Genomic DNA, 144,179 nt, shown 5'->3' with positions numbered 1-144,179 from the left:
GTTAGAAGTATAGGTAAACAAGAAGGATTATGAGTGGGTAAACAGAAAAAGAAAAAAATAGGAACTAGAAAACACTCCTAGTTGTACATGCAAAGAGGGGTATATAACCAGGGAAGGGAAGGAGAAGAAATGAATTAAGACTGAATAGTGAAAGGTAGGTTTTGTAATTCTCTTACAATGTCTACATGGAAAAAAAAAGGAGGGGAAGAAAGCAGAATTAGAGAAAAAAAATGGGAGCAAGAGAATGTAAAATTACCCATTTCTGATGCACAAAAGAAAAAAGAAAGCAAAACAAAAAATAACAATGCAAACACATAAAAATCTAATCAAATTTCAGAGTTTTCTATGTTCTTCTGAATGTTTTTCCCTCCCTCAATGTCTGAGACTTTCAGTTCATTAAGTGGTAGTCTATTCAGATAACCTGACCCTGGAATGGTGTCAGTTTATTGTCTTCTGTTCCTTTTCCAGAATAGGGGAGGGAGGATTTGGATATTTGAATATTATTTCTGGTGAAAGGTTCTGAAATGTGGGTCCTCAATTTGCCAGTCTCACACTGTGCCCCTTCACTTGTAGCATTCCCCTTTCCCAAGCCCCTGACTACTTACAGGCTATTGTTCTAAACTTGGCAGTCTTTTGTTAGGTTTCTATTCTGGTAGCACACCAATGCAGTGTGATGGGAACCACAAGGAAGCAGATCTGAACAAGGATGCACTCTACTGCACTTTCTCAGATGGGGCTTGTAGTTGGCAGCAGTGCCCTGCTGGTCTAAGAGCTCTAATTTTTGTCACTGGGGAGATGGTTCTGCTGACTGTTCTCACTGGTTACTCTGCTTCTTTGCAATCCACGCCCCAGACACACCATGTGGAAGTGCCACATGGGAACTTCTGGGCCCTTAGTGGGGTCCTTGTAGAGTGCATGGTTCTGAAATTTCTGGGTGCAGGAGATCCTATGCATAGTGGGCAGGGTTTCAGTGGAGCCATGAGCAGAACGCAACCAGAATGGGTTTTTGTGCGAAGGAATAGAGCTTCTGGGTATACCATGGGCTGAACACACCAGGCCTCAGTGTTACTATGGGCAGAACATGCCAGGTGTGGGCCTTTCTGCTCTGGGTAAGAACTTTTGGGCGCAGTGGGGGATGGCTGCCAGGGGGGCTCCAAGCCTCAGTAGTACTGTGGGCATGGGCCCTTTTGCTCCAGGTAGGAACTTCTGGGTGCAGGGAGGGGCTTTGCTCCATGAGCTTCAGGCCCAAAAGCTCCAGGTGCCAGGATGGGAGTTCTGGGACTGTGGTCTGTGTGTCCTTGCTGCCTTGATTACCTTAAGCTCCTAGGATGTTGATCCTACACAGCTCTGCAGTGAGTTAGGTGCAAGAATTATCATTCAGTAGGGAATGCGAGCCCAGGTGGTGTTGTCACTCAGTCACCATCTTGCTTCCATATGACTTCTATTGGTCTGGTTTCTATGAAGAACCCTGATTAATACAATATCTGAACTACAGAAAATCAAAAGACAAGGCAAAAATCTTAAAAGGGGACAGAGAGGGGTGAAACACCTTACCTATAAAGAAACAAGAATAAGAAAAACATTGGACATCATTCCAGAAATCTCACAAGCAAGAAGACAGTGGAGTGGAATGTTTAAATTGCTAAAAGAAAAAACATTCTTTTAGCAGAGACAAAAACTCTAGGACCCCTCTTAGTGTCGGGAGCTGTAACCGGAAAGCAACTCTCTAGCACACAATGCATTTTCACCCCTTCCCATATAGGTATGGCCATATAATTGATTCTAGCAAATGGAATGTGTCTCTTTAAAGCCAAGAAAGGGGTGTGCCTCATTCATTCTCACTTTTCCCTTTTTCTCTGGTAGATGAAGAAAACTACAATGTTCTAGGTTGTGCTAGAGCCACAGATGGAAAGACCCTAACTCGCTGAATTGCAGCAAGGAGGAGAATTAACCAGTGGTCTGGGAACACTCACAATGGCCTATTACATAAATAGAAAATAAATCCTATTGTGATTGAGCATTATGCTTTTGGGGGTCTGTTTGTTACAACAGCCAGTACTACACTAAGTATTACAATTCTTTTTCCTCTTAAAAAAACCTAAGTGTTCCTTAACCCTCTAAGATCTCTAACTACAAGCCTTCTCTCCAGGAACTTCTAAGCCATCCCAGGAACTGAGCTTTCATTACACTTTACCAATGTGTCCCAGGAAGAACTTGCAGCTTTGTTGAGTAATTTCCAAGGTGGGAGTGGTACTTTACTCTCCCTCTGAACTTCCAGAATCCCAGCAAAAACATTCAGCAGTGACACTCCCTCTCCTATTTGGTCCTCTCCTTTTCTTCCCATCCCAGGATTTCTTTGTCCACATACCTGAAGATAACTACCATGAAATGGGAATTCTCTAGGGTCAATGTGAAAAACACTAAGTCCAAGGCTGGCTTTTGTCACTATCTCAATTAGCTGCAGCCATAAATAAAGTGTACAACAAGACAGGCCAGCACTCAGTTGATTCAGACTACAATGACCTCTTCATATGGCTCCTGGCCTTCATGTTGGCAAGGAAAGCTCCATACATGTCTTATTCTTCTGATACCTAGGATTTAAGGGCAGTAGCTGCCCTTTAATATTTTTGTCATGGCAGAGGTCAAAAGCTCCCAGAAGTCCAAGTAGAAATGAGACATCTTAGGATTTCTAAGGACTCAGGCATGGTCACTTCCACCCACATTGCATTGGCCAAAGTGCATCACATGACCAGACCAAATGATAGGACATTGAAGACATTCTGCACACTGCACCTCAACAAGGGCATAATGTATGCTACCACAGGGACACAAAGGATTGAAACTACCAAGTCAATCTACCAAAGCCCTGTAGAAATGGAAGAACATGGACTGAAGCTATGCTGACTTGAGGGCTATGGAGTCTCTACCAAAGGTCAGAAATGTGTATTCACCAGGGGACACTAGAGATAAAACTGTGTATTTTATGGGATTTGAAGCTCTTTGGAATCCCTATGGATTGTGTACTACAATAATTCCTTAGGAGTAAGGATGACACCAATCTAGCAGCATCATTAACGGATCATGATATTGACTGTACATTTGTTCTACTCATATTTACTAATGACCTATGAACAGAAATCCATTCTATTAAATTACCAAAGTCATGCCCTGTCTCAAAGGCTTGTTTCAGCCACTCCTCATTCAGATAAAAAAATGAAGTCTTATGGAGAATGGAATCACTGAGTATAAGAGTCAAGGAAAGTTTGGACAACATCTGGTTCAACTCTCTCTTTTAGCACATGAGGAAATCCAAGCAGAGAGCAGTGACATGACTTACAAAACCACTTGAATATGCCTGCAGTGCCCTAGAGTAAATCTTGTTAGCAATTATGGTCCTGTAAAAGATGGGTCTCTTGACCCAGTCACTGAGATCATGGGGTGGGACTATGGCTTCAAAATCAAAACTTCAAGTGGGTCACTAGTACACATAATCAACCTGTATAAGAACATCTGGGCTCTCAAAAACTAAAACCCTAACATAATATTGCTTTTGATTAGATCATAACCCATATTAATTTTGTAAGAAGCTGAGGTGCCAACAATGCCTGGAGCTCTTCTCCCTTCACACTTTTCAATTTCAGAAAAGTTAAGTTGGAAATATCAATCAATTTAAACTGCCACTCCTGCTCTAACAACACGAACTTCACATACTAAAGGAACTGTCATTTAAGCAAACAAAAAATTCTAACTTCAGACCCCAATATTTGAATAATCGCCATCCACTGGTTAGACTTTTTCTGGTTTTGCTGTCAACCATGATGACACTTCAAAGATGTGTTTGTCATTCTATATTTTATGTACTAAGAGCACAAACCCACAGTGGCTTCTCCAAAGGCAAAGAGAAGTAAAATCCCACATAAATCACTAGGAATGGCCACAAAAACTTAGGAGAAAGATCTTTCTCAGCAGGTATTCACTCAGGGACAATCTGAAAAGTCAAAGACTCACTCCTTGACCAAGCCTTAATCAGGCTCTTGAACCTTCTTCAGGGCTAGGCCTCCACCTTGGTGCCCTCTCCCACATTCTACTTGCCCAGTCAGATTTTAGAGAGAATCTTGCTAAGCCAGTTTAAAGGATCCCCCACCCTTGATATCGGATCACCCCCGCCTGCCTTCAGCAAGAATCCTGTTCAGTTGGTTTAGCAAGAACCCCCACATCTGATGTCTCCTTAGTAATTTTCCACCCCCATGCTCACACCCCTTATTCTGCTCATTGGCTGTGAACTCCCAGCCTTTCTATACTGAATTCAATGTTGAACCCCCACCCCTCTCCTCTGAATGTCATACTTAGTGTTTTATTGAGTCTTAAAAGTAATTTTTCCCTCAACGAGCTCCCAACAAAAACCCAAACCCTGAATCTTTTTCTGGAGTAAGGCAGGCTTCAGGGTTTTGAGGGGTTTTTTGTTCGTTTGTTTGGTTTTGATCCCTTTTGTTATATCGTCCGCAAATGCTGCAAAGACCAACTCCTTTGAACATTCAGAGAAGGTCCTTCGATACAATTACTTCGCCCGTGGTATGGTTGAGTTTAAATGGCAAAGCCTACAAAAATCAACTTCCCTCCTCGTGCATATTGGGAACGAGGTTCCAGGCGTAAACCTGCTAGAATAGGAACATTCTTCCCTCTAAACACCTTGGACACAACTCTCCCCTCCCCCCGGGAACACCCCACACCCCCGCCCCCGCCTCTTTGCTGGTGTAAGTCTTTGGAGCAAATTCCTTGAAGCATGGCGAGAGTGCAGCTAGCTCCTCCGAGCAAGTGCAATCCACGGGTTAATGCAAATGAGCACATGGACGCGCGCTCCCACGTTACACTCGGCTGCAAAATAAATCCGGGCTCTTCCTGGCTCATCCACGCCGAGGTCACACACAAGACTCACTCGGAGACTGCACCGAGCGGGACAAGGCGACCCAGACCAGCCCGGGGGACATCCCGGGCGACGCGCGGCCGGCCGGAAGCCGCGCGGGGAGGAGGGTCCGGGAGGTGGCGCGTCCCCCGGCGCCGCCGAGGCCTGCTGACATCAGCCGCGCTCCTCCCCTCGCCTCCCAACACCCTCAGCTCCCGGCCGGACCCTCCCTCCTCCCACCACGTGTCCTCCTCGCTCCCTCCCGAGGGGCCGCGCGCACGGGAAGCCGGAGAGGCGGAAAGGATGGCGCCGTGACAGCCCGGCCGCAGTCCTCGTCCCCACCCGCGGCCCCCGGCCCGCGCCCCTGCCGCTCGGTGAGTGCGCGCGGGCGGCGGGGCGGGGGGACGGGCCGGGCGGCTGGGCCGCGGCGGGGGCGGGGGATCCGAGGCTGCAGCTGCAGCCGCCGCCTTTGTTGCGGGCCCGCCGCGGGAGGCAGGCGGCGCTGGCTCTCGCCACCCGGCAGGTGCGCTGGGGACGGGAGGGGCCGGCGCGGGGAGGCGGGCCGGGCAGAGGGAGCGGCGGGAGCGCTGCGCTGCCGGCTCGGGCCGCGGAGAAAGGGAAATGGGACAAGATGGCTGGAGAAATCCGAGCGCGCTCGGGGGCGCGGCAGTGGCGGTGGAGGCGGGCGGGGCAGCGGGTGGGCGGGCAGCGGCGGCCGTGGCTGAGGGCACCTTTGGCCACTGGGCAGTGGCTCCTCCCACCTGCTGTCCCAGAGTGGGGTCCCGAGGCTGAAGCCAAGTTGGGCCCCCACCTTCAGGGGTCTGAAGCCCATTTTGCGCGCCCCAGGTCCAGGCCGGCTGCGTTCATTTCGCCCATCTTTTTTGAAAATGTTGAAGAAGCTGACTTTGAACTCCGGAAGGGTCTTTTCTGTAGAAGTCCCAGAGGACGTGACCCTCAAGATGCACACTCATCCACACCTAGCAATTGCCCGCGCCCCTAGAGAGCAGGATCGCGGCCCTTTGTATACTGGCCTTTGGAGTAGGGGAACGGAGAATTTGCCGCCCAGAGGCAACCAGAGTTTTGCATCTTCCCGTGTATCCAGGCATACTCCTCACCGTGTATCACTGACTTAGCTTTGGAAAGGCAAAATGACTATTTTTGAACGGGCTCAGGGACACCACCTTTGAATTTGGAAAGTCCAGGAGATGGGATAACCATTCACCAAACTTAATGAGCTTCTAATACCAACCCAGTTGAGTAAGTGTTGTTATCTGCCTTCAGACGCTTTCACTGATAGCAAATCAACGCCCCTCCTCTAACGCTGTGGGGAACTTATGCCTGTCAATGGACAGTGTAAAATCTATTCCCGGAATGCCTATGTACAGACTCATTTCTGCCTGTCTATTTCTACAAACCAATCTGGTCCCTCTGCCACAGAAAGCTTTTCAAATACTTGAAGGCAGCTATATATGTTAACTACCCACTGTTCCTCTTATCATCGTGAAATATGGAATTTTCCAGCTTCCTGGTGGTTTCCCTGAATCCCTTCCTCCCCAGGCCCAGCTATTCCCTGCCTTCATTCCAACCAGAGCAGTGCTTGGGGCTGAAGAAGTTTATGTGTGGCTGCACCTCCCTCTCACAGGTGTTGGAGAGTTCACAGTGACACCTGATTTTTCTGAACTAAATCTTGTTTTCAGAGATGGAGCCTACAGCCTACCCTCTCAACTTGACCCTGAAAGAAGAACAAGAAGAAGAACAGATTCAGAGCCAAGAATTGGAGGATGGCCCCAGGGACATGCAGAAAGTACGAATCTGCTCAGAGGGCACATGGGTGAGTAAGAAGGTGCAGGGCCATATCTGAGAGCCAGGCTTTCCACAAGTCTTCTGAGGCAGACATGGGGAGTAAAAATAGCCCAGTCTGTGTGTTTGCATTCCTGAGAAAACAGCCCTGTGGCTTTAAAAGGCAGCACAAAGAATGGAGGAGGTGGTTATGGGAGCAGTTCCTTCAGTCAGGAGGCTTATCATTAGATTGGAAGTCTCAGAAGCTGTGATCTGGTCTCTCATTGACCCATTTCCCCTACACCCTGCTTGATGCCATACACATTGTAGCTACCAAATAAATACTTGCTGATTTACCGTTGGTTGAAGAGAACCATTTTAAATAAGATTTGGGTTGTTGAGTTTGCATGAGAGGAAGTTTGGCTTATAATAATTCATGGATTGCTGCATGTCCACCTGGTCTGTATTGAAATGTTCAGCAGCAAGAAATAACCAGACTTTGTATACCCAAACAGAATAGTGTGACAGAAGTAAAGTGAACTTACACAGTTATAAGTGCAACAGGTATTTATGGTTATATATAATTATTCACAGCAGTTACTGGCTTTCATGGAAATTGGGTATGAATTGTAACTATTTTAAATAAGCAACAAATTAACATTTCTCTGTTTAGTTAAATGTAAACATTATCGGTATCATTAATATATAACATATCTTGTGTCCAGTGAGAGGCCCTTATTCATTGTACGGTGGCACTTCAAAATTATCTAGTCCAAACTGCTCCTTCAGGAGGGAACATGGTATAGAAAGTTTATCTGTTTTGCTCCCAGGATGTATGTGTACATTGATAGTTGTTTTTAAAAACAGGATGTACCCTTAAAAGTAGTACATTTTGCTTTTTGTACATTATACCTCAATAAAAGCAAACAAATAGCACAGTGCCAGGCTCTGGGTTTACTGGTCTGGCTACACTGCCTTTTTCCTATCAGTGTGTTTTGCACTCCCTGTCTTCCCCAGTTCTGGCCTAGACAGGAGTCAGTCCCGTCTAGCCTGGAGTAAGACCTCAAAACAGTAGAAACCCTGAACTTTGAGGCTAACTTGGCTAACCCAGAATGTCTAAAAAGAGAAGCATGGGAAATGAGAGCAGTAAATGTAGACATCTGACTATGCTGGACAATGAGAAAAAAGCAAGGTAAAGACCATGCTTGGGCCAGGAAAGAAGGAGGTAACCAGAGGAGCCAGAATAGAGAGGCTGGCAGCTTGATGGAGCTGGGATTGGGCGTTTGTGACCTCTGGGCAGTCTGCCATCCATTTGCAGTTACTGTGCACAGAACTGGGGGTTACAATCCCTATCTTCATGGAGCTCCTAGTCCATGACAGGAAAGTCAGCATGATTATTGGTACAGTATACAGACTATAGTGGGGAGGTCAACTCAGGATACTCTAGCAGCCAAGAGCAGGGAGGCCTCATTCAGGCTAGAGAGTGTGCTTCCTAGAGAAGGCCTATTCTTGAGCAGTGGTCTGTTCTCTGCCCTCCCCACCCTGGGACATTTAGCAATATCTGGAGACACTTTGGGTTATCATGACTCCATGTGCGGATGAGAGGGTTGGAGATCCTACTTGACATTTAGTGGATTTAGGCCAAAAATCTACCTACCCATCTGTGTACAGAGGAAAGCTCCCTGCACACACATCAAGGAATTACCTGACCTTAAATGTCAATAGTGTAAGGTTGCGAAACTGCTTGAGAGCATTAAATGGGGGGAAAGAAAGAAGTGAATCTGTGTTTTAAGTGCATATTTTGGTTGTGGAGAATTAAGGTGATCAATAAATCCATTCAAACAGAAGAGTCATGCTTTATATTAGGATAAAATTTCCACAGAATTGAAATGGAAATACAGACTCAAGTAGAAAAAAACATGTGCTTTGAGCTACTGAGTCATGAGTAGAATCAGACAAGGGATGGGAAGAGGTTTTCACTACAAACAAGAGGACAGCATGATCAAAGGCACCAGAGAGAGAAGTTGTGTACAGTTAGCGCTAGGCAGGGAGTGGAAGGAGGTAAACCATGCTGAGGGCCAGAACCAGCCCAGGAATGGTGTGCTGCGCTGTGGAGACTGAGCTCTGCTTAGCAGCTCTGAGGAAGGAGTCCTAAGCCCTTCTTTCTAGGGTTCTACAGGTACCTTGCTGAGGCCTGAGTGGCCTGTTAAGAAAGCACAGGCTTGGGAACTAGACTCTGGCTCTGACCTTGGCTAGTTTCTTCAATCAGTTTCCTTACCCATAAAGATGGGTTACTGATCCCCATGTACCTAGCTTACTTAAAGGATTCAAAAAAGATAATATATTTATGTAAATAGAAGTGCCCTGAATAGTGCCTGGCACCTAGCAGACAAGTGCTCCCCTTCAGTGAGGCTGTGCAGCGTGTAAACATACCTTTACTCTTGAAGATAAGCATTGCAATGCTAGCTTCCCACGGAGAACAAGGTAATGTACACACCCTAAAGGAAGAATGCCTCTTTGGGGAGTCCTTGATCTTCTAAGGGAAGGGAAGAGAGCAGAGACTGAGGTTCCATACCTGTGAAAGCAAGAAAGGGTGTCTGGGGGTTGATTACAGACTGCCTGACTTCTCAGCTGTGCCTAGGACGAGTCCTGTTTACCTTATGCTGTGTTTAGACACATAAAGGCCTCTGTGGATTGAAGGAGGCCTCCACAGCAGACTTGGCTAAGGCTCACTCCATTCTCACAGAGGATTTCTATGAGGAGAATTTCTAAGCCCCTGCACGGTGCTGCTGGTGCATAATATGGGCTTGTTTGAGGATCCGAGGCTTAGGCATTAATCGAAGGGAATGAATCGCACAATAGGCCCTAGTCGTCTTCTCACAACTCTGGTACTCCTAATATCTAGTGTTTTTCTAAGCCTGGGAGGTATCATCTCCTCTCCATGATTGTAATATCCAAACCTGTGTCCTGTTTTCTCAGCAAAGTGAAAGGGATTATTTATAGGTATGGCCTAGATCTGGAACTTCTTAGGGAGAGGAAAGGCCAAAGGGAGAATTGTTTAAAAGCCTGGGAAGTGGGAAGGGAGCAGGGTAGAAAATTGCTGGGTTGCTTGGCTTTCTACATTGAAGAAGTCTGAGGAGAGCACAGAAACCAATCCATTTTTACCTCCTAGTATTTCACACTTTCAGATTTTTGTCCATTATTATTCCAGAGAGCTGACTTGGTTTTGTGACAAATACAACTTAATGATTCTTTGAAACTGATCCAGGTGCAACAAGAGAAAGGAAATCCAGAGATTGTCTCACTCCTTCATTCAAAGACACATTTTAATTAACAAGACTATAGGAAGCATCCTCAACTTAGGGAAACCAGAGTAGGCACAGGCTTTGTCCACAGTGAACTAACATTCCAGTGGAGAGGAAAGACAAGTAAAGCAGAAGAATATACACTGTGACAGTGCCACCATAGTGTTGAGCACAGAGCAATCACCAGGTATGCTTGCGGCCCAGGACAGAGTGGGCTTCCTGGGGAACAGGGTGGTCTGTGTTGTGCTTAGAAGATGGGGAAGTGTTCACCAGGCTAAGAATGGGGAGGCCCAGGGGGAAGTATGGATAGAAGTGTGGAGATGTTGAGGAATGACCAGAAGCTGAGGACAGCTACAGCACAGAGGTGGGGGAGAATTGAGAGTTTGTCATCCAAGGAGACAGTTTTGTTCGCTGTTGCTAGAGTCACACAGTGCTGGGTCCATGTCTCAAACTTTCCATTCGTATGACTTCAGTCTGGAAATGAGACTTCTACAAGGCCATTTTTCTTCTTTGTTTACACTGAAGTATCTCTGTTCCTCCATAGGGTTGTTAGAAATTATTGAGGCAGTTACAGGGCCCTTCATAGTAAGTGCTCCCTACACAGAAGGTGTTATGGGGAGGGGGAAGGGGAGGGTTAGTAAGTGGTTCTCTTTAGGTGAGGGAGGAAAGGCCAGAGTTTCTAAGTGATTGACGGGCTGACATCTAAAGAGGCTGCAGGCTGTATAGACACTGATTTCTATACTGAGGAAAACCAATAGATCACCCAGGCCTAAGCTATAGCTTTGGGGAATAGCTTTGACAGCAAGAATACAAAGTGACCAGTCTGAAACAAGCTGTCCAGTGATTTCTTACCTACTTTGGAGTAGGATGTGTAATGAACAAGAGAAGATATACAATAGAAAGAAAGCAAATCAGTTTAAGAAAACAAAGAGGGTTGGTTTGGGTGGCTTGGCTGCTTGTAGCTATAAAGAGAAGAGTGGGATTGGAGGTACAGAGCAGGGAGCAGGCTTCTCTATACATGGACACTGCAGACCTGGTCTAGGCATCAAAGCAAATGACTTTACTCTGGCATCTCAGTGCATAAATTAAGCTCTAATTAGCCCTTCTCTCCTACTGTTCTTGTGGATTGGAAGGGCCAAGTAGGGGCCCTTGTCTTGCTGGCTCCCCTTTGAGAATCTTAGTGTTTTAAGGGCACTAACCCAGTGCCCTTAAATGTGGAGTGTCCCAGAAAACCACAAAGATCCCATGGAAAGCAGTAATCCTGTTGGAATTTACAAACCCAGCTCTTTCCCCTGGGCTGATGGTCCTTGAGAGATAGGAGGGCACAGGTTGGATATTCGTATTGGTGGAGACATTTTCTCTGGATGTAGTTGGCTTCTACCTCCCTCAAGTTGGGGGTGAGCTATGAGCAGTTCTCATGTAGCACTTGAGGGAACAGTGCCCAGGAGCTTCCAGCCTGGTAGGGAGTTTCTTTACTGTATTTGTGAACTGAGGGGATGGCATAGAAGGGCCCTTGCTCTTGCCCTCATCTTGTCCCCAGTGCCCTCAGGTCAGGGCACTGTTCTGAACTGTGAGAGGGAGGGTTGCACCCACTTGTCCATGAGGTCCTATTGGGTCTGAATATCTGTCTGCATGTACATATTAGTTGTTGAGAAAGGACTGTTCATGTTCCAGGTACCAGCCCTATTTGATGAGGTGGCCATATATTTTTCCGATGAGGAGTGGGAAGTTTTGACGGAGCAACAAAAGGCCCTCTACCGGGAAGTCATGAGGATGAATTATGAAACTGTCCTGTCCCTGGGTAAAGCTTTGTTTTCCTTTGTTTCCTGGAAGCTCTGAGCCCAGACAATTTCCATGTTTCTCTTCTCTGGTGTATCTGACATCTTTCTTTTTCCCCTCCATGCCTGTGCCCACTTAATTTTCTGTTTTTGATTTGGGCAAGATATATATGTCCTTCTACTCAGCAATTCATGCTGCCTCTTAGAACTATACTCAATCACCCAGGCATTTACATTAGCAAAAAACAGGTACATCTTTAGAAATTTCATCATGGATCTGGGCCTATAAGTTGTTGGTCCTTAGGTAGGAAGGCCTCATCATTTATCTTGTCATCCTCAGAAACAAGACATGTCCCCCCAAAGAGTGCAGCATCAATCTTTTCAGAGTATAGCCATTTGCAGGGATTTCCCAGTTTGCTCATTCAGGTACCAAAATGTCCAGTGGCTGCATCCCCCAACTTCTCTGCTAAATGCAACTCCTTGTTGTTGCCAGTACCAGCCCTCATTAGCAGACATCCAGAAATTCCCTTGGACAGACCTGTTTTTCATCATATTTTTCTTTAAGTATCACTAAGCTTTTCCCCCATGTCTTTCACAATTGGGCGGGTGGGAGAGTGGAGGTGTTTCTTAAGTATTTTAAAGTACTTATTCTGGTGTTGCTCCAGGACAGTAATGAATACTGTTACCTGTTTTATTTCCTATGAACAGAATTCCCATTCCCTAAACCAGACATGATCACTCGTTTGGAAGGGGAGGAGGAGTCTCATAATTCTGATGAGTGGCAGCTGCGAGGAACGGTTACAGGTACCATGAGTAACCCAATTTAGCATCCTTCCTGAGAGGAGCATCTTGAAGCTGATTTTCAGTTTCCATGTACATTCTGTAGGGTATTTAGGAGTGAGGGACAAAGATTATGGGCTAACCATATGACCTTGGACAACTTCCTTCACCTTTCTGGGCCTCCATTTCTTCATTGGTTACTTGTGGTTTTAAATAAGGCATGTTGTGTGACCTTGTATGTGGACAAAGCAAAAAGACATTTGTACGGCGTTTGGTCCAGTGTCCATCCGGGTGAGTGTGGTCACATTGGCAGCACAAGTGCCTCTGTAAACTAAGGAATAGTGAGAGGAGCACACTTCTAGTGTTACTTCCCCTGGGCTTCCTGTCCATTTCACTCTGGATGGGAAAGGCAGTATTAGCTATAGTACACATTTGAGCACACATGTCTAAGAATCACCTAGACTATTACCAAGGAAATTGGTTAGAAGAGTAGCAGTTGGAATAATGTAGCATAACTTCTAGACAGCCAAAATAGTTTTATATGCTTTTCTCAATAGATAAGAGTATATAATGCCTTATTTCATTGATTCTAAAACATGTTTTTCCCTACTAATTTAACAACTCTGAAATTGAGAATGCCTCTTAAAAACAAGTAAGCATGTCATAGTTATTGTTAGTGGCATTTGTTTCTTCTTTTCACAGCACATAAATGGTGTATCTTATAACTGATGGCATTTTAGTTTTGGTGAGATAAGGTGGTTTCCTCAAGTCATATTCCATTTCTGTGACTACCTTCCAAATACAAGCATGCACACTGGTGTGCAGGAACCAGCTTTGTGCCTTACAAGCTTAACTTTGCTGACGTGGTTTTTGTTCTAGGTTTTCTTGGTTCAAGGGCTATGATTGAACCCCAAGATACAACCAAATCTCTGTTGTATGCGTCATCCACATAAACATTGTTTTGACCCAAACTTGGCCCCCATATTATTTGGTCCAAGCTTGCACTTGTACTCAGTTCTCTGACACTTCCTAGCTTGGCATCCTTGACTCACCTCATAGCCTCTGTAGCTTCTCTTCCTCATCTGCAAAGAAAGGGTGCTGTGAGAATTAGATGTGGTAGTAGGTATAAATCGACGCATGGATAAGAACTTAGGCAGTATTACCTATTGTTGAAGTTTGTACTTTTGGTGAGCCTTAGGTAAAGCATCTTGACCCCAAAAAATCCAGGAATAAACCCTTTTACTTACTGGCCTTACTTTTGCCCCTCCCTGTTTGTCTCTTAGAAAATGAAGACTCTGACATAAAGTCTCCAGATTGGGCATCTCCGATGATTACCTCCTCCCAGATCCCTCAGCCTCAGCAGCTGGACAACTTTGGCCTGCATCTGCCTCGGGACATCACACTACTGCCTGAGTGGAGTGAGGGGTACCCCTTCTACATGGCTATGGGCTTCCCAGCCTATGACCTCTCAGCGGATGACATAGCTGGGAAGTTTCAGTTCAGCCGAGGCATGCGTCGTAGTTACGATGCAGGGTTCAAGTTGATGGTGGTGGAGTATGCCGAGAGCACCAACAACTGCCAGGCAGCCAAGCAGTTTGGAGTGTTGGAAAAAAACGTTCGAGACTGGCGCAAAGTGAAGCCGCAGCTCCAAAATGCCCATGCCATGCGGCGGGCATTCCGAGGCCCCAAGAATGGCAGGTTTGCTCTGGTGGACCAACGTGTTGCTGAGTATGTGAGATATATGCAGGCCAAAGGGGACCCTATCACCAGGGAGGCAATGCAGCTGAAAGCCCTCGAAATCGCCCAGGAAATGAACATTCCAGAAAAAGGGTTCAAGGCAAGCCTGGGCTGGTGTCGAAGAATGATGAGAAGGTATGACCTGTCTCTGAGGCACAAAGTGCCCGTGCCCCCGCACCTGCCGGAAGACCTGACTGAGAAGCTTGTCACTTACCAGCAGAGTGTGCTGGCTCTGCGCAGGGCACATGATTATCAGGTGGCACAGATGGGGAATGCAGACGAGACGCCAATCTGCTTAGAGGTGCCATCCAGGGTAACTGTTGACAACCAGGGTGAAAAGCCTGTCTTGGTCAAGACGCCAGGCAGGGAGAAAGTGAAGATCACGGCGATGCTTGGCGTCTTGGCAGACGGGAGGAAGTTACCTCCGTACATCATTTTGAGGGGAACGTACATCCCCCCAGGCAAGTTCCCCAGCGGGATGGAAATCCGCTGCCACCGCTACGGGTGGATGACTGAGGACCTGATGCAGGACTGGTTGGAAGTGGTTTGGAAACGGAGAACAGGAGCAGTGCCCAAGCAGCGGGGGATGCTGATCCTGAACGGCTTCCGGGGCCATGCCACTGATTCTGTGAAGAGCTCCATGGAACGCATGAACACTGACATGGTGATCATCCCAGGGGGCCTGACCTCGCAGCTGCAGGTGCTGGACGTAGTGGTCTACAAGCCACTGAATGACAGTGTGCGAGCCCAGTACTCCAACTGGCTTCTGGCTGGGAACCTGGCACTGAGCCCCACTGGGAATGCCAAGAAACCACCCCTGGGCCTTTTCCTGGAGTGGGTCATGGTTGCATGGAACAGCATCTCAAGTGAATCTATTGTCCAAGGATTCAAGAAGTGTCACATCTCCAACAACTTGGAGGAGGATGACGTCCTGTGGGAAATCGAGAGTGAGCTGCCCGGAGGAGGAGAGCCACCAAAAGAATGTGATACTGAAAGCATGTCTGAGGGCAACTGAAGGAAGAGTTCAGGTAACTGGTTGGGAATAAATAGTTGATGCCTTTGCTGATGGACATGTCTGTATTCAACACACACTTTTTCTCTTTCCATTTCTTTTGTTTCCAAGTTCTCTGAGAGTCTACTGTACATTAATATAGGTAACAAGCCATCTGCATTTTCTCCTTTATAGGAGACTGACTTCTTGGCTTACTTTGTGTATATTGTGCTCTGCAGCCTAGACCCAGGAACACTTGTATCCTGTGTAAAATGAACAAAGAATGAACTGCTAGAATATTCCATCTGAAAGCTGTAAGGATGAAAGATGTTGCTTGGACCTGAAAGAGTGTAGTCTGACATGGCTCAGTTCATAAAAAGTATTGCCTGAAAAGACAACTTTTTCTCTTTCCCTTATAAATCATGCTGAACATTTAGGGCCAGTATATGTGCCTGATTTACTTGAGGCTGTTATAATGGCTTTTGCTGGCCTATAGAACCATAACACAGGAATAGCACGAAGTCAGGCTTTCATACCGTGGCCTTTGGGCCTCAGGTCTTTGTCCTGGGATGGTCATACTATGCCCACCAAGAAGCTAAAAATAATAACCTCTATTTGCTTTCTCCTAGGGAATACGGAAGTTTTAAAATCATCCTAAGTCTCATATGGACCTTTAGGTAGAGTGGGCAGTTAAAATAAGTTCCTGTAGCCAGCAGATGTCTGAAGGAATTTTTTAAATGAATTTTTGCATAAGAAAAAAAATTAAATGTGCATATGTAGGACTACAGTGAGTCAAGTTTAAGGGCCAAGGACAAGAGACCTGGAATTTTCAGGGGCTAGTGCAGAAGAGGAGCAGCTTTAAAATGAAGCAAGGATTGGGAACCCAACAGAGCCAACACTAGCAAGTGAGCCCACAACCTCTCATCAATGCCCCCCTCATGCTCCTTGAAAGCAGAATGGCCACAGACAGTAGGTGACACGCTAACTGTCAATTAATAAGTGCCTCCAGATGCAGTGTAGAAGATATCCCTTTGACAGAGGACCTGAAGTCATCTCGACACTTTTCCTTTCTTTTAAAGTATAGTTGTTTTCACTCTACTTGGATTTTTCTCCAAGTGAAATACTAATAGAAACCCTCTTTCCCCACTCCATACTGGATAAGCACATCTGTATGTTTAAAAGTGAGTTATACCTCCTTCCTTGCCCCCAAATCAAGGTATATGCCTATCTCTGATTTCCTTTGTAATCCTGGGATCCCTAGAATTACAGTAGAGCAAGGAGCAGTACTTACTATTAGATTTAAGTCACTGAAACTACATTTTCCTTCCCATGTTCCCCACTCTGAAAAACCCCATGAATTCAGCTCCCTTTTCTGCTGACCACCACCCTGCCTCCATTGGATATCAAACTTTGAATGATAGTGTTTGCACCTGCCTTGCAACCATGAGGCCCTGAGCAGTCCCCAGTACTGCCAAAAAAAAGAGAGATTCAGAGGACACATGGGCATAAAACTGTGTCATCTGTTTGGAAATCTGACTGGTGGAATTCTATTTTTGTTAAAAGTTGGACCAGAAATCCAAGGGTTAATTCACACTTAGGTTCTCTCTGTTTTCCAGCAAATGGAACTGTGATTAAAACAGCTGGGGAAAGTCCTAAAGAAGATTATTCCTGAAAAGCATGGATGCATAGGGAGCACCACGAACAGCACTGGGGCTCTGAACAGCCCAGGTCTGGATGGCAGCACATCCATCCCAGGACACAGCCCCACCCTGTGAGGTGTCAGCAAAGTCTAGGACCTTTAAGTTCAACAGAGACAAGCTTAGAAAAGAAACTTTCTGCTCCATTTCTTGGTTTGGAGATGACTCCATCTGTCCATCAAGAATCCTGTAAATATGAACAAACGAAAGGTATTTCCTGGAGAAGAGACCATTTGTTTAGCACCAACAAGAGACTTGTCAGGTGGGCACAACTCTAGTGGTGTCCTTTCTGTGGAGAGAACCTCAAGCAGATGTTTTATTCTGCCTTGGAAAATGCTTCCAGAAGTAGAATCTGTCCCCATACAGGTCAAGCCTATGGAAAAGGTTTTGTAGAATGTGTCACTTACACACCCTGCTACTTACATATTTCCTCTTTTGGGAAAATCAGATGCTAATGATAACAGCAAAATTAAAACATACCGGCCTGGTGCCAAAAGATAGCTTTTTTATAGATGAGCTAGGTTAGCATGGAAGAAATAGGTGAAAATAAATGATGCTGTTTTACTTCTTTTCCCTATCTGGGTGGCAGCTAGATTTTTTGAAGGGTCTTGTTTAATGGCCCTATTTTTTTGTCATATTTAATAAGACAGCACTCAGTACACGAGCTCTTCTGTTTCTCAGGCTGCCTGCAGAAGACACTAAGTCTGCTGTCTACATGGTATAAGGCCCACTGACTCATCTCATGCTTGTATTCTTTAGTATTTTTGTCACAGGGCAGTTGGAGTGGTTGGGCCTTTTAGCCAGCTGTTTCAAGACCAATCTACCCTGCAAGAACAGGGGGGAGGCCATTGATTTTTACATGGTATTAATTTGCATTCCCACATAAGTTGAATGTTAGGAATACATTCCTTCAAAGCTCTCTGTGCTACAAAAAAAATAGGCCAGAACCTCAAAGACAAAGCCATTGCTAGAATTGTCATTCCAGTGTCAAGTCTGGATAACAGGCTAGCTACCATAACCACTTTTCTTTCCTGTACACTCAGCTCACATGAATATTTATAAGCTGTTTCTGGCATCCTGAAATACCTATTTCTACTCAGGTACTCATTTTCTTGTGAGTCATCTTTCTCACCTTTTTAAACCAGTTCCACACACAAGAGGGGAAATTTCACTTCTAGTATCTGAATAACTTTTGTTGAGTTGTTTCCCTATTTGCTTTTTACCTGTACTATATTCTTAATCATCCAAAAATGGCATCTGGACCTGTTTGTTTCCATTCCATAAGTTTCCATTCCCTCCAGTTCTACTTAATTTTCTTTCAACTGTTCCTACTTCCTGGCCCTTTCTTTTCCATGTTTTACCTGTCTTGCTTTGGGAGCTTAAAAGATGCCACAAGACCTACTTGGGGCTCCTACACAGGAGCCAGTTATCTTGCTGAGAAGAGTAGAAAATGGGATCAACTCCTGTTTCATTCCATAACCTCAAATCTCATTGTCAGCGAGATGCCTTACGGGTTACATAGCACTGGAACTTTCCTAGAGTGATGGCTCTGCTGTCAGGGTCTTCTGGGCTCATTCTTCCACTGACGTAACACGGTCTATGCCTAACAGAGCCCCAGTACAACTGTTTGCGGAGAACAGCTATTACCCTAGAACTTCGATAGCACACTGAGACACGGTTATACTCCCCAGGTGATAGGAACTGACCCCAACAATAAACTTTGATAAGAAAGATAATAGACAATGGCGGTTTTATTTATTTACTTGCTGGCATTAATTACCAGAGATTACATTTAAGCTGTTGTTTACACTTTATTCTCCAGGGTGGTGTCAGTAATACCTTTGAATCATAGGATGTTCATGGGGTGCAGTAAGTAAGGTTAGTGTCTCTGAAGACAAAGTGAAGAGAAATAGGCATAATTTTAAACTGGCTTTTAAAGGTGGAGGAGGTCTGGCACAAATAGTTCTTTTCCTCAGTGATCGTTTCAGATTTCCTCAGGAATGTTATCAAAAATCACATGAAGGAAATCCACAATTAAATGAGTGAAAATTTAGTATCTTATTTTTGAAATTTCTGTGAAAGTGTCATACCCATAGATCCCTTTATCATGTGCTGTCAGTAAAATTAAACTTGACAGTTTAACATGCACCTGACTCAAGTAAGTAGTGGTCTACTCTCCAAGAATAATCTAGAAATTTTATTATTCCTTTATAAACCATCAGCTTAAATGCATGATGCACTTTCCAAGCCTGACCCAGAGGCATTGTGGTAGGAGTTGAGAGGTAGCATATAAGTATTTTTCTATGGTCAAAGAAGAGTAGACATTTAGAAGATAATCTATGAAACTTGGGGACATCCCAGTGACTTCAGGCAGTGGAGAGAAGTGTTGCAATGTTGGGTGGCTAACCACAGCAGGGGGTGATAGGGTGCTAATGTGTGTCAAGCCAGTCTTTAGTCTGCTTGATAAAGCAAGCAAGCATAAGCAAACCTGATTGCACAGTGATAGGCCTATAGCTAACAGACAATTACTTAAAACCATGTATGAGCAATAACCTGGAACAACTGAAATTATTTGGTTTCTAACAGCTCTTCCTCATTCAAATATTTTTCTAGATGCTTGATAATAAGTACTCATGATCTTTTAATTATAGAATAGACTACATGCAGGAGCCCACAGCTGGCAAAGGTGTCAGAGATGGAGCCAGCCTTTGGTGAAACAGTTCAAGTCTTTCAAAGTCTTTCTTGAAGATATTATTACTTTCTACCTTATAGCCTTGCCCTCAACCCCATCTTTCCACTTCAGAAAATGATTTCTTAACTGGCATGGAGAACAGATCTTATTTTAGAGTGTAGACCTGAAACAGATGAAGCAAAGTGTCCCACTAAATAGGTGACTCAGAGTTTGGGACAAGCCCTAGACTATGGACGAATTTTCCAGCTTGGAGATTCGTCTGTGCTAAAAGACCCTATGAACCTGCCATTGCAAGGGGCAGCAGGACAGGTTGAGGCTTCTGGCTGCCTCTGTATGGGTAGCACTAACAAAACCACCATAATCATGTGAACATCAGTTTAAATTATTCCAAACCCTAAAAATCCTTGAGTATTATCTCACCCACCTCTCTCAAGGGCTTGTGCCAATAACTGAGAGAAACTAACTCCTGATGACTTTTTTCTTTTAGTCTTAATCACAAAAGCAAGAAATGGTATACTTTACAGAAACCTCTCCTTCCCTTTTAATCTTTCTCGTCTACTATCTTTTGAAAAGTCTCTGCCAAGATCTCATAAAGAAGGGCTTTTCCTATTTCTGAAGGAGGTAGTATTCCTTACACATTTATTTTAACAAACAGGAGAGCTTCCCCAAAACATTTATTACATTCAAAATAAAAAATCAAATACAGATCCAGATACATGAACCATATATACATTTCTACACGCATCCATTATTTAGACCATCTATACATTCTAATTTATCCACCAACACTACTTGAGTAAACAACAACACATCTCAAAAACAACAAAGTTGGTCATCAGCAATATTGTCAAATGTGAAATGATTTCCATGTTATCACTTGGAAGGGTAGAAACATATTTCATAAGAGTAGGAGAATTATAAATCCAGTTTGTTTTGCAAGATTTCTTAAAACACATTCTATAGAAATAATAGATAAGCCTGTCAGTCTTAGGGCATATTCATGCTAAAAAAAAAAAATCTTGAGATAGAAGGAGGCATTTTACAAGGGTAATTGTATTCCAAGAGTTGTATGATTTGGGCTTTAAATGAAAAGAAAGGGCTTTATTTTGTCTAACACAACATTTCCAAGTGGTATATTTCTGTGGAGTTAAAATGATGATTGGGGACAACCTAGAGCTGCTAACTGATCACTACAGGAGGCATCTGAATTTTTAACACTGTATAGGTCATGCCAACCAATATGCAAGCATACAGATCTTCAGGAGAGACAGAAATTGTACACCTATCAGATACAGAATGTATTACATCACTGAACAAACAAATGCTAGTCATGGGGACTAAGTTATAACAGCTTCCTTAACTCATCTACCTTACATGCACACCACACAAACTAAGCCTCAGATGCCTAAACATCCTTATTCCTTCACCAATGCCTGTTCCCAGAATTGGGAACATACACATATAGACATATACGCCATTACCAGTTAAATTTATACTAAGGCTTCACAGTAGCAACACAAAATGTACTCAATGTCACATTTCCATAGGAAAAGTTATATATACACTATACACTTGAGCCTTGAAATGTGGACCCAAAGAGCATTCAATTTTCAATAATCAATGAATTACATGATGGTTCCACACCCTCAAATTCTAATTTAGCAGAGCAAAAGCCCTTCCTTGGCTGCCAAGCGCTGTCGGTGGACTTTGTCTTGCTGTAACTCTTCATGATTTGGGTGCCAGAGTTTCATGATGATTCTTTCAATATTAAGGGCATACACAGTATGTGTAGGAATGACTTCCCTATGTACCTGGAATTTAAAAATTAGCATGTCTTCAATTACACTTCAGTAAATTATTTTTATAGCATACAAAAGTAAGATGTCTATGAATAAAACATTCACATGCAGACACACAACCTGTAAATTTTAAGCAATAACCTAATGAATCCCAAGTCAGCAAGGAAACAAGATTCTGAAATAGCAAGGAAGAATGAATTGTTTTTCCTTTTCCTTTTAACTGGAGAGGTAGAGTATGAGAGAGGTAAATTAGGAAGAACTCTCAGGATTTGAAAAACAAAGCTAGTATTACTGGCTTTAATAACTAACAATACAAAGTGGAAAAACAGGTAGGACATAATGGTTCATGCCTTTAATCCCAGCTACTCAGAAGGTGGAGACCCGGATCATGGTTTGAGGCCAGCCTGGGTCTCAAGCTGAGAAATCAGAGGGATTTTATATCGTTTATATCATTAGCAAGACCCCCATCTCAATCATAAGTTGGCATGGTGGTACATATGTGGTGTCATCCCAGCTATGTAGGAAACATAAATAAAAGGATCCAGGTCCAGGCCAGTATGGGCAAAAAAAAAAAAAAACCCAAGACCCTATTCAAAAATAACAAAAGCAAGCTGGGAATGTGGCTCGAATAGCTCACGAGACCCCATCTCCAAATTAACCAGAGGAAAATGGACTGGAGGTATGACTCAAGTGGTAGGTAGAATGCCTGATTTCCAAGTGCCAACCCCTGAGTTCAAACCCCAGTCCTCCCACCAAAAGAAAAAAAAAAAAACAGTGAAAAACATCTCTGCAGACATGAAGAATCTTTGACCTACCCATAAATCCAGGAAAATGTTAAGGACATAGTTTACCTGCAAAGCTTCAAAAAGATCATACATGTTCACTGGAGGCAAAGATGCAGGTAGGGTGTCCCCTGAGCATGCCAGCAGGAGAGCAGCCTGCTGCTCAGCGTCGTCAGGGGGTGGGTGAGAAGCTGGATTCTGACCGGCACAAGGAGCAGAGAAGGCTGGAGGGCTGAAAAAAAAATTCCAGAAATTTTCCCAGCATCTACAATGGAGACAACTGAGCAGGTAGAATAGGTTGGCCTGCTAGAATACATCTCATTTATAGAATCTTTAAATGAATTAGAAGTCTAATCAGTGTATACACAGATAGGATATAATTTTAATTTTAAGGCTGGAAAAAAGTGTAATGCAACTATACTTACCCCTTCTTCCCCATGTCAGATAGGATATAATTTTAATTTTAAGGCTGTTAGGCTAGAAAAAAGTATAATGCAACTATACTTACCCTTTCTTCCCCATGTCAGATAGGATACTGAACCAAAACTGGTTTCCAGCTCTTACAGCATCAGTTGAAAAAAAATACAGACCTTAACTAAAGGAATTAGAAACTAAAAACAAATGGCTTGGAGAGGGAACCAAACAATACTGGAGGATAACAAATTCAAAAATAAACATCAAGAAAGGAAGACACAGCAGGAGTAATAGGCAAAATGGAGGGTAGGGAAAATTAACCCAGACCTTGGTACTTCCCCAAAACAGAGCCCAAAAAGAACACCAGCTGAGAAGTCAGATGGTTTTTCTAGTGCAGTTGAGATAGCCTATACAGTTTCCAAGAACATACAGGGAGGTAAAACAAATAATGAGGCAGCAGATAGACAAAAGCAACCCTGTTAGAGTAACAGGCAGCCAATGGAGGTAAAAGCCCTCAGGGACTGGCCAGCAGGGGAGAGAGGGCTCCAAAGCACAGCCAGGCCAGCAACACTGCCTCCTGACATCCCCTACTACAAGGAGCCACTTTTTTTATTTTTCTCTAGAGGAAGGACATGAAAACAATTCCAAATAGCTACGCCCGAATGAGATTTAGAAATCAATGACCACAGAAAGCAATCTAACAGGGAGCCCAATATAAAATGATACTATGGAAATGGGCCTTGTGACCCCTGTAAAGATCTCCACAGTCTTGAAACTGGCACTGGCACAACCTCTTCCATGTTCTGTCAGCACTGTTCGCTCTGTCCAACCCTCTTAGTTTTCCCAGTCCCCACCTGCCTTCCTTTTCTGTTATTTCTTTACCACCATCACTTTTGCCAGCCCTCCCAGTCTTAATTAACTTTTCTCTGAACTTGTATCTCCCTGTCACCTCTTTACCTCCTTTCTCCCTAACTAGCCAAATAACCAGATACACAAAGTCCAACACTCAGGAAATTCAGTCACTTCAGTAACAAGAACAATTATATTATTATCTTTTATTCCCAAAGGCTTAAGATTCAGACTAAATTTGGAGGTAGGGGATATGAGGGACAAAGGGAGGTAGAAGAACAAGAAAAACACATATATGAGTGTAATCTACTAATCTCAGAAAGGGGTAACTTAGGACATATAAGAGAGGCCTTGGAAGCCCTCAGTGGAATGAGGACATAGGAATCCCAGAAATAAGCTGAGAAACAAGAGCAGCAAACAGGATGCCAAGAGCAATCAGGAGACACCAATGCAAGCCACTACCTTAACCAACAGCTACAACAATCAGATGAGGACCTAGAGAAACTCCTCACTTCTCCTCCTCCCACCACCAGGAAACCCAGACTTGACCCAACAATGCCAGGCCAGACCTCTGGCTGAGAGCAGACCCACTCCTCACCAGGCAGATGCTGCCAACAGGACTCACTGACTAAGGGTTACTCTTCCACATCAGAAAATGGCTGGGGGGCGGAAGGAGGGGGGAGTGTCACATTAAACCCACATGGAACTTAAAAAGCACACCAAAACAATTCACTAGATAGCCTGCAAGAATATGACCTAAGAAAATAAAACTGTATTACTGTCAGAAGCACTTCAGTACTTCTAATCGATCATGATGATCGATTGTTTAACCATGGTTTAGTAGTAAGAGCAGTGTAACCAACTAGCAAAAGATGGAAGCAAAATCACAAAAACCATTTACCTTTCTATGAAGTTGTTGTAAGCCACCACACTATTCTTCAGGTAAGGCTGTGGGGTCACATTACTACCAAAGGCATATTTAAAATGGCCATCTCGTAATCGATAAGCTTTCCTTCTTGACACAACTGAAGTCAGAATATCTTTAAGGTGATTCTGTAAAGCCAAAAAAAAATATTGTATGATCTTCTTAAAAGCAAACCGTCAGAGTTCCAATGACCAAAAATGCTTATGGCATTTGGATGGAGATGTGGGGCAGGCCAGCACAGGTTAAAACATGAAGGAGCAAAGAGCCATTCCAGAGGAGGCATGGGAAAGAAAGAGCATGCTTATTTTTATTTGGTTCTCTTTAAAAATGGGCTCTGTACACAAATTTTGTTTTTGTTTTTAAGTGTACATCTTTAAATTGGCTCTTCTGTTTCAAAAATGATTTTTAGAGAGCTTATTTTTTAAAAGAGGCAAACTACCTTGAAATTTGGTTTAAAATGGGACAAAAAGTTGCAAGATCTGTTTACTTATTGTTTATCAAAATTCTTTCATGAAAAGAACCTTTGCTGGCTCAAAAGCCACATAAACACCATACAAAATAACACACACAGAAGTAAGTATTTAATTTCTCTTCACTTTTATGCGCAACAAGTAAGACAAGATTGAGGAATGTCTGTGAAAATAGATACTAGTCCCATAATTAACACTATTAACAGGGAAGCCAGGATATGTAGGGTGCTTCAATTGTATAATAAGTTCATCTTCTATCAAGACATCCTTGAGCAATGGGTTTTGTTTTGTTCTGTTTTGTTTTTGTCTTTTTGGCAGTACTGGGGTTTGAACTCAGGGCTTTGCACTTGCTAGGCAGGCATTCTGCTCCTTGAGCCATGTCTGCAGCCTTACTATGGCTTTTCATGTAGAATTTATTTAATATTTGCAACTTTGTGAGACCAGCTATTATTATCTTTAACATATAGATGAGGAAAATGAGGACCAGAGAATTGCAAAGAATTACCCAGTACTGTCTGGTAACAGACTAAATGAATGGATGAATAAAAATGTGCTGGGACAAAAATCCCACTGTTCAAGACATCAAGACTAACGTTCTTTAAATGCTATACCACAGCAGAAACATGTGACTTCAATCATAAGGATTCCCTATCTCATTTCTTTCCTTAAAAATTGTTCCTTTATTGACAAATTAAACATTAAATTAAACAGAAGTGCTATGCCCTAAGCAACCTTACTGAAAAAGCTTAGTTTTAACTGAAAGCAATTCTTTGGATTGTATTTCTTCCTCAAAAGAAAGTAACTTCAAGAATTACAGTTCTATCAAACCAGAGTGGTATTTTAGTTCTTTTCTGGCAATATCAATTTTAAACAACACATACAAGCTCATCTCATTCAATCTGTGAAGGTATTGCTGCAAACGGTGAACCAACCTCTACTGCATAGACAACAGCTGAGACAGCCTCCTCAGTGACGTTGTCCAGCCCATGCTCATAGGCAGTCACGATCATCCTCCCTTCAAGCTGTCCCCGAGTGGGAAGCATCATTGTGTGGGAACAAAGTTTCAAGTCGTCATCATCTTGGGGATCCTTTGCCACAAATTGCTGAGCTCCAGAAAGGGGGTTCTGAGGCTGGAATCTATGCTATGAATAAGAAAACTTCAAACTTAGTCAATTAAATTTGAGATCCTACAAATTAATGCCACCAAAACTATACCGTAGGGGTAAAAAAAAATTTTTTTTAAGGTAATTCAAGCATAATCACACATTTGTAAGCATTTTATAGCAATTTATTCTATTAACTAATACCTTAATGATCACAAGATGTGTGACCCTGTACTAAAAAATAACAGAAGGAAAAGATAAAAAACTATAGTCAAAAAGTAATAAAGTTTAACTGGAAATGAGTAGGTTCTAAAAGTATAAATATGTAATGAGTGCTTCAGTTAAACCGTAAAAAGCCTAGTTAACCAATACAATATGATAGCTGTAACAACAAATATTCCAAGACAATACTGTAAGACTATGCTAACTATTTAATTGCTGTTATTTCTACTTAAAATTCTCAACAAAGAACCTATCTAACAAACAGCCACACTAATTAGCAGTTTTTTCTCAACCTTTTCTCATGATAAAATCTCAGCCTTCCTCTGAAAATCCTGACAGACCACTCATATGGAAGATATACTACTGGTAGCTTTGGGTTAAGCCCAGCACAAAAGGTTTTGTAGTGAACATAGTGGGTCCATGTTTGAAATGTATATTATAAATACAGTATTGTTATTTTTCCATTTTCCAGGTATAAAACTGTATTTTATATAGAACACACCTTTCTAAAGCAGGTATGCCTCTCTGGAAGTAGAGGCCTTCCAGAATGAACATTGTTACTGACATAAAACATAAACCAGGTGGAAGGAAATAAATGTACGTTGATGCCAATCAATAAAACTATCAATACCCAGTAAAATCTAAAAAAGGGATGTTTTCAGAAAACTTCCTTGCCTAGATATAATTTGGAAAACACGTTATCCTAAAATGTTTAAAATTTTTATAGCCAGTGCTCCATGATCTCTGTACTGATCCTAAAGGCTCAGACCCCACTAAGCGTCACCAGAGCATGGCAGAGGCCTACAACCCTTGGAATAGATGCCTGCGATCTGACAGATATTACAAATCCATCGAAAAAATGTTGAAGAGAAAAGAACTCAGGCACAGCTTTGAATCACTGAAAAATCTTAGGTTCTAATGATAACATACTAGTACTTAAGAAATTAACAAGAATTGTAAACATTCAGACTCACAATTTTGAGACCTTTTTTGCTCTAAATCATATGCTTTTTTTCAACTCTACTACCAGTATTTTAATCTTCATTTAAAACTTAAATCACACAAGTACTTAAATCATTGGCTACCAAGATCTTTTGGGGAACAACTTACATCAAATTTCTGACGAACTGAAGCAAGTTTTTTCTTGCCCTTGGGTTTCCCAGGTTTGGCCGCAGAACCCCCTGTCCAGGGCAGAGATCCAGCACACTCTATAAAATAGAAAAACAGTAACAGTAAGTGAAAATAATGACAACTGACAATTGCTGTTTGTTTTCATTTGTGCTAAAAAGCATGGGATGCTCAAGTAAGGAAAATAAAAAAATGAATATTCAAATGTGGTTCTCTTTCTACCTCTAAAGAAAATTATATATTCTCTCAAATCTCTTTTTTTTTCCTAGCTGTAACCAAAATTATTTCTTGAGAAAACAAATTCATTGTATATATAAAACAAATTTATATATGTGTATGTCAGCTAACTGAACAAGTAACAGATGTCCCACAGAGAAAGTGAAAAAAGACTTTTCTTTGAGAAGTCTTCAGAAAAGTTTGAGAAGACAAATATCCATAAAGAAGAATGCTATAAAAATTGCTGAATAAAGAATGTATTAAACAAGGATGGGTATTGTTGGATTATACCTATAATCACATCTACTCAAGAGCGGGAAGCAGGAGGATCGTGGTCCAGGCCAGCCTGGGCAAAGTTAGTAAACTCTACTTAAAAAATAAACTAAAGCAAAAAAAAAAAAACTGGGGTCTAGGCTCAAGTGGTGGAACACTTTCCTAGCAAGTGCTAGGTCCTGAGTTCAAACCCCAGTCTCACAAAAAAAAAAAAAAAAAAAAAGCTAAAAGACTAAAAGCTGCAGAAATCTCAAAAAACATAAAGCAATAAGGCAAGAAGACAGAGGTCTGAGACAAACTGTAAGGGGCTATGACTCACTGATGAAAAATCAAAAATAGTTGTCTTGAGAATAGGTCTACTTTTAGTAGAAAGCAGCTTTTATCATTAAACTTGTGGTGCTGAATTTTTAAAACTGAACATATAGTATTTATTGTAAAAAAAAAAAAAAAAAAACCCAAAGTAATACAAGCTCCCTACAGTACACTTGGAAAAACTATGCCCCCAAAAAAATTTTTAAAAAGAAAAAAAATCATCCATAATTCTAGTAAAAGGTTATTGCCATTCTGATGTTTTTTGGAAAGTTCCTTAAGCTTTAAAAAAGAAAAAAGAAGAGAGGTAGAAGAAGGCCATTTGGGAAATCAAGTCCCTCCTCTCCATCACTTTGGCACACTCAGATGTCACTTGGTAAGCTCAGCCAATCAGATCATCTCCCGAAGAAATCTGATCCTGACTAATGAGACTAGACCTTACATGTTAGGAGAATGAGATGAACATGGAGGACAAGAGGAAGCAGCAGGCTGCAAACTCAGTTTACCAGCTGCTGCTGTGTGGACAAATACTGAATGAGGACACAAAATACAGAAGGGTCACCCTGATACAAGGGAAGGCTTTTTCACAGCAGTTGGACTTCGCTTTTGAGCCAACACTAACATTAGCTTGGCAGGGCCTCAGACAAGTTTGGGGGTTTTTGTCTTGTTTTCTCTTCTCTGAAGTATGTTTCCTTATCTATAAAAGAGGTTAACACTACCCTGTAGAGTTGTGGTGAGGACTAAAGATAATGCATGTAAGGTGTCTAGCATGCTACACTCACTACAATTACTGAAATCACCTGTCCTGCCTTGCTTAGAAAAATAGAAAACTACCCACATACAATTGTTAAGTACAAAGCAATTTTACTTTTACGAGAAATCATATCTCCATTGCTACCAAATATTAATTTCTTTTTGAGGAAATAAACATTAAATGTTCAATAGAGAAATAATCATTAGCTTCCAAATGGCAAGTTTCTTCACTTACTTTTAAATAATCAGTAACACTCATTTAAGAATAGTGAAAGTTTTTATTTAATTGGGCATAAAAGAAATATGGCTAAAGTCCACTTCTATTTAAGTAGACCATTAGAATCCTGACACAATCTGAGACTGTGCAGTGACAGTATGGTGAAGGGGAAGACAGCAGCCACTACTCGCTAACACCAGCATCTTGTAAACACCCTCTATCCACAACACCTCACAAGTTCTTTGAGCATGGAGGAATTAAGTTTTAGGAGATCTTACATGAATTCCTTATCAGATAATAGAGGTAAGATACAACTATAAGGATGGATAATAAAAACACCAGCCATGTCTTGGTTATTTTTTGATTCAAGATAATCAAAATCACCCTAGGCATTTAAAAAAAAAAAAACAGCTTAATCTACACAGGCAGGAGGTACCTATGAATTTAAGTTTTTAATAAAGTATAAGACAAACTCTTATCATGAGTTTTCCATGTATTTATTTGTTTTTCCCTGGTTAAAATAAGAAAACTCCAGTATTGCAAATAAAAAATAAATAAGATGGTTAGAAGAGGTATACTGTAATTTAATCTACCACCTTTCACTTAAGCTCCAAAAAGTTAAGGAGTCAGTCTATCTATAGCTTTGTGGCAACCTCCCCACCATGATTTGCCAAACACATATATTAAGGCTAGAACCTTCCAGGTGCTATCCTGCTTAGAACACATGTGAAAGTCCAGGTTTCCAACACACATCATGGCTTCTCCACCACACAATTCATCTCCCCTAAACCTACTGAACACATTTTCCTAATAAACATACCGTTTCCTTATTCCCTTCACTTTGAATCCTTACCTCCCAACTCCCTTCCTCACTTTTCACTTATTTCAGTAATCTAAAATGTAGCTGAGTGAGAACTAATGACCAAAAGTTAATGTACATACAGGGAAATCACTTGCTTTAAGAAGGTTCTGTAAGACAATTTACACCTGCAAAATAAACTGCTCTTGTGAGCATTTCAAAAGACATTCCATTTGCAAACCCCAGCTGTGTCTATAACAGAAAACTAAAGCAAAGTGTTCCATGGCTCTGCCAAGTGACACACTTTCCACCCCTTACCTGGTGTAGACACCAAAATCTGACAACGTGTGAGAATGGCCAGGAGGAAATCGTTGTGAGAATGGACTGCAAAAGGGAAGGTTTCCACAAGTCAAATAAAAATCTTTCCAACATAAGAAAACTATTACTTTAGTCTAGCTTGTAAGATTTGGAATGTCCCGTACTCTGCCATTCCTTACACTTAATTCTAAATATCCACATTAAGATTACCTTTCATACCATTTAAACCAAAATTTTTTCAAAAAGCAAAAAGCCTAATTTATTCCCCAGACAATTACTTTACCGTTATCCTGTGTGAGAAGTCTATGAGCTTCAAGGTCAAACTCTTCTTTGCTGATCTTCTGCTTGAACCACAACTTCAAGTTAGCCCAGTATCTGCAGAAGCAGAAAAAAACATTCAGAACCATAGATTTAACTTCCTCCCCAAGTACCTTAGCTGTTCAACTCCCAAGGAAGCAAATTTTGCATTCCCTAGTGTCACTGGCTGAACTACGCACCACCCCTCCCCACAAATTCACATGTGGAAGCCTAACCCCAGTATCTTAGAATGTGACTATTTGGAGATACAGCCTTTAAAGGGATTACTAAATTAAAATGAGGCCATTAGGGTGGGCCCTAATCCAATACAGCTAGTGTCCTTGTAAGAGGAGGGCACAGAGAGACACCAGACAGGTGCAGAAAGTAACCACATGAACACACAGCAAGAAGTTGACATCTGTAGGAGAGAGGCCTCACCAAACCCTCCACCATCTTGATCTTGGTCTTACTGCCCCAAGAACTCTGAAAAAATAAATTTCTGTGCTATTCTGTCACAGCAGGCCTATCAATCTAATACACCTAGGAATAAGAATATCAGTAAAGAACAGAATTGGATTCATGATTTACTCAGCTAAAACCCACAGCTGTACCTTTCCTTTTCACTGCTACCATTCTAAAAGACTACTCTCAGCTGGGCACAGTGGCTCAAGCCTGTAATCCTACCTATCCCAGAAGCAGAGATCAGGAGGATCAAGGTTAGAGGCCAGGCTGGACAAAAAGTTTGACAGACTCCCCCATCTCAACCAATAGTTGGCTGGGTATGGTGGTGCTCTCCTGTCATCCCAGCTGTTAGGGAACCACAAATAGGAGGGCAGCTGTTCAGGATGGCCCAAGGATAAAGGGAGACCCTATCTCAAAAATAACCAACACAAAAAAAGTTGAGGGAGAGCTGGGCACTGGTGGCTCACGCCTGTAATCCTAGCTACTCAGGAGGCAGAGATTCAGAGGATTGTGGTTTGAAGCCAGCCCCAGGCAAACAGACCCTATCTTGAAAGGACCTATCACAAAAAAAGGGCTGACAAAAGTGGCTCAAGAGGTAGGAGCACCTGCCTAGCAAGCCTGAGGCCCTGAGTTGAAACCCAAGTGCCTCCTAAAAGAAAAAAGGCCGAGGGAGTGGCTTAAAGCAGTACAGTGCCTGCTTAGCAAACAAGAAGTCTTGAGTTCAACCCCCAGTAGTGCCCTGCCCCCCCAAAAAAGGAAAGTAAACTTCAAAATGTTTCTGGCAGCTGTGAACTCATGATGGTGATGGGGGAAGAGGATATCTTAGCATTTAATCCGGTTTTAAAGTCAATAAAAAACACAATCTATGTCAGATTTGTTATAGTATAAAACCCTTTGCTTTCCAGTGCTAGATGGGGAGTCGCGTTTGGCCAGGCACCTTCCTTACAGATGGAGTAATTAATGAGGGTAAAAGCTGTCAATTTTACCTATTAAATCTAAGAATTTCTAATTAAAATAAGCAAAGAACAGAATGACAGTGAAGATGGATATTAAATATAACTTTAGGTAGAACACTGAACCTTTGAAAGTCACCAAATGTTTACCGAAAAAAATTATCACCAAATCCCTGCTCCTTCCTCTACTTTTACTAAAAAGCAAGCATCTACTAAGCAAAGCAATAGGTAGCACACAGTCACCCGGCGGCAACCACAATGACACTATAATTTTTTGTATTTTTTGGGGGGGGACTGGAGTTTGAACTCAGGGCTTCAGGTTCATAAAGCAGGCGCTCTACCAATTGAGCCACTCCTCCAGTCCAGCACTATAATTTTTAAACGTTCAAGATGAGTTCCCTGTACTTGTGAAAATGAAAACTGAGATTGAAAAAAATGCAAATTTTATCGAGTAGTGTTACAAAGCAAAAAGCTATAGTAATTAATGAGGGTGAAATCTTTCAATTTTACCTATTAAAATAATTTTTAAACTTGCAACTCCTGGGTTGGCGGAGTGGTTCAAGTGATAAGGGCGCCTGCTTAGCAAGCGTGAGGCCCTGAGTTCAAATCCCAGTACCGCAAAAAAAAATAAAACAAAGCAACAACCCCTGCAACATTGCTTGGGTTGGGTGTGGATGTAACCCACTGTGTGCCCGGCCTCCTGGGTGATGGTCTGAGCACTTCGGGGGTCGGACGGGGAGGGAAGGCGTGGGTCCCAGTGCTGGCAGGTAGGTAGCTTACCCCGCGAGGCCTCAGTGTCCCTGTCTACTAAATGGGAATAATAAGCGACCTACCTCGCCCCCAATACACCGAGAGCCTTTAAAAAGGTGTGCAAATGCCCACTGCTGCGACCACCACTAACTGCAGCGGTGCTGGGTGACTTGTGTCCCCTCCCTAGGTCTGTCCGCTCCGAAGCTGCTGTCAAAGCGCTACCAGCAGCACGCTCTCCACCACCTCCAGGAAGCCCTCTGGGCCCGGCCGCCCCACGCGTCCGCGCCCCGCCTCGGCGGGCCCGTGGCATCAAGTGCGCTCCTCCCGCTCCACCCGGGCTCGAAGGGTCCCCGGGGCGCCCCGGGAGGCCCAGCCCTCGGATGCCGGGAGTCCCGGTGGCCGCCCCTCCCGGCCCGGCTCCCGAGCCCAGAGACGCCGGTCGCGGTGGACGCGAGGCTCCACAGGCCTCGGGGCGGTGGGGAGAGTCTCCGGCGCACGGTGGCAGCCCACGTCCAGGAGAACTCCCATGTTCATGCCTGCAGGCTGAGCCCCGCCGGCTCTTACTGTTTCACGTTGTCCCCCAGGGCCTCGCTCAAGTTCTTCTTGGCCGCCTCCAGCTCGCTCACAAAGGTCGCCATTGCACCGCGCGTCTCGCCCGACCGCACACCACCCGGCCACCGCGGATCAACAACCGAAAAGTCAACTCGGCGGAAGGCACCAGCTGCAGACACTTAAGTCCGCACCCGCCTGCCCCGCCCCCAGTCGCTCCGAAGACGTTTATTTGGTTTTCGGCCCCGCCCGCCTGACTGTAAGGAAGGTGCCCGGCCAAACGCGCCTCTCCTTCCCCCGCCCCTCGAGTCACGTGATCTGGTTCACCTTGTCCGCGCGCTCCCAACCTAAACCCGCCCGCCCGCCCGCCCGCGGTCCCCGCTGCAGCGGCGCCTGCAGGACTGGCGCATCCAGGCTGTCACTTGCAGGTTCTTACCTGAATGGGTAGTTACATGCAATATCAATATTATTCCTTTCCTTGCTTTATTTTTTGCCAAGCCCTAATCAGCTCATACAACGTTTGATTTATCTTGTGACATTTCTACCTCCTCCAATTAAAATGTAAATTCCAGCAGACAGGATTTGCATATGATTAGCAGCAACTGGCTGCTAATGGACGTTCAACAAATAGTTGCTGAGTGAATGAAATAATCATGAAGACAATAGAAAGAAAAAGTGTTTTACCACTCCCAGAAAAAACACTTTGAGAGATTTCTCCACCCACTCCCTCCCCATAATTTATAACCATACTCTATGTTCAATTTTGCTTCTTTTTCAAACTTAATGTAAGTGCTTGCTTGCATTATTGCCGTGGTAGGGATCAAACCCAGGGCCTACCACGCCCCCATCCTCATAATTTTAAAGACAGTATATTAAATACTGCTCAGATAAAATGTGTGCAATAGCTTGTTTCTCAGTCATTAGACTGTTCCCATTTTTCTCTATTAAAATAAAGACTGTAGAAGTATCTTTATGCACAAAACTTCTTCTCACTTAAGATTAATACTTTAGGATAGAGCCCCATAAATAGATATGGGGTCAAATAATAGGAATATTTATACTTACAGATACCTACAACACTTAAAATAATCCTACACTTAATCTACAAATAACCTACAAAGAACAAGCCCCTCAAGCTTATTTGTTCAATTTCACTCTGACATCCTAACCTAAACCGTCAATGTGCCTGCAAGTTTGGCTGGGCTCCCCACTTCTCTTCAGATAAATTGAACTCACAGTGAGCCTAGCACTCTGTGTGCTGGGGATACAAAAGTGAACACAGAAAGTAAAGTCTTCCTCTCTGTATCATAGAATTCCAAAGAAACGTTTTGACTTAATCTTTTTAATTTTTAAATTAAAAGAAAATGAAATAATCATTCACTTACGAGGTTCCCCACTATCAACTGGACAAATTCCAGACCCTGGCGTTTAAATTTTCTCACGTTGGACCCAGCTTCCCCGTCTACCTCACACTCCCACTCTGCATTCTATGCTCTGGATGACTTTTTATAATAAAGCACATGACTTGGTCTCTTTACACATATCTCCTCTCTGCTGCTTTCAAGACTTGTGGTCTCGGTGCAAAAAGCACAAGTGTTTGGGAATGTCTTCCAGGAACAGTCCTTGCTGCTCAACTCTATGTGCACCTACCTACTAAGAAAGAAATGCCTTAAAGATTTCACTTTCAACCCATGTCTGACAGCGCCCATCCCTCTGTACATCTAGCTCAACTAGACGTTCCTCCTCTCTGCACGTTGTATAACCATTAACACAAATTTTAGTGTATTCAGTTAAATGTCATTTATAGTATTATATGAAATAAACCACAAATAAACATTTGCCAAACAATGTACTTAATAAAATGAATACTAAAACCACTTGTTATTTGGTAATATATTTTAAAGAAACTAATTCTAAATCTTCTTTTAGTTATAGAAATATTTGTACAATGTGTACTACATACATGCAGCTATTAAACAGCCTTGGAGAATGTGTGTTCAAGTACTTTATAAAATGTAAAGAATTTGACAAATGTTAATTTAGCTTTTTTATCTACTTTTGGACCATCTTATAGCAGTTTTCTCCAAGCTAAAAGCTTGGAGATGGTAACTAGAAGAGTGAACTCAGTAGGACATCTGGAACAGACAGCCTGACCTATTATCTAACAACTGTTAACCCTCCATATCTATGGGCTCCACATCTATGAATTCAACCAATGGTAGACTAAAAATATTTGGGGAAAACATTGTATCCATCATAAGCACAGCATTTACTTTGTGTTGAGTATTTTAGGCAAACTAGAGATGATTTCATACTTCACAGTAGCTAGGACCTAACGTAGGAGAAATAGCTCATTGATTTTTCTGACTCCACTAACCCATGAGCTTAACTCACTAGCCTTCTCTAAGGATAGTCAGCAAATTGTTTCCATTTCAGACCCCAGCATCTCTGTTTTCCTGGAGGGACTCTGACAATTGAGCTTGAAGACATTACTAATAATATTTTAATTTCTGTATTGAACTTCAGTTACAACAATTGCTGTCATTTGTAATACTTATGTGGTACACTTCATGTGACACATATGGTACACGCATATGGCAACTAAACATATGATACCTATGCATATGCTTATGTTATGGTATTTAGTGGCTCACGACAAAAACGTCTGTTAGAATTAAATATTTTAGAAAACTCTATATAATGTTTTACCCCATCTATATCTGTATCAGTCTATAGATTTTAATATAATTAAAGGTTGTAGACTTGAATTATGTTAGGCCCCAGTAAAATTTATAATTTAAAACAAGTGAGAATCATCTCGTCCTGACACCATGCTGATGCCTACCAGACAGAGGTAAAGAGGTTCTAAATCTCTTTCTTCCTTTCTTTCTTTCTTTTCTTTCTTTCTTTCTTTCTTTCTTTTTTCTTTCTTTCTTTTCTTCTTTCTTTCTCTCTCTCTCTCTCTCTCTCTCTCTCTCTCTCTCTCTCTCTCTCTCTCTCTCCTTTCTTTTTATTTAGTTCATTTGAAACCCGACTAAGAACAATGTTTTCACATGCATGAATTCCATAGGATTACACTGGAAATAATTTTGTTGAAACACAGTTCTACCCATGGACCCTTTAGGACACATACTCCCCAGCAGCTTAAGGTCCTATGAAGCTTTATAGGTACTTATCATCATAGTCTTCTCAGGCTGCTATAACAAAATACCACAGGCTGTGTGGCTTTAACAGTATCAATTTATTATCTTATGTTTTGGAGGCTAGAAGTCCATGATCAAGGTGCTAGCAAATTTAGTTTCTGGTGAGGGCTTTCTCCCTAGCTTGTAGATGTCCTTCTCCTCCTTCTCAGTGCATCCTGACATGGCCTTTCCTAGGTGACTGGTGGGCTCTCTGGTCATTTTTCTTATAAAGACACTAATCATAGCAAATCAGAGACCCACTTTAATGACTCAATTTAACCTAGGTTACCTCCTTAGCTGTCCCATATATAGCCATACTGGGCTTAGAGCTTCAGCACATGAATTTGAGGGACACAAATATTCAGTCTATGACAGCACTACAGGGAATGAACTATAGTTTCTGTTTCCTTTTGTCAGAAGCTCTTGGAGACTAAAGTTCTAGGACTCTGAGAAATAGAAAGAATCTAAGAATCCTCGTGACTGAAGGACACCTACATAATCCCCAAAACACTGACACTGTTTTTCAGAGTGTTTTAATACTATTATGGGTGTAATTAACTTGATCAAAGCATTTTTCTGGAGCGATAACTCTTAGAGGAACAAAAATTTAAGGAATAAAAGGTGGAGGCCTGTTCTCTGCCCAGAGATGGAGAAAATTAGAAGTCAGTCTGCCATACAATCCTCAGCCCTTATAAAATGTAAAGAATTCTACCAATATTAGTTTACTCCAGTTTTTTCTGTCTGTTTTTTTAAATTATCATACCGGAGTGTTTCCTTCCCCAGCTAGAGTAATACAAATAAAAGTACAAGTATTGTTATAATTGGAATTAGGACAATCCACTGAGAACAGAAGCGCAGTAGAGTTATCTACCCAGCCGAGGGGGCAGAAGATAGGGCAGAGCTGAGCCACCAATTAGCTTCTGAGGACGCAAGGAGCATTCAGTGGCTATGGTTTTGGATAAGTGTCCCCCCAAGGCCCATGTGTTGATGGTTCTAACTTGGTGCAATCGGGAGGAGGTGGAGCCTTTCAGAAGTAGGGCCTTGCGGGAAGCAGTTAGAGCATTGAGAATGACTTTAAAGGGAATGTTTTGGACCCAGTGCTTTCCTCTTCCTTTCTCTTTTGCATCCAGCTGTGAGGTGAGTAGCTTTGCTCCAGTGTGTCCCTCACCATGATAAACTGCTTCATGGACTGAAACCTCCAAAACTGAGCTAAAAGAGACTCTTCCTCTTTTTAAGTTCATTTATTAAGTTCATTAGCTCAAGTATTTATTATAGTAGCAGAAAGCTGAGTAACACACCAGGCACTGGCACAGCTCTTTAGGTCTCCCAGGACAGTTCTGTCCCCTACAGGCAATCTCAGAAGCAGCTTCCTGTTCCTTTCCTCACCCTGGGAGCCTGACAGCCACCGCCCCCTTGGTTCTATGATGGGAATAAGAGCATGACAGTCTGCCATGAGGCTGAGCAAATGGATTCAAGAGCCATTTGAAGTTGGCTCTGGACATAAAATCAGAAATATTTATGGGGCCTTTAAAAAATAACTTTCCAAACTTGAGATATTAAACTGCACACAGTGGCAGAGAACCCTTTGCGTTCTCTGTAACCTTCACAGTTAGCCAAACAGAAATTTGGGAAACTTGGCTGAAACTCTGACCACAACTCAGCATGTGGATGAGAGCTTCTCCAAGCACCAAGGAATGCTTTTGTAGAGTGACAGAGGTCAAGGTTTTGATACAGTGCACTGTCACTGGAGCTGCTAATAACATAGGGAGACTATTGCTGGAAGCCAACTGAGCCACAGATATCAACTTCTGGAAGGAGGGAACCCACAAGTGCTGGCCCAGAAAGATGAATTGCTGCTCTGAAAAAACCTGCCCCCCCGGGATGGAACTTAGTGAGTGAATTTGGAGATTTGGTCAGGACTCATTGGTTCAGATTCAGGAGGAGATACACTGGCTGGAGTTACAGCTATAGTTGTACCAAACAGAGCACTGCAGTCTACCTGCTGGTGTCCTGAATCCTCTCAATCCTTGTGAGTTAGGACTTTAAGAAGCTTGGTCTTAAATCTTCTGTTAGTTTTCTCCCTCATTGCTTTAAAAAGTTGTGCTGCTCCTGTAAAGACAATTTTTTTGTCTGTTACTTTTTCCCCTATTGTATTGTCTACTTCAGTTGGTTGGTACACTGGAATATGATGGAAGCAAAAGAGCATGGTGCTGAAGTGTGAGCTCCAGGCTCTTCAGCCGGAGTTTTGAAATTCCGACTTTCCCTATTTCAGCTGTGTGACTCTGACCAAGTTACTTAATCACTCTGCCTCAGTGTGAAATACACTATTTGGTTATATTGTTACAGATTTTTGCATTTATAGTCATAAATAAAGTCTAATAATTCTGAGTACTGTCCTTGTTCATATCAAGATTATATATTGCATAATGAAATGAGTTGGGGAGTTTTTCCTACTTTTCTATTCTCTAAACAATGTTTTGCTTTGTTTTAAAAAGAGGGGTGTCCTTTGAAAATTTGAGAAAATTCTCTGTGAAACCTTTTGAGCTTCCTCTGTTGGTGGATAAGAGGGCAGGTTTCTTGAAATGCCCAATTCCATTTCCTCATTATTTCAGTGTCTTATAACTTTTAAAAATTACTTTTGTAAATTTTTACTGATTTGTGTGTGTGTGTGTGTGTGTGTGTGTGTGTGTGTGTGTGTGTGTACCTTCCCATTCCTTCTGAGGCTTCAGACAAGCTCAGTTTGACCTATGCTTATGCTGGGTCAGGATGTGCTCTTGCAGACCCCTGGCCTAATTTGCTATGACTGCATCCCAAGGAAAACTCCAAAGATCATGTAGGGAAGGAAAATCCAGATTATGGGGTTTTCTAATTCTGGTGCCTGTTTCTTTGCCTTCCTTGCTTCCTTCCTTCCTTCTTTCCTTCCTTCTTTCCTTCCTCCCTTCCTCCCTTCCTCCTTTCTTCTCCTCCCCTTCTCTCCCATCTCCTCTCCTCTCCTTTCCTTTTTCCATTCCCTTTTTCTCTCCTTTCTTTTCCTCCCTTTCTTTCCTTGCTGGTTTGAAAGAAGCATTTTAGGGTCTGTGTTTGCAAACCCGGGTAAGTGTCTAGTGTCCTTCAGACAGCTCTAGCAATTGCAGGGCTAAATTGAATCCCACCAAACCCCACCACGAGCGTCCTAAGGCAGCCCTAAAACATACCCGCGTGGAGAAAGCGGACCCTGTCCCGGGCGGGCCTAGATCCAGTCTGTCTCCAGGCCTAACTGGGTGGCCGGTGATGGGGAAAGGACATCGTGCGGTTTAAGAATCCAGTGATCCGATCCTGGCCCCTGGGCCTATGTGGACTGTCGCAGGCGGCAGCTGACACCTGCCAGGTGCGTCCAGGCTTCTCTGGAGTTCCAGGACCCACTTGTCCGCTGAAGGGGCACGGGGGCGCTTGTCCCGGGGAGGGACTTTCCGTGCTGTGCCCAAGTTCCGCGGTTGCTGGCGAAGATTGAGGTCGGGGACCCGCGACCGCGGTGGGAGCACTTCAGGAGCTTGGGGTGGAGGAATCTTTCCCCGGCACGTGTGCTGTTTGTTTTTGTTTGTTTGTTTGCTTGGTTGCTTGGTTGGGTGGTTTTTTTTTTTTTTTTTGAGAAGTGAGGCGAAAGTGGATCCTGGCCACAAGCGAATCCGTCTGTGCGCCGTCTACCTTCCCTAGAGGAGGCAAGGGACAGCCAGGACTGGCTGGTGTCACCTGGCGGCCACCAGGGGGTGATGCGCCCTCACCTTTCCTCCAGGATGCGAGGGGTGCCAGGAACCTGTAGCTCTTGAGCCCCAGGGCCAGTGGCCATGGGAGGTCTCAGGTGAGACCCTGGGAGGTTCTGACCTTTACACTTTCCTGGAGGTCCTAAAGTGGGGTTTTTCAGATACTCCAAGAACGACATCCCTGAGCTGTCACAGATAGGATGAAATGCTCAGTAGCCTCAAAGTGTGGATGGCAGTTTTTTGTAAAAAGCCAGTAATAGGAGCCTCCCATGGAGGGAGAGCACTGGGTGTGTTCTAGTGCCCAACACAGCCGCTTTCTGACTAAATAACAATGTTAATTAACGTTTACCAAGCACTTACTGTGTCAGCATGAATTACTCCAATATCTAGTCTAGCTGAACAATTCCCACATCATTTAGTGGATATGGGGGTTAGCCAGGTCAGACAATGGAATCCACTCCACGTTGTTGCTATGGAGAATCCCAGGGAGTTTACAGAAGACATGAAGGGTTTCACCCTCCAGTTCTGGAACCTGATATGATCAAAGGAGATTACTGGGAGTTTCCCTGCTCTCACAGAATTATTTAAATTTAATCTGACTTATTATAGCTTTGATAAGAGCAGTGGTTCTCAAACTTTGGTATTAGACTTACTTGAGAAAAAATGTTTAAACTTTGCTTAGACCAGACCCTAGACTGATAAAATCAGAATGTCTGACAAATGCAACCCAGGCATCAGTAGTTTTCAGAGCTCCCCAAGTGATTGCAATGTGCAACCATCCTTCATAGATTATTTCCTCTAACCCTAACAGGTGACTTATCTAGTAAGACACCTACAGCATGGACAGTGGGCTCCTGTGGACTGAGAATTCCAAATGTTCCTGGAGAGCCTGAATGTTGACTATCCCTAATTCAAGGAAGCAATTTCCAAGATGTTTGCAATGGTTTCAATTTCTGAAATCAGAAATTGTTTTCCAGGATGATTTTAGAAAAAGGAATCCAGATTTGTAGAGGGCATTCTAGGATGGAGGTCAACTGGTCTCTGTCACATAGAGAAGGTTGAGCCCGGGCTTCAGGCTCAACACATCTGGTCATGGACAAAAGTTTCTCTTTGGTTGTCTGTGAGCTTAAAAAAAAATTCATACCCAAAGTGAGAACCTGGTTTGAGCTATGCTGTGGGAATCAGGGTAGAGTCTAACAGTAGACTCAGGAGTTGCTATGTAGTAGCTGGCATTGTAGGAGGAAGGCAGTAGTGACCACTGGCAGAGCAAGGAGCAGGGTTCAAAGCCAAGTAGTAATATCCAAACTGACTTTGAGCCTATGTGAACTCCTTCTGCCCTAGGACTGCCTACAGTCCCAAAGCCCCTGAAGTAAGGCTGGAAGTTCTGGAAGTTCTGAAGCAAGAGGGTTGAAAGGGACAAAGAGGTATTATTTGGATGAAATGGTAAATGTGACCTCATTTGTACTCATGAGCAAGTGAAATCTGCCAAGTAATGGAGTCACCATGTAGCTCAAGTCCTGTTTAAATGTCCCATCAAAACCAAGACCTATACTCAAACATATGTAAGTTTCTCTTTGGCCTTAAATGTTGGACAGAAATCTTTATGGTTGCTACAGGGAGAAAGTCTCTCCAACAACCAAGTAGCCTAGATCAGAGCTCCAGGAACACAAGAGACTATATGTGCAATGTGTGTTATCTTTCATGGTAACTTCTTTGAGTAAAGAAGCTGTTCTCTCATAGCAAAGTTCTGTGGTTACCAAGGATTCTAAGAAAAAGATAGAGGATTTACGAGTGAGGTTCGGGGAAAAATTAGAGCAGGCAAATTACTTTGGAATGACCATGAATGATAGTATGTGCTTATTTTTCAAACCCTGTGCAATACTGAGCAAACCTTAAGCAAATTGTGGACTGTAGTTAACAATAACATGTCAACAGTGCTCCAGTGGTTGTAACAAATGCACCACAAGACCCTGAGATATTCTTTAGAGAATATAAAGGGGTGGAGGGGATATGAGAACATCCTGTACTATTTGTGTGTTAACCTAAAACTGTTCCAAGTAAATACCCTGTTTTAAAAATACAATGTCACTGTTTCAGGAAGAGATTGATTTCAGCTAATGTTCAACAATTGGCTAAATGTTTGCACATCACTTTGAGATGCTGTTTACTATTAAAAGTGAACCAAGCTTTAGTTGGTAAACAGATCTTTACTTCTGTAGTTGTAACATTACTGATTTGATTTAATGAATTTAAATTTGCACACATGAAATAAAAGAATATGGCATAGCAAAAATAAATAACTTAAAAAAAAAAGCTGTGCTCTAACCAGCACAGTTATGGGTAGCAATGACCTTGTACAGCTTGTGCATGTCTTAACCTGTGCTATCTTGAATTATGTCTCTAACCCACTCCCAAAAAGAGAACACTGGGGAAAAAGGAAGCAATAACCTCATTTTGATACGTAACAGATTTTGAAACATCAATAACATGCCTGCTTACTGTTTTCAAAATTCTAACCAACAGTGGCACACTATCCCTCTAGTCATAATTTCAGGCCCTGTGTCTCCATAGTGATGATTCAGATTCTCGTTGCCATGGTGATTGTTCTATGGGCTAAAACACTTCCATCAATCCTTCTCTTCCTTCCTATTGCTATTGTCAGTTCTTCAATCCAGGCTTCTATTATGTCTTCAGGATCTAGCACTGGGCATGACAAATGGTCAATGTACTGAATGAACATGTCTGATCAAGACTAATAAAATAGCCCTTACCTGTTCTTTCTGTCTCCAAGGGGGTTATTGTGCCTTATTATTTTTTTCATTTACTGGAATGTGTAAATTACAAAAGCAAACACGTACTTAATTTAGAAAACTCAAACAATAAAATGCCTATGAAATTAAAAGTAAACATTGCTCTCTCCACCAAAATTAATGCTTGCTGGATCAATCAATAGTTTAAGCATAAGAGCTATAAAACCTCTAGAAAATGCATAATCTGTGATGAGAAGGGTTGTTCTAAATAAGAACAAAATCCAGAAGCCATAAAAATAAAATTAGTATTTCTGTCCTTAAGCATTTTTTAAAGCTCCATGTGAAAAATGCCATAAACAAAGCCAAAAGGCTAGTGAAAAACCTATCTGCAAAACAAATGATAAAATGTTAAACTTCTTCAACTATTAAAGAGCCTTTTTACAAGTGGATTGAGGGACAAAGGTATGGCTCAAGTAGTAGAGTACATATCTAACAAGTTTGAGACCCTGAATTCAAACCACAGCACCGCCAAAAAAATAAAACAAAATAAGAGAGAGTTACAAGGGATTATGAAAAAGATGGTAAACCCAGGAGGAAAATAGCCAACAGAAAAAGAAAAAGGAACGCAACTAACCAGAAAACAAAGGACAAGATGTACAACCTCACTCATAATTAAATAAGTATAAATAATCAAAATAACAATGAATAAAAATAAAAGTTTTTTCTTACCTCTCTGATTGGCAAATATAGATGCATGATAACACTTAGATCTGCAAACCTGAAGGGAAAATGAGTGCTCTCATAAATCATTGGTGGTAATGTATATTGGTGCTTTCTTTCTGGAGAATTTGACAATCTCTGTTAGAATTTAAAATGCACATCTCCTTCCACTGGTTTCCCTTTACCAGAAATTTACTCAGTAGATATGGTTGTTTATGTTTAGCAAGATGTATACACAAAAATGTTTTTGATACATTGTTTTGCAAAAGCATAACACTGGAAATACCCAGTATTCATTAGTAGAGGCAAGTTTACTAAATAACAGTAAATTTGTGTAATAGACTAAGGTTGTCTCTGTGAGAATAGGAAGATAGAGCTCTCTATCCTCAAGAGTCAAAAGAACAAGTTTCAATATAGTCAATAAGAACAGATACATAGATACATATGTGATGTGAATATATACATTAAAAGAGCTCTTGGAATGACTTACAGAAGGACTTACAGTTATCAGCAGGATGGGAGCTGATATGAAGAAAGAGAGCTTTCATTTTCATTTTGAATCTTTTACTTGTTGAATTTTCATCTTATACGTGTTTTCATGTATGACATTTAAAAACTGTCAGCAAGGGTTTTCTTTTCTCTGCAATGGCCAGAGATGCTTTCTATATTCACCCTTTTTTCTCTATGTACATAAGAAAGATGCAAATGTTTTTTGAATATGCATAATTATAATTTTGTCATTACAAAAATGGGACTCCATACAGTCCCATTCTGCAGTTTGCTTTTCCTACTTTGCATATCATTCATATCATTCCGTATAAAGATATATTATAAAATTCCATAGGAAGAATATGCCATAATTTGTTCATTCTTTCTATTATGTTCTTTCTAAATTTTTGCCTCTTACATTCAATTCTGCAATGACTATATTTTGCAAAACTTAATTGTGTATCTGTGTATTTCTGCAGGATGGATACTCAACATGGAACTCTAGTTAAAAATCACAGATGATGCAAACACAGACAGTCAAGCCAAATCATGAACTTCTGCTCTATGACATCTTTTAACCTTCTATTGGACAACTCAAGTCACATGGAGAACCCAAAATCAGTAGGGTGTGGAATCACACTCTGCCCACCATTCAGCCATGGCAAAAACAGAAAGGAAGACTTCGGGCTATATAACACAATTTAGCTTAGTTTGCCATATTACTGGGATGTCTGTATTTTTAATCTTGTCTTGCCTTTTTCTTTAATGACATCAATTTCTTCAGCAGATGCTGAACTATATCTCCTTAACATTCACCTCAGTGCCGGTCACTGTGAACACCCACGACTCTCTGCATGAGGAGTTTTCTTCAGACCAGCAGAGAGGACAAGTGAGGATAATTAGAGCATTCATGTCTTCAGATGCAGCCCTCAGTCAAAGATGACAAGGGAGTTGAAAGGAAATACTGCAGAATCCTCAAATTTTAGTCAAGGTAATGGAGGCATTCCTACACAGTCTCCCAGAACCCCTCACCAGGATTGAGTTCCAGTTGCAGGAAATAATAACAACCTTGACCTTGAACTCTTTATTAATTTATTTCTTTCCCTCTCACTTTCCCTAGGATCATCTTCTCCAAAAACCTATTTGTCCTCAAATTCCTATTTCAGGGTTTGCTTTTTGAGGAATCTAAACCAAGAGTGCTCTCCTCCAAATGTTCATAAACCAATGCCTTGCATATTGAGAATTGCATGTAAAAATACCTGGACTAGTTATTCTAATTTAATAGATCAGAAGTAAGTCATAAGATTGATACCTTTATCTTTAAAAATCCTGGATGATTCTGATATACTTGACCTAGATATCCTTTTAGAGATGACATTAAATTCAGTAGCATCCTTAACTTGAACTGATGTTACTTTTTATTTTCACGCTAAGCTTTAACAAGTGAACTATGAGAAAAAACTTGGAAAAAATGAACCAAATATAAGATGGTTCTTCTTTAGACAAAAACATAAAATTCACTGTACCTTCATTCCTGGCTTGTATCCTTATGAACTCTCTATCCAGGCTCACTTTTACTTATTTTCTGGGAATACAATTTTTATTTCCATGCTACATGTATGTTGGGGGTATAACTAGAAAGATACTCAACAGCTAAGTCCCTGATAAGAGAGTCTCTGAGCAAGCATTCAGCCAACAAAGGAGAGCCATTACCATTCCTAGGGCAAAAGGGATGAAGAAAGGAAATAGTTTTACCAATAAGAATTGGTACTATAGAGGAGATGTCCTTGCTTTTATCAGAGACATTGGGGCAGGTGTACTGGATTAAATTGTGACCCCTAAAAGACATGTCCAAATCCTAACACTTGGTACCTATAAATATGACCCTATTTGCAAATGTATTTAAGGATCTCAAGATGAGATCATCTTGAATTTAAGCTTAACGGATCATCCTAGATTTAGGGTGGACACCATTAGATGTTTTGTTTTTTGGGTTTTTGTTGTTGTCTCCTGTTTGTTTGGTTTGGAAATGGGGTCTCACTATGTTGCCAATGTTGGTCTTGAACTTCTAAGCTCAACTGATGTTCCTATCTTAGCCTCTCAGCTAGCTGAGATTACAGGCATGTGCCACCACACCCAAGTATTACTGCTGTTCTTATAAGAGAAAAGAGGAAATTTCAGACACAGAAACACACAACAGGAAAAAGTCATCTGAAAATGAAGGCAGAAATTGGTGTATTGTATCCACAGGCCAAAGATTACCAAAGAAGGGCAGTAGCCACCAGAAGCTAGGAGACAGTATAGAACAGATTCTCCCTAAAATCCTCCAGTAAGAGTCATCAAGGTGTTGACACCTTCTTCTTGGACTTCTGGTCTCCTGAACTATGAAAGACAATAAGTTTCTATTGGTTCAAGCCACTTTATTTGTGGTAATTGGTTAAGATAGCCCTAGGTAGTCAATGTAACAGGGAAGGGATGGGGAAGGGAAAGGATGGGGAAGACATGCCTTGGCCTCTGTCTTCTCTGTCCCTTTGATCTCTGCCAATGTTTTCCATTGGCTAAATTCCAATGACAAGGGGCACAGATAGGCAGCCTGCAGAGAATAACACGCAGTAGTTTAGAATAGGGCATGTGAGAATACCAATGCCACAATGAAATAAAAGTTATGATCAATGACAATTATTTTAAATAAGATGACAAGTAGTAGAAGCATAGCAGGGGTAGCTGGTGACTCACTTCAGAGAATATACAAACCATGAAGATGAAAAGTAGTTCCTTTGATGTGGGGTTAAGTCACAAAGGTAAAAGAGGGCATGAGGTTCACCCACCTCCAGTGTTTTTCTCATTTTGCTTACAATGAAGCAGGCTTGAAGAGGTTAGAGACTGATCCACCTTCACTAAGGTCAAAGAATTGGGCCTGAAACAAGATCAGTCCAAATTCTCACTGGTTTTCTATGGCTGCTGTAGTATTTTCCCCATCTGGAAAGATCACTATTAGCCAAAAACTCATGTAGTATTTAAACTTTCTCAATTTTTAATCCTATTTTTAGAAAAGAACCTCTCATTTTCAGATGACCTGCCATTGCAGAACTCAACACACCACAGGAGTGGTGCTCCATCCTCTTGATTGAAGCACCTGCAGCATGAGGCACCACTGATGCTGAGGTGCTTCCCGGAGGACAGGATGTATGTCAAGATATCCAGAGCCGAGCTGGAGTCGAGCATGTTTCAATTACCAATTTCCCACATGATCTGATTCACTGGTTAATTACATGCACACTCTGCACCTGCCAGACACCAGGCCATGCCAGTGGGATGCAGTACTTGATCAGGTATAGTGAGAATGTTCTGCTCCCGGTTTGGGATTCAAGGAGCCTCCTGAGTGATGGAGTATGTGTAGAAGGCTGCTTTTTCTCCAAGCACCACAGGGCTCGTGGATAGATATTTTCCTCATCCTATGGTGTTTTCATATTTTAATAGATTTTATTTTTAGAGCAGTTTTAGACTCACAGAAAAATTTGAGCAGAAAGTAGAGAAACTTTCCATATACCCCATTTGCCCATATATACATGACCTCCCCTACTATCAACATCCCCCAACAGAGTGGTACCTTTTTATAATGAACCTAAACTGATACATCCTATTAGGGTTCATTAATTGTATTGTTCATTTTATGGGTTTGGACAAATATAAAATGACATGTGTCCATGCCATCAAAAAATACTTTTGCTACCTTAAAAATCCTCTGTGTTCTGCCCATTCATCCCTCTTTCCCAACTAACCTCTGGCAAGCACCAATACATTTACTGTTTCCATAGTTTTGACTTTTCCAGAATGTCATTTTATATTTGGAATCTTATGTATCTTTCGGATTGGCTTATGCATTTAAATTTCCTCCATAGCTTTTCATGGCTTGATAATGCATTTGCTTTTAGCACTGAATAATATTCCATTGTCTAAATGTACCATAGTTTATTTATCCATTTACCCACTGACAGCATCCTGGTTGCTTCCAAATTCTGGCAATTATGAATAAAGTTGCTATAAACATCTATGTGCAGATTTTTGTGTGGATATGTTTTCAGCTCATTTGGGTAAATACCAAGGAGTGTGATTGCTGGATCATATGGTAAGAGTATGTTTAGTCTTGTAAGAAACAGCCAAACTATCTTCCAAAGTGGTTGTAGTATGATGATGCATTTTTTAAATGACTTAATTTTGTACCAAGCAGGACCTATATGAGGTACACCTTCAGTGACTTCAGAAAACCTCTTTGCTCAACCAAGTTCTTCCCTGTAATTAGAAGACCCCTTTCCCTTTGCCTTTTATATTTCATCTTCTTCCAGTATAAGTCTATGAATTCTATCCAAATGAAAGTCGTATACGATTAGCAACAGCTTTTGTGGTCATCAATTATGCATGCCTTGAGTAGGAATAAACATTCTAAGAGTGTCTTAAAGCAAAATGATTAAGGGGGAAAAGAAACATATATATTGTTATTTATGTTGTTCTTTCTCCCCCTGGAAATATCTGCTGTATCCAGGGGGAGAGATTTGTCCAATTTAGTAAATGAGAAAGGAGTTAATAGCACTAGGCTCTGAATTAGAACTGGGGACACAGAGGTGAAGAGAACACCGTGTCCTTCAAAGGTGAAGAGAACACCACCCAGGCATGTACAAACACAACCTCAATTCAACATAAGTTCCAAATTCACAAACTACTTTTCCTTGATTCTCAAATAGCCTGCCTACTTGTCACTTGTGGCATCAAGTCATACGTTTCAATCTTTGATGCAGAAAAAAGCAGTTTGGCCTAATGAGGGATTAAGTCTCCCCAGAAGCTTGGAGGTAACTGTGATGGACTCAGCCTGCAGGGCCTGAGGTGACTTCACCGAAGAGAAACTGGGATTTAATACTAACAGGGGTGAAAGAATATCTTTTCCTCCCAACTTAGGGTCTTGGCTGAAGCCCCTGTAATGAAAGACAGATTAGTACGAGAAAACATACAAGTAAATGTAAAAATACAATGTAAATTTTATGGACATGGAGATGTTCCCAAATGAAGACCTAAGGAGATAAGTAAAGGTGTGTATTTTATGGCGTAGTTTGGTGACGAGTGGACAGTTGTGGAGAAATACGATTGGAAAACAGAAGGGTATGACTTAATGGTAATGAACTGGGCTATACTTAACAAGACCTAGGTGTTCAAGCTTTTCTCTGGGTCCCTGTATGTGTTGGTCCACTTTGCATCACTGTGACAAAAAAAATACAAGGAGGAAAGGTTTATTTTGGTTCATGATTTCAGTCCATGGTCATATGACTATATATAATTCCTTAGCAGATTCTAATATAAAGGTATTACTGGGAGGTGGTAGAAAACTAGGAGGCAGAGCCTAGTGGAAGGAAGTAGATTACTAGGGATGTGCCATGGAAACATGTGTCTTGTCCTTGGCCCCTTCCTAGTTCTCTCTCTGCTTCCTGCTGCCATTAGGTGAATGGCTCTCCTCCATATGCCCTCTCCACCATGATGTTCTGCCTCATCACAGCCTAAAAGCTATGGAGTCAGCTGATGATGGTCTGAAACCCCTGAAACTTAAGCCGAAATAAATCTTATATTCTTTAAAACTGTCTATCTCAGGTATTTGTCACAAGAACAAAAGAAAAGCCTAACACAATTATTAAATTATTTAATTTTATCATTAACCTGTTTTTTCCCACTTTTTAAAACTTTGAAATCACATATGCAGATCATGTTATATTTCTACTTCACAGTGCAGCTATAGGCAATGGAGAGCCATTGAGACATTTCATGCAGTAAAATAATGTGATTGAGTTGAGGTTTTAGAATAACAACTGATAGCAGAGTGAAGGTTGGCTTAGAGGGAGAGCACATGTAGAAGAAAAGTGACCAGTTAAAAGTTCACTGCCCTAATTCACATGCGAACGAGTAAGGACCTTCATGGTGGTAGATAGAATAGAGAACCTGAATTTAAAAGATATTTTAGGAGAGAAAGTTGGCAAGGCTTATTTTAGGAGAGAAACTTGGCAGACTGACTATAAGGGTGTGTTATATAATAAAGAATTTGAGGTGGGCACAATGGCTCCATCCTGTAATCCCAGCTACTCAGGAGGTGGAGATTGGGACGATCTCAGTTCAAGGCCAGCCACACAAAAAAGTTCACAAGATCCATCTCAACAAAAAGCTGGGTGTTGCGGTGTACACCTATCACTCCAGCAATGAGGGAATTGTAAGTAGAAGGGTCAAAGTCCAGTCTAACCTGTTCAAAAAAATGGGAGACCCTATCTGAAAAACTACTAAAGCAAAAGGGGCTAGAGGTGTGGTTCAAATGGTAGAACACCTTCTTGTCAAGTGCGAGACCTTGGTCCTTGGTTCCTCAAAGGAAACCTCTAACTTCTTAAAATTTCCTTACTCATGGGAGCAGCTTTGTTATTGGTGATGGATTCTTGGGTCACACCTAAGTTTGCGTTAATGAGGTGATTCATGGCAAGTCCTTGATAATTTCAGGATGAGGTCTGACCATGCCAGAAAGAACTATATGATTAGAGTGGAAGCTTTGAGCCAAGTGATACCAGCAGGAGCTCTCACCTGGAGGGAGTGGAGGGGGATAGATTGAGTTCAGTTACATGGAAAATAACACAATCAATCATGCCTACGTAATGACACCCCAATAAAAACCCCCAGACAATGAAGCTGAGCTAGGCTCCTATTTAGTGATAGACATCGATGTGCCAGGAGGGTGGTACATTCTGATGGCACAGAAACTTCACATTTTGGACCTTCTTACACTATGTCTTATGGATCTCTGTCTGTCTCTCTCTCTCTCTCTCATTGCCCCTGATTTCTGACTTGCACCTTCATAATAAAACTATAATTGGAACTATTACATTTTCCTGAGTTCTGTGTATTGTTCTATTGAATTATTAAACCTGAAGAGGTCGTGGAAACCAAGGAAGTTGTATCCAGTTTGTTAAAAGAGCAAGTAGTCTGGGACCCCTATTGTTGGCATCAGAAGTAAGGGAGTCTTGTGGGGAATGTGCTCTTAGTCTGGAAGATACGACCTAACTCTGGGTAGCTATGGCCAAAGCTGCATTGCAATGTAAATGAAAATAAGTCAAGGATGACCCAACAATGTCCAGGTTACACAGTACAAGGAACTTAATAGGAGGTTGTTAGACAGCTTTCCACTGCTGTGACAAAATACCTGAGATAAATAACTTAAAAGGACAAAATATTTATACTGGCTCATGCTTTCAGAGGTTTCAGTCCATGGTCACTTGACCCCATCATTTTGGGACTGGCATGGCAGACCATCATGGAGAGAGCCCATGGTAGAGCAAAGCTGCTCCCCTCATGGCAGCCAGAGAAAGAGAAGAAAGGTTGGGTTCCCAATATTCCCTCAAGGGAACATCCCTAGTGACCTACTTCCTTCCATTAGCCCTACCTCCTAAAGTTTCCACCACCTCCCAATAGCACCACCTGAAGGAGAGTAAGTCTTCAACACATAGCTTTTGGAGAACATTTAAAACCCAAAACAGAATGAGTTGCAAATCTAGTCAGGGCATAAAATTGGAGTTACGCCTGTCAATTTTAAGAAGTCTATTATCTTCAGTTTGAAATGTCTTAGAAGCAGTGCAGCTGGAGTTCAAGAAAGAGTCTGGAGTATCACAAAGATTTAAAAGTGCTCAAAAAAGGATGTTGAAACAAGAATTTTTCTACCTCAGGATCTTATAAAGCCCTTGGTTCCCATACACTTTCCTACCAAAACTCAACTTCATCTCAAAGCTATTCCTTCTTCATGGTCTTCCGACTCTGGCCCAAAGTGGCTCCCAGAATTCTCTTCTGCCCAAGTGGTGAGCCAAGATCCAGAGTGACTAAATAACCAGATGGCTTGAAGCACACCTTTCCCCACAGTGTGTGCAGTTCATCTTCTGCTCCCACTAATTTTCACCTAATAATCTGCCCACATGCCTCTTGCCCTTCCTACCTCTTCTTCATAGGACGGCACAGCTCTGAGCCTTCGAATGTTAAGCTTGTCTTATTACTTGTACATGGTATATAGCATGATGAGATTATTCATTTTTAATGCCAAAGGCAGTCATCTTTTTCATAACAATTATTTGAGTCCCTGGTATGAGCTGAGTATTAAGGAAATAAAGATGAAAACACAGGGTTACTATTCTTGAGGAGTTTACAGTCTGAGAGACTTTGAACATTCACATGGTAATTAAATTATCTGGATCATGTGATTAGGTGTAAGTTGTAATCAAGGAAGGAATCTAACATGAATCCATCTTATCAGCTAGCAGGAGTTAGTAGATTCAAGATGAGCCATGGGTCTTTTGCTCTCAAGAATTTGTCCATAGAAGAATTAGCTGTTCAGAAAATCAAATATTTAATGTTTTATGACTTATAAGTAGACACTAAACATTCAAATATTTAGTTCTGATTTTAGCATATTTCATAGTTTCTTTTCATATATGTATATACCAGCTTTTCCCTATACAACTCCCTTATGACAATTCTTCCTATTACCCAAGCCCCTTTCCTCTTGCTCTGTACTTATGTGACAATTTATTTATTCCAGGAAAAGCTCTATGAAAGCAGAATGCAAACAGATGTAAGAGACTTCCAAAGACAGCTACTTAAGTCCTAAGCCAACGTAAGGATTGTCTCTGTTCCCTGCTGCTTTGGACTATTTAAACCCAGGCCGAATCAAACTCACCTGGGAGGCTGTTAGAAAGGCAGAATCTCAAGATCCACTCAGGCCTACTGAGTCAGAATTTGTGGGGTTTTTTTTGTTTTTGTTTTTGTTTTTTTTGTGGTGGTACTGTTGTTTAAACTCAGGGCCTCATGCTCAAAGTGCTGTACCACTTGAACCACATCCCCCAGTTCTTTTGCATTTTAGTATGTTTTTCAGATAGGATCTTGTGCTTTTACCCTTGCCAGCCTCTGACTGAGATTCTCTTACCTTGGCCTCTGGAATACCTGGTACTACAGATGTAAGCCACCATACCCGGCTATGAGGATTTGCATGTTTAACAAGATATTCAGATTAGTCAAATGTACAGTACAGCTCTCTCTCTAAAGTTTTACACATGACAGGCTTCCAGCTTCTCTCTTCTTTATTGCTGTCCTTTCATACCCTCTACTTCAGGGCTGCTTCATCCATCACCCTCTTCAAAAGCCTGGGGTATATATGCCTGCCCTTTCCCCATTTCCCACTGGGAAGCCTACTTCCCTCTCTAACTTCTCTCACAACAAGTAGCTAACCCTCCACAAATAAACCTTTCATCCTACTGCATATACTTTAAGATGTTCATAGAGGACAGATACACATTGAAGGCAAAATCAACAGGACTCAGTAATTGACTTGCTAATAGTAACCTCTAAGATTTATTTTATTTTTAATATGCAACAGGGTTATGCCACCTCATGAAGCAGATGGAGTTTTATTCTCATTAAAAAATGAAGAAACCCAGGCTCAGAAAGGGTCCATAGGGCTGGGATGTAGCTCGGTGGTACAGCGCTTGCCTAGCATGCGTGAGGCCCTGGGTTCGATCCCAGCACCAAAAAAGAAAAGACAAAAAAAAAAAAAAAACCTCTCCCCAGAAAGGGTCCATAACTTACCTAAATTCACAGAGCTATAACGTAGGAAAAACAGAATTTGAACACAAGAAGTATGACTCAGGGAACTGCACACTTAACCCTTCTTCTAGGATGAGAAAGTAAGAGAAGTCTGTGATGATGGGTCACTAATATGGCTCAAGTGTTAGAGTGCCTGCCTAGAAGTCTGTGATGATTCCTAGGACCCAACTGAACTAACTAGGTTGGTGAGGCCACCAAGAGAGTTAGGAAAAACAGGTGACAGGGCAGATCTTTTGTCTTGGGGGATGGTATGGGTAGTTCTAAGTTACTATTACTCTTATGTCAAAATCCCTAGCTTAATTTTAAGGTTATTTGTAAGGTATTCTTTGTTCTATTTTTATAGCTATTAACTCTGATTTTTATTTTTATTTTATTTATTTGTTTTTTTAATGATGATAAGGTAGTCTTCATTCAAAAGGTGCCATGAGACAGGTAGAGGACCACTACAGAGAAATCTTGCAATGGGGAAGAAAGACTAGATTCAACTGTCTGCTTTTTTGTTTGTTTGTTTGTTTGTTTCTTTTAATTGAATACTCAACTCTTTATGAGGAAATACAAGATTAATTGGTGGAGCAAAACCAAAAGCACATTCAAAAGCAGAACAAAGTACTGAACTTCATAGTTTTGTCTGGTCTGCTTCACTAACTTCCATCCTTAACAAATGCAGTAAATGGCCTGGAAGTACAGTTTGGGACTAACAGGGGTATGGACACTGTAACTAATAGTTATAGGGTCCAAAGTTATAAGTTATAGCGTTCAAACCCTATAACTCTGACGTAAACTAATTGAATAGTTGCTCCATGACTCTAGAGCTTCTCAGATTCTTGCCAGAAACACCTATAACTGGGAATAAACGCTGATCCCTTCTTCTTAGGAAAAAATAGATGGCCTTGTCCCACATCTACCTTAGAATAATTTGGATGCTCTGGAGTTATCACAAAAGTTAACTAAGAGCTTCCAAGAGATCCTCTCCATGACTCCACCTTCTGAACAAATTTCTTAGTCATAGAATGGCAAACAAGAAAACTGCCCACAGAGAATCTTTCTCCCTGGAGAACATTCTTGCTGGTTCTCTCCTCTTACCTCCCTCATCCTGGTAGACCAAGGCTCCTTTTGCCCTCAATGGTACTGTTCCAGTTTGCTTTTCATATTCAAGGACAGATTTCTCAAAATGCCATAAGCCTGACTTATAAAAGGGAGACAGGTTTATAATCCTTTGTGATCATTCTTTAGCAGACAAAAAGATTAAATTTCTATAGCACAGAAAGAAAGCAAGACCAGCTGCCTTCTGTCCTGGCTCCCTATAGGGCTTCTTAGATTCATCAGTCACAGACAACACACCTGTGTCACCAAAATACAGTCACTGACATTCACATTATCTCATTCTTGCAGCACTCTTGCCATATGGGTCCCTTTGATATAAGGAGTAGTCTTCTTCCTTGGTGCTGAAGACTAACTATAGTTTTTCAGATCCTGGTTCTCCTCTGTCAGGGCTATGCATATATCTCTTTCTCAGATTAAAAGAAATAAACAAAGGCACAGGTGTGTAAGTGCTCACCTGTAATCACAATACTGTGGAGGCTGAGGCAGGAGGACTGAGTGTTCAAGGCTAGCCTGGGCTACATAGCAAGACTGTCTGGAAAAAAGGTTTTCCTGCCCTGGATTAAATTCTCAGCACTGGAAAGAAAAGAGAAGGAAGGAATGAAGGAAGAAAGGAAGTGAGGGAGAGAGGGAAGAAAGGATGGAAGGAGGGAGGGAAGAAAGGAGGTAGGTCACATAAACACTTAATCAATACTTCTCCTGCCCCTCCCAGGAGAACCTGATTTTGACCAGATATCATGTCTTGCCCCACTCCACCCTACATCTCCACATGTCAGTCATGACATAGAGATCAGTAACTTCAAACCTCTTTCTTTATTTACCTAAGCCAGTCAGAACACAGCAGGCCTAATCAGAAAATTCAAGCTAGAAGACAGGACTAGTTCTGTATGCTTAGAAGAAAGGTTTCTCGCTCCTTCCTATTGGATGTGAACAAAGAAACATATCACCTTAGTCACTGACCACTAGGAACCCAGCTTTAGGATGAGCCTTAACATGGATGGCAAATAGGAGTTAGAAAGAAGATATTGACATATTTAAGCTGTTGTAACAATAAACCATTTTGGCTTATTCTATATTTTGTACGCTGATAAAATTTCCTTATTGTTTTTGCCAGTTTGTGTCCAGTATTTGCCAGTTTTATGGGGGTGTTTACAGTCATAGCACCTCATTCCACCATGCACTTCAATCTTCTCCACCTTGGAAAATTTTACCATTATTTCATCCATTATTCAAGTCAAAGACCTAAGAATCTTATTTGTTATTTCTTTTCCTTTACCTTCTCCAAAATTTATTAAATTGGCAAGCCTACTTGCTCTACTTCCAAAATCTATTCACATTCTAACCTATATCTCCTTCTCTCCTCTACCATCTTATCCCATTGTCTCTAACATCAAATTTAAAATTGCTTTCTCACTGTTTGCCATTCTTCCACCCCTGCCTTCCTGTAATCTGTTCTTCATTCAGAAATCAGAATCTTTTAAAAACATGAGCCAGGCACTCACTTATTTGAAACTTTCTAATGCTTTCAGCTTCAAAAAGGACAAATGTCTTATTGATTTAATTATAGTAAGGATTATGTCACTGTAATAATGATCTCAAAATTCAGTGGCTTAAATAAGATGGAGTTTGTCTTTCATGTAATAGTCCATCCTGTAAGACCGTTCTCCTTGCTGGGTGCTGGTTGCTCACGCCTATAATTCTAGCTACTGAGGATCATGAGGATCAAGGTTCAAAGCCAGACCAGGCAAATAGTTCCATGATACCCTATCTAAAAAAAAAAAAAACAAAAAACAAAACAAGGCTAGTAGAGTAGCTCAAGGTGTAGGCCCTGAGATCAAGCCCCAGTACTGCAGAAAAAAAAAAAAAAAGATAAGAACTGTCCATAAAATCATTTGGGAATGAGGTACCTTCCATTTTGCTACTCCACCATCCCTCCAGCTAGTACATTGTCTTTATTAGAATGGTTGGACAAAGAGGGGAAGGGAAAAGATAAGAAGTCAAAGACAAGTCATTTCCCTTCAATCAAGCAAGGTATTGCAAACATCTTTCTTGCCTACATTCCATTGGCTGTAATTTTAGTCACATGACCTTATCCCACAGCAAGGAATACTGGGAAATTTATTGTGTGGATAGGAGTCCAGATTAAAGTTTTTAACCAAGGAAGAAAAGGAAAATCAACTTTGGGAGGATGACCAGCAGTCTGCAAGCCTAATTGTGTCTTCATGACCTAACTACAGTCCCTCCTGTGTCATCTGCTACACCACTAATTCTGAACCACAAATGGCTTCCTTCTGCCCCTCACACATTCTGAACTCATCTACTTCAAGCACTTTTACTTGCTCATCCCTTCCCTGGAAGGCTGCCCAATGATCCTTACAATCTTAATTTCTTTGTATTCTTCAGCTAACAACTTAAAAATAGCCCCTCTGTAGACAGGCCTTCTCTGACCCTCTTTCTCATATTATCCCACTCGTTGACAGCTTACTTTATTTTCTTACTGGCACTGAAATTTTGTTAAACCATTTATTTATTAGCTGTCTCACTCCCTAGAGTATGAATTCTGTGAAGGTAGGAGGCCTTATTTGTCTAATTCTTGTTCACTTGCTGTAACTTGAGTGCCAAGAACATTGGTGAGTGCCTAACAAATACCTTTCAAAATAAGTTGAATAATAAGATAAATGGGTCTTAACCGATATCCCCTCATCTCATCCTTATGCAATTATCTTGGAGATCAAAATGTCAGACTTGGCTGGCATCTCTCCTGATTTCATTAGATTTCGCCCATTGCCCCAATCTATAGATAACTCTTGGGACTTGATTCTTACTCTGCCCACTGTGAATGTATCTGCAGGTCCTTCCCAGCATCCCACACTGGCAGTCAGCTTCATCCTTTGTACCATGTCAATGGACACTCAAGGTTCTTAGTTTCTTTAATTTGTGCTTCCTGTTCACCACAGCCTTTTCATGTAAGCATCTATGACCTCTGCACTTGTTTACAAAAGAAGAATGAAGAGTCATGGGGATAGGATTAAGGATTCAGGAAATCTACATGTTAGCTCCAGTTCTGCCCTTGTCATTTTTTGTTGTTTGTTTATAATTGACCTTAAGAAAGCCATTCTTGAACCAGGCATTAGTGACTCACACCTGTAATCCTAGCTACTAGTGGAGCTGAGATTGGGAGGATTGCAGTTTGAGGCCAGCCAGGGCAAAAGCAAGACCCCAATTCAAACAATAGCTAAGCACATTGGCATGTGCCTGTCATCCCAAATTACAAAGGAAGCTGAGAGTGAGAGACTTCTGGTTCAAGACTAGCCCAAGCAAAAAAAAATTTTAAGACCCCCATCTCAACAGAAAAAAGCCAGGCATGGTGGTGCATGTCTGTCATACCAGTGATGGTAGAAAAAATAAAATAGAAGGATCATGTCCAGACTGGCCTGGGCAAAAAGCAAAACCCTATCCCCAAAATAACCACAGCAAAAAGGACTAGAGGCATGGCTCAAGCAGTAAAAGTGCCTGCCTAGCAAGTGCGAAGCCCTAAATTCAAACCCTAGTACTGCTACTAAAAAAAAAAAAAATCATTCCCCTCTTTGTAGTCTCCATTTTCCTATCCATAAATAGAGAAAAAAATACCTGTTCTTCTTTGCTAGTAGAGTAAAGGATCATGAGGACCAGATAACAATTTATGTAAATACACTGTGGAACAATTTAAATTTCTATTGAATTATATAGTATTCTAGGACAACCAAGAGATCAGAGGACAAGAGTCAGCAAAAGTACACACAACATCTGGAAACTGTGGGGGACCCAGAGACACCCTCTGGAGCCCATCTCCAAAATCATCAGTCCCTTCATTCACTGTACACAGTGGGGCATCTTGGCTTTTCTTATCCTGGTTTTCATGCCAAGCATGGAGACATCTCTTTTAAAAAGCTATAAAAGAAAAAAAAATCCTTTTGTGCTAAATGAGAAGATAGAGGCCTCCTTGTTATAAATAAGGAGTCTTTATAAGTGTTCTTACAACTAGGGCTGGCAGTGTGACTCAAGTGGTAGAGCAAGTGCAAGGACCTGAGTTCAAACCCCAATACTATGGTCTCATCTTGCTACATACTAGAGTCTCTCAAAGATGCCACAGGAGGTTATATTCACAACAAAAAATTAAATTCTTAAATATACATAAAATACATATATATTTATTATATAAAATATCTCTCAACATCTCATAAATGAAGTTTATACTCCAAGTCTACTTTTCTCCTCTCCAAACTCTCCTAGTTGATCTCTTCCCTTCTTCTCTCCCACATTCTGCTTACTCTACATAAATCAATAGAGCCAGGACAGGCTCTTCTGTTTTCTTCCTTCACTCATTACATCATTTTATATCATGAAATTGCCAAAGTTGAGCTACCTATTTATAATTTGGTAAGCTCTGAAGGAGAATGAGTTTGAGGATTGCTCATAACATTGATATTTCCTACCTATCACCCTGATTTGTTGTCTTTTAGATTAAAATAGACTGAGAGTCAGAGATGTGGAGAAGTAGGGGGAAGATTCCAAGTCTACCAGAGATTCTCTAATGGCTCAGTGCCTTATACTTAACAGTGTATTTTCCAGGCTTCCCTGAGTTGTCCAACCCTGATGTCTCTATCTTGAATGCATAGTGTGTACCCTTTTCTGGTTCTTTTGATCCTAGGAATAGTAATTGCCAATCTAGGTATTGATGAAATACACACAGAGAGAGCTTTTTTTCTATAGACTGGTTACCTCCCTCTTTGTCCTAGCCATAGCATCACCAAGAATCTCCATAACTACATACACCCTCAGGCAAAGTAGACAGCTAATGTTGGCAGGCGATGTGCAGCCACAGGTGTTTCTACCTCCAAAACCTGTGCCCATGTTATCTCAGAACCTCTTGTTCATAAGTGACCCATAGTGAAAATAATCCTCATTTCTTCACCATCAAACCCCTCTAAGCTTTTATGTCACTGTGAAGGGGACTTGTTTCTTGATAAGTTCCTTTGAAAAGTTTTTCAAACTCTGCTCTACATATGCCTAAAGTGAAAGCCTAAAAGTGACAGAGATCGTTTGTAGAGGCTAAAACATGACCTGGCTATAAAAGTGTTTGTACATAGTCAACCTCCTCAGGAGTGACTGCCCTCCAACTCTTCTGAGGTCAGAACTTGCAGAATAACATAATATAACCTTATTTTGGTTTAATAAGCTAACATGTGAGAATCTACTGTGTGTCATACAGCATACTGATATGAAGAAAGTATATTTTTTAAAAGAGTACTTTCAAGAGCTGGGTGCATGGCTCATGTTTTACAGTGCCTGCTTAGCAAGTGCATGGCCCTAAGTTTAAACCCAAGAGCCACCAAAAAAAGTAGTTTCCAAGAAGTTGCATTCCAGTGAGTAGATGAACACAAAAAGAGATAGTTTTGAATTAATGTACTGGATGCAGTGACACAGTTTGTTCTCAAACTGTGCTTTGGAAACATGGAGCTGGGGCTCTTAGCTCAGCCTGGTGAGAATGAGGCTTTCTGGAGGACGTGACACCCAAAATGAATCTTAAGATGTGTGCAAGGATGTGCCCAAAGATGGCAAAGAAGGCATCCTGGTATAAAGGGACAAAGTTGCAAAACAATATAACACATTCAAGTGCTACAACTGGTCTTGCACATTACAGCATAGGAAAGAATTAGAAGAGAAGAGAAAAATTGGTAGAAACTGGTGATGAAGCTGTGATGACAGGAAGGGTCAGGTCTCAGAGAGCTTTGTGTGCATTCTAAACTGCTTGATTTTGTGTCAAAAACACTGTGGAGATCCAGAAAGTTTGTAATAAGAGAATGACAAAGTTGAACTTTAGACTTGCCAGGAACTTTATTTTCATTTGAGTTTTCTGCTTAGGAAACATTTTCAAATCTTTAATGTCATCATTGAGTGTGGAGAGTGGATTATGAGAAGCTTATGAGGACTGGCCATAAGCAAGGTGAGATGTAGCTCAACTGCTTTGCCTAAGATGTTTATCTGTAGGCTGAGATTGGCACAGCCCTGGCCACAGAAGAGGAAAATGCAGAACAGATGCTTTTCCTAAGTTGTTTATGTTCAGAGAAGCAGGAATGCAAGTTTCTCCTGTTACAATGTCACACCCCTCCCTGGGAACTGCTGCTCCACCCTGTTTACCTCTGGGTATAAAAGACTCACTAATGTGAGGCTTTTGCTTTTGGGCTTTTTGCTTTGGGGCTTTTGCCTTGAGGCTTTTGGGCTTTTGGCTTTGTTGTGTGGGAGGCTTTGGGAAGGGAAAAGGATTTCTGAAAGGAAAATGATTGCTGAAGGGAAAATGAATTGCTGAAGGGAAAGTGCTGGATGAGGATTGCTGAAGGGGGGAAATGAATTGAAGGGAGGATTGCTGAAAGGAGGAGAATTGCTAAAGGAGAATTGCTGAAGGGGAATTGCTAGCAAGTCTGAGGATTGAGACTTTAAGAAAAGCTAACAGAAAACATGGGCAAGTCTAAGGAAAGAGGTTTTAAAGAACAGTGAAGGAAGTTTTTAAAGAAGACTTTAGAAGAAAGGTTTTTAAAAATCGTAAAAGAGTAAAGCCTTAAACATTAAAGACAGAGGAAAGAAGCACAGTAAAATGAAGAGAATAATAGAGAAAAGAAGCAATGAGGATTGTACGTCTCCACCCAAGCACCCAACACACCTGGCACCAACTTTCTGTTTGTCTGTCTATGCTTTGTTCTTTCTGATCTCCCATCGCCACCCAGTTAGCCCCAGTTAGGTTCAGTAATAACCAGGAGCGAGAGAAAGCTTGTTCCAACAAGGGAGCAAGAAAAAGCTTGCTCCAATTGAGAGCAATTAACAAGATAAGTTGTGTGAGGTCCAGGCTTGCCCTTCTGGATGACCTATATCATGCTCTAGTTTTTTGCCTGCATCCAGGGAGCCCAGCTACCCATCAATTCAGGATCTCAGTGGCATTCATCTCATGGCCTGAGTCCAATATGTAAATCAGCATTTCCTACTACTGGGCCACCCTCTAACCACAAGCCAGAGTTAAGTACCTTCCACCCTCACAATTTTTACAGTGCTGGTCAGTGTTTTTTTTCTCATTCTTTGAGGTGAATTTGGTAACTTTATCAAAAATCCTGGTCTCCTTGTCAGGAATTTAAAACATTTACTTTAGTTTTGAACTTTCTTGAGAGAGAGAAAATGCATTGATAAGTCTCTTGGAATGAGAGATACAGTTGCCATGATGAAGAGCTGTTTGCCAGTTCTTGAAGAGTTTTATCTCTGAAGCACTGAATGTCCATTTAAGTGTCCTCAAATGTCTGAAGAAGAAAATTCCCCATGGAGTGCCATGAATTTGGTGCACTGTGAAAAATCACCTTCATTTAATAGAGTTATTTAAATCTGAAAAGACATCATGGAAAAATGACACTGTCCAAATTCTCACATGGAAATTGGCTTGGACACGGAATTCACTTCTCTTGAGGGATCATCTGTTAATAAATGGACTTTATCACAAGAAGTTGTACTACAGATTTGTTTAAACTTGTCTAATATGTTGTTTGAATTCCTGTGTCAAACGCTGGGATGGAAAGAAAGTGCAGTGTCATGGGTAATCTATGACCAGATGAGTGAGATATTGGTTTCACAGATCAATTAATGAGCTTTTTGAAAAATTTATTTTAAAAGTCAAAGTCACATCATCTATTATTTTAAAAGTCACATAAGTGAGCTTTGAACAGTGGCACACACCTGTCATCCCAAGCTACATGGGAGACTGAGATCAGGGGGATCATAGGTCCAGGCCAGTCTGGGCAAAAAAAGTTTGCAAGACCCATCTCAATGGAAAAATGCTGGGCATGGGAGTGTGTGCCTTTTATCCCAGCAACAGTGGGAAGCCTAAAATAGAAGGATGGTGATTCAGGCCAGCCTGGGCAAAAAGCAAGACCCTATCTCCAAAATAACCCGAGGAAAAAAGGCTGGAGATGTGGCTGAAGCAGTAGAGTGCTTACCTAGCAAGTGCAAAGCCCTGACTTTAAACCCCAGGACTTCCAAAATAAAAGTCACACAAGTGAATGTGAATACATATATAAATATATTTATGTATACAATGTGTAAATGTATAATATATCATATTATATCAATAATATGTAAATGTATAAATATATCATATGTAATATTGTATTATATGTTATTTCTATATTCCTATATTATATATATACAGACACACACACATACAGTGCTGCATCCATATAAAGATTACAAGTTAAATGGGAGCTCACCAAGTATTGCTTTGGCTATTTGAGGTCTTTTGTGTTTCCATATGTATTTCATGATTGCCTTTTCTATTTCTGTGCAAAATGTCATTGGAATTTTGATAACGATTGCACTAAACATATAGATTGCTTTTGGTAGTATGGCCATTTTCACAATGTTGATTCTACCAATCCATGAGCATTGAAGTTTTTTCCATCTTCTGATGTCTTCTTTGAGTTCTCTCTTTATGTTTTTGATGTTATTATAAATGGGATTATTACCCTGATTTCTTTCTCAGTCTGTTTGTTGTTGGTATATTGAAAAGCTACTGAATTCTGTATGTTAATTTTGTACGCTGCTACTTTGCCAAAAGAGTTTATGATTTCTAGTAGTTTTTTTTGTAGAGTTTTTGGGGTCTCTTAGGTAGAGGATCATGTCATCTGCAAATAGGGATAGCTTGACCTCTTCCTTCCTTAATTGAATACCTTTTATTTCTTGCTCTTGTCTTATTGCTCTGGCTAGGAATTCCAAAACCATATTGAATAGGAGTGGGGAAAGAAGACAGCCCTGCCTCATTCCTGACTTTAAGGGTAATGGTTTCAGTTGTTCTCCACTCAGTATGATGTTGGCTCTAGATTTGTCATATTTAGCCTTTATTGTGTTGAGGAACATTCCTTCTATTCCTAGTTTCTTCAGTGCTTTTATCATGAAAAGGTGTTAGATTTTGTCAAAGACTTTTTCTGTATCTATTGAGAAGATCATGTGATTTTGTCCTTGCTTCTGTTTATGTACTGTATTATGTTTATGGATTTATGTATGCTGAACCACCTTTGCATCCCTGGAATGAAACTGACTTGGTCATGTTGTATGATCTTTTTGATATGATGTTGGATTCTGTTTGTCAGTATTTTGTTGAGAATCTTTGCATCTATATTCATTAAAGATATTGGTCTTTAGTTCTCTTTTTCTGGTTACATCTTTGTTTGCTTTTGGAATGAGTGTAATACTGGCTTCACAGAGTGAGTTTGGTAGTGTTCCTTCCCTTTCTATTTCCTGGAAAAGATTGAGGAGTATTGATGTTAGTTCTTCTTTAAATGTTAGGTAAAATTCAGCCATGAGTCCATCAGGTCCTAGGCTCTTCTTTGCAGGGAGACTCTTTATTACTGCTTCAGTTTCATTGTAAGTAATAGGACTATTTATGTGGTTAATATCTCCTTGGTTCAATTTTGGTTTTATGTGTCTAGGAATTTATCCATTTTATGTAGATCTTCCAGTTTACTGGAATATAAGTTTTCAAAGTACTCTCCAATGGTCCTCTGGATTTCATTGGTATTTGTGGTTATATCCCCTTTCTCATCTCTGATTTTGTTAATTTGGGTCTTCTCCCTCCTCTGTTTTGTCATGTTGGCTAAGGGTTTATCAATTTTGTTAAATCTTTTTGAAGAACCAACTTGTTGTTTCATTGATTCTTTGTATAGTTTGTTTGGTTTCTATCTCATTAATCTTGGCCCTGATCTTTATTATTTCTCTCCATCTGCTCGTTTGGGGTTTGGTTTGTTCTTGTTTTTCTAGGAGCTTAGGGTGCATCATTAGATTGTTTACTTGAGAGGGCTCTGTTTTTTGAATGTAGGCACATATAACTATAAACATTCCCCTTAGCATGGCCTTTGCTGTGTCCCACAGATTCTGGTAGGTTGTATTTTCATTTTCATTGGATTCCAGGAACTTTTTGATTACTTCCCTTATTACTTTGGTCACCCACTGGTATTTCAGCAGTGTGCTGTTCAGTCTCCATGTGCTCAAATATTTTCTGGGATTTCTTTTATTGTTGATGCCTAGTGTTATTCTGTTGTGGTCTGATATGATTCAGGGGGTTATTTCGATTTTCTTGAATTTGTTGAGACTTGCTTTGTCTCCTAAAGTATGATGTATTTTGGAGAAAATTCCATGAGCTGCAGAAAAGAATGTGTATTGCCTAGTTCTTGGATGGAATACTCTGTTGATATCAACCATGTCTATTTGGTCTAATGTGTGGAGTAGTTCTGACGTTTCTTTGCTGATCTTTTGTCTAGATGACTTATCTATTGGTGACAGTGGAGTATTTAGGTCTCTCACTATGACTGTGTTAGTGTGTATCAGTGCTCTTAGGGCCATTAGAGTTTTCTTAATGTAGATGGGTGCCCCTGTGTTTGGTGCATATATGTTAAGGATTGATATTTCCTCTTGATGATTTGTTCCCTTCATTAATATGAAGTGACCTTCATTGTCTCTTCTGATTGATTTTAATCTGAAGTCTACTTTGTCAGATATGTGTATAGCTACTCCTGGTTGTTTATGGGGTCCATTTGCTTGGAAAACTTTTTTCTACCCTTTAACTCTAAGCCAGTGTTTATTTTTTTCACTGAGATTGAAGAACAGACTGCAGGAGGTCAAGGAGACACTTCACCTCCCTAGGGAACACCTGTGTGCATCTGAAAGGCATCTCTGCCCTCAGGCAATGCAAAAAAAGGCTATAAAACCCCACTCCCCTCCCTGACCCATGGGATCACCAGTTTCCGGGTCCCCCTGCATTCCGCAATATGCAGTCTTTCTCTTCTCTTCTCTACAAATAAAATCATTCCGACCTCTACTGTTGGAGTCTGTCTGTGCTTTCATTCTCAGAGCAGGTTCAAGAACCCTGAGCACCTGAAATTCCTGCATGTGTCATCCATGCATCAAGATAAGTCTCTTGCCAGGAACTAGAGAAAAGGTTAGATTAAAAAGAATTAACCTAGAAGGTAACACCCACGCACAGGAAATCAATGTGAGTCAATGCCCTGTATAGCTATCCTTATCTCAACCAGCAAAACCCCTTGTTCCTTCCAATTATTGCTTATACTCTCTCTACAACAAAATTAGAGATAAGGGCAAAATAGTTTCTGCTGGGTATTGAGGGGGGGAGCGGGAGGGGGTGGAGTGGGTGGTAAGGGAGGGGGTGGGGGCAGGGGGGAGAAATAAACCAAGCCTTGTATGCACATATGAATAATAAAAGAAAAATGAAAAAAAAAATTAATTTACAAATTCCATTTTTACAAATTCACCAGCCCATTAAAATAAATAAATAAAACTTCTTGAGAACAGCTAAAAAAAAAAAAAAAAAAAAGATAAGTCTCTTGTAAGCAACATATGGTTTGGTCTTGTTTTTTAGCCCAATTTGCTCTTCTATGTCTTTTGATTGGAGCATTGAGGCCATTTACATTCAGTGTTAATATTGAGCGGTGCTTGTTGTTTCCAATAATTCTTGTTTAGTTTTGCCTATTTCTTGTTTATTTGTCTGCTAGCTCAAAAGGGTTTATTCTATCTTGAGTCTTCCTGTATCACTCTAGTTTCTTCTTCTATATGTAAAGTCCTTTAAGTATCTTTTGTAGTGCTGATTTGGTGGTCACAAATTCCTTTAGTTTTTTCCTTGTTGTGGAAGGTTTTAATTTCTCCTTCAGTTAGGAAGAATAGTTTTTCTGAGTAGACTAGTCTAGGTTGACAGTTTCTTTCTTTCAGGGCCTGAATTATGTCTTTCTATGACCATCTTGGTTTAGAGTTTGAGTTGAGAAATCTGTTATTCTAATGGGTTTGCCTTTATAGGTGACTTGTCTTTTATCCTTTGCAGCTTTCACAATTCTTTGTTTGTTCTGTGTGCTGAGTGTTTTGATTACGATGTTATCTGGGGGTGTTTTTTTTATTGTTGTTTTTGGTCCTAGTGGTTTGGTGTTCTGTAGGCTTCCTGCACCTGAGTGACTCTCTCTTTGTCATAGTTGGGGAAGTTTTCTGCTATTACTCTATTAAATAGGTTGCCAATTCCCCTATTTGACTCCTCTCATTCTTCTACACCCATGATTCATAGGTTTGGTTTTTTCATGGTGTCCCAGATATCTTGCATGTTCCATTCATATTTTCTTAGTGTTCTTTCATGGTCTTTTACTGTTTAGCCTAATTCCTGTACTTTGTCTTCCATTCCTGATACTCTGTTTTCAAATTGCTCCATTCTGTTTGCCAAGCTTTCAATTGCAATATTTATTTGGGATATTGAGTTGTTTATTTCAGATTGATTATTTTTCAGGGTTTCCTTATCTTTATTGATTTCCTCTTCCATATCCTGGATAATCCCTTAATTTCATCCATCTGTTTGTTTGTTTTCTTTTTGAGCTCATTTAATTGTTTATTCATGTTCTTTTTGAGGTCAAATACTAACTTTTGTGTTTCTTCTTTGAGGTCATTAATCATTTTCACTATTGTTTGTGGGAATTCATTATTTGGTAACTTTTCCTCTACACAGGTGTTTGGATCTTTAGTAGTGGAATTGGCTTATGATGGAGAGTGGTTGTCTGGCTGTTTCATTCTGCATTGAGATTTACACATCTGGAGTTGTTTTGGGTTAGGGTTTTAGTTCCTTATGCCCCTGTAGTTGGGGTTTTGTGGGTTTTTTTTCTCCTGGTTCTTCAGCAGTGTTCCTCAGAGAGGGGTATGCTGAATACATTACCCCTTGCAGGGCTCTTGTTGTGGTGCTGATTACCTCTTTTCTCTCCTCAGCAAGGGGGCTGGAGTTCCTGCTTTTTGATGGAGGCACAGGAGCTCTCCTGCAGTCACAGTGGGAAGCACTGGGTCTCTGTGCACTGCAGGGGTGGGGTGAGTCGGGGAGAGGGGAGGCAGTTCCTTGCACCAGCAGAGTAGCCTATTGCCACTCAGTGGAGGAACTGGGATTCCAGCTCTTGGACAGGAGAGATGTGACTCTTCTGCAGGGAGGTGCAGGGTGAAGTCTGGGCTTCTGTGCACCTTGGGGAAACAGGGCTTCTGTGCCACCTGCAGAGTGGCAGGGTAAGGGGAATCTGGCATTCTCACTCTTTGATGGGGGAGCGAGAGCTCTCTTGCTGTCAGGAACAGTAGGGAGTGCTGGGCCTCCATACCTCTCAGTGCCAAAAAATAGCAAAGCCTGGAGCCTGAGGTTCACTTGAGTGTGTGGTGGTAGGCTCCTGGCACTGAGAAGGAAATTGAGGGTTCCCATGGGGCAGCAGAGCTGTTGGGCTTGAATCATCTGGTGCCCACAAGGTAGTGGAAGCCCTTGCATTGGGCATGTGCTTCCAGGAGCCACCGCAGCTGCTGCAGGCATGGGAGACCCAACTCTGCAGGTAGCATGAGCCCTGAGGCTTCCTTGTTGGTGCTGGGCCAGGAGCCACTGGCAACTAATTGCTGGAGGTGTGGGGGTGGGAGGGACCAAGCCTTCAGACAGCAGGAGTTCTGGAGCCTGTTTTTCAGAAGTGGGCTCCAGGATGGTAGTGCAGTGGTTCTGCAAGCCTTTGGGCAGCAGGAGCCCTGGGGCCTGATTTCCCGCATGGGCTTCCGGGATGGGATCTCAGTTTAGTAGCTCTGCTGCTGGCTTGGCTCCAGAGAGGCAGTCTGTGAGTAGCAGGGGTTCCCAGTCCTACCTCCCACATAGGCTTCAGGGAGATCAGTTCTTTGGTGTTGCTTCGGGGGAAACTGAGCTTGCTGGCTTGCACCTTCTGTTACCTGTGGAGCAGTGGGAGCCAAGGGTGCTGCTTGCACAGGGGTGCCCATTTCCGTGAAGTTTCAGGGTGAAAGTAGCAGGTCGAATAGGGGAGCATGGAACTCTGAGTTCCTTCCTATGTGAGCCAGAAAGTAAGACTTACCACCAAGGGAGCACCAAGTGATGGAGCCTAGAGCCATGTGGTGACTTCAGAGGCAGGGGATCAGGAGTGTTAAGCTTCAAGTTGTTCTTCCTGTTGGGAAAAATGCCACTCACAAACAAAGCTCATGAGAAAAGTCTCACGTCTAAGAGCAAGGTTTAATGGCAGGCTTAAACCGCCAGGCTGGCCAGGGAAAGACGGTGCAGCGCTGACTCTGGGCTAGGGGTGGCTTTTATAGAAGAGGGAGCTTGAGGAAGTTAGCGTGTGCGTGTGTGGTAGTCCCCGGTAGGGGTGGGGCTGTCTTAGAGCATGGGAATTTCTGTTTAAGGGTGGGGTTGTTGTTGGGGGTGGCTCCATTTCTCAAGAAGTGAAGCCTGAGGATGACACTGTGGCTGATTCACAAAATGGTGACATTACTGTTCTATCACTTGCCATTCCTCCTGTGGTTAGTTGCTTCTCTATTTGCAGATTCATAGAGGGCTTTGCTTATTGCTAGTTATGGGACCCCATGAGCTTTTGGGGTCCTCTGATCTTCCTTTTTTCAGGGTAGTTACTCAGACAGCAACAACCCACCACCTTGCACCTTCCTCCCCCTTTTCCCACTTCTTTTAATAACCCTTTTGCTGGAATGTTAGGAAACACTGAACCAATACAAATGCTGGAATTGCTGGAATGTCAAGACAACACCATGCATACCTGCCCAACCCCAATGACCTTCCCCCTAATGTCCAGCACCTCCCCCCATCCTCCTTCCCAACCATCTTGCCTAATGCCTATCCCCCTCCAATCTCCCTTTTCCCACCCAGGATGTTTTAAATCCCCAGCCTGTAAGAAAGGCGTGCTCTCACCCCTCTCGTGTTACTCTGATGGCGGAGGGTCCCTCTCAGGTCTCCTCTCCCTAATAAAGACCTGCAGCTCATGAAGGTTGTAGATTCTTTCTCAGTATGTCTCTTTCCACTTCTTCACTTTCCTTTCATTTGGTGCCAAAATGCAAAAGAGAGTTTCGAATGGGGGGAATGCCTTTCTTGGGTTACCAGGATTCCGTGGCAATCCTCACATGGTCAATAGTCTCCAGTCTGGGCTTGATACAGACGCATTAGGGCCAAGAGGAGACTAAGTTCTCACAGGGGCACAGCCGGTGCCCACCTCTATCCTCAAAACTGCCCAACCTCTCTCCAAACCTCTCTCTCTGTCTCTCTCTCCCTCTCTTTCTCTCTTCCTTCCCACCTCACTATCTTCTATATGATTCTAGCACTACTATATTTTCTGCTGAGCCCCCCCCCCACCTACTCCCTGCCCCCCACCTGCAATCATACTGACAATTGTTTTGGGCCTAGGATTAGGGCAACTGCTCATTCCAATTGGACTTGAGCCCAAAAGACATTGTTAGTTGCTTTTTTCTACCTAACAGCTACACTGCTCTGGAGCTTGACCTTTTGGTCATAACCTCCCAATCCTCTGCGACTGCATGCAGGGCCCTTCGCTGATTCCACTCTTCACAGTCAACACTGGCTCAGATTTCTACAGGGACAGGTAAGACCTGGCCTCTCCGTCCAGCACTCCATGGCACCTTGGTGTGCTGGACTCCAGCCATTCTTGCCTTCAGCATTCCTAACTCTCCCTCTCACCTTCCAGTCATTTGGCCCCCTACGAGTCTGGCCCCTGGCTACATAGGTTAGAAATTATCTACTTATGACAAAAGGTTCATTTTTCCGGTTTTGTAAGTTTTTTCCAGGAGAAGCCCTAGGGAAAACTTCCTAACCTCGGCCATGGGTAATACCCACTCAAAGATTTCCTCTGACTCATCCCTGGGGTGTCTTTTATACAATCTTACCAAACTGGGCCTAAAGGGTGATCTGAAACCAAAAAACTTCACCCATTTTTCTACAAAAATTTGACCTCAATACAAATTAGATAACTCCTCTGAATTCCCAAATTTAAAATTTTTATTCCCAATGTCCTCCAAGACCTTGACAACTTTATTGTGAGAAGCGGCAAATGGCAAGAGGTCTCTTATCTTCAGGCTTTCTTTTATCTCAAGTCCCGAACTTCACTCACTTTGTTCAAACTGCTGGAGTTTGTGGGTTTGACTCCAGCTCTCTGCTATCACAACCTGGAAAGCAGCAGCTCTTCCCAGCCCTGAATGGAGGCTGGAGTCTTCCTCCCCCATTCCTGTTGTCTCTCTTTTTCACCTCTCTCCCACCTTTTCCTTTCTTTTCTTTCTTTGACAGGTCCACCAGAGACCATCTTCCATCACTGGATTTTCACCCAACACCTTACCATCCAGCTACATCACCATTAAAAATCTTCTCCTCTGACTTCAACCCAGTTCTATGCCATCCTTTCCTTTTTCGCAAGCTATAAATAATATGTAACTTTAAAACTCTTCTCTCCAAATCTGTCTCAGCTATAATGGTTGTTACTTTCAACCCTCCTACTCCATGTCCAGCCCCTGTCTCCTCTCCTGGACTGGCCATCCAGGTGAGGACAACAGAGACAGAAATGGACAGTGAGAAAGGGAAAGAAAAACTCCTGCTCAAGTCACATTGTCAGTTCTTTCAGCATCCTGAATGATTCACATGGTCCCAGGACTACAAACGTAAAATCAATTGGAAATCTAAATGACATGTGGCCAATGATTGGAGGTACTTTTCTGTCCTGACCTCCTGGTCTCCCACCTGAAAACTAAGCCTCTAAGTCTGCCTGAACACTCTATTACCAGTTTTCTCCTTTAAGTCTTGTTTTTGAGATGGGCGGTTTTCCCATTGCAGACATGTCAAGACCAGGAGGGGGATCAGGTCATGTTCAGGTCACTGCAGGTGACAACCCTGGGCTGGCCCGTTTGCTCTCCTGGCCAAAGCACCATGCAATTGGGATGATGGACCCATGACCTCAGCCTCATGTGAGCACGGCTAGAAAAAACAATGACAGAATTTCAATTCTCTATCTAAAGTGCCTCATATATTTAAAATTAAAATCTCAGTTTTCTAGGTTATGCCTTTAACTAAAAGGCAAAAGGGCAGCCTTGCCGAGTTCTGCTACAGATTCAATAAGGCATTTGGATTTTTTTCATTAGGCCCCTTACCTAAAATTAACTCTTGAAGGGCTGATTCATTCTACCTTTTCCAGGCTTACTGTCACCAGTTTCAATGGAGATGTAATCCTTTTTACTTCACACTCTGCCTGTTTCCCAGCCTGTCATACAAATTCTAATTTAAAAACAAATTTTTTAGTATAAAATTAGAAGATGGACTTGTACATCCTGTATCCTTTGTCCTGACAAGAATATGGGATGCCAACACTACAAGACTGGGCTCCCTAAATTTACTTTAAATATCTGGCTTATAACAAAGTTACTGTAGCCCAAGGTAAACTATTATCAAAAATTATTAAAAACACCCTCTAGAGATAAATCTAAAGCCTTCAATATCTAAGAGTGCACTTGAAATTAATGTAATTGTTTTGTGTTTCATTGTGTAAATTTTGTGTATGGCTGTTGTATGATCAACTTATTAGAGACAAAAATTTTATTGGAGACTGAGACTGACTCAAAAGACTTTCCTAGAATTGACTCTTGCCTCAGCTGTTATGCTGCCCAAAATGAGTCCGAAAAGAACAGAATGGCACACTTCTCAATCTGCTCCTAAATTTTTTTAAAAAAATAACTAATCAATGTAGTTGTGGCCACTTAATTTTTAAATGTTCTTGAGTTCTTGAATCTATGTGTACTTAAATTGACATGGCATGCCTAATTTAAAATGTTTTTACATATGCATGTGTTTAAACATCTTTATGATGATTATTATTATAGAGTTAATGTAAAAAAAATGAAAGGCTTCTGTTCTCTTCCCTCCTCCACCTCTTCTGCTGCTACTTTAAGAAAAACCAGTTTTTCAAAGGTTATGTCAATCTGGTCTAACTAAATTATAAGCATTATTATGGACAATAACCTAGGTCTGTTTCATTTCGTCATAAGTAATTTACATTCAATTCTTTTATAATTAGATCTATTAACAAATGATATAGTCTTATAAAAGTTATTTTTAAATACAAACTACAAAGTCAAAAAGTAGAAAGGATATAGAAAGGTATTGAGTGTATTTTGGGGGAAAAGTTAAAGGCAAAAAAAAAGCGTGCTTTTGGATGAGAAAGGATTTTGTAAAGAAGGGTTTGTCCTAAAGATTGTTCCAAGGAGGGGTAAGGACAAACCATCAGAGGGTTCAGAACGTTGTATGAAGGTTCTGAGTAAGTATTAAAAGTGTTTAATAAAAGCTTCAAAAACAAACAAAACAAAAAAATTTTGGTGTGTGTGATAAAGTTGACTATAAGAATTGCCCAAAAGATTTTCTAGGGTCATGTCAAACTAAAATCTAATTCTTTATGTCCATAAAATAACAAGGTTATCTTAATATTGTTCTGCTCTGAGTAACATCTGCAAAAAAAAACTGTTATAGGGAAAGATTTTATTAAAGTAATTACTTGTGTTTTCTGTTGATCTTGTCAAGCTTTAAATACTACTAAATCAGAGTTCATTTACATATTTGCTCATACAAAGGTCTCTTAAATGACCACCTTATAACTGTGCTCTGTGTCTATACTCTATCTAAATATGGTACAAACAGTTGCAAAGTTAAAAGTGTCAGTTTATTTAAAATGATGGGCTAAAACTCTCTTTTATCCAAAAGCTTACATTTAACTGACCAGCTAAAGTTCTTTATCCAAAAGCATCACAGCTAAACCTTTAACATATAAAATAGTTAATGAAACTTTTGGCAGGTGTGCTGTTTATAATTAATACCATTCAGAAAAACCTTGCCATTTGGGCAATCCTACTCAAAACCTCGTTATTAGTTTTAGTCAAATAAGTGTTACTGTATATGTATAAAATGTAACTGTACATCCAAAAATAAGGCTATTTGGGACCACAGGCATTGGCCCCCTAACTTGAAGAGATCTCAAGTTAACAATGCTAGACTTTGCAAGCTGTGTCCATGTGTTCCTAATTGTAACAAAGACCATTTAGTGCTGCTGCTTTAATAGTGTCAGCCATAATTATTTTCCTAAAAATGCAGTCTGCAATGGAAATAACTAAATGTTCTGACAATTCCCAAACTACCTTTCAGTATTTTAACCATAGCTATTCTAAGTCTTTTCATTCTCAGTCTGGGTCCTTCTTCGGAACATTTGCAATTACCCAGTACCTACTTTTCAATTGAGTCAGCCTTCTAAATATTTACTTTTGTTGGCTTTTTTCAAAACCTTTAACTGTTGTCTGTTGACATTCTGCAGCGTTTTAAGTTGTCAGTATATCATCTATAGTATAGACAAAACTAAAAATGGATGCCAGGTAAGCCCCTTCTTCTAAACCTCTTTTGCTGCTTATAATTTGGCCAAATGTGTCTTAATTGGCACTGATTCCCACCTGATCTGCACAAAGCTTCCCCTCCAATGCCAAGAACATCCAGGAAAGGCTTTCCTGCACCAAGGGATTCTCATTAACTAGAATGGTTAACTGACAAAATCTTCAGAGGAGACTCTTCAGAGACAGTTTGGAGACAAGAGGGGAAAGCTGTCACAATCCGGATAGACTCACCTGTACCAGGCCTCACAAAAGTTACTAAAGCTGAGAGGTTTTAAAGAAGTGATCTTACACAGGGCTACTGGACATTCAAGCCCTTACAGGCACTTCTGACAGAAGACAAACTCATATTTTTGGCTGAGGCCTTCTATTCAAGTGAAAAAAAAAAACAAAAACAAAAACATATTACTTTTGCTGGCTCCAAACTTATCTTTTTAGTAGTCCATGCTCATGGAGTTATTTTCCCTTAGGCGGTCTGTTCAACTGGGAGCATTCTGACTTTTACTTCCTCTGCACTGTACTTGATAAAGGTGTCTCCAATTTTAGACTTAAACTGCTTTTACAGAACACCCTCCAGATAACATCTCTGGAACATCTCCCAAAACAAAGACTGAGGTAATGACCAAGCAGGACACACCTGTGACTGAAACCACTTACTGTATATACCTTTGTCCCATCCCCAGTTCTTTTGTCTATTTAAACCTATAGCCAAAGTCTGTACCTCAAGGTCCCTTGGTTTTTCTTCTCATGCATTCTTTGGACATAGTTTTGAGTGGCAACCTGTATAAAGGAATGTAGCCCATGTGTATTTAACTGCATGTCTCACTTTATCTCCCAAAGGCTACATTCCTTTATACAGGTTGCCACTCAAAACTATGTCCAAAGAATGCTGTTTTTATATCAATGTTGCTTTTATATCAGCCAGTCCAGGATCGTTCATGATGCTGCTAAAAGACTTAAGGAACTCAATGCCAATCTCCAACAATGAACAATTGACAACTGGGAACAGTGGTCTTCTGGGCTAAATGGATACAATGGGTCTTTCCTCTACTGGGACCCCTTATTTTTCCATTGTGATCGTGCCCTCAAAACAGGAGGGGTTTGATCTCCTCACAGCTGAAAAAGGCAGGCTATGCCTCTTCCTAGGAAAGGATTGTTGTTTCTTCACCAATAAGTCTGGCATAGTCAGGAACGGGATAGGAAAACTCAGGGATAGGGCACAACAGCTAATATCCTCACAGCCTACTAATATTCTTTCCTCTTTGTGGCTCATCCCACTGGCGATCCCTCTCATCTTGTCTGGCTCTAATATTCCTACCATGCCTCATTAATATCCTTCAAAAATTTTTACAGGAACATATTACTGCCATTTCCCAGGCTACCTCAGGGGAGCAGTTCAAGGTCATCATCCTTCTCTCCAGGCTTGACAACCCCCCCACATCACCCCTAGCCAGCAGGAAGCAACCAGAAGGCAGGCACTGTGCCCCCATGCCACTCTGTGTGTGTGTGTGTGTGTGTGTGTGTGTAACGTCAGGAAACACTGAACCAATACAAATGCTGGAATTGCTGGAATGTCAAGACAACACCATGCATACCTGCCCAACCCCAATGACCTTCCCCCTAATGTCCAGCACCTCCCCCCATCCTCCTTCCCAACCATCTTACCTAATGCCTATCCCCCTCCAACCTCCCTTTTCCCACCCAGGATGTTTTAAATCCCCAGCCTGTAAGAAAGGCGTGCTCTCACCCCTCTCGTGTTACTCTGATGGCGGAGGGTCCCTCTCAGGTCTCCTCTCCCTAATAAAGACCTGCTGCTCATGAAGGCCGCAGATTCTTTCTCAGTATGTCTCTTTTCCACTTCCTCACTTTCCTTTCACCTTCCCTCTCTCCTTTGGAGAAATGTTTCTTTCCCACTGTATTAGTCAAATTCCTGTTACTATAATGAAAATACTGGAGATAATTAACTCCAGTTAATTAAAAAGAAACTGCTTTCTAATCCCAGCTATGTGGGAAGGTGAGGATTGGGATTTGAGGCCTGCCCTGGATAAAAAAATAAGAGACCCTATCTGAAAAATAACTAAATCAAGAAGGACTTGGGGCATGGCACAAGTGATAGAGTGCTTGTCTAGCAAGCATGAGGTCTTGAATTCAAACTCCAGTATGGCCAAAAAAAAAAAAGAAGAAGTTTTTTCCAGCTTATAGTTTTAGAAATTCCTGTCTATGACCAGTTGATCCTATTGCTTTGGACTTGTAGCAAGTCAGCAAATCATAGCAGGAGTGTGTGACAGAATAAATCCACTTACATCATGAGCCAGGAAGCAAAGAGAAATCACTAAAGGATCTTCCCTCTTAAGAGTCTGTCCCTGAGTTCTAGCACCTCCCAATAGTGCCACCCTGGGAACCAAACCTTTAACATATGGGGTCTTAGGAGACAATAATTCATATCAGAGCCCTCACTACTCAGTCCATCTAAGTATCTCACCTTCTTGGTCATAAATGGACTTGCCCTCTCTCTGGTCACAATGATTGGCTGAAATATAAGCACATGACTCAATATAAGTTGAACACAGTCCTTCTACAGGATTTGTCTCATGAATAAAGCTCTTTGCCAGTCTGGTTAAATGAGCTGGAAAATTGTACTTCTTGTGCCAGTAGCTATATTCCTGCCTTGAGGAGAAAGACCATCCTCCCTGAGGAAAAAATACAGAAAGACAAGTAGGTATGGGTGACTGACCTGCCTTGCATCAAGACTCAGACTTTATCCCCAGCCCTTCTTCCATCCTGCAAGTCACTCCAGGATCTTTCTAATAACCCACCTCCATCCATTCCTGTTTTTTCTCCTTCATTTAGCCTGAGTTAGCTTTCTGTCATTTGCAACTAAAGGATTTTATACTAATACAGGTGCCAAAGGTAAAAAACATCAGCTGGAATGTCAGCATCTACCTCCCTGGTAGGCAGGCATGAAAAAGCCCCAGTTACTTAGATCACATCAATAGCACCAAGAGGTGAAGAGCAGGCTGTACTAAAAAAATGATAAATGACCTCCATTCAGTGAACAAAAGGCTTTTCTAAGAATGGTGCTAAACAGAAATTGGCATCTATCTATCTATCTATCTAATCTTTGGCTTTGCTCTACTGCAGACTGAACATCTCAGGAAAAAAAAATGTACCTGGAAGAATACATTGGTGCTAGGCTGCTGCACAAGATTGTAACAAAATATAAGAAAATATCCTAAGACCAAGGATTGTTAAATAAATAAATGAATGAAGTGCTCTAACATGGGACTGCAGAATCTTCTCCTTTGATTGTTTTTTACAGAGCCAGTAAGAGCACGAGAGACAGCTTGATTTATCTTTTTAACACTAGAGGCTAGGGAATGGACAAATTAGGAACTTTGCACATTTCAATGACATAGCTCTTGCAAAATCAGAGAATCCCGACCGAACTTAGAAAACACTTAGAAACTAAAAGCACACTTTGAAACAGCTTTAAATCCAGAAAGGCATGTGCCTAATTCCCACTTTGTCTCAAGCAAGAAACATGAGCTTTTCTCCTAATGGTGCCCATAGAAGTCTGCCCTGAAACTATAGCAAATTTTAAACTCAAAGAACATTCAGTAAAACTTGCCACTTCTAAACAAAGAACTGTTGATTCACTTAATTTGATTTGCCAAAAGTTAATTCACATATAACTTTTTAAGAATCTAGCTCAGAAGTAATGTGAGGCTCACCTACCTCTGTCCTCTTCCTTTGGGTGTATGCCACTAGATGGCGTGTCAGGCTAACTCACTCTCTTGGATTTGCTAGCTTCCTCTACACCTCATGCCATCTTTGGTGAGTCATCTAAGGCTACCAGATATTTATTAACATGTCTCTGCCAAGATTTTCCAGAAAAAATTGGAAAATCTTATTCTTATTTCTTGAATTAAATGACACCAATGTAATGTGGCATTCCACAAAACATGAGTTCATAATCTAGTACTATATATAAATCATATGAGAACACAAGAAAACATGAGTGAGAACTACCAGAAATAACAAACTCCAAAATTAAACCCATGAAGACTGTAGGTATTGTAATTATGGGATATAAATTTAAAATTACTATGCTAGACAGTTTCAAAGAAATAAAAGGGAACTGAACATAAAAATAGTGTATAGAATGCTTTCACAATGAGCATGTAGATTTAAAAAAGAGCTAAGTTGAATAAGAAATGAAAAAGATTAATTAAAATTAAAAGGAAGAAGATTAAAGCCGGCTGAAGATGAATTACAAGAAAAACTTGAATTACTCAGAGTAGAGAGCAGAGGATAAAGAGATAGAAAATCAAAAAAAAAACAGGTTAAGCAATATGGAGCTTAGAATGAGAGGCTCTAACATGCACTTAATCAGCTTTCTCAAGAGAGTTTACAGATGACATGAAATATTTGATGTTAATAGCTGAGGATTTTCCATATTTGACGAAAATCTAATCTACAGATTAAGGAAGAATAATAAATCCCAACTGAGATAAGTAAAAAGAAATTCACACTTGGTCATGTTAATTAAAGCTAAAGAACACTAGAGACAAAAAGGAAATCTTCAAAAAACCAGAGAGATAAGACAGATTTATTGCAAATGAAGCATAATTAGGTTAGTAACTGAGTTCTCAAAGCAACAATGAAAGTTAGAAGTGAAATACTAACTTCAACTTGCTGAGATGATAACCATCAATCTAGAATTATAGGATCAATCCTAGAATTATAGGATCGGTGAAATTAGCTTTCAAGAACAAGAACAAAAGGCTTTGCCTAAGATCCATGAAAACGAGGAAGTAGTCTACCAACAAATCACTAAAGAAAACTTTCTTCAAAAGCCAATTTGGGATATAATACATATATACATGAAAATGTCATAATGAATCTCCCTGTATAGCGATCTTAAACATACAAAAATGTCTCTGAAAAACAGAGGATAGGAAGGTAAAACAGGTCCTGTCTGGGTGTTGGTACCAGTGCGAGGGGAAGGATATAAGAGAGGATATAGAAGGGTGAATGTAGTGGGAATATTATGTACTCAGGTATAAAAGTGGAAAATGAAACTTGCTGAAACTATCCTCAGAATGGGAGGAGGGGAGATAAAGAAGAATGATGGAGGGGGTGGATTTAACTAAAATATATTGTAACCACTTTTGTAAATGTCACAACGTACCTCCAGTACAATAATATAATAATAAAAAAATTTCTTAAAGATTTCAAAAGGAAGATCTAAAATATAGGAGGAAATGTATAGAAAAAATATGGATGATTCTAAAACAATAAGTTATTTAGAGCCGAAAAAGCAAGATGGAGTGAAAGCATTAACAAAATGTCAGAAAGGCCAGAGAGGTCTTCAGCACTAAATTATTTCAGATTTTTTTTTTGGCTGTACGCTTGCTATGTAGGTGCTCTACCACTTGACCAACACCCCCAGACCTTTTCGCTTTACATATTTTTCGAATAGGTTTTCACCTTTTTGTCTGGGGTGGCCTGAACCTCGATCATCCTTTTTATTCTTCCCACACAGCTAGGATGACAGGTGTGTACCACCTCACCCAGCTTTTATTGGTTGAGATGGAAGTCTCAGGAACTTTTTGCCTCCAACCATCATCTTCCCAGATTTCCACCTCTTAAGCAACTAGGATTACAGGTATGAGCCCCATGGATGACATGTAGTCTATTTTTAAGTTAAATCTACATGTTAATATTTATTTTTCTATTTTTTATTTTTATTTTTTTCACCTCATCTCACACACCCATGTTAATATTTTCAAGTTAATTATTAACAGAAGAGAATGAAGCCAGCTGCTCTAAGCAAGGACAAGTTTTACATTCAACCAGGACCCTAAAATCTGAAACTTCCTTGCTGACATGGCCTGGCCATCAAGAAAAGATTCATAGTTCCCTGGGGAACTTATCACTTCTTAGGCTAACAAAGGTTTTAATCACCTTCTCTTGATTATGGTGCTTGGAATTTCTCAAATCTCTTCAGAACATAAAATGTCCTCCCACGAATAACTTCCTTCCTCCCATCATTAAGTATAATTTCTATCAGGCAAATAAACGCTGGTTCACTTCTTGAAAATGAGCCAAGTATCACCTCACTGTCCAACCACCTCTCCCACCTTATCTCCTCCTGAACATTAGTGCAGTACCTGTGTCATCAGAATTTATCCAGGCCACAGCTCACTAAGGTCTGCAAAACACACACCAGGCTCTGTTGGCACCTGCCTCCCCTACAATCCCACAATAGTTATTACTCTACAGTGTGTATTTACAACATTCTGAGGGGGGCGTGTACTTCATGATTCTTGTGGAGGTCATTTAATGTCCAATCATGATGAGCACCGTCATGTTAATTATGAGTTCTTGATAACAAAAGTAGATGAAAATGCTTTATTTAGTTTAAAACATTACAACCAAATCTACTTTGTATGTCTGACATAGAAAAAAAATCATGTGCAACAGTGATAGAAACCTTTCAGTTTTGATGTCACAGACAAGGCACAAAAACAACTGGGCAGGTGACTCTCATGAAGCAGATTTCTGCCCCTTTGTCCCACTGTTTCTTATATTCTCTTGTTCTTTATTCCCACAGTATACTTCTCGAGGGGTAGCGTCTAATACCTTTGCAATAAACTGGCTTTTCTTAAAGTCAAGGTAAGAGAGAAGCTATGTCTTTTTTAGCCTTCCAAGAAGAAATGAGTCAGACCACATTTACCTTGTGTCCAGCCAGTCCCACCAAGAAACTGTTAATAAAACTTTTAACTAAACTGTTACAACTTTCTCCTTCTCACTTTCCTTGTCTTCCTCTAGATGCAACCCCTCTTAGTTCTACCTAAAATCTCGAAATGTGGTGAAGATGCCTGATATTTTCTTCATAAGCAGCTCCTGCCCCCAACCCTGGAATTCCAAGTCCAAATTAATCTGTAGTTTGGCTCAGATACTCCTCTTTGAGAAGGATTCCAAACACTGCAGTATATATTTGTCAAAGCCTTTTCCCCTCATAGCATGGCTACTGAAAATGAAACTCTCCCAAGGAAGCCACCCCCTCATAGAGCAGCCTTCCAGGAATGGTTCTTGGATGGATGAAGCAGCAAGTGTCTGTCTTCACAGCCTTATGCCATCAATGACATATGAGTGAGCACTGAGTTCAGAATTCTTCTCAGCACATGTCTGGCTGTGAAGAGAGTAAGCCAGAGTCCAGTCCCTGGTATTACAGAAATTAGAAAGAACTGTAGACAGTCAGAAGACCTGGCTCTATGACTTTGAAAGCCATTTGTCTATAAGTGAATCACTCAGCTTTTTCTGCCCGTTTTACATTCAGTGTAACAGGATGACATCCAATCTGCTTCTATCATAGAGCTTGATGTGAGGTTCAAATGAGCTAATGCATATGAAAGTGGTTTGTAAACAGTAATGCATCATAAAAATAATATGCATGTTATTAGAACTGGTCTTCTCACCACCCTCAGGCTTCTGCTTAAAGCAGCACAGCATTATCCGTGCTCCACACTGATGTCAAAAGCCCCTATTTCCAGCTTTAGTGGTCATTTTCCCAGGTGACTAGGAGGAAGGATCTTGGCAGGAAAAAACAAAGCAAAACTTGGCACTTCTTTTCTTCTAGGACTTTAAGTACATTGGCTGCTATTTTTGTGAATTTGGATTTCTGTATCTTATAATTCAATTTCAGACTCCTATAAGACTCTGGCAACACTTAATTCTGATTTTGGAAGGAATTACAATGTACATTTTATTATTCTTGCCCACCCACTTTGGGTCTTAAGATGGAAGTGATGTTAACTAGCAAGGCTGATAATTTGTATGCTTTTTAAAGATGATTTACATTTGCCATTTCCCCAGTGGCTTCCTTTCTTTCTATTCATGATCCAAGTTTTTCTCAGAATCGCATCAAGGGAATGAGAAAATTACCTGTAATTCTTGTTGTCTGATCTGAGACTGTCATAACAGCTCACTATTCTAGGAGTGGAAACATCAGGAGCAGGCACCTGGTGAGGGTTCCTAACTTCACCTTTCTTTCTTACACACTGTTTTCCCTGTTCTGGATTCTGGTAAACCAGTCCCCAGGGTCACAGTCAGACTGCTTGGTGCCTCATCACTGCCAGCCCCAAGGGAGTAGGAGGGATCTCACCAGGATATTTGAAGAAAAAAATTCCACAGCCCAAGGAAGCCTCAAGGACAGCTGTTTGGGCTGCAGCAGAGGTATGATCCAGAACACTTCCCAGTGCATCTGATCACAAGGACTCTCCCATAATGCACATTCCAGCATAAATCCTGGCTCCAGATTCACCCAATCTCCAAGGCAGGACCTAACAACAATGCCTTTAACAGTAGCAGCCAAGTAATTCTCATGGCCAGGCAATTTTGGAAAACACCAATCCAGTAGGAAAGTCCTATAGGGTGGAAGTCTACAGACCTAACAGGTTTGTGACTTTACTAATGGGAGTGACAGTTTCTCCATCTATTAAAAAAGGGGGGTGAATAACAACGAATGTGTTACTTCAGACTCTCTTGGAGGCTATGTAAGATCTAGTCAGATTTTTATATGAAGTTTTGCAGACAATTAGAAATATATAGAGATGTGACTCTGTGCCTTGGGCTTGGGTGGCAGCCCCTTCCCATTCTAGAGAGCCCAGGCTCACGCCAAGTACAAAGTGAGGGTCACAAGAAAGGAGATGAGAGGCCCACCCTTCTGCAAGACCTGCTTGTATTAGTGAAAGTGGAAGCAACACCTCAAACTGAAGGACTGAACTCCTGGAGAAGCAGATGCTGACCTGGGTGGAAGAGCCAACTTGCACTGCCAGGTCCATACCAAATGTTCCCATCTTCCTAATGAGTCTTCTATGCATGGCCTAGATAAGTAGTCCATCATCCACCAGGGGACACCTGCTTCTACACTCCCTCCTCCACCGCATCCCTGACTCAGCTGTGACTCACAGGCAAACACAGCAGCTTCTGCATCATCCTTCTGGGCTCCCTGAGGCTCATTCCTCCCTGTTCCAATTCACCTCTTTTCAGTTCAGACTTGAAGACTGGCTTTTCAGATCTTTAAATGGAATGAATGGACAAACACACATACACAACACTTAAATATCAAAATATTCCCATGTAAAATTTAAAAAGACTAAATCTCTGGGTTTATTATAATTTATCCATAGCACTTCTTCCTGTCATATGAATAAAATCTCCTAATTCTTTCTTGGGCATGTCTTATTTTCCCTCATAAATTGGAGAATCCCAATGGACAAAGACCATGTCTTACACAAGACTTATTCTATACTCTAATAAAACCAAGAAGGAAGTTAGCATGTATAGGCACTTCCTACGCAGGACACACTATTCAGAGAAGCAACAAAGGAGCATGTAGAAAAGTCAGGGGTAGGGAGGATAGCTAGCCTAGCTTTGTCTATTCAACCTTATCTTCTGTCTACATTCCCCAAAACAACTGCTTTTTCTCTCTACTGAAGGCCTGAAAATCTGAGTGATTCATGCAGCCCTACAGAGAACAACCTGGTTCCACCCCCACCCAGGTTATTTCAATAGCCTACTATTTTCTTTGCATTTTTTATTGTCAGTCTATAGTTTTGTTGTCTTTGGAATTGCAGGTTTCCAATTTTAATAATTCTTTCCCATTGCTCCTCTCAACCTTCACCAACATCATACATGCCCCTGGCTTTAAAAAGCAATATATTTGGTCTCTGCAGCTGGTGCTATGGGGCTCTTTGGTGGTGAGAAGCCTAACACAGTGCTCAGTATAAAGTGATAATAACTACTGCAGCTATCTAGTATTCTCCAAAATTGCCTGAGCAAGTTGAAATCCAAAGCTGGTGACTAAGAAATGGTGTTTTTCAAAATCATACTGATTGGGGCCCAACAGATAGACCAGACTTAGGCTTTCTGAGGCCAGGGACACCAGTAGATCTAAAACTCAGCACCAGGATTATGGCTTGTGTCTTCTAGCCCTTGGACATGCCAGCACTGGGCTGAACTGTCCTCCTGGTTCCTCTAGGGCAGGTCAAGGCAACCCTGAAGTCCTTAGTAGGACAATTCTCTTACAAACAATGATAGCAGCTCATTCCTCTGACTTTCCCCCAGCAGCTTCTTTATAACATTGCACAAGTAGGACTTATTTTTGGAAATGCCATGAAATAAAATGGATACTAATGGAATGGTACTTGGAGTTCCAGTCAGGAAGCTCTGGAGATGACCAAGTTGATGCTGGCCAGTCTTCTTCAGAGGTTGTATATAGATCCATAGATAGGGAATTGACCACTGCTGGATTAGGGGATAGAAAAGTCAAGCATCATCATCCTCCAGTGATTTGACCCAAACAACATACCATCATGGGGTGAAAAGTTTTGACGGAATGTCCCACAGCAAAGTGGAAAGTTGTGATTAAAAAGTCTGTCAGAGAATTTGGAGACTGTGAGACTCCTACAGTTGATGGGAATAAGGGATTCATGGCTGAACACTCCAACAAGAAGAATTTTGTCCTTGAAGAGAAATAAACATAGAGGGTGTGCCAACTTCTTGTGCTTCCAGTAAGAATCCAGTTTGGGATGGGCTCAGCTAGGCAGTTCTGTTGGTCTTGGCTGGACAATCATGTGTTTGCAATCAGCTGAGAGTTGATAAGCTGTCACATATAGTGGAATGGGTAATGAGGCCCTTTACTCTCATCATGCAAAAAGATGGTCCAAGCTCATTCACCTGGTGGTGGTTGCAAGATTCCCAAGAGTAGCAAGAAGAGGACAAACCCTATGGACAAGAATTTTTCAGGTCTCTGCTTGTGTCACATTTGCTGTTGAACCACTGGCAAAATCAAATCACATGACCATCTCCGGAGTCAAGGGGTGAAAAAAAAGACTGCACCTCTTGACAAAGAGGGGAGGGCTTACTGTCACTTTTGCAATCTATACAAAGTACCCAATCCAAAGGCTTCTAGTTTGGGATTTAAGCAAAACCTATCATCTAGGCAAAGGTTGGAATAGGAAGCACTCCCTGCTGAGAAAACAATATCCTTCATCTCCCTAAAGGTATCTGTAGTGGTATCCCAGTGAAGCCAAGAGATGCAGGCTCAACATTTCTGGTGTCCTGTGATGGTAGAACCAGGATGGCAGAATAATTCATGGTAGATTAAGTACAAAACCAGAAAAGACTGAGTGGCATTTGTGAGGAAAATGGCTCACATTCAGAATACAGTGAGGGTGTTGGTGTTGCTCACAGTGGTGAGCATAGCTGCCTTCCAAAATACAGTGAGACCATATTTAACTTTCCTCTTACATTCCTTCTCATTCCTTACGCTACATACTGCTTTCTCCCATTTTTCTCCCTCTTCTCTTCCATGTGTGTATTCCATGCATTTATCAAAGGCTTCTGATGACAACCTAACCAGAGTGCAGAGGAAGGCAGAGCTCTTGTACGGCACCAACCTGTGGAAAGTTCAGGAAGGGAGGGAGAGACGAGCCCTTAAGATTCAAGACTCAGATGTTGATACGTACAGCAGAAAGAGAAAAAGCAGTTTTCATCCTTAGGATGGAAAAAGAAATACCACTTAGATAGCTTTCCAAAGTGCTATATTCTGTTTTATCTCAGCCACTCAAGAATTGTGATTCAGAACAGCAAACTGAAGTCATTTCTGTGATTGTCCAGGAGGTCACGGACAGTGAGCTTACCAAAGGCCTTCTGATTTTAGTGTAACAACAGTCACTGACCAGTGACTGGGAAGCAGTGGGGTAAAAGGTATATTTTACCTTGAAGTTATCTTCCCTTGTTAGCAGAAGGCTGTCTTCTATTAGTACTAATGAATTCTTAGGTCTCTAAGCACAGAATAGGAGGTTTAGAAAAGCATACTGTAGGCATAGGCAATTTCTGGAGATTAGTTGTCCAGAGCTAACTCCCTTTCAGTCCTGTCTCCACTAGGGAAAGAGGATGGACAGAATAAACTCTGCAGGTGAGAAACTGCAGGTGGAACGTTTTCACATGCCACTGTTTTCTTGATAAGTTTCTCAAGCTAGTTAGCTGGGCACTGAGGTTTGGAATCAGGCTCCCTTATAGGATGCCTCCCATCCTTGGCCAAAGCAGAGTTCAGCAAATCTTCTAAGGTGGTGATCAGAGAAGGTCCTGGGCCTGCTGGCTCTTGGATTTGTATCTTATCTCAGTAGTTTGTGACTCACTTCTAGTCTTCCAGAGAGATGTCTTGAAAACATCAGACCACAAGGGACATCCTTGTTGGAAAGTCACTCTGGGGAAAAGCAGAAAGAATCCAACATTAAACCACAAACTGCATAAAGAAAGCAAAGAACACAACAGACGGTTCACTAGGCAGAGTCCACAACCTATGCAAAGCCGGGCATACCCTAACTCTAAGGACACTTCGTTAGCTTTGTGATGATTGTTCTTAAGCCTCAGGTGGTGCTGAAGCCAACAGACGTCAGACAGAAGTTAGTTCCGTAGCCACAGAATAACTTCTCATACCCTTAAGGATAAGCCCAGGATTTATAGCTTCACAACAGCAACTTACAGTGTTGAGCCATAAACCTAAAACCACTTGAAAATTTCTTTCCTACTCACAGTAATTTGGTAATTGCATTCTTCTATTTAAAAACAACAAAATTCTTCAACATATTGAACAATATAATAGTTTTTTGGGTGAGTTAATAATAACGTCAAACTTTTCTCTGTTCATATTCCTTCTCCCCAAACTACACACTAAAGAAAATGGTCAGGGCTGGGGATGTAACTCGGAGGTGCAGCGCTTGCCTCACACAAGCAACGTCATGGTTCAGCCCCAGCATGAGGTGGGGGCAGCCCACTCTGGAATCATGAAAAACAAACTGGCAAGGAGGCAAGGTAACTGGACACAGGCTCTTGAGCATGGAGAGTGGTATCCAAAGCATGGTGGCCAATGATACTTTGGCAACTCACAGTGGACATCTGTGACTGTCCTCCGATGTGAGCGCTAAGGGGCAGGGCTCACTTTCAGAGGCTGAGGGATAGAATGGTTTGTTTTGGGGATTTAAAGAGCAAGCAAAAAAAGTCTATATAAGGCCATTTACAAAAGAAATAAGGAATGGGGCAGGGGCCAAATGATTTCTTTCACATGTACAAGCACGGTACACAGTATCTATTAAAAAAAAGAAGAGGAAAGAGGTAAGCTGTCCTTTGTAAACATCAGTAGCTCCTAACCTTTGGAGGAAACCTGATGCAAGCTACAAATCCTCACCCCAAGGGGGCAGGAGATGGGGAGTACATGAAAGTATGTACAGAACATTCTGCACACAGACCACAGAAGCCCAGGTAAAGGCCTGTAGTAGTGATGGCACCTGAAATCCCCGGTGCTAAATGCTTTATAAAGCTGGTTGTTACTTGACTAAATGACCTCTGTAAAATCATCTATACACCATCCTCCTTCCTCCTCCTCCTTCTTCTTCTTCTTCTTTTTTTTTTTTTTAAACTTTCCAGGGACCCCGCACTTACTTCTTTCACCTGACCCTGGATAGAGTTGGTTGAAAAGAACCCCAGCCTAACATCACTGGGCAGATTTTTTTGAAGCAGGACAGCAGGGCTCCCTTACCCTGACTACCATCTGGCATTTCTGGGTCGGGGGCCCTTGCACCCTGCCCTTCCTCGCTGCCCCAGCCCAGCCCAGCTCAGCCCTTGGTCAGCACCCGGTGCAGCCTCACAGTTTTCTTGGTGGGCTCCTTTTTCCTCCTCTTCTCCGAGTTGCTGTGGTAGGGCAGGTCGCGGCTGCGGTACGACGGACCTCGGCTCAGTTCCAGCTCGCTGTAGGGCGGCAGTGTGTCTTCGGGTGCGTCCTCTTCGTCGCCGTCCGAGGCGCCCGCCTTGTAGGTGGCCGGCGGGGACCAGGCGTAGTAGGAGGCGCTGCGCTGGCTGAGCTGCGCGCTCAGCTTGGACGGCGTCTCCAGGCTGCCCCCGCGGCTGGCGCCCTCGGGCCGCGGCTGGCGCTCCAGCACGCTGCTCAGGTACGAGTGGTCGTACTTGGGCGCGGTGCCGGGCGTCCGGCTCACCAGGCGCGGCAGGTGCGCATCCTCGGTCGGCCGCCGGCGCGGGGGGCTGTAGGACCAGCCGCGGTCCGCGTCGGTCAAGGGCTCGCGACTGCGGCTGCGCTGGCTGTAGTATTCCTCCAGGGAGCCGTCCTGGTAGAAGACCCCGTGCGCCCGCGACTCGGCGCGCTCGAAGCGGCTCCCGCCCCGGGCCTCGAGGCTAGTGCCATTGGCGCGCCGGGGCCGCTGGCCGTAGGAGTCCGCGAAGGCCGCCAGCTCGTCCATGGACACGGCTGGCACCCCCGTGGCGAAGTTCTTCCTGGACAGCATCTCTGATTTGGAGCGCTGCTGGCTGCGGGCAGAGGAGTCATTGGTTAGTGGACTGAACTCCTGCCGTGCGCAAAGCAGGGAGCATGAGTTCTGGGGCTTGGGTCCACAGACTACTGTCCCAGGTCTAAGCTTTGCGTCAGGCTGGATTAATTATCTTGGGCACGTCTCATGTCTCATAATGTCAAGTGAGACAGCAACCGTGTATATATCTTAGGAGTTTGTCTGAAGGATCAAAATGGAGTTGTGCCCCTGAAAATACTTGCTTATCTGTTAAGTGCTGAAACATGCATCGGGGCCTTTTTCTGAGCAGTAGGATATGACCTCTGATTGACAAAACACCACCCTTAAAGCCAGAGCAAGTAGCAATGCACATAGCTGTGGCCCAAGGAGACTAATATTTGTTGACACACAGAGAGACCTAGTCTTCTCTCAAAGCCAAGGGCCAAGTTCCCTCTTTAAGGCAGGAGGCAGAGGGACCGCTGCAGTTGGAAAGAGAAAGGCAATGTCTACTGTTCTTCAAAGTTAAGGAGAAGTAAATGGTGAACGTGTCAGTCAGGGGGAATGGTCACATACACTGGATAAAACTGCAGCCTGCCCTAAATCATTGGTCTTATCAAACTAGGTAAGTTTCTGTCTCCCCATCATAAAATAACAGCTCCCTTTTAGAACTATGAGAATTAGATACAATATTATAAAGTGATGGTCTTTTACCTTTCACATAACAAATGATCAAAAATGATGGAGATGATGGATAGGTGGGCATTTTTATGGGTTACAGGATAAACTACATGAAAAGGGCAGAGATAATGACAAGATTCATTAAGGAGCCTTGGTGTATTTCAAAAGGCCTTGAATGATTACTTCCACTCATAGTGCCACAAGGGCATAATAAACTGAGAAAGGGACATTCCATAGCCTATACAAAAAGATGTGGCAGAATAACCTAGAATGGGAGAGCGATGCTATCAGGTAACAATAGCCTCAGGTTTAACCTGCCTTCTGGCTCCTGCCCTCTCAGGACCATCACCTGTGCCTAAAGCTCTCCTGATCCTCTTTTTTATACTCCATGGCTGAAGGCCCCCGGCTGGCCCCACTGCTGCCTGCCATGACACCTGACCAGTAGTCAGTGTTGCTCTCCAAGTCCCCAGACACAGGGAACTGCTTGCTTCGCATCTGATGGTAAGACTGGCGGAAACTGGTGTCCTCTTCATGCAGGGAGCTGAGTTCAGAGATGGCGTTGTTATCTGCAGGGACAAAACCAAGCATGACAGAGCACTCTACATTAAACGGGAAGGGAGTTCAGTAAGGGCTGAGACCAGAGGCTCTAGAAATTCCTGCCTGAAGGCCTTGGTCTTAAGGCTATCAAGACCTGCGCTATTGGTATTATGTTCCTAATTCAGCAGGAACTGGCTTTGGTTCAAACCCAACATGCTTACAGAGAGGGCGGCTTCCTACATACTCTGTTCTTGGAATAGGAGGACAATTGTTTTTGTTCTACCTAAGGCAGCCTTCCCAGAACTCAGGCTTTCCGCAGCTGGCCTCCTAGTACATCATCATCCTTACTCAAATGTTTTTCTTTGTCTTGCATAATGCTATAATGAGCCATGATGGTCCCAGGCATGTCGGACCAAAGGGGACCAAGAGGAAAGCCACCGATCATACCATCCACCCTACTGGCCCAATCTCAAAATGGGGCCTTGACGGCCAGTATTGCCACATGCATTAGAAGAACCTCATTCTGCCCTCTTTCAGCTGTATTCTTCCCAAAAAAGCAAGAAGTTAAGGTCAAGACCAAGTATACCTCCCTTTTAGACTGTGCTCACCTAGGAATCTGTAATAGCCTGCTCAAGTCCACTTCTGAGGCCTGGGTAGGCCTCTTTCCCCTCCCAAAGAATATTCCAGGTGTGTCTAACCATGAGTGGCGAGACCAGGTGTTTGGAGGTAAGAAGAAAAGCAGGGTGGGCTGCCCTATGGCCTATGCTACTTGCGCTCTGGTGCCAGCCTAAAAATGCAATGGGGGGTGTTTAGCCACAGTTTTCTCATTTCCTAAGTATATTTTTGCAGAAGCACTTGTGAACAAGGATTAGAATCACAGCCTGGAAAGAAAAAGGAAAAAAAAGGAAAGTTCTATTTATTTATAGAACTTTCAAATGTATTGAATTTCATTTTATTTAAAAAATAAACCTAGTGAATCTATTTGCAACGTAACTGAATCCATTTGTTTTCCAAGTCTTTTAAGACATCAAAAATATTATTAAAAACAACAGTTAAGATTTAAACAGCAGCTAGATTTAAGGCCTAGCTATTGAGCAAGCGGGAAGCCAAGATGTGGAAAACACAAATATGTGTCTTAGGTTCCATTCTGCTCCCCCGCCAACTCCCAATAGTCAGAGGAAGAACATAAGTTTTACTAGGGTCTTTATGCCCACCATAAGTACTCCTCCCAGTCCTGTCTCACCAGGGACACAGCATTTACCATGAATGCCATTCAGTTTACTCATATGATCAGTTGGTTTTCAATTATAATCTAATTTTTAAACTTTTCTGCCTCTCAAGGACAATGGTCTATTTTAAAGGAAAAATAACTCACATTCTATTAATGAAATCTGGAGCATTCCCTCCTGATTCCTATGAATTCCAATTTCCTAGGAACCATACAGAAAAGAACTCTAAAATGCACCCAGTTAGACCATTGAACAACAATATTGTTGGCTCAGAACTTTCATTAAACTTCAGGGAATTCCCAACTCTTTTCCATTTCTCTAGATAGTAAGGGCTTATCACTGTTCAACCATTCGTAGTATAAACTGTTCAGGACGTATGTTACACTAAAGTTTCTGCCAAGTTGAGGACCAACATCAACATAAGGACCAGGGAATAAATGTTTCAGATCTTGTGAGCCACAGTGCTGTAACTATTCAATTCTGCCATCTTGGCATAAAAGCAGTCATAGAAGATAATAAGTGAATTGGTATAGCTGTGTTCTAATAAAACTTTATTAACAAAAACAGAAATTGAAATATTTTTGGCTCAAGGGATATTCTTTTTTCTGACCCTTGCTCTAGAATTCACAGACTAACATCAAGGAGCAACCCACCACTATAAGGACAAGGCAAAGGAAGGTCAGATTGTCTAGCAAATTCATGAGCCTTCAAAGGACTTCAAACTTGCAATTCTCATAGAATCTATGTCTCCCCTGCCACAACCTGAAACCATCAGATCCATTTTATAATACAATTTTTCAAAATTGTCCCTTGCATGATCTACTCTAGAGTTTACTTGCTCTTTAGGATCAGAACCAACCTCTCAAAGTAGAGTGAACTATATTCCGGCTTCATTCTGGGCAGTTATTAATGCCAACTTGTAGGTGCCAGGTGATCTGGGTTCCAGTCCTGGCGCTAATTCTGAGTACTGGGGCTGGTTACTTTCCCACCCTGTCTCATTTTTCTCCTCTGTAAAATGAAGGAGGTATATTCAACAACCTCAGAGTCCCTTCCAGTTCCAGTGATCTAGAGCCCTATAAGCAAGAAGGCCATGGTCTCAGGAGAAACTATAGCCATAGAGCCACCTGCAGTGTGCTTAAAAGTTTCTTGTGTACACATCATGTTAGAAATAAAGTCAGTGGTGATCCATTTTCAAGGCAAAGCATTTGACCATTGTTTGCATATCAGCTTACAGATGTTGGGGGTGGGGCAACTGATACCAGATCTTAAACTGGGAGGGGTAAATCACATAGGTAAAAACTGTGTATGTGCAAGAAGACACATAGCACAGGGAGACTTTCCTGCCACAGGAAGAGGTGGATCACACTTCTAAGAGATGACCATTCCTAAGAGAGGCATATTTTAAAATATGCCAATAGGAATTAGGTGACATCCTGGAAAAGAATGTAAACCCCATAGTGCTGAGCCAATGAGGAACCAGGGAAGGGACCTCCACGCTAGCAGTACATGCTTATTGTAACTGCTCTGGGTGTGCCTGGTTCACTACACACCCAATCTTGCAAGATTATCATTAAAGTCCCACTTCTGCTGTACTACTGGGTCCATTCTTTGAGTTTAGACAGGTGAGCATATTTTTCACAGATCATGCAACTGGGAATTAGGAAAGTTGCGTTTTGTTCTTGTTCTGTTACTGTACCCCTCTGGTCTTCTGTTCCCTCATCTGTATACTGTGCAAGTAGACATTAGACTCTCTCTAAGGTCCCCTTGGACTCTTAAGATTCTACTACCTTATGACCACCTGGCCCCTGGAGACAATTTAATCATGGTGGTCAGACAGGAAACATCACCTAAACTAGAATCCATTCTTTACTTTTGATCTTACTTGCTATCTTTTTCTCTGTGCTCTGATATTCACAGATTTCCTGCCCAGGCTTCCCCTTGATTTCTGACTCTATCTCTGGCCCCTTAGAAGGATCCATGACAACACTGTTACAACTAGCTTGTCAAGTGCAGTGACATCTGCATTCCTGACATTCCAATCTGGAGATGGTCTTTTTATAGTCAGTGCAGTGGGAGGATGCAGCAATGGATGCAACACAGACAGGATGAATTTAGAATTGCAAACTGGGTGGAATATGTTGTCCTTAATCTGAATAAAGCTCCTCTAGTCTGGGACTGTTTCCCCAACAACTCCATCAAGTCTCTCATTGGTTCCAAAAAGAGGAAGGTTCAAAGAAAATGTGGAGTGACCTCACTCCCATGCCTGCCAGCACCCTCTGATAATTAGCCCATCCACGTTAGGCCTGCCCTGTTCTGCCTCTCATGATAGACAGTAATTTGGAACCCACCCTAAAGAATCAGCTGTGTCAGCTGTAGAGTCTCCAAGGGTTTGGGTAAGTTAAGGGTTGGGGCTCCACCACCTACAGACTTAGTAATTAAAAGGTTCTTTGACAAAAGGAGCAGCCTCTTTGCTCACCCCTCAATCTTTGTGGTTGGGTATCTCAGAGGAATGCCAGCCTCTTTCCTCCAGATTCATTTGCCAGACTTATTCTTTCACTTTCATTGAGGTCTCCATGTGGCAAGTCAGCAGATGGGCTGTTCAATGCCAAAGCCCTTTGTGTTGGAAAAACTAGTACTAAAGCTCACACGTTAAGTCATTGTTTTGGATATCTCTTAAAGGAGGGAGCAAAGGGAAACTGTTTTAAGGAAACATTTCAAACTCCAGGATTTCATACCCACAGCAATCAGTACTGACTGCCCCAGGAAAGACACATCAAGAACCAAGGTGGTACTTGACTGCTCCACCCTTCACACCAGGGGTCCCTTTTGCTCTCTTCTGTATACTTGGAGTTACCTTCTTCAGTGGTGTTACTAGCACCCCTGCTGGTTCTGACCTTGCAAGCTCAGAGCTGCCAAGTTTGATAACACCCAAGTCCTCTTTGACTACTAAGTCCTGCGTGATGCACAGACCACATGAAAATAACAGATGCTTACATCTGCCTCTCATCCTTCTGGCTGGATCAAACTGAGCCAGCTCCTTCTCGACATAGTACAGGACCTTCATGGAGTCTCTCTCTTTATCAGCTTGGATCCGGTAACCTTTGCGAACTGTTGAGAAAAGCACAAGAAAGTGAGCTAGAAAAAAGGCAAATGTCAGGAAAAGGAGGTCTCCATTCATTTTTACCAAGTAGAAAACAGTAACAACTCATGTTGAAGTCACCCAGAAATAATAATCTATTCTTATTCATAGGGGGCTATACTTGAGATTCCCCCCTATTGGAGGGTATCACTGGAATGGAGGACCTGAAGGTCAACAACAAAATCCCACTGCATTATATTTTCAGTCATTTACACTCTCCTTCTTCTTCTGACCTTCTGTAACTCCACTTAAAGCTCATTTTCTCAAAGCTTTTAAGTTCCATGGCAAGAGTAGACTCACATTTTAAAAAGATCACTTTCTAGATTGAGGGCACATGTCATTCCATAGTCTGAGGTTCCTACCTTCACCTGGTAGGAACACAGATAATTTTAAAAGATTCCCAAATATCAAGGACTTGACAAAAGTGGCCTGAAAGCCTCTAGTTGCCTGGGAGGTGGCGCAAAACTTCCTTGAACTGTGTGGTGCCTAAGAGCTAATGTTAGATTCTAGAATATACACACGGTAGGACAAAACAAAATGCACAGCACACAGATTTCTAATCATGGCTCCATTTTATTTCTTTAGCATTTTCCTTTTAGGAAAAGAAATACCATATTTTAGACATGATTAATTCAACCTGCTGCTATGTGCTTATGGGCAGGTGGTGTTCTTTTCAGGACTTAATAAAAAGCAAAACTAAAGCAAGGGAGATAATCTCCTACATTTCAATCACTTATACTGTCAGAGCAAAGGGGATTTAAGCTCCAAACCATTTGAATATAAGTCTAGCCCAATGCCAGCCCCCAGGATGATCAGACATCAGAAGGCCTAAGGCACAGATAAGAGAAAGGGGGAAAATGAAAGAGAGAAGGGAATGATGGAATGAGGAAGGGATGACAATGGTAATTAGACATTTATTGGGCACTGACAATGTGCTAGGTACTGTGCTAAATTTGCTCCTCATGACCACTCAAGGAAGAACAGTTATCAGCCATGTTTTGTGGTCAAAAACTTTGGCTCAAAAAGACTGAAACAGAAAGATGGAACAATGGAAATCAGCAAAAGCCCTTCTGACGGGCTAGCAGTTGAGCTGCCCCTAATAATTATAAAAGAGCTCAAAGTGCTCCACTGATTATTCAATTACTCCTTTGTCCAGGAATAATTTGGTAGTGCCAGGGCTGGAACCAAGTAGCCTGGCTGACTGAAGCTTAACTCTATTAGAGTGCCTTGCCTCTCTAGAGTCTAGGAGGAGAGATAGTAAAAAAAAGTAGATGAAGACAGGACAGGGCTGGGTGCAGTGGCTCATGCCCATCATCCCAATTACTTAGGAAGTGGAGATCCAGAAGATCATGGTTCCAGGCCAGCTGGGAGGAAAAAAATGTTAGTGAGGCCCTATTTCAACAAATAAGCCTGGCATGGTGGTACATACCTATCATCCCAGCTACACAGGAGGTCACAGAGTAGGAAGACTGTGGTCCAAGACCAGCCCAGGCCAAAATGTGACACCCTAACTGAAAAATAACCTAAAAAGTAAAAAGGACTAGGGTGTGGTTCAAGTGGTAGAGTGCACCTGCCTAGCAAGCATGCAGCCCTGAGTACAAACCCCAGTACCACCAAAAAAAAAAAAAAAAAAAAAGCCAAGAAAGTAAAGCCCAGAGTAAGAAATGTTTTGGGGGTATGCCATGGGGTGTGTGGTCTGCGGCATGGTCCTGTCTTATGACCAGTAAGGCTCTGCAATGTATGGTGGAAGTGACTGACACAACCCCAACATTCCCTGTTCCTAAAGTAGGGCAAATCCCTAAGGAAAACCCATGACCATGTGTACCTCCAGGGAAAAGCCCTGCTTTATAGTCTCTGAACATGTTACTCTGGCTATGGACAAAACCCCACAAGCTATTGATGTGAAAAATGAAAATAAAACTTTCACAGCGCTCTTATCACACCTAGGCACTAAAGACAGAAGTCACCCACATACTCATTTGCAGGTGCACTGATTTTCCATATAAGAACATACTAGACCTCCATGTCCACTTCAAATTGTGAAATTATTTACAAACAATTAATGAGTCCCAGCACGTACTTTTTAGTGGTACCTTCTCCCAGAGGTTAGATCCGTAATCCTTATGCAGATGCAATTATTAGCAGAAATGATTTTATTTATCAACCTACCATTCTTCCATCTCTGCAGAGGCGTTTTCAGAGTAGTACAGACAGTTCAATTAAAATGCAATTATCCCACCGAACTGCTATGTCTGTACCGAGGCAGTTATGTCTAATGGATAAGGTGCAGGGTTGGGAAATGGGGAACTCGGTATCTTGTAGGCATGTTGCCACTAGTTTACTGAGGAGCCTCCAAAAAAGGAAGACCTGTCAGGACTCAGTGTTTGCATAATCTCTTCAAGAAGAGAGGAAAACCAAGACCAAATCAGTGGAGCTCTTTGAGCTCTCTGTAAATATTAGGGGAAGTTCAACTGCTACCCCAATTCAAAAGGTTTTCTCTGATTTTCATAGTTCTGTTTATGACTTTACATTTCAATCTTTTTTTCCTAACTTACAAGTCATTTAGTTTGAACTTTTATCATGGGCCTTAATATATTCTAATTTGCTTCAAGTTATTTATATAAATGCCTAATCTTCTCAAAGATTCTTGGAGGACAAGAATCCTTATTATTCAGGATCGTCATGTGCCTAGAGTGTGTTTTAGTACAGTAGGTCTTTAATAAATATTTGTTGAACTATTTGCAACCTGGGAATGGGTTGGGTGGGGTCAATGGTGTCTGTCTACAGACTATAAACTTCCTAAAGATAATTGCTAGATCTCTTTGTTCATGTCAGTATCCGTAGCACCTAGCATAGAGCCTGGCACATTATAGACACTGAAAACATTTGTATTCAAATGAATGAATGAAAGCATGAATGGATAAATGAATACAAACTGGAAATAGAATTACATTTTATGGATTACAAAGTATGGCTTATGAAACCATGTGGGTGGTTTATTACAGAATTTGGACCAGAGAAAGGTTTGAATGGTAGCCTGAGGAAACCACAAGGTTTAGGTAAATTTTGTGGTGATTATTATTGATGATCATTTTCTAAGAACACTAGCATGTTTGTAGGCATTAGAAGTGGTCTACTTTACCTGTAGCAATGGCTTTATCTAAGTCTATTTAATAAGTGAAGTGCTTTTATGGTAACATTCAGTGATACTAAGATAAAGGTCATGGGGGGTGGGCTGTTGGAAAAAGGTACTATGTATCAGCTGTCCCCTGGGGGAGAGAGATGGCAGCCATGCTGAGCAACAATTGGAAGATCCTTAGTTAACTGCAACTTGGACTGGAGCTTAGATTGTTTTCTGTATCATTAGAAAAATTACACTACTCATTATGATTCAAATTTGATTGTGTTATCAGGTCTTTGAAAAGTCACAGTAACTTCAAATGAAGTTGGTAGTTTTGGCTTTCAACACTGGCATTATAAAGAGACTTTACCATGTTAGATACGTTCAGCTTTGACTTCTAAGTCACAGCAGCCCATGACTTCAGGGGTTTAAATTCCTTTAATTTGTCAAAAACAACAGACAAAATATTGATCTTTAGACTTTGGGGTCATTATCCATTTTGTTTCAGTAGCTAAAAATAAAGGCAATTCTCCCTTTAAAGGGTTTAGGAGTTTTTATAAATGGTAAGTTATAAGTTTCTACAGCACACTAAATTATTCTCATTCTGATAGAATCTGGCTCTGTGCCACACATGTGCTCAAGAGCATATGAATCACCACAAAACATTTTTGATCCCTTCTCTCCAAAGACATGATTCTCCTCTCTGACCCTGCATCATAGAACCATTTTGTCATATACTACCTCTTATTTCCTACTCATTTTATTTTCATTCACAAGGTCCCAGAAGCTACCCTGCTAGACTATAAATTCCTTGAGAGCAGGAAAAACTTGTCAGTATTTATGAAATGTTTCTTGATTTGAAGACATACAGAGTTGATTTTTATTGGCAATTTGTCTGAAGATCAGAGAACTCTTTGATGTGTATGATGATATTTTAATAAGAAATGTCCTAGACTATTGGCCAAAGTACAGCATATCTGGAAAATTATTTTTTCCTGGTAATGTTTCAGTTTAGGGTCAATGGATGATTTATTTCTGTTTTCAAGTTCAGTCTAGTCTAAGTCATTTTGTTGGTGTGGCTCTTCATACTTCAGCTCCTCTATTATTGACTTTGCCAACTTTGATTCTGAATTACTCCCTTTGGTGTACCTATAATTTCAAAAACTTATGTTGTTAAAGAATTTGAGCTGATACTTTTGACCCAATTAAGGCTCAACTATTTTTCAGTTAATTTTCCCTTTCCAGCCAAACTCCAACTTACAAGACTTCCAAAAAAAAAAATTCTCTGAGGTAGACTTCCATGGATATAGCCTTGTTCTTCCTGTCCTATCTAAATGAGCTAAGTAAGGCTGTTTATGGATGATGGAACAGCTGCCAGATTCCACCCCCAGGGTGACAGCAGCTCAATTGTGGGAGAAATGACTCTTAAAATTTGCATATTCTCTGTATACATACAGTAGGCATATATATATATAGACACATATCCTTATTAATTTTGAAAATGGCATTTGAAAACCCTACTTGTCTACTCAATTCTTTTGCAAGAAGGATTAGTGGAGTCTAGGTAGATTGAAATAAAATGGATTAGAGCAAGGCAAGTGTAGATATAGAAAGACCAGGCAGGAGATAATTGCATTAAGCAAGGCAAGAGGCAATCACAGGGAGGACTGGGAGTAGAGAGAGAAGAAAATAAGCCAATTTAAGGTTATTCTGAGATAAAATCTGAAGGACTTGGTGACCAATTAGATAAAGAAAGTGAGGGATAAAGAATTTGGATGAAGTCCCTGACTCTGGCTTGGACTGCTAGGGGGACAATGATGCCATCCACTAAGATAATACATGTAGAATCTGGATTGAAGTGAAGAAGCTGTAGATTAATTTACTTTCCTAGAGACCATTTAAGTGTCAGGTGAAATTGTCCTGAGACAACCAGAAATATGAAACTCAGGAATGGAAGAGAGGTGGGAAATAATTGTTGGGAGTCATCAGCATGAAGATGAGGGCTGAAGCCATAGAAGTAGACATTTCCTTGGGAGATTTCCTTGGGAGAGGACCACAGACAAAACAGGAACACCAACATCTGGAAGATAACAAAAGAAGAGCACTCAGCATATAGAGAGATTGGTAGAAAAACAATACAGTGTTGAGAAAGGCAGAGATGATTGGGTCAGAAATGGCAAATGCTTTTGAGAAGTGAAGGGAAGTAAGGACTGGAAGTATCTATTAGATTTAGCAATCAAGCAGTGTTGGCAAGAGCTGGTTTCTGAAGTGGTGAAAAGTAATAGCAAGATGGGAAGTTAGTTGAGGAGTTAAGAGCAGAGGGAATGGAGACATTGAATGTTCAAAATTCTTTCAAGGAGTTTGGCTGTGAAGAGGAGGAAACGGAAGGGAAGCAACATCAGAAGACATTTTGCAAATTGCTGTTGTATTCTAATTGGAGAGATGTGAGCATGTTTCAAATGCTAATAGGAAAAAGCTAATACATTTGTGAAGGTGGAGCTGAAAGGTATGAATGGGGTGGACAGTGGGTATTCAACAGAGAAATATGACAAAGCTGAAGAGGATGGATCCACAGCAACTCAGGCGGAGTCTGTCTTCTTTCCTTGTAGCTCTCAAGTGGCTACTATGAAGAATGGGAGAAGGATTCAGGGTGCCTCTTCTCCTTCTCCAATTAGGTAACCAACTGGCTATACTATACATAGCTCATCAAAGATGCCTTTTTCAACTACATAGTGTTCCAAAGAGTATTGTGTACAAATGTAATCTGAAAAATTACTGTTGCTAGATGATTACTCTAAAATTGAAGTAGCATACAAATATAAAAAGACTAAATTTACATTTTTATAAATCAGCATTTCTTAACATTTTAGCAGTCTTTAAAGAATAATCTACATTGGCCAAATCCACCTTTTTAAAAGGAAAATTAGTCAAACACTATCACTGATGCTGTCTCTAGGACCTTGAATATGGATATGTGCCAATGGGAACCATGAAAAACTCTTTCCTACAATGTAAGAATGTTTGTAAATGACACAATGTATCCCCATACAACAATAAAAAAACAATCTCTTTCCTGACTCCACCAGATACAAAACAATGACATGGGCAAGAGAAGCAGTGGTCAACACTGGTTGCTATCTTTCCTCTGTTTCCTAGCCAACAGAATCCTGATTTTGTACACTTCTAAGGTGAATAGTTGTTTAGGCCTGAAAGGTGAGTTTTGATTAGTTCCAGCCCATCTGGTTTAGGAATGAGCATGGGACATAATTCTTGCCAGTAACAATGCAAGGAGAAGCCTGCTGAATGGAGCTGCTGGAAAAGCTCTTCTCACTCTTGGAAACAGTGGCACAAGGATAAAACATACTTTTACCCCAGATGCTCTTAATACCTGGAACTACCACAACCAACAAAGAATTATGAATGGAACTAGCCAAGGAGGATAGAGGGTATGCCAGATGACAATATGAAAAATGGAAAATAAGTATGTCCTGCAGTGATGTCACCAAACTGTTTGATTAGCCAACTCTGGAACTGCTTTTCTTTGGGAATTCATGTTAAGTGAAATAGAATATTTTCCTATTTTTAAAGTCAGCTCTAATTGTAGGTGGTTAATATGGCAAGATGAAGCCAAAATGATTAAACTGCAGCAAAGCAGAACTGAGCAAAGATTGAAAACGAGAGATAAAGTACTTGCCAGCCTATAAATAGGAATCATTTCATTATGGTAATATATTAAATAAAAAGTAAAGGGGGAGGAGTTTTGCTGATAAGAAAAGAAAAAGAAGATTAGGGAGAAAAGGGAGGAAAGCAGCAAGTACAGAGCACAATAAAAGTTCCATTAATGTCTCTATTGCCTACTCCTTCCTTTGGGGGAATGGACTACGCTGTCTTTATCTCTCAAATTCCCTGTGCATCCTTAATCATTAACTTGTCCTTGTCAGTCTGTGACTCATTCCCAGTCTCAGACGTCAGAATTCTACTAATAGTTCCAGGTAGAGAAAAATACAAATATCAGTTACTCACTGAGAATGGCTACTCCTCCACAGCCAGGCATTGACAGTTTATTATGTAGGCTGGATTCCCTTCCCCACCTCCCACTGAAGGCAGTACAGATCCCTCCAGAGGGAAAAAAACGACTGTTTCACCAACCCCACTGGCTCACCCACATATAAAGATTGAAAAATCACCTCAATCTACTACACATACAATCTTAACCTTCGCTGCCTAGTAATTCTGCAAATGCCTTCAGGAATGATATATTCTAATGCCCCTCTACCTCTACTCTCTACCTCTGCACAAATTCATCATGTCCCAAATGGAGCTATTCTTCACTCAGATCAGTTCTCCTTCCCGGTTACTTCACTTCTATGTATGATCTGCACCACTTGACAATTTGGGACCATCATGAAGTTCCCCTTTCCTTCATTCCCCAACATCTCTCTCATTGCTTCTTTCAAAATAACTCTCAAATTTACCATGCATTTCAACTCTATTGTCTCTATCAAAAGCCAAATGTTCATATAACATATGTGAGCCACATCAATCAGCTCTAAGTTGGTAGTATCTGGCTCCATTCTCTCCCTCTTAACCCTCACCTTGTCATCCTACCATCTCTCCACTCAGGAACCTGCAAGTGGCTACCACTTTCTCACTCCACCAAGCTCCCCCAACAAGTCTGCAGGGGTTGTAAAGCCTTCCCTAGTCTAGCTCCACCAGACATCTTCCATCTTCTCCTAGGCAACAAGTTGGACACTGTCAAACTCACACTGTGTTTTCCCAGCTCTGGAATTTTGTCCTTCCTGTTTGGGGATGCTCTGCATCCCCTACTCTCTTCTCCTAAATCCTACTCATTCTTTCAGTCCCAGCTCAAATCTCACCTCCTCCATAAAGCCTCTGTAACTCTTCCATCTTTGTGCTGAGTATCATACTCTTCAGCATCTAATTGTCTTAATAAAGGTCCATTCTTTCTCTCTGATGAGGCCATACTGCCTGTTAAGAGAAACCCTGTTCTATACATCTTGCTGTCCTTCATAGAACTTAGCACAGTCCTGAACACTAGATAGGAATGAGATAACTGTTTAACTGAATGATCAACATTCAAGAGGTACTTTGCCTCTTTCTTTTACAGTTTTAGTTACTAAGAAGCCTACAGAGGAAGCAGGGGTCAGTGTCATGAAGCTCTTGAAAAGCCTGATACACACTCCAAAAGATATCTGACATGGCTGGAAAGATTCTACTTCCTGAATGGAGATAACCATTTCCTAAAGCTACATCACTGAACTAACATATTTAGCAGCAAGGAACCAGGGTGGAGCCCAAGACAAGCATGGGGCAGGGCAGTCTGAAATTACATTTACCACTGTGGCTTCCTCCAGTGGAGTCACTTGGTGCCAAGGGAGGTGGATGCGGCTTGTCCATCAGCATGCCAGATGAGGGGGCTCCTCCCAAAGGGACAGAGGGGATGGAGTAAGGGCCAGGGACATCGGAGACAGAGGGAGGGTACCCGGCCTTGGCTGCTTTCCCTGCTTCATACACTGTGGAGGGAGATGAAGAGCAAGAGAGATTATGTTGTCCCACCCTCCACAACCCTCACACCAAAAATCCCTGAGGATGCACTCAAGGGGGCTCCTGGATGAGTGTATGTTCATTCCCCTAGGACTGAATCTACGCATTAGAACCGCTCTCTCTTGGCCTCCTCCAACTCCACCAAAAGTTGTAATTCCACATGAGGAACTGCAGTGTTTAGTTCTGGGTGGCTGAGTAAGTGGTTCTGGGAGCTATCACAGCAACATCCTCAGTGACAGTAGGAACCCACTCTGAATCTGTCTATACCACACTTGGTCCCCTCTGGACTGCCCAGAGCTGCTTCGGAAAGGAGTCAGAATCTCCTCTGGAGAAGCAAAGCAAGCAACTGGCTTGTTCATTACTCCTCTGTGATTTCAAAGCAGAGCCAATAACCCAACTCCTCCTAACACTGCTTTATTCTTAAAGATATTAATACATAGTGTTTTTCTCTTTCAAGAAGTGTTTGGTTTATGGTAAGGATGCCAAACTTAATGCATACATGGGCTTGGCTGGTAAGGTAAAACTGTGAGTCCCCAGATGAGGACTAGTCCCTATTATAGCCCATTTCATCATGGGGGTAAATAAAACTCATTGGTGGCTGTGGGATGGTGACCAAAGGTCACAGTTTACGCACCTGGCTTATAAAAAAGGAGGTTCTCTCCATGAGAGGGTAATGATCAGAGAAGGTATCTTCTAGTTTGAATGGCCCTATGGAAGGGCAAAACCTATCCCACAACCTCATCACTCTGAACCTGCCCTTCCTTTCATCAATTCTGTCCATGAGAAATACAAATGCATGGAGTGATAGGTGTGGATAAAAATCATGGAGATGTGCATAGAGGTGAGGAAAACAAGAATGGTCACTCCTAAAGCTCCCAGCAGAGGAGAAGGTTTGAAACAATCAACTTTTTAGGTGAAAGGAACGGAGGTGGAGGTGAAACACGGGGCACACAGCTGTCAGATGAACAGGTAATATTTCTTCTGATCACTCCACATCTCCCCACTGGTCTCTACTCACAGGCCTGAGGGCAACAGCAGGAATCCGGGCAGCATGGGCAGCGGACATAACAGCAGCAACTGTGAGGGCAGCACTGGCACCAGCAGATCCCCACCAGGACAAAGAAGAGGAAAACTCCCAGGATCACCAGGCCGACAAACACCCACTCTGGAAGGAGGCACAAAGAAATCCACACTCAAGGTGACCCACCTTCAGGACTGGGCACACTCTGTCTCCCTTGAAAGGAGATGAGTTAGGGGGACCTGGGAGGAAAGCATGTCCAAACAGAAAGCAGAGCCCCCAAACTCAAGAGGGACTCTGAGAGTGTGAAGTGCTGGGATGTGGAAAAAAGGGAAGGTTACCGATATCTACAAGGTACACAGAATGACCAGCACACAGTGATGGGGGATTTCAAGGTCCTTTAGTGGGAAAAGGGTTTATCAAATTGACTGTAGTGTCAGAATAAGGGTGGGACAAGAGCAGGAACATGCCTGGCTGTGGGGACAAGGAACCTTACCCTGTGGTGGGTTCTGTGAATGCCTATCCTTTATAGTCAAGTTCATAATATTTATAAAAGTATAAATCCTGGTCAGGACAGTGATACACACCTATAATCTCAGCACTCAGGAGGCCAAGGCAGGATGACCGTGTTTTCAAGGCCACCCTGACTACATACCAAGTTCTAGGCCAGCCTGAGCTACATAATGAGACCCTGTCTCAAAATACCAAAAAATAAAAGTAAAAATCCTGAACAAAAAAGGCCTCTATGTCTACATGGCATAAATGCAGACCACCTTTGGGTGGTCCAGGCTCTGTATGCATTCATCTGTTTTCCCTGCTGGTCACCCAAGGATATCTTTCCTGTATTCAACAACAGGACTGAAATCCAAACCTTTTATTGATACCTGGGCAACAGAAAACTAGAGACATAGTCTCCGAAAACTAGAGACAAAGTCTCAAATAAATAAGACACTGATCCCATCCCCAGAGACTGGGATGGGTTTGATCACAAGAAAGCTGACCATGCTAGGCACCCAGCATAACCAATGACTAAAGTGGCTCAGAGCTTGGATGAACAGCAAGGTGAACATGTACACACACAGCTAGGTATGCTTGTTGACGTTGGCTGTTTTCACAGCTCTGCCAGAAGCTGAACATGAATTCTATTTCATTTGCCCAACCACAAGATTAAGAGAAAGGAAACAAATTCTGCTTGGCTTACATAAAAATGACTGTGGCCCTCAAATGACTTGTCTCAGTACCATTCTGCAGAGACTTGGCTATAGGAACCAACTTCTCTGTAGAGGCCTGGACAGACTGAAGAAAGCCATGCTTTCCTTCAGAAGGCAAAAGACTAAGGCAGTGTATTGAAGTTGAAAACCGTCTATCAAAAATCCCTTCACAGTGAACCTCAAGTACACACTACTTGTTTTTCTCAAAATTTAGTTATCGACTATTCCTTCAACTAAATGGACATTCAGTTAGGAGCCTGAAAGTATAACATTTTTTATATATAAAGGGTTTTTTTGATAATGAAAAATTCCTTTGATCTTTGGTTGGAACATCATTTCCTTGGAAAGAAAATAAACAATTTATGTTTCCTGAATTTCTCCTCTTACTTCTCCATCTGAAATACATTCAAGTTAACCAGGTCAACCTTTCTTCAGTGAGGAACTGAGAAGGCTTTGTGCCTGTCTTGAATGGTCTACAGAACATTCTTGTTGAGGACAACAGATAACAGAAGGCTATGGCCTATGCCTTTGTAGTAACATAATAACATAATGTAGTCTGAGATAGACTTGAGTAAGCATTGAGGTTTAGATTAGTGTTATGGAGTGGGGGCTACAACTCAGGTCAGGCAATTAAGGATAAAATGCTGACAGGTTATATTTGAGAAACAAAAATGTATTATCTTCGAAAAGATTCTTGGAGTCAAAAGCAGAAAAATTCAGGTGAATTTGGTCAGATATGAAAAATGCTGTAACTTTTGGGACCAGGAGATAGAACTTCTAGTTTGAAACAGTGCACTATGACATTGTCTTTTTTTTTTTTTTCTTTTTTTCAGGGACAAATACTTACAAATTGAAGGCATTTTTGATAAGGGGGATTACAAAGAGATGACTATTTGTGCCCTTGGGAGCAATATCAGTAACAAGAATGTCTGGGTTTAAGTTGGCCAGCTAATAGGAAAGAAAAAGAAGAATTCAAGGAAGAATAATTAGTGAAGCTCAACTATAAAGACTCAATTTTTTTCTTAAAACTTCAATCAAGCCAGGTGTAGTGGTGCACATCTATAATCCCAGCACTTAGGAAGTGGAGGTAGGAGGATCATGAGTTTGAGGCTAGTGGGGTTAAAGAGCAAGTTTGAGACCAGCCTGGGGTATACAGGGAAACCCTGTCTTAAAAAAAAGATTTTTGATGTTACAAAAGGCAACTCAGAGTAACATTATTGTATAATAAGGAATGAGTAAACATATAATTTAGGGAATAAAGAATGTAGACAAATAATGACTCTGTTAAGAATACTTATAGCTACTTGGCTACTGCTGAAATACTGAGATGGGCCTGGAGAGTACCAGCAATGCTGTCACTGAAGGACTGGGTCTCCACCTCAGATGTTGTCACTGAAGGACTGGTCCCCACCTCAGCCTATTTTTAATCATTGTTATTCTTTTAGGGTCTAGGAATAGAAGGAATACAACTCAAAAGCTCTTCAATGGACTTAGTCCATCCTGCTAAAGATTACCGAGATATACAAACAAATGTCCAATTAATTACACAAGTAATTAGTGACTAATGCAGAAGCAAGACAGATGGAGTGATAGCAAATTAAGCAAATAGTTAAATGACTGAATACCTGGCATAATCTCCACAGCAAAACTGGGCAAGAGATCAGCAAGCAGCCCTGTCCTGCCTAGAAGAAGTGGAAGGAAAAGAAGAAGGAAAGAGGTTACTCAAAAGAAAATGTAGCCTGATACCTGGATGCCATTGGTAGCATTGCTACCTGAGGTCTTTGGTGTGTAATCTTTGAGGTATCACCAGGGCTGGGCTTAGTCAAAGAAAATGACCTTCTCTATCAACCCTTGGCAACCATCTGAGTGAAGTTTGCACCTAAACTAGGTGGAAGCAGAAACAGAACTTTCCAACCATTTATAGGAGGAGGAAATCTCTGCTTCCATATGCAAAGCTCTGCCTGAGCAGACTGACATACACCAGATCCATTCATTTATACATCCCTCTCCATACACTTAATTGAAAAGTCAAACCCATCTGTATCCAAGTGTTCAATCTACATTTTCATACATCCATACATAGTCTTATGTCCATATCAAAACAAAAGTACATATTTGGTTTTAACTCAGAATTATCTAGCTAACATGATTCTATTTATGTCCTAAAGTATTTCAATAATTAAAATTTTGAAAGGCATGAAAAAGATAAAGCTAGATTGGTTACACACTCTTTCTGGCTTCAAAAATACTCTGCACATATGTATATGATATGGCTTTTCCATATGGTACCCACAGCTGGCATTGTATGTACCCAAGTGCCTTCTGCATGATATGGCAGAAAAGCTTAAAGGCTGGTGTTAGAACAGGTGCTCCAGGAGGTAAAGAGCTGTGCAGGAAACAAGATGCTAGAAAACATGAGAGAGGATTAGTCCTTTTAAAAACTCGCCTGATTTATAGAAAGATATTATGAATGCTTTCACCATATTCTCTTATTGAGGTAAATGTGAAGGATTGTGAGGATATCTTTACAATCCCAAAGCCTTGCGAATAAACTAGAAAGTTGCACTAGGAAACAACTACCAAACTTCCCCTCAGATTTGTCATGGTAAAAAGTCACTGTGACAACCAAGCATAAGACTAAATCCTGTTTCATTTAGGTGCATGACACATACGTCTAGAATACCATCCAATAAAAGTGCACTGCCAGCAACATCGATAATTTTAACTTTGCTAGGAATTACATTAAAAAGTAAAAAGAAACAGATAAAATTAACTTAATACTATTTTTTGCTTATGTCAGTATTCACAACCTATTATCATTTCAAAGGCTCAGTAGCCACATGTAGCTATTGGACATTACAGCTCTAGGGCCTACAGACTGCTAGCTTGTATCATCAATGGCATTTCTATTGTGAATCTAATTAATGAGTTGGACCATAGATAGTATATATGGAGATGTTCAAAACATTGGTAGACTTGAGAACTAGCAAGTAAATGAAGTAAAGCTACTCATTTAACTAGACACAACAAGAAATATATTTAGAAGTACTAATTGTCCAGAATGGAAAATCAAAAGCAAAAACAAAAATCCACAATCTACATTTTCATACATCCATTCACAGTTCCATCTCCATATAAAAACAAAATTTCATGCATATGGACTTGGCTCATTTAGAAAACAATTTTTCCTGTTCGAGTTTGTTGAGGTACATAGAGAAAAGGGTACCCATGTGTGTGGTTTATATCTGGAGTATAAAGGTCATAGTTGCTTACTGGTTCCTTCCTCTATAAGGCACCACACACAAAAGAGGCCCTGATGAAAATTAAAAATGGGGGATGCCTCCAGGACAGTAGGGGGTTGCTATAGTTGGGGACAAGATGTTTGTGAGCAGGATAAGAGATATTTGCTCCCTTCACCTTTTCTTGGCTCTCTTCAACTATAGGAAGCTAATGCAGTAACATGTATCCTGGTCATGTCTTCTGCATGGGTGATGGTCCATTTAGAAAGCTACCTGTGTACTTCAAGGAAAAAGCATCCTAGAGTGGCAACTTATGTCAGCTATCCTTTAGGCCTTGATGAGAAAAGCTTTCTTCTTTCTGTCTTCCCTCTTGCGCAGATGACGTGGTAAGATGGTCCTCCTGCTTGCAAGATCCTTCAGAAAGGCAAGTGAGAGCCAGTAGGCATTGAAGAAAGGTGTCCTAAAGGAGACTTCTCAGGCCTGAGCCTTCAAGAAAGGTTAAGAGGTAACCCTAAGGCTCACACAGATCCCTAGTGTAGGAGACCTGATAGGGGTTTGGGACCTAAACCTGAGCAAGTGATGAAAAGCATATATTAATCTAATCTGGAGCTGTTCCCTGTACAACTATCTCTTCAGAATTCAACAACACAGGGGACAGCTGGTCAAAGATTGGGACTTTGGAATCTTGGACATCTCTTGAAGATATAATTAATATTTATTGTCAGGCAATAGCTAATGGTCCAGAAGCCAATATACAGAATTTATTAGCAAGTCAGTCATCAGTTACATGATAGATTTTTTGTTGTTTTTCAATCTTGATAATTAACATTTCTAAATACATTTTTTGTTGTGTCTAGTTAAATGAGAAACTTTACTTGTGCTTATTCTCTAGTTTTCAAACATACCAATGTTTGTGCTATGGTCCAAATCACTAATTAGAGTCATAATAGAAATGTCATTGATGATATAAGCTAGCAATCTGTAGGTTCAGCAGGACATGAGCTATACAATAATTATTAACTATATAATATGCTTGTACATATTATATAGAACACATTATGTTGGAAAAAGTCGTGCGCTGGAAGTCAAAGTGGTTAGGGAAGCTCTGACATATATCTGGTGACTAACGGGGAAATTACTTCACCCTTAATTCACACTTCTTAGTTTCTCATTAGCAAAAAGAAACAGCTGAATATAGTGGTGCATAAATAGGGAAAGTATATATCTTGGTTTGTCTGGGACAGTCCTAATCTATGTCTATGGTCCTGGATAATTAACAGCACTCCTTTTTACACTCAAAATATCCTAGTTTGGACAATTAATTATATGGTTATCCTATCTATATCATTTTAGTTCTCAAATCTTATATTCAGTGATTAGAGTTGAAACTCAAAGTCTATAGGGCCCAGCAGGTAATGCAAATGTGTACAACTGGTCAGATACCAGACAACATGGTACAAATGGCAGTGTCTTTAGAGGGTCACTACTACTCACTTCTAACCAATCGTTGCACTGTGGAAATGTCTCTTTGGGTCACAAGTCACCAGACCCCAAATTTTATGTGAAACATCCTGATTTTTAAATGCTTAGCAACTAATTCTTTTATTCTTTAAACAGTGGCTAAGCCAAAAAAAAAAAAAATGTGTCCATGGCCTGTACACAGCCCAAAGATCATGACTTTGTAAACTCTAAAGGATATGTACACACAGATATATTTATGAGTAGAAAACACAAAAGTTGGATTTCCCCACAGGCTGTTGGGTTACCTTGGTTGGTGTTCTAACATTGCTTCCATACACAGAATGATAGTGAATATAAACTCGAGGCATCTATGTTAAGATTAAAACTTCAAAGGAACAGTATTACATACCACATTGGTAGTTTTCTTATTTCTGGGGACCTGGAATGGGTGTCATGGAAGAACAATGAAAGGGCTTTTATTTTTTTTCACTCTAGACTTTTTTTTTAATTGAAAAATTAAAACAAGGAGAGTTTGTCAGAAATATGGATAGGAAATTCACAAAGCTCGTCACTCCAACAGGAAGACCCACATCAAACTTTTCATTCCCTTTGAAACAACAGTCAATAGCTAATGTTTCAGAAGGTGAGGGATTCCAATAATGCACCTGGCTAGTGTTAGCCCCAGGGTGGTGTGGGTGACAGATTCTTGCAGAAAAGTGGGTGAAATTAAATGTCTTCAGAATTCAGAACATACTATGAGTTTGGGGATAACAGATACCACCACTATATCAACAGTAGAGAGTGCAAAGTCTGGCTTTTACATCATGACTTACATTTATTAAAGCTAAAGGTATTTTAAAAATTGGATTTATGCTGGAATCTTATATATTTCTGAAAATCATTTTGCTTCCAGCTCCTTCCCTAACAATTCCTAAGAAATGCTCTTGCCAGTCAGAAATGTGTTTATCTTTTCTTCTATTCTATGGTGTCCAATGAAAGTCTGATCTTAGAACATCTAAACAATGGCAATAAGTACATTCCAGATGTCAGCAGCACTTCAACACACTTGTGAATCACTGTTATTCTTCCAGGATTTGGCTTAGGAGTGGCAATTACAAGTCACTTTAATGTCTGAGGAAAGGATGGAAAGTAGACCCTGCAGAGAGAAGGCCACATTTACACTTTTCAACCAACGCTCAAACGATCAGTAGAAAACAGAGTTTTTATGTAAGCACTCAAACAGTTTTCTCCAAACCTTGCAAAATCCATTACTTTAAAGAAATTTCCACATGAATGAGCCAAATGAATCAGGCATACTAATAGTTTGTGCTTACACACACACAAGTGCCACTTTCATACCACATTATCACAAACTCCATGGCCAAACACATTCAGACCCTTTGGGTTGAATGCTCAGTGTAGAAACAGGTACTGTGAAAAAAAACAATTTAGGCCTCTTACCTATATAATTGTCTAAGTCACCTGGTTTTTGCCACTGCCACCTTGAAGCTATTCCCAATGAGCTATTTGTGCATTTTCCTGAAAACCAGCTCACTTCTGAAATTGGAATCCAATTCATTCATTCATTCATTCATTCATTATACTCAACAAAGAAGTATAGATTGTGCCAGATGGAGACAGAAACAGGATCAAGATACTTGAGAGGCTCAGTCTAGTCCACATTCATGCATCTTGTCTAACGGAATAAGAACTCACTTTTGGCTATCTACTTCTGTATCACAGGACTTACTAAAGTCAAAAGACTTTCTTCCTGCCAAATCTATTTTTGTCAACCCTCAAATTTTGATGAGGTTGCATGGGGTCAAAGGGCTTGCCTAGCTTACCACTTCTCCTCTGTTCAGAGAGTTATTTTTGCACATTTCACAGCAGCCATTTCATAATGACATTTCCCCAAGGTTCTAATAATCTTTTCTTGGTAAGCCAAGTCCCTCAAGGCAGGATTCCCTTACTTTCTTTTCTAAGATAAACATCTGAACCACCTTGTTCAAATCCTTACCACACACAGTCTACAAGCCTCTGAAAATGTGTTCTGACAGAGCTCTGTAAGAATGAAGCAATGAGAAGATGCTTCTCTCTTCCTCCATCCCCAGTACCACTGTATACACCTTCATTGGAGCACTTATTTTCCAGGGATGATCATTCTCCTACAGGTGCCTCCACTATCAGGATAGACACCCCTGCAAAGCAGAGATTGTGCCCTAAGCTTAGCACTCCTTGCAGCCCAGCACAAAGAGGCATCTCATCCACCCATCAGGACTTCTGAGTGTTTCTAAGTCCCATTGTTTGGCAGGCTGGGCTTCTGACTAGACTTCTGATTTTCTGCTCATTATTGTCCATTTTACCTATTGCAGATGGAAGTAGGCCTTAATAAAAAAATATGAAGGAAGCCAGGTGTGGGTGGCTCATGCCTGTAATCCTAGCGATTTGGGAGGCTGATATCAGGAGAATTGCAGTTCATGAGACCCCATCTCAACCAATAGTTGGGAGCCACAGCACACACCTGTCACCCCAAGCTGTACAGGAGGCTGAGATCAGGATGAAAATGGTTCCAGGCCAGCCCAGACAAAACAGTTCGCGAGACCACCACCTCAACAGAAAAAATCTGGGCATGGTGACACATGCCTGTCATAATCAGTTATGAAGGTAACATAAAATAGGAGGATCATGGTCCAAGCTGGCCTGGGCAAAATTCGAGACCCTATCTCCAAAATAACCTGAGTAAAAAGGGTTGGAGGCATGGTTCAAGCAGTAGAGCACCTGCCTAGCAAGTGTGAGGCACTGAGTACAAATCCTATACTGCCACCTCCCAAAAGTATGAAGGAACCATTCACTCCTGAATTCATCCATTCGGCATTCTTCCATGTATTGCAGAACATTTAGCACCCCTGGGTTCAATGTCCGGAATGTCCTCCACACATTAAAACATCCCAAAATGTCATCTGCCACCTAAGATAGTGGAAGCACCACACGACCCTACATGTCATGATTTGAGAATCACCAGGCTAGGGTATTTTTAAGGAAGTCATTATAGAGATATAATATGTATTCAGATTTTAGCCAAAAAGGTTGCTTTTCCTTCTAGCCTTAATACTTAAATCTAAGTTCTGATTAATTCAACCCTTCAAAATGGAAGAGAAAATGAAGAAGTTCTGGAGTGCTACAAACTGGTTTTCAGAACCTAGATCTGGCTACTCAACCACTAGTAGACAGGGTGTTAGTGCAGTGGAACTCATGAAAAGGTGGGATGACAACACTTCCTGCATCTTTGTGATGCCTATGGCATAGTGATCTCCATTTATTTCTTTGAATGTATTTACTAGGTCCTTCCGGGGTATGCCAATACACCATTCAAGTGAAGCTTCTCTTTAGGCCAATAACAAATGCCTGCCTTCCCCTTGTGGCTGTGGTTCCCTTCTCCTTTCTGTTTGATGCACATCTCAGCGTCATCTGTTTCCAAGCTTTCCTCAGATGCTCTGGTTCCATCTTGAGTGATGTACTGTATCCACCCCATTCTCTCAGCTCTTAACCTTCCAAAGTGTTTCTTTCCTATGTCTTTGAGAACAGATGCCTTTCTCTGGCCCTTTTAAGTGTAAAGATGTTTCTATGGCTATGCTTTAAGTGTTGTTTCTATGGCTATTTATAATTCCAAATGATTGGAAATTTCCCAAGGGCACACAACACATCACTGATTTTATTCTACATTCCCATGGTAACCGTGCATTCAATAAATATAGTTTATGGCTATCCATCACAAATGTGGATATAGCCTCCCTTTCTTTTATATATATTTATAAACTATGTATTTAAGCATTTCATGTGTTTACTTTTTTCTTGTTGTGTCTTTGATAATTTAGTTCACTTTAAATTATAGTCTTAGAGGAGAATAATTCTGACAGTGAGTTCTCTCCATAAAATGACTAGTATTGGACCATTTGCAATTAACTCTTAATAAATGCTTCTGGCTTTTTGGCAATGATTATAAGCTTAGTCTGAGGCAGTGACTTCTTCTATTGACACAGAATTCTAGAATCAGATTTTATAGCTGAAAAGGATCACAAAGGACTAGTCTACAGCCCCCTCTCCCCCTTCCCACCTGTTTTCACACTTGAGGATCAGAAAGACTAAGAATCTTACCCAAAGACACACAACTGACTAATGATCAAGCCAGGAATAAAATCTGGGACTACTTTCTTCCATTCCACTGTTTCCCCTCTTTATCTCACTACCCCTCAGTATTTACTTCTCCTCCATTTAGCAATGTATAGCAACTGCATCCTAGTCTCCTAGTATTTGCAGTGAGTGACTCCAAAAAAATTGTGTTTGTGGCATTATTGCTCTACTTACATAATTAAAGTATAATTTTTGGAAGTAGAAAATATTGGAGTTTGTTGAAATTCTCAGCACCTTTTAAAGTTGCAACCAGAAAATGATTACTGAATACATCATAACACAGTATGATCTAATTAAAAGGCATTCTCCACACTGCTACAAACTAATAAACAATAATAAAAATGATTGCAAAGGCACTTAGCCTTTGCAAAGTGCCACAGTGATCCAACCCCCTGCCCCCAGAGAGTGAATAGATGCAAAATACTATGAGTAATATAACATGCTTGACTTGGCTTGAGATGAAACGTAGAAAATAGCTAGATTTGACTCGAAAGTGGTGTAGAGGAGGGTGGGATGTAACGCAAAGAGGAAATTGAGTTTTTCAGGGCCCACTGTCATTTGTGGCACTTTACTGTGCTCTTTATGTCAGACTAGCACAAAGATACGGATCAGACTCAATACAAAGGTGTTAAGGATGGCTACTTTCCTTAATAAAAAAGGCCCTGTGATCTCAGGCTGACAAAGAGGACACAGCTTGGTAGGTCTTGGATGGTCAGAGTTCCTGCCCTTTCCTCTATGGCCTGCGCCCTCTTGGTGTGCGCGGGCTTCGACCACGGAGTCTTTCCCACAGCCCTGTCATGGGAAGCCAATTCAGCAAAGCCGTTGGCTCAACCTCCTGTGTGAACGCAAACCTGCACGCTTGAATAGCGGCAGCTGGCTTTGGAGAAAAAAGGCACAACTGTCTCCTGACCGGCTTTCAAGGGCTGCCATTCTTTCTTCCCCGGGGCTGAGCCGATTTCGCGGTACCACCCACTCCAGCGCTGCCCCGCGTCTCCTCCGCGGTGCTGGCGGGCCGGCGCGGGCTAACCCAGCTGCTCCAGCGCCGCCCAGGGTAACCACGGCAACCGCGGCTGGCAGCAATGCGCGCTAATTGAAGGCCGAGGTCCTCCCACAGGGATGAGCAACAAGTGAAGCAAAAATAGTGAGGCGGGATGCAAGCTGCGTGCATGCTGCATGCGTGCGTGCATTTGTGCGAGGAGGCAGGGGAGGCGGGGCCTGAGTGGCTGGGGGATTAGGGACCCCAGACCTCCTTTATGTTCAACAACGCAGGGCAGTGAACAGCGGCAACCATTCAGAAATCTTTGGGCAAAATTTTCAGGGAAATACCATTACTGCTGGACCCCTTCACTTGGCTCAAGTAGATGAATGGAGAGGTATGGTCACATCTCTACATCTCATGAACAAAATGCCAGCTAGCAGCAAGGGTTGGGAAGGGGGAGAGGAGCTGAAGCAAATTTGATCTCAAGTCCTCTGGATGATCTGTTCTCCTCAACCAACAGACACTTCAAAGTGGTAATCGTCTGAAGATGGATGACCATCAGACCAGTTTGCCTGGATAGCCCCAGTCTGTGCCTCTGGTCTTACTATTAATTGTTTTTAACCTCCCCACCCCCTTTCACTCTTAAGTGTATCCTACTTTGAATAATAAATTAGACCACCACCCTATCTAAAGTCTCCCTAGGTCTTCCTAGGTCAAAGTGTGAAATATTTTCCAAATTCCTCCAGAGCTCATTACATGGCCAGTGTGATCTAATCCTTGTGTTTACGTCAGGTAATAAACACCCTGTAGCTGAGGGCTATCCACTGAGAAAATGGGAGCTTCCAACAGTAACCAAAATACAGCAGCAGCAAGACAGCATGCTGGAACAGACTGCTCTCAGATCCTCTAGCAGGAAGATTTCCACAGGGTTGATTAGGGTCACCACTGGCAAGACACAGCACAGATGTCCATTGAGAAAATGTGAATCTAATTAGTAATAGGACTGCCAATTCACAGATGGCCCCTGAAAACCTCTGCCTATGGAGTGTACTGAAGGAAAATCAGCTCTTTAGCAGGAGCCCCTCAAGTGTATTTCCCTAAAAAGGGTTCCCACATACTAGGGATGACATACTGGTGATAAGATGTAGGGAATGGGAAGGCTGGGAAAAGGGAATCATTATTTGCAGAGTACATACTATGTACCATTTAATCTTCACTGTAGTTCTTCCATCTAACTTTTATGACCCCTTCTCCTATTTTCACAGATTAGGAAACTGAGGTTCAGAAACATTGACTTGACCAAGGTCACATTATTACACTGAATCCAGAGCTGCATGATCCAAAAGCCACTGTTACTCACAGTGTACCAGATCCACTATCCAAACAGACTTTTAGGATCTGGCACTATTGACATTTGGAGCCCAGATAAGTCTTTCCCGGGAATAAGAGGACTGTGCTATTTATTGTGGGAGGTTCATCAGCCTCCTTGATCCCTATCCACTAGGTGCTAAGCTCCCATAAGTTGTGACAACTAAAAAATGTCTCTAAACATTGACAGATGTCCCCTGGGAGGAGGAAAATACCCCCTCCTTAGAATTAGTGGCCTAAATCTGTGGTCTAATCTTCTCTTGCATTGTTCTTTCATGGCTTCAGAACTATAACTTTCACCTTCACCAAAAGACTGTAACTTTTATAGAGCAAGACAGTGCCATTTATTTGTTTTGCATCCTCACTGTGTTAGAAACACAGCATCCAAAAAATACTTATTAAGGTCTGGTAGAGTGGCTGACTCCTGGAATCCCAGCTACTTAGGAGGCATAGATAGAAGGATAAAGGTCTAAGGCTGGCCCAGGCAAAAAGTCTGCTGAAAAATAAAGTCAAAAGGGCTGGCAGTGTGGCTCAAGTGGTAGAGTGCTTGTCTAGCAAGCACTGGGTTCAAACTCTAGTAAGGCCAAAAAAAAAAAAATTCAAATCAAATTTAAATACAAATCATACTTGAAGCCATACTTGATACAGTATATTGTGCCTATCAAACAGCAAGCAAGCTTGAGATTTTGCAGTGAAGAGGTGTGAAGTCTGATTGAGGCTTCTTGCAAAGAGTAAAAGGCATGGCCCCATGTCTTTGTAGGAAACACTCCCCCCCTCCCCACCTCCTCAGTAGAATACTTGTTCTGTTCATTAACTGGAATCAGATTCTAGAGGATGCCTGGCTAACTTTTCTGGCCCTTCTCTCTCTTCTATCCTTTCAACACATTTCTCCAGTTCTTCCTAAAACCAAGACCAACAGAGGCATCTGGGTAAGCTCAGGACAGAGCAGGTCAGGGCTAGGAGAGAGAAGTGTGAGGAAAGGCACTGGGAAGGCACTGGGAAAGAGACTTGAAAAGCCCACTCCTTGTTTTGTGCCTGTCCTTTCCTGGGAGCCTGTGAGGTTAGCTCCATTGGAGCCCTGAAGGCACAGGTGCATGCGTACTGAAGTAGAATGTTTCTGCCCTCCTAGGGGAATCAACCCCACTTCAAGTCTTCCATGTGGGGCCAAGACACTGAAGCATGATGAAGTCTACAAATGAAAATGTGGGCATAGCCCAACTCACAAGATGTTCCAAAGGAGTGATGTCCAGATTTATGGCTAGACCATAGCCCAACTCACAAGATGTTCCAAAGGAGTGATGTCCAGATTTATGGCTAGACCATAGCCCAACTCACAAGATGTTCCAAAGGAGTGATGTCCAGATTTATGGCTAGACCGTGGCTCTGCAATTAATTCTTTCTCTCCCTTATGCCAGCAGTAAACTTTTTCTTACTTCTTTCCCAATTCTTTCCTCCTCTTCCTGTTTGTAAATCTTGGAGAGGAACAGCAGCAGCCACTCTCAGAGATCAAAGTTTTAGCAGGCAACAAAGACCTCCAAGGAGGCTGTTGCCATGGGAACTCTGGGAGCTGAGACCCTGTTAATAGGCAAACCTCCTTGGTCTGCAGCACCAGGCTGGGGTTGGCTAAGAGAGGGAGAAGGGGGAAGGGGAGCCTTGGCAACAGGTAGCCTTTTGGAACAGCCTGAGCTGAAGTCACTAGGATGAGGAGTGGACTGGATTCCAACTGAGGCAGCAGTAGCACAGGGTTGGGTGTGACGGCATTTCTGGGAGATCTCCCTTCCTAACAATTCACTGCTTTCTTATCATGTTCTTAATGGTTCTATTATACTAATGACAGAAAAGTTTATTTTATGCCAGAATAACCATTTCAAGCAGATAACTGTGAATAGCTTGATTTAAAAAAGAAACAAAAAAAATCCATGCCCGCCCATTCCTTCACCACTTGTCCGGGTAATATATGCAGTACTTTTGCATAAGTCACAGGAGAGGGGAGAAAAATATGAGCATGACAGTAAAACAAAAGTAATTCTGTGGCATTACATTCATGGGGAAGAATCAGTCCCAAATTAGTGCCTACTCACAAGGACTTGCTGAGAGCATACCTATTTCTGGCCTTCTGGATTAGTACTGTACTTGGCCCATTAAAAATAAAAATGATGATGAATTCCACAAAATGTCAACAGTGTAGATTTTTGCCTGCCTGGTATTCTTTTTGTCTTCATTTGGAACAACTTCCTGGTTTCCTTTAGGAAGCAACTCCTTTTTCCTTATCACTTCAGTTCATATGGTTCAATTGGGGCTGGTGGTTTACCACATCTCCCTCCCACCCCACACACAAGTCACCACCAACAACAGGGCTTTTGCAAAAATTATGGAGAAAGAGGCACTTCGTTCTCCTGAGATAGAAAGTGAAACATGGACCTGCTTGGTCTATCTTTGCCCCAGATGGAGTCTGCCTGAAAAATGAAGCTCACACAGGGGAATAGAGCAGGAGATGTTGGTAAGGAAAGAGAGATTTTTTTTTTTTAACACATTACCTGAGCACCAGGACAGGTCTTTGCTTGGAGCTAGGAATATCCCTGGGCTTATGTGTTATCTAAGTCAAAAAGTTCCCCTAAGCTAGTTGGAGCTTCGATCCCTTGCAATCAAAAGAGCTGTGGAAAATACAACAGTTAGCTCTAGATGGAGTGATTTAAAGAGATATTTTCTTCTTTTTTGTTTTTATTTTGTTTGAAATGTGGTCAATAGCATGTACCATTTTCCCAAAGATAGATACAATATTAAGACAAAACCAAAACCAGTATTTGAAGCATCACTCTCTATTGAGAATTAATTCTGTAATCCGTGGATCTTTGAAATAGAGTCAAAAAAAATCAATAAAGGACTCTGAAAAATCACCTTGTTTACTCTCATATCTCAGACAAGAGAACTTGTTTCCATGTTAAAGCTCATCAGAGAAGGAGTGTCTAGAATTTCCCTCAACTACCCATAATTCCAAAAATTGTTATTTACCATTAGGAATGCCTTCCTTAGCTTGAATTTAAACACCCCTTGGCTCATGGCCTCTTATTCTGTTCTCAGGCCAGAGGCAGGAATAGTCATTCACCCACCTACATTTCCACAGAGGCCCTGTCCCCTTTTTTCTAATTAAAGGCCTTTAAGCAAGCTACCACATGAGACATCAGAAAGAAGGGGTCAGGTCCTCATATTGTACATAGAAAGAAGTAAGAACAAGCCGAGCTGCTTTTAGATTTTAAAATAATAACTTCGCTGCATGAGCTTTCCTGAAATGGTGAAGTCCTTTTCCTGCCAGCTGGAGCTGCCCCAGGGAACTTTATTCCTATCCAAACAGTGGCATGGCTCCAGGTTATAAACAGCCTGTCCTTGCCACTGATCCTAGACCAATGTCTAATCTCAGGGTGGCAGATTTCTGGACACTCCCACCTTCTGTGACTGTCTGCTGGTATGGCCCTATGATCACAAATGTCTGTCTAAATATTTCTAAGGTACCTTTCAGTGTCATCTCAAAACACCCAAAACACTGTGTGCATTTCCAACTTCAGAATGACTTTACCTTCTGAATCATCAAACAGACATTAAAGGGTGTTCAGTATAGTTTTCATGTTTAATGTTGAATCAGTGGTTGCCCTCCCATTTCTGTGAATCACACATCTTTACATATTTCTGAAACCTCTGAAAGAAGCATCCATAATGGTTTGTGGATGGTTCAGATACATGGGGTGGCAGGAGGGGTGACTCATGCTCAGTGGGGAGGTGTTCATAGACAAGAACAACTATGTCTTTGAAGTAAAGGCCTAGGTCAATGGTTATAGACCATTTCACTAAGAGATTAAGAGAAATACTGAAGGAAACCTGGGGTAAGTAGAAATTATGACTACGGCCCAACATTTTTTAACATAGCTTATCCTATAGCATCTTGAATACATACAGGATATGTGGTATTGTGTGGAAGGAAATGAGGCCAGGAATCAAAACAACTGGGTTTGATCATCAACAAGTTTTTAAAACTGGGCTAATAGTCTTAAAACCAGGGCATTAACTTCTTTACTTTGAAAATGAAGGAAATAATGCTTGTCCTCTTAGCTAATAATATTATTTTAGAAAAAAATTGACTACAAGTCACTATCAGTGTATGTTTTAATTTGGGTTTTGTTTTTGTTTTGTTTTTTGGTGGCACTAGGGTTTGAACTCAGGGTCTCACACTTGCTAGGCAAGTACTCTACCATTTGAGCCTCTGCATCAGCCCATCAGTGTATGTTAATATGAGTTAATATGATCATGATTCTCAAATCTATACTCTCTAATCTTCATTCCCTGCTGAGTTACAGGCCTACATTTCTAATTGTCAGCAAAACATCCCCATCTTGGTGTCTCACAAGCATCTTTTTATTCGACAAGTCTAAAACTAAACTCATTCTCCTGCCTCTCTGACCTCTTTTCCACCTGTGTCCTCTTTCTTAATTGACGGCATGACTAGCAACCGAGCTAGTTAGAAATCATGATATCCTGTTTGATTCATCCCTCTCTCTCATTTCCTTTTACACATTAGTCATCAAGATCCATTGCTTCCATCTCAGAAATGTTCTATGCTGTTCTTGACCCCCTATCCTGGTTCAGAATCTCATATCTTTTACCTGTGCTGCTGCAGCAGCCTCTCTCCAATGTCCAAATCCAATCCCTTTGCTCTAGCTCTCCTCTCTCTGATGCAGCATCTGCTCTACTGCTAATTACTGCTCAGACATGAAGTATAATCTCATTCCTCTGTTAAGGTTTCTTCACTAGCTTCCCCAGAGTCTTCAGGATAAATTCCAAACTTCTCAGTCTTACATATACAACACTTCATAATCTTGCCCCATTAAGTTTTTCATCCTTACCTTTGTGAGTATAATGCAGAAACTAAATTCATCTTAGCTTTGCTTCTAATTTATCTCTTTAACTCATCTTCCCTTACTAATTCATCTGGAATTTCAACAGTTTTCTGCTCCCTATTTTGAGATCATCTCCAAGAAGAATGAAAGTGGCTTAACCCATTCAAAATACCATCGAGATTTCTTTGCTTCACTCTTGTGAGATTGGTCCTATTAGCCCTGACCTACTAAATAAGACCACGGTTTCTTCCCTCTGGCTTCCTGTATAAGAGCATCATCTGTATGTGCCAGTAACCAACCTGTAATCTTGTTTATCTCTGTGATGAGGACTGAATTCCTGGGAGGTCATTTTCTTATTCATCACCACTCCTGTGCATCTACTTTTAATTCAATAATTTTAGAATTGAAATAAAGCAAAAAAGTAGTTTAGTCCTCCCCTGAGGATACTCATTCCACCTTTACATGTCTCCAGTTGTTAACAGTTCTTCCTTAACACTGAGACAGACCCTCCCCTGTAACTTCCAATCATGATTCAGTTTTACCCACTCAGACAGAGTATGTTCCAATCCTTAGGATTGGGGATTGGAACATACCTGAAGAACAGAGAACCTTCAAATACCTAAAGAACAGAGAACCAATTCTAAGTCTTTTTTCACTAGAACAAATCCTCCAATCATTCCTCATAAAAAAAATTCAGTGATGAACCAGTGGCTCATGAATGTTGTAACTAGCAAACTACAGATCCCAGTTATCTTTCTTTTGATGTCTCCATTTCTTGGGGGATGGAGGAGTGACCTCAGAAATCAGGTTGCTCTCCCAGTCTCACATTTAAAAAGCAACACCCAACAAAGAGACCTACAGAATATAACAACCAAACAATTAGAATTTTTAAACTGTGATAGTATTTTGAAAATTTTTATAAAGGGGTCACTTTGTATAGCCAGAAAATGTTCATAGATTTTCAAGCTAATCCCTTTAAATAAATAACACTAGTGTTTCCCTAAAAAGTTTCCTGACAAATTCATCGTATTTTAAACTTTTTAATTAATGTGGAACACAGCAGAATTATGTGCTTTTCCTTCTTCAGAATCCTTGCATGTGCCTGTTTAGATGTGCTGCTTTTACTACAATGAGTTTTGATTTGCAGCCTCCTCAGTTTTCCTTCACAATCCTTTTCAGAACAATACTAACTTCTATTCTTCATATTTCCTCCCATCACTAGCCATTGTCTTCTGGGCTTTCCTTTTACCTACCAGCTGCTGACCCCTTTTGGCATCCTTATCCCAAGCTGAATTGTATGTTTTGATCCAGAGGAATGACCACTATACACTTCAGCACATCTTTACACGAGAAAGCTTTCACTCTATTCATTTCCCCAACATTTGCAGAACAACTAGACCAAATTATTTAAAGTGGCTTTTACCTGGCCTCCTTTTCCTGCACAATTAGTTCTCTGAAAATGGCTGCCCCAGCCAAATAGCTGTGTTCACAATTAGCTAATTGCAGGCTCAATGAGCCACTTGTTCCTGCAAACTTGGCTATTAGAGTTGTGTGATTAAGCAAAAATTATCTTTTTGATTCCCTCTGATTTGCAGAGCCACAGCAGATCTCAAATATGATCTCCCCATATTCTTTCACAATGTCAATATAAGACTTTTACTTTTTTATTTACTTTTGAATATGTGTCATATTTCCATGCTTCTACAAGTACCAACAGTTATCCTGGACCCAAAGATTATGTTTAAGTCAACTTTCTAGTAAAGTAGAACAGCGTTACTTTAGTCAAATCTATAAAATATTAGTCTAAAGTATAGTTATTTTGCCAATGTCGTGACAAAAACTAAAACTAAAAATTCTAAATAGAAAATGTCACTTTATCCCTGGGGATTGAGTTTCTCACAAAGCGGTAAAAAAATCAACCTTCAACTTTATTTTCTTCTAAACCAAAGCACCCTTACATATTCCCAAAATTACTGTCACCTGTTTTTTGGGAAACTACAAAAAGTGCAATTTCTTTTGAAAAATGGTTTCAAGTGTATATCCTAAACAACTTCTTCTCCTACAACTGATGAAAAGTCTTTTCTTAATTTCCGTATATTTTGTTCCATTTGATTTTATTCAAGCAATATTTGCAGTGCATAAAATATGCACTCAATCTTCAGTTACATACAAGGAGGGACTTTCCCACTAACATTCCTCCAATTCACAGAAGAGGAAAAGTAGCCAGAAGTAAGGCATTTTCAGTTATGAAGAAATTAATATTGATAAGGATTAGATTTATTTGCTTTGAAAATAACTCAGATACTTCCAATTAAACACTAAAACATCTAAACAGTTCTTTTCATTGGGTGCCTTTTATAACTGGACTCCAGTTTACAGCCATATGGCCTTATGATTGTCTTAAGTGGAGGTAATTGAGTGATAGAGATTCCTGAGGTCTCTGGAGATGGTTACACACTAATGAATTCTTATCTCTCTAGTCTCTAAACTACTTCAAGGGCCTCTGAAATTTTCTTAAACAATTAGCATATTAAAAGACAAGTAAAGAATAAGAGGGAAATCAGGATTAAAGGTGAAAGTGGAAAGAGGGGGGAAAACTAAGAAAGCAGAAAAACTGGAGACAATGCTCAAAAGGGGGCCCAAGCCTTCAAGAAGAAAGACATAATAAACACAGCTACTGTTCAAAAAGAGCATGTTCTAAAGCAGAATTTTGTCTGTGCAAAAGATAAAGACTGTATATGATCTGCTGTACACATAGGGAAGAGAGTCATGATACAAGCAGCCTAAGATGAAAACATTGCCTCTGCTTTTCACTTACCCAACACCAGCAGTTCCACGGAGTCCTCGTTTTTGCCCTCCAGGTCATCAGGGGTAGTGATGATACAGTAATAGAGTCCACTGTCTCCCCACATGAGTTTTCCAATCTGAAGATCTGCATCTTTTATCACAAAAAGAAGGACCCAGTTCTAAAACTCTGTCCTCTGAAAGAAAAGCACTGAACAATGGGGATTGGGAGGGGAGAACCCTTCCTGGATGTTTGCAGTGCTGTTTCTTTACCTGGATAGTGGTTTTCAGATGTCCGCTTTATTTCAAACAAAATAATAACAAAAACCAGCATCCCTAAGGCAAGAGAATTAGACCATAGCCACAAACTGGTCTAGTTCTAGCCCAGTTTCAGGAGTCTATGAGGACTTTGAACTAGGCCTACAGAGACCCTGAGAGCCAGATATAATAATTCTGGACTTCCAGAAATAAGCTGATTTCACAGGAATTCAAATTTTGAAAAATCGAGCAAGTTATATCAGATTCCTAGGACCTTTCCTTATCTAAAAATGTTAGGGAGCAGAAGAGAAGGTGGAATTGATACAGTGCCCCAGAGGCTCTAAAGCTTGTGTACACACATCCCTTTTCCCAGAAGAGAAACTTCTTGGGAAAGTCTGCTTTTCATGTTTGGGGAAGGGCCATAAAGGCAGTGTCAAGGTGTAGGATGTTTGACTGAAGTTTTTTCACTAGACCCCGTTTCAATTCAAGTTCTGAAAACAATCTCTGAGACACAAGGTCAGGCTCTGGAAAGACTATTCCAAAGTTCATTTCTGTTTTCCCTGGATACTACACTGTCCACCCTTCCTCCCCTTGCCATTCCATCAAAGAAATTTGCTATGTCTCTTGATACACCCATCTTCCATCAAACTGGGTTAGGGAGGGATTAAAGGGATGACTGACCCAAATCTCTGTGTCTGGAAAGAAAGGAACTAACCACCCTCCCATTCCCTAGATTTAAAACAAGGACATTAGTACCATGACCAATTGTAATCTCTCTGCCTCTGTAGAAATCTCCTAGCGTAACAGTTGAGCCCTGTTTTGAAGCCACCACTCGAACGGTCCTTCTACTGTCTAAACAATCCAAGTAGGGATCCCATTCCAGGTTTCTCTTGCTGAGAGCTTGAGCCCGGGGAGAAGACATGCCCAAGGATTCCCCCATGCGATCCTGGCAGTAGGACTTGAACTTCCACTGCACAACTGCAGGCTGATGGGAGGATGTGGAGAAGTGGCAGCGAAGCACAGTGGGCTGGAAAAGCATGGCCACTTTCTTCTTGTCAGGCACTGTGACCTGAAGACCTTCAACCATGGCTGAAAAACAGAATGAACACATCCATATCATGGACCTCACCTCCCACCCTGCACGCAGGTTTTCCTAGTTCACTTCCCTAACCTGTTCCTCCTCTCATGTCTTCTCTGTTGCAACAAATGATATCAATGTCCACCTGCCTGCCTTGTCCCAATATGCAATCAGTTAGTAAGTAAAGTCAACTTGGTCTTTTAACACCTTTTATATTTCTTCTCTTGTTAGCTTCACTACCATTGTTCTTATTTGGCCCTCTCTATTTGTTTCATATATATATATATATATATATATATATATATATATATATATATATACTCTCTTGTGTGATCTCTCTGTATTCAGTCTGTTGGCAGCTAGTACATTCTCCTTGCTATAGTTTAGGTGATCTTTCTAACTCTGACTGTTATGGCTCTTTCTTAAAAACCCTTCACTCATCCACCATGACCTTAAGGATAAAACCCAAGTCTTTGGCAAGGCATCCAAATGCTCCATCATCTAGTTTCTTACCTTAAGCCTCCCCTCTTTGAAGCACCACTATTTGAGCACCACACATCAAGAATATTAAAGAACTAGGCCTTTGTAATGATGTTGCCTGTTTCTGGAATGCTTCTTCTCACTTGTTTTCTTGGGAAACACTTATCTGTCTTTCAAAACCCAATCCAAAGGTTTCTTGTAAAGTCACTTTTTTTTGTAGTTAATAGCTTTTATTGTTTTTTTTTTAAGTTTAGGATATATTCATTGTACAGGGAGGATTCATTGTGGCACTTCCAAATAGCCTTACATTGTATGTTGGTTAGATCACCCCCTCCATCACCCCCCTACAAATCTCTCCCCAGTAAAGCCACTTTGACCAATCAATCAAGTCTGTCACTTCCTCCTCTTTGCCAGCAGTATAACAGCAATCTCTTCTAAACATTTATTATAATAACTTTGCAAGTGTTCATTTTCATGCCTTTTCGGGTAGAGAACATATCCTCTCTTGCTGTCCTCACTTAAAAATCCCATAGGTACTCAAATATTTGATAAATAGATGACAATAAGGTCAAAAGTATGACTTCAAGAGGAAGTGACCTCCCTTCCAGCTGATGGACTAAGCAAAGGAGACAAAAATAATGGAGAAAATAGTCTTTGTGAGAAATGGAGGATTTCAAGTCAAAAGCAGTAAACTAAATTCAAAAGCTTTGAACGGTAATCAAAAGAAAAAAAAAAAGAGTCTAAAAATTAGAAGAGAAATTTAAGTGGCGATAAAGATCCAACCTAAGGATTGGTGACCAAGAAAGAGAGGGAAATTTCAGTGAAGGAGAGACCAAGGGAGTTTGAGAGACAAAGGGCCTATGTGAACTCAATGATAAGTTCTAGAAATTTGAAGCAATGAGACTATAATTCCTCAATTGAATGAGAGAATAAAGAGCTTCTAGCTTAGAAACTTCTATTTGAAGCAGATATAAAATTATGATGAAAGGCAGAAGGTTTTACCCTAGAACTACAGCATGGCCTAAAGACAGGTGAAAAAGGACTACTTTCCACTGGGTGATTACTGTCTTATGCTCCCAGTGACATCCTGCAAAGCAAACTGACCCTTGCAGTTCAAACACACACTTACTTTACAAAGCACCCTTGACAGGGGCAAAATACCATATTTATACTCATGTCTCCTGATTTCCAAACCAGTGCCTCTTCAGTGAAAGACACAGTGAAACACCAGGTTCTAATTCCTGTTAGGACAAAAAGGTTTCTGCATTCTATGGAATTTGGAAGTGAACACAAAAAAAAGCAATCGAGAGTGTTTTGGACCTGCCATGTGCTCAACAGCTACCTATGAATAAATAAAGGAATGAGTGAGCAAATGAATGACTATTAACATGAGAATTTCTAGGAGTTTGCAGAGGAGACTGGTAAATGAGTCATAGATAGCATAGTATAGTAAAATAGCATTGGCACCAAATAGGCAGGGCTTTGAATATCATCTGGCAAATACTAGTGGGGAGGCCTTAAAGAAGTCTATTCAGCAATCTGAGACTCATTTTCCTCAACTAGAAAATGAATGTTATAACCGAACAGAGCTTTTTCAAAGAAAAAAGTACAAATGGCCAAAAAAACGCATGAAGAAATGCACAACATCCCTGGCCATAAAGGAAATGCAAATCAAAACCACACTAAGATTCCACCTCATTTTTGTTAGAATGACTATGATCAAGAACACAAACAACAACAAATGTTGGTGAGGGAAAAGGAATCCTCATACACTGCTGGTGGGATTGTAAATTAGTACAACCACTATGGAAAGCAGTATGGAGGATCCTTAAAAAGCTAAAAATAGAACTGCCAGATGATCCAGCAATACCACTCTTAGGCATATACCCAAAGGGGTGTAAGTCAGGTTACAATAAAGACCCATATTTATTGCAGCATTATTTACAATAGCCAAGTTATAGAAACAGCCCAGATGCCACACAACTGATGACTGGATAAGAAAATGTATTCATATACAATGGAATTTCATTCAGTCATAAAGAACAAAATTCTGTCATTCGCAAGTAAATGGATGGAATTGGAAAACACCATCTTAAGTGAAGTTAGCCAGGTTTAGAAAGACAAAGGTCATGTATTTTCACTCACATGTGGAGGATAGATCCAATACAAATACAGGCACTATCACATATACATACAAATATATACAGAATATGTTTCTGAAAGTGGGACTAATAGAGGAGAATAAAGAAGGAAAAAGAAGAAAAGAATGAGAGAGTAAGTAATAATGAATTATATCACATTTGTTTAGGAACAAGACAGAATACAGCACACGGAAAAACTGTTGAGCAATGCAGGATAGGAGGAAAAGGGGGAGGAAGAACAACAGAGAGAGTTAGACTGATTTAAGCACAATATATTTATAAGTAAAATACCAAGGCAAAACTCCCACTGAACAATGAACAAACAAGAAAGGACAGGAATGTAAAGCAGGTCATGTTAAAGGGAGAGTATCAGTGGGAGGGGGAGGGTAAATGAAAAAGGTAAAGGAGGGTGAATATGGTTGATGTACTTTCTTTACATGTATGAATATGGAACATTGAAACCTGATGAAGTTATTTTAAGAAGGAGAATGGGGTAGGAGGGAGAATAATGGAGAAGATGAACCAAACTGGGGTATAATGTATGTACATATGGAACATCAAAAAATAAATAATCAAAAAAAATTTTAATAAAATGAGTGTCATAATGCCTCTTCCAGGGTCATTAGCACATGTTATTTCATTGGGCGCATTCAGACTGTAGACTCAATAGAGGTGCCAGCACTGTGATAGGTAAAGGGTAGCTCTCAAACACTAATCCTCCCACACCTTTCCTGCCCTTCTTCTCACTTCCCATTCTGAAACTCCTAAATCTCAGTGACCATCCCCTCCCCTCTACATCACCACCAGCAGTTTTGATTATAGCCTCATTATGTAGATCAGCCCCGTTAAGGGGCAAATAATTCCATCTGGAAACTCAGTTCCTACGCTTCCCTTCACCACCCCCAAATGTTTATGTGGCTAATTCTATCTCCCTGACTCACATGGCTGGATCAGGAAAGCAAGTTTCTTTATAGTTTCTCCTTAAATTATAATGCGTTAATTTTTGCACTAATTTTTAGCCTTGTAATTCTTCAAATCCTTATTCCCACTCCAATTTCTCAGGTGACAAAAATGGAACCAAGAGGTAAAAGTAACTGCAATTAGCAGTGGTTGAGGTTGGGTCGCCAAACACAGGCACTGTTCCCAGGACACACTGTGTACTTGACCTCACTACCTTGCTGCTCTGCTCCCTACTGAGGCTCTACTTGGGAAATCATAGTTCCTAGCCTTTCTAGGATATATAAAATTAGCAAGGGAGAGATGTGCTACACAAAAGTGTTATAGAGGTTTTTAAATTTTTATTTATTTTTAAGAGACAGGGTTAAGTTTGGGGTTTTGCTCATTATATAATTACCAAGAATAACCCCCTACCCCAGCTCTCTGTTCTCTGTTAATGAGATTAGCCATTTGAGCAAGCAAACCATTAGACTCTCTTAATCAATTATTAATAGAAGTTAGTCAATTCTCAGCTTCTTCCATGACATATACATAAATTCATGCTCCAAAGAATAAGGAATACATCTCAGAAACACTTGTTTTTTTTTAACTGCATGAGAGTTAAAGGCATGGATTTTGGAGACAGTCCTAGGTTATAATCCAGGCTCTACCACTTCCTAGCTATATGACCACAGGCAAATTACTCAGCTCATGAGTTTCAAACTGAAACTCCTCATAAGTAAAGCTAGAGTAACAGTAACTTCCTTATGGAGTTGTCTGAGGGTTAAATGACATTTTATTCTAAATGAACAGTTTAATACCTGGTATATATCAAATATTCAAGAAATGTATATTGCAACTGTCAAGAACAGTCTGCTCACTTCTGTGAAGCTATGGACCCAGAGCTAGGCAAGCACAGATATCTAGGTGTGAGATGGTAAGTGTGAACAGGGCAGAATGGGCAGAAACTGCAGCAGTATGTTCAACTGTGATGGAGCCTGTAAGTGCTCATCACTGCACATCACATTGCTGGCACATTGCTGGCACATTGCTCCTGAAGTCAGAATGGAGTGTAACCCAAAATGGTGTGCACATAAGCATGGATGCATGTGTAAGTGCCTTGAGACACCATGCCAAGGATCGAGCTGAATAGCTGGAGAGGTCGGGACCAGGAATTCCAAGTAAGTGCTAGTTTACTGGATCTCTGAGGACACAAGAAGGAACATTTAAAACTGAATATGTCAATCCCTGCCTCTGTTCCATAGATTTCCAACCGTAAGATGAATGCCACTCAATTCCCAAGCTGGCCCTGACCATACTATCAGAACCCCATTCACACAGGAGAATGGGGTCTACAATTGCTCTGCAGCCCCAACCCTAATCTAAGAAATCTTATTCACCCCATGGCTTCAACTACCAGTTTTCCCTCAGATCCTCAACTCTTAAATCTCATCTGCATGTTTAACAAATACTTCAAATTAAACATGTTTAACCTCATTTATCATCTCCTCTTTTCCTACCCCAACACTTGCTTAGAAACTCATCCTTCCTCTATCCCCAGCTCTTTTGCCTGTATCCTGTTATCCTGCATCCACTTATGCTAGATAGAACTCCTAGCCTCAATGATTTCCTCTGTCCCTGACCATACTCGGTCAATAAATCGGTTTTCAATTTCCTCTTACTAGATAATGGTTGTAAAGCACTTACTATGCATCAGACAGTAAGAACTTCTCATATAGTATCTTAATGAATTGTCTCAAAAATCCTATAAAGCAGGTATTATTACATTACTCATTTTATAGATAAAGAAGTTGATTCTCAAAGAAACTATTCACTCTGCCTAACATCTCAGGGTAGCAGATAACAGTCAGGCTCACACCTAGGCTGACTGGCTCCAAAGCTTTTAACCATCACTTTACACAGGTCTTCATTGCCACCTAGGCATTAGAATTGCCTCCTAAGTAGTCTCCATATGTACCACCCACACTTCTCCCCAAAATGTGGAGAGTTCCACATTTGTTTCTGGAGTATTCCTTTTTAAACACCTATCATCTAATCACATCAGTTTCTTGGTTTACAGCCTCCATTGATTCTCCAGGATAAAATCTAAATGCCTTGGCATGTTAAGTAAGGCCTTTTCTCAGATTGGCCCCATGCATACCCCAGCCATGCTGAAATTTCCCCCACCTAGAGAAATGTTAGGGCATGTAACTGGAGTCCCTGAAGTCAGAGAGAAGCACTAAGAGGGGGTCTTACACACAGAGGAACAAACACTACTGGCACAACAGGAAGGCTGGTGCTCTGAGCCTTGGCACTGGTTATGCCTCAGGGAACTTGAGTTTCAAAGCTGTTATAGAAAATTTATAGAGTTGCAGAAAGAATCTGTGCTTCATCCTCCAAACTAAAGCTGAAATTCCAGAAAACTGGGGAGAGCTAGCTTAGGGAAGAGAGCAAAAAAAGAGAAAAGGACACAAAGTAAAGGATTATACTCTACAAAGCACATCTGTAGAAACAAACCAAAAATTTACAAAATTCCCCACTGAAGGAAGCACTACTAGATGGCATAGGTGTTTGTCTACATTTGCTCAAGAAGTAGTCATCACTCTTAATATTTTTTGGCATCCTAATACCCTTTGACTATTCAATTTTAGTTCAATTAAAATATATTTTAAAAAGACTATGGTAAATTCTGGCAACACAAATTTAAAAAAAAACAAGTCCCCAATCTTAAGAAATTTAATATAAACTTGGTTTTTAACTATAAGGCTTTTGAGGGCAGGGACAGGATTTTGTTAAGTCCGAATTCCCAGTACATATACAACAAAACAGTATAGTATAGCCGAAGCTCAAAAAAAAAAAAAAGTGTGCAATGAATGAAGAAGAACTCATGGGCATGTGAGTCTGAGGGGATTTTCTTAGCAGGTAGACCTCAGTGTAGAGAATGCATTCTGGTGAATAAGTAGGAAGATGCCTGAAAGCAGAGTGACAAGTGACAGCTCAGAGCAACAGCCCTCCTCTCAGGTAGTTACCATGGATAGGTTCCTACCACAGGCTAGGGAAGATCAGCTCCAAGTGCAGACGTTTCCCTGCATGTGGCAAAATAAGGTCCTGCCCTAATTCCCATGCACAGAAAAAGATTCTATACATGATGAACTGTGTTCTTGTGAGAATAACAAAAGCAGACTCTAAAGCAATGCTGTTCTTATTTTAGCACTTTCATTTTTTTCAAAGCAAGTTCCTTTTCCCCACTAGTTGTAAGCTATTTCTGCCAACATCTTTGAGATCTATAAGCACAGCCCCCTTTTAGAGAAACAAAGACTGCTGTTTAAAGTCATAGGAAATTGTCCTTGGAGACAAGCATCATTAGAGATTTTTTTTATAAAGCTCACTTATCCTTTAACTCTTCAAGTCACCAAAGTGGGATTTGACAAATTGCTCATTCCCCATTTCTTAGCCTTCAGACTACTAAGATATTTCTTTATTCAGTATGACAATACATTTCCTTTTCCTGCCCTCAAGTTAAGTTTTCCTTAAGAAATTCATCTTTTGTTTTCACATTTTTAACATGTATTCCAATTTCCTAGGGTATTTTTAGAGACAACTAATCGGCATGTTTTCTCAGTGAATAGAGGATATGCAAACATCTCCATCAGGATTGGTTCATAGTCCAGACAAGGAAAGAAAGGCTGTATATCCCTTAGTAGCATTACCAAGATGGGAGCAAAGCATTTTGGGAAATGTTGACCCACAGGCTAAAGGTTTAAAGACAAAGAAAATGCAGCTTGAATGGGTTTTTTTTTACTTCTTCTAGAAATAGGAGCCACTCTTCTTGATAAACTTGGTCTTAAAAATAAAATTAAAAGGTTTTACACTACAACTAGTAAGCACTGCCTTAGTTTCTGCCTATTTTCTGAGTCTTGATCTTTAGTATTCCTACTGATTCTGTGAGTAAATCACCTTCCTTCCAGTAAGTTCTTTTCCTGATCAAATTAGCTAGAATCAGTTTCTCTTGTTTGCTACCATAGTACCTGAATCCTTGGTGACCAGACCCTAATGTAGACCATTTTAAGATTTTAAAAACATGACAGCATTCTTGTGTGTTTCCCCCCTCTGCAAGAGTTCCAAAGAACAGCAGTATGTCTCTCTTTCCTGTAGGGCTGTGATAAATGCCAGTGCTGCCCTCACCCAGGTGGGCTTTGCTGATGGCCTAGTTATTATTTGCTGCCAATAACGCTGACACTTGTGTGCCCAGAGCTTGCCACTCATTAAGCATATTTTCTATGTACCCAGCTGAGCCATGCTTTCTCATTTCTGCCACCACTGTGTGGATGAAAGATAGAAACATATTTTCTTTCCATCTGATTTGCCTCATCTTTCAAAGATCTGAAATGAGCTCATGGGTGATGTCTAGCTGGCTTACATGCTGTTCCAATGGGACCAAAGCAGTACCAAAAGAGGTCAGTCTTTACCCTGCAGTACAGAGGTACTTTGGAAATGGTCCTGGTTCATTCAAGTGGATCGGATTTCTGAGATGGACCAGCTATTGGTACAGGAAAAAACCAAAAAATCCCAGTTCCTATAAGAAAGTTCTTATCAGCCTTTATCAACTAGTTATTTGCCCAGATCTCACCATTGAGTTCTAAGCCAAATATACAACTTCACTCTCCACCGGGATGTTATGCAAGGACCTCAAATTCATCCAGCTAAAGATGGAGACACAAGTATCTCCTTCCCTTTCAATAATAGAACAAACCAAGTTTTTATTTGGCTAGACAAGCCAGCCAAGAATTATATTTCCTGGTCTCTCTTGCAGCTGACCATGGCCATGTGACTAGGTTAAGGACAAAGTTACAGGAGGAGAAATGATGTGTATGACTTCTGGGTCATCTCTCTCAAGACAGGCTGCCTGGCTTGGACTGTGCTTTCCTGCTAAGAAATGGCTATGACTGAAGCAGTCTTAGGAGTCACATGCTGGAAGCAGTAGACCTACTCCAGCAGACCTGAACTGTTATGGGAGAGAAAAAGGAACAATTTCATTTGAGTTATTGTATTTTAGGGTCTGTTAGTTATAGCACCTTAGACTATATTTTACTAATATAATGAAGAGAAAGGAAAAAAAGAAGAAGGGAGAGAGAGAGGGAGGGAAGGACGAAGGAAGGAAGGAAGGAAGGAAGGAAGGAAGAAAGGGTCATTCCTCTCTTTTTATATGTTTCTTCGCTTATATTTCATGAATGGTATTCCCAGAAATCCCAAGCCAGAAACCTGGGGCCATTGTTGACATACCTTCCACTTCAACCAAGCCAATGCTTCTCTTCCACCTCTGGTCAGTCTTTCCACTTCTCTTGGTCTCATTGCACCATATACATTTAGGGTCTTGCTTTCTACAAAGGCCTCCTACTTGGTGTCTGTTGCAAGCCTTGCTCACATCTGACAACTCTCCACACTGGGTTCAAATGATACTTCTAACATGTATATCTGATCATAGCACTCTCTTGTTCAGACTCTTTAAAGACTCCCTCTAGTCTTCAGGGATGCAAAAGGGCTCCCTTTTCTTTTCTCCTGTAGCATACATATTTCAACCATACTTAAATATTTGTAGTTTTCAGAAAGCCATCATGTCCCCCCTTGATTCTTGACCTTTGCACACACTATTCCCTCTGCAAATTTCCCTCCCACCATCCTACTCTCCCTTTCTAACCCCTACTTATTTTTTCAGAAGTTGCTTAGCTGTCACTTCCTCTAGAAGCATCTTCCTGCTCTTACTGTAGTACAGGACCCCACATAATGGCATACCATTGCCCGAGAATTTCCTGTTCTGTTATCTGTATCCTCCATTAATAACAATCTCCTTTCTGCAGGCTTCTAAAGACTCTGCTACATAGTAAAGACTTGATTAAAGTTGAATTATTTAACCCATTTGATAGACCATATTGTTTCTTCCCACCCCAGTCTTACATTGGTCTCCATAGGTAGAGTACACTTACCACTCCACAGACTGTGCATAGGGCCATATAACTTGCTTTGCCCAATAGAATGTGAGCAGATGTGTCATAAAACATGTCCAAACAGGAACTTTAAAGGCACTTGTGTAGTTTGGCTCTGCACCCTCCCCCAATACCCCATCCTCCAATCATTTGTCCTCCTTGAGAATAACATGTCCAAATAGTGGCTGCTCCTTCATACTGGGTCTTGGAATAAGAAGACAACTAGTACTGAGCCAAGTCCACCATGCCAATCCACAGCTACCTGAAGCTTTCATATAACATGAGCAAGAATTAAGTATATATTGCAATGAATTACTGAGATTTGTGGCTTGCTTGATGCCATCCAAATGCTGATTTTTTTAATATACCTAATTTGGATTCATGTTAAGTATTGAGGTACTAACATAAATACATATGTGATCTTAGAAAAAGAGATAGAGAGAACATGATTGTATCAGTGGATCTACCTGAGGGGACTACAGAGAGGTGGAAGAGGAAAAGAAAATGATAACAGTGAATACTATTGAAATGCAATTCATCTGTGTATGAAGATAGTATAATTAATGCACTATAAATTGTTGAATAATAGGGGAGTAGGGCAATAGAGAAACCAATAGAGGGAATTAATCAGATAAAAGTACGACATATACATGTCTGAAATTCCAAGGCAAAAACCCCTTGAACAATCATTATATGCTTAAAATATGAAAGACAGGAAGGTAAAACAGGTCCTGTTTGGGTGTGAGAACCAGTGGGAGAGGGGAGGGTAAGCAAAGAGGGTGAAGGAAGGTGAATATGGTGGATGTATTTTGTATTCATGTATGAAAACAGAACAATGACATTTGTTGAAATGCTTCTAAGAAGGTAGAAGGGGGAATGAGGGAGAATGATGGAGGGGATGAATCTAATTAATGTTGTAAACACATATGTAAATGTCAGTGTATCCCCCTTGTATAATTATTACATGCAAATAATTTTTTTTAAGTATTGAGGTACTACTATATACCAAACATTGTGCTAGGAGTTTTATCTTAATTTATTCAATTTGATTTAAATTATTCCACCAGCAGTATAAAATAGATTAGTTTTCCATTTTAAAGCCAAAGGAAGTAAGGTTAACTATTAGGCTAGCATTCAAATACAGGTCAGTTAGAGCATAGTCCCCCACCCCCCAGTGCCTCGACACCTGCCTCCTGGCAAGTCCAGGGCATGGAAGAAGTGATGATGCAGGATCTATGAAGAATGTTAGGGTCCTGCTCCTAACTCAGAGCACTGCTTCCTGTATGCTCCAGACATTGAAGGGGAACAGAGGAAGCAGCATGTTCTTCTGAGTTCTTGGTTCTTGGCCCATAAAGAACTCTAGTCATCCAAAATGCCTTCTTCATTTTCAGAAAGCCAAAAACTATCTCAACAACAAAGGTTTTAAGTATGCATACACCATAGTTACATCCTGTGTGGCTCCTGAGGGCAAAGCACCAACCCTTAGTCCCAGACGGCTGGCAGAATCTGCTCTGTCTTCTTGTGTCTTGCTGGAGCACTGCCCATTCACTCTTTTCCAATATACCTCAGGATTCAATTAGGGAAAACTAAGAGCCAATCTTCCTCACTTTTCTCTGCACCATTTACCTGAGTTCCATGAACTCTAAGCCTCAATAATCAATGTGCCATAATGGGCACCATGTATGTTCACTTAAGTCTAAAGTTCTACTTTGACCATTTTAACCAGAAAAGAATGTTTCCCTTGAATTCGGGCAATGAAATTAAGGTAATGACACTATTTCTTATGTTTTTAATTAGTAAAATACCATGAACTTGGACAAGTCTCACTTCCTCTGAGCCTTGTTCTTCTTGAGTATAAGTATGTAATACCAGCCTTACTTACAAGGATCAAATGGGATCCATCTAACAGAGTAAAACATTATAGCAAGACAATATGCAATGACAACAACAACCACACTATACTTTTCTTTTTATTCCTGATTGAAGAAAAGGAGGAATAAGGGCTAAGAGAAATGATGAGGTAAGTGGATCCTAGAAGCTGGAAGGGACATTCTAGGGCCATATTGTCTGGAGGAGGATGCATCCTACCAAGTCCAAAGTATTTGCCTCACTTTATGAGTCCTAGTATGGACACAAGTAATTGTTCAGAAAGGACCCTATTCTGTCCATCAAGCACTGGACACTACTCCATTTGTTCTTCTGAAAATTCTAACAAGAGACTTACTTTTCCCAGCTGGTGTTTTTCATTCCAATCATTAATTGGAATGAAAAGGCTGAAGAAAACCAAGGCTCCCTTGGTTTCCTTCACTGAATAAATTATAAAAGGAAGAATGGACCTGCCATTTTTAAGCATTGACATCCAGCTCATCAAAATGAAATGGAGAAAAGTTCAGATTCAGAATCTTAGAAATCACCTCATTCAACAGATCATAAGAACAAGATACAAACCTGTTGATGGCTATACAGTTATTTATGGAGGAACTGGGACTGGAATCCAACCTTCAACTCCCAGGTCAGAGATCTTTCCAGTATCCAAGCTCTGGTACCAACACCACTAACATTAGACCAAGCACTAAGTACTTAAACTAAGACTACTAACACAGTAGTGGCACAGTGCTTCACTAAGACTACTAGTACTAGTACTCTAGTTCAGTATAAAGCAGCCATCTAGCAAAATCATGTGTTCAAATTGTAAAAGAGTGATGAGGACACTAAGACAAGCTCCTTTTCCTAATCCAGAAAAAAGCATCCAGGCTGGGGGATGGTAGGCATGGGGACAGCTGTCATAAAAGCATTAAAAGAAGATGCTCTCGTATTAATGAGGTTGTTTCTGTAAAGGAAAGTAAAACAGAGAAGAGAAAGAAATTGGAAACTATTCAGAACAGGAAAGGAGATAATGGAAGTCAAGGAGTCAGCAGTGTTTAAAAGTAGCTCTTCTTTCCCCAAGACTAATAGCATAACTCTATCCTTACACCATCACCAGGTGTGATGAATGCAAGTTAGTCCAAACAACCATTCCCCAATACCTCCCTGCCCCTAAAAGGCTGGGTGAGGAGGCCCTTTGAGACACCCTACAATATTTAGTGCAGATCACTATTACTGCTTTTGTATAATGTTAATACTCCATAACTGTGAGCCCACAATTCCACAACGGGTGTCTCCATCACCAGCCCATGCTCCATGAAGGCTGTGGCTGTGTCTCATTTATCTTATTAAACCTAGCACAGTGCTCAGGATATAGTAGTAACTCATTGAGATGCATTAATAAAAGTTGTGACTCTATAAATTCATGTCAGAGTTGGTTTGGATCAGAACTCCTGCTTTGGGTTGAGTGTTCCTCTTCCATGCTCTATAACATGATGTGGCTCTTCTCAAGGGACCATGAAGCACCATAACAAAATTACCCAAACATTTGTGTCACTAACTAGACTGACAACTCTTTGAGGGTAAGGACTACATCTTTTAGTGCTTTTTTTTTCTCAGCATCTATCATCACACTTAGAAATCATGGAGATTTAATACATGCCTGCAGAATGAATGGACAAATAAATGAATGAGTGCCACAAGAAATGTTGATAGAGCAAGCAATCTTCACCACAGAGACACTCAAAAGAGTCTCAAGGAAAACCCATCACTTGTTCAGGGAATGGGTTTCCAGAGTAGCAACATAGCTCCAGTGTTTCTCACAGCCTCTGCTGCCAGGGAAGGACAAAACACCACCCATATTCAGAAACAAAGACCCAATGAGCCCTGCTTCGAGTCTTAGTGCTAGATGGCACCTGTTGCTAAAATAGCAGGTGGCAAGCATTACATTTCCTTCAAAACAACAACAGCAACAACACCACCAAAACCCATCTATTGAGGAAGCAGCATCACAATGACAATAAGAAATCATGAGGCTAAATATACAGCAGGAAGAAATATGGAATTTTAGCAATGAAAGACAAGGAAGGAGCTGCTTCAGCCTGAGGAAAAAACTGAAGTGTTGATTAGAAATTGCTCAGCCAGTGTTAAAGAGAAACAGGGGAGGGGGCACAGGAAGAGAGAAAGAGAGGGAGAAAGGATGGGGAGAGGGAGAGAAAGGGAGGAAGAAGGAGAATGAATATGCCTTTTTTTTTTCTTGGTTCTCTGTCTTATTTTTAACCTGTCTTTTCCTTTCTCCCTCCCTTTCTACCACCCCTCAAAAGAGAATTCATTGATTGGGCTGGATTAAAATTTCTTACCTTTCCTTGTATGGTTTCTCTGTGAGGAATTAGTCTCAATCCCTCTCATCCTCGACTTCTCCTCTCTCCTGCAGCCCCCTCCCCAGCCGCCATTGCTAGCTCCTCTACTTTGCTCAGGCTGAGAGGCAGCTAGTCCATCTACACTTCTGACAGTAGTGATCTGATGTGGGGATGTCAGTGGTCAATGGCATTGCAGGAGTCAGCCTCACTTGCAGAGCAAAGAAACCCATCCATCTGACAGCTGCAATGGCCCTGATAAGTAACCTGTTGCCTGCTTCCAGGCAGAGGCAGCCTCTCCAGGTGCAGATGGCAGAAAGCACAGACAAAGCATCACATCCCTTCAAACAAAAATAAAGCAAACACCCTCCAACAAGAAACGCAGACAAGCAGATTGGGAGATACAGATAGGACTGGCCCAGGGTCTAGGAGAACTGGGATCTACCCCAGTCACAAATGTGCTTCTTATTTCTTTGTGGGGGCGGGGGGAGCCAGATTTCCTATGACCCCTTCCACTGATAAGATTCCATGTCATAAGAAGCTGTTAGCCATGTTAGCCATCTAGAGAGGCCATATGTTCTTATTCCACTTTCTGTGAGTCCCCAGAGTGCTCCTCTTGGGCACACACAAAAGGAGGGGAGGAGGGGAGTGGAAAAGCAGCCCTGACTTGGGACCTCCCCCCAGATGCCTGGCTAACTTCAGGGAGGTGGTGACACAAGCTTCAGGCCTAAGTTCCTCTGGAATAGGAGGACAACTGAGAAGTAGAGGCAAATCAAGGAATTGGTGGAGATGGCAGCGGAAGGCGCTGGGAGACCAGGGAGGGGAAGCATGGATCAGCCAAACCCTGAAATTAAAGATGATTCATATTTGAATAATGTGGGAAGGATAAACTCAGAGCAGCCAGGATAGAGGCTAACTCTGCCGAGGACATCCTTCCACCCCAGCTTAAACCCAGCACGGGAGTAAAGCGATGTTAGGGGCCTTTCATTTGAAATAGGAAAAGAATTTAGTCAATCAATAACCTTATTCTGAAGCTAAGGGAAATGGGGGTATTCGTTTCTTTCTTCTTAAATGCATTTTACCCTCCTTAGATATTTTAAGCTGGTTCCACTTTTCCTAGTGACTTGACTAGATTTTCTTTTCAGATCTTCTGGCAGGTGCCCCCAGAGGAGACAAAACTTCTTCCTTTTTGGTGCTACTTGGTCTCTTCTACTTGTCACTGCACCTCCCAACCTTTCTGATACCTTGTTCTGCTTCCTCCATCCCTGTCTCCACCTCATTTCCAATGGCTGCCTGTGCCGCAGTCCAGGTAATCCAAACCTTCCTCTCCCCCCAGACCCACTCCTCAGCAGGGCTGCTCTGTATGTGTCCCAGAGCCTGGCCATCCCAGGGGCTACTTGTTCCTTAACCTCCCAGAATCACCCTGTAGGACAAGAAACAAGGGCCTTTCCTAGCACTAGGAAAATGGGAAGAAAGTTCACAAAAGGGAAAAGAACACGAGGGCCCACCTAGACCAGGCACTCCAGTGCGGAGGAGAAGCCCAGTGTCTTTGAACCTCTCTGCAAATTGTCTTTACTCAGAGAAGGGGAGTTCAACTATTTGAAAGGGTCTTCTCCTTTTACCATGGGACCATTCTCCAAATGATACCAGCGAGACACAGCCAGGCCCTAAATTCCAGGACCAATCAAGCCCCATCTCCTTCCCAACCCCTTACCTCCCGGGAACCACAGAGAATGCCCCCCCCCACCCCCACCCCAGGTCTTCCTCCTTCTCTGGGGAAGGAACTGGGGAGACACTTTTCTACCTCCGCCCCCAGAACACAGTCCTCTTAATGATTCAGCCCCCCCTCCCAGCTTTCATTTTTCAGGCAGGCTTTTCCCAGGACTCAGCATGATGAACTCAGGGTAAGACCGCGGAAGGACCGTTGTATGGAAGGGAAAATGCACTTGCCGAAGAACAACCTCACAGCACCAAGAAGTCAAGCACCTGAATCTCCATCCATTAGCATTTGTAATGGGGCTTTTCCCCCCGCCTTCCCCATCATTCCAACATACACGGCGCCCTCCCCCACGTAACACAGCCGCTAAGCAGCTTTAACAGTCAATAAGGAGGAAAATGAGGGGGTGCGAACAGCAGCCACTATGGGAATCGATACAAAGTTATTCGTCTCTAGAAAACGACTCTTACCTGTTAGCCAGAAGAGAGCAATCCACCCCAACACGACCCTGTCCATTTTCCCCAACTTCCCATCCAGATTAGGAGTGGGGAAAGTGGGGAGCGGCTGGAATGGAAGGATCTGGCTGATCCCGCGGCAGCCGGCGGCGGTGGCGGAGCGCGGGCCACTAGCGCGAGCGGGCCTCGGGCGTCCCTGGGCGCCACCACCCGCCGGGCTGGCCGCGCAGGCGGGGTCGGGCGTTGGACGCCGCCGCCTGCGGAACGCGCGCTGCCGCGGGCTCCGAGCTCCGGGCTCCGCGCCGCGGCGCATCCTCTGCGGCCGGCGCACCCGCACGCCCAGGCAGCGCAGCGCGGCGCGGCGCGGGGCGAGCGCCTCCCCGCCGCAGAGCCCGCCGCGCGGGGGAGCTCGGCCGCCGCGCCGCCTCCCGCGCCTCCGCCCGCCGCCTCCTGCCAAAGTTTCTCGGTCACGTGCCGGGCCCGGAGGTCAGCGCCCGGTAACAAAGTACGCCGGGGAGAGTGGTGGGCAAGTGGGGCATGGACGCGACCATCCGGCTTCTCCAGGGAAGCCAGCGATCCCCAGCTCAAACAAGAAAGTCCCACGCGTATGCATGTGGCAACCGTGCACCTGATCTGGGATGGGGGACCCACGGGAACTCGGCATAAGTACTCATGGGATGGGACTCAGACTAGCAAATCCTGCAGGCTGGGGTATTTGCTTTTGCTACACCCCTGCCCCTGTGTCTGGTTCTGGTTTTGACAGGGCAAGGAACCCAGAGGTTCAGCAGAATTGATAAAAGGTAGGCGGGATTCCCGCCCCACAACTTTTTCCTGTTGAAACATGTTTCACAGAAAAAGAGCATACAGCCTTCTAACAGAAAATATGTGAGATTAGAATTAAATAAACATAAGGACTACTGTGTGTCCAGCATTTTACAGTTTTCAGGGCACAGTCACATGGATTATTCCCGTTTTTGAACGGAGGACTCTCCTATCTGTAGGAAAGGAGTCACAATGTGTTTAGAAAGAACTGAGAAATGATACGTTTGGTTTAACAAATATATATTAAGCCTCTACTAGGTACTAAGAAGCAAGGCTACAGGATGAGTAAAACAGACTTCTTGAACAGGGGAAGGAGGAAAGTCAGACCATGAGAAACATAGTACACATTCATTGTAAAATCCAGCACATATGGTCGTGGACACACAGGGAAGTGCTTAGGGAACCCAGGAAGGAGAAGTGAACCTTGAGGGAGATGGATAGGACCACAATAAACATCCAGTTTGACATTTGCAGAATGGGTAAGATTGAGCTGCTCTGGGATTGGTGGTGGGAAGGTGTCAGGCATGGGGCATTCTGAGCAGAGGAAGGAGGGAAAGAACAGAAATGTCTAAAACAGCCTCTGACCAGAGCTGACCCAGGCTTGAGGGGTGTAAGCAAATAGGAGAGGTGGGCATGTGGGAAATGGTGAGGAGAGGAGGCCCTTGGATGGTGGTCTTTCACCCCTGCTTGACATCTGAATTCCCTTCATAGTTTGAGCAGCTCCAACTACAGAAAACACAAAGTCTAAGGCCACCTCCCTGAGCACCCCAACTGGAGTGCAGGCCAGGGTGCCAGGAATAACCAGGATGACCTCTTACAGCTTTTTGAATCTGGAGCAAGCAGTGCAAGAAGCCAGGACAGTGGACAATCGGTCTGACCATGAGGTGGCAGCAGCATCCAGTGTCCAGGGCCAACAATAGCAGAGGTCAAGCAGCTACACTGCTCTGAGGTGTGGTTTAGGCTGAAGTCTTTGTGGTTTTTTGTTGTTGTTTCCTCTTTTGGTGGTGGGACTGGAGTTTTGAACTCAGAGCCTTGAGCCTACTAAGCAAGCACTCTACCATTTGAACCACATTCCCAGCCCTTTGTGGCTTTATAGTTCAGGTAGGATCTTGTACTTTGTCCTTGAGATCCACCCTGTACTGTAATCCTCTTCCCTCCACATTCCACATAGCTAGGATTATACGTGTTTCTGGCTTGTTTTTTAAGATAGTATCTCACTAACTTTCTTTGTGGGGGGAGGAGTGGCCACAAATGGCAATCCTCCCTTCTTCACCTACTGCATAGCTGGGATTTCAGGTGTACACCACCATGCATGGCCCTGGGCTGCAGTCTTAGTGTAGGCTCTCTACGTTCTAAACGATCTTCTGCATGTGGATCCTCAGCATTTCTGGAAATTCTTTGAGCCTCACAATATCTGCTCATAAAGCCTCTCTTTGCTTACTTTGGCCAGGACAATTTCTATTACAAGCCATTAAGAACTATAAATAACACACTGTGTGAGAGAAATTTGGGAACTATTTCCTTTAGCATACAAAAATTTGAAACTAAAAATTAAAAAGGTGCTTAACATTTGTGGGGTTCTTATTAGGTTGTAGTCATAGTTCTAGATGTTTTACAAGCTTTCTGATTGAATCCTAATGAAGAAACTTAGACCTAGAGAATATAATTAACATTTCTAAGATCAGGTAGCCACTAAGTGGCAAAGCTAAGATTTGAACTTAAGTCTACTAACTCTAAAGTGTATGCCTTTGCACTCAAAAAGCTGTATCTACACCAGAGGTTGAGATGACTATATATTTGCATTATGCTCTGCCATTTACTACATCCATGTGTGTATACACACTTGCAGTGTTTGAACAATGATTAGTATTAAGCACTCATAACAATGACAATTTATGCAAAATCTACACATAAAAGTAAATTTATACAGGTGAGATATGGGAGATGGATTGAGTGAGGAGGTCCAGGATGTGAACATGAAGTGAAAAGTCAATGCTCGCAGAAGTGAACTTTGAATGTGTGCTCAGAGTATGTCCCCTATTCAAAAGGAATCAGGAGGCTTGCAGAAGAACTGTGACAAAGTGAATCATAGAATGCAGGTGCTTTGTCTACCATC

At 41.6% G+C, this 144,179-nt stretch overlaps 3 protein-coding genes across 12 annotated transcripts; 1 reads left to right on the top strand and 2 right to left on the bottom strand.

Moving 5' to 3' along the window:
• Positions 1-5,122: 5,122 nt before the first annotated feature.
• Positions 5,123-22,243, top strand: Pogk (pogo transposable element derived with KRAB domain). 4 transcript variants are annotated; one of them, XM_020185589.2, is made up of 6 exons: positions 5,123-5,277; positions 6,601-6,734; positions 11,662-11,788; positions 12,474-12,569; positions 13,829-15,310; positions 16,890-22,243. In XM_020185589.2, exons 2-5 carry the CDS (start codon positions 6,603-6,605, stop codon positions 15,295-15,297), a joined length of 1,824 nt encoding a protein of 607 aa, XP_020041178.1. In that variant the 5' UTR covers positions 5,123-5,277; positions 6,601-6,602; the 3' UTR covers positions 15,298-15,310; positions 16,890-22,243. The 4 variants fall into 4 exon arrangements, with proteins under 4 accessions (XP_020041178.1, XP_073903694.1, XP_073903695.1 ...); XM_074047593.1 differs by lacking the exon at positions 5,123-5,277 and adding an exon at positions 5,311-5,426; XM_074047594.1 differs by lacking the exon at positions 5,123-5,277 and adding an exon at positions 5,662-6,160.
• Tada1 (transcriptional adaptor 1) lies at positions 20,320-33,449 on the bottom strand. Its single transcript, XM_020185585.2, has 8 exons — positions 33,266-33,449; positions 30,523-30,614; positions 30,240-30,305; positions 27,337-27,434; positions 25,834-26,043; positions 24,408-24,559; positions 22,313-22,475; positions 20,320-21,473 (listed from the first exon to the last, which is right to left on the bottom strand). The coding sequence occupies exons 1-8, from the start codon at positions 33,337-33,339 to the stop codon at positions 21,321-21,323; spliced, it is 1,008 nt and encodes a 335-aa protein (XP_020041174.2). The 5' UTR covers positions 33,340-33,449; the 3' UTR covers positions 20,320-21,320.
• Positions 33,450-80,591: 47,142 nt separating this feature from the next.
• On the bottom strand, positions 80,592-141,442 carry Ildr2 (immunoglobulin like domain containing receptor 2). 7 transcript variants are annotated; one of them, XM_074047586.1, is made up of 10 exons: positions 141,257-141,442; positions 124,987-125,319; positions 124,007-124,126; positions 106,687-106,743; positions 103,851-103,997; positions 102,619-102,801; positions 94,002-94,115; positions 89,591-89,807; positions 87,913-88,585; positions 80,592-86,471 (listed from the first exon to the last, which is right to left on the bottom strand). In XM_074047586.1, exons 1-10 carry the CDS (start codon positions 141,300-141,302, stop codon positions 86,436-86,438), a joined length of 1,926 nt encoding a protein of 641 aa, XP_073903687.1. In that variant the 5' UTR covers positions 141,303-141,442; the 3' UTR covers positions 80,592-86,435. The 7 variants fall into 7 exon arrangements, with proteins under 7 accessions (XP_073903687.1, XP_073903688.1, XP_073903691.1 ...); XM_074047587.1 differs by having other exon boundaries at positions 102,625-102,801; XM_074047590.1 differs by lacking the exon at positions 102,619-102,801.
• Between the last annotated feature and the right edge of the window lie 2,737 nt (positions 141,443-144,179).

The sequence above is a fragment of the Castor canadensis genome, chromosome 11 (assembly GCF_047511655.1).
Source record: "Castor canadensis chromosome 11, mCasCan1.hap1v2, whole genome shotgun sequence".
NCBI lineage: Eukaryota > Metazoa > Chordata > Mammalia > Rodentia > Castoridae > Castor > Castor canadensis.
The sequence above is the reverse complement of the archived record's forward strand: the minus strand, read 5'-3'. Positions and strand labels throughout refer to the sequence as shown.

What these genes read in the sequence shown, in the direction of transcription:
- Tada1 (XM_020185585.2), bottom strand. Translation starts at nt 33,339, where the DNA reads ATGGCGACCTTTGTGAGCGAGCTGGAGGCGGCCAAGAAGAACTTGAGC. An exon ending in CTGGGGGACAACGTGAAACA is followed by an intron (nt 30,615 to 33,265) that starts GTAAGAGCCGGC and finishes CTGCTTCTGCAG; the next exon opens with ATACTGGGCTAACTTGAAGT. An exon ending in ACTTCTCACACAGGATAACG is followed by an intron (nt 30,306 to 30,522) that starts GTAAAGTAATTG and finishes TCCCTTTTGCAG; the next exon opens with TCCATTCTCACAACGATTTC.
- Pogk (XM_020185589.2), top strand. Translation starts at nt 6,603, where the DNA reads ATGGAGCCTACAGCCTACCCTCTCAACTTGACCCTGAAAGAAGAACAA. An exon ending in TCTGCTCAGAGGGCACATGG is followed by an intron (nt 6,735 to 11,661) that starts GTGAGTAAGAAG and finishes TTCATGTTCCAG; the next exon opens with GTACCAGCCCTATTTGATGA. An exon ending in GCTGCGAGGAACGGTTACAG is followed by an intron (nt 12,570 to 13,828) that starts GTACCATGAGTA and finishes TTTGTCTCTTAG; the next exon opens with AAAATGAAGACTCTGACATA.
- Ildr2 (XM_074047586.1), bottom strand. Translation starts at nt 141,302, where the DNA reads ATGGACAGGGTCGTGTTGGGGTGGATTGCTCTCTTCTGGCTAACAG. An exon ending in AGAGATTACAATTGGTCATG is followed by an intron (nt 124,127 to 124,986) that starts GTACTAATGTCC and finishes TTGTGATAAAAG; the next exon opens with ATGCAGATCTTCAGATTGGA. An exon ending in AGGAAGCCACAGTGGTAAAT is followed by an intron (nt 94,116 to 102,618) that starts GTAATTTCAGAC and finishes TTTTCTCAACAG; the next exon opens with TTCGCAAAGGTTACCGGATC.